The sequence below is a fragment of the Phodopus roborovskii genome, unplaced genomic scaffold, assembly GCF_943737965.1.
Source record: "Phodopus roborovskii unplaced genomic scaffold, PHOROB, whole genome shotgun sequence".
NCBI lineage: Eukaryota > Metazoa > Chordata > Mammalia > Rodentia > Cricetidae > Phodopus > Phodopus roborovskii.
Genome location: NW_026126480.1, coordinates 35835052 through 35959097, shown reverse-complemented (window position 1 = coordinate 35959097; position 124046 = coordinate 35835052). Strand labels below are relative to the sequence as shown.

General features: G+C 45.6%; 4 protein-coding genes across 5 annotated transcripts; 3 read left to right on the top strand and 1 right to left on the bottom strand.

Annotated features, from left to right (window-relative positions):
- Nucleotides 1–4468: 4468 nt before the first annotated feature.
- Nucleotides 4469–10469, top strand: LOC127228385 (zinc finger protein 689). 2 transcript variants are annotated; one of them, XM_051193053.1, is made up of 3 exons: nt 4469–5084; nt 5271–5384; nt 9096–10469. In XM_051193053.1, exons 1-3 carry the CDS (start codon nt 4880–4882, stop codon nt 10277–10279), a joined length of 1503 nt encoding a protein of 500 aa, XP_051049010.1. In that variant the 5' UTR covers nt 4469–4879; the 3' UTR covers nt 10280–10469. The 2 variants fall into 2 exon arrangements, with proteins under 2 accessions (XP_051049010.1, XP_051049011.1); XM_051193054.1 differs by lacking the exon at nt 5271–5384.
- Nucleotides 10470–27839: 17370 nt separating this feature from the next.
- On the top strand, nt 27840–53946 carry LOC127227783 (zinc finger protein 764). The gene is made up of 6 exons (XM_051192119.1): nt 27840–28120; nt 28420–28533; nt 29876–30376; nt 51495–51689; nt 51837–51950; nt 52443–53946. The coding sequence occupies exons 1-6, from the start codon at nt 27925–27927 to the stop codon at nt 53354–53356; spliced, it is 2034 nt and encodes a 677-aa protein (XP_051048076.1). The 5' UTR covers nt 27840–27924; the 3' UTR covers nt 53357–53946.
- A 13035-nt stretch (nt 53947–66981) lies between these two features.
- Znf768 (zinc finger protein 768) lies at nt 66982–70374 on the top strand. Its single transcript, XM_051193052.1, has 2 exons — nt 66982–67983; nt 68270–70374. The coding sequence occupies exons 1-2, from the start codon at nt 67896–67898 to the stop codon at nt 69865–69867; spliced, it is 1686 nt and encodes a 561-aa protein (XP_051049009.1). The 5' UTR covers nt 66982–67895; the 3' UTR covers nt 69868–70374.
- A 6761-nt stretch (nt 70375–77135) lies between these two features.
- Nucleotides 77136–110222, bottom strand: Itgal (integrin subunit alpha L). Its single transcript, XM_051193051.1, is given in 32 exon segments — nt 77136–78445; nt 78447–78578; nt 81119–81229; nt 81784–81879; nt 82508–82606; nt 82698–82754; nt 82974–83087; nt 83533–83608; nt 84552–84638; nt 84732–84811; nt 85129–85239; nt 87820–87961; nt 88296–88366; nt 88468–88521; nt 89452–89541; nt 91667–91818; nt 91903–92063; nt 94292–94422; nt 94513–94707; nt 95154–95291; nt 95603–95754; nt 98778–98910; nt 99002–99075; nt 100527–100677; nt 100786–100918; nt 104746–104891; nt 105595–105725; nt 105823–105940; nt 107130–107197; nt 107307–107401; nt 108952–109051; nt 110021–110222. Coding segments are annotated over 32 exon segments (3582 nt in total). The 5' UTR covers nt 110076–110222; the 3' UTR covers nt 77136–78316.
- Nucleotides 110223–124046: the final 13824 nt, after the last annotated feature.

Here is a 124046-nt window from a genome sequence, read left to right as displayed (position 1 = left end):
GTTTCTCTGTGTAGCCATGGCTGTCCTGGAACTCACTCTGTAGACCAGGCTGGACTCAAACTGAGAGACCTACTTGCCTTTGCCTCCCAAGTGCTGAGTGTGTGCCATCAAGCTTTGTTGTGTAATAATCTTTTGTACATTGTGAAGAGAAAAGGAGGAGAGGTGCATGCCTTTAATCCCAGCACTAGGGAAGCAGAGGCATGCAGATCTCTTCCAGTTTGAGGCCAGCCTGGCCTATGGAGTGAGTTCCAGGACAGCCAGAGCTGTTACACGGAGAAACCTTGTCTCAAAAAACAAAAAAATATTCAGGTTATATAGGCAAACCTGTAGGACATTTTAATTAGTGATTGATAAGGAGAGCTCAGCCCATTGTGGGTGGTGCCACCCCTGGGCTGATGGTCCTGGGTTCTGTTAAAAAGCAGCCTAAACAAGCCATGAGGAGCAAGCCAATAAGTAGCAGTCCTTTCTCCATGGCCTCTGTATCAGCTCCTGCCTCCAGGTTCCTACTGTTTGAATTCCTGTCTTGACTTCCTTTGATGGCAGGAATGAACAGTTCCCCTATGCCCAAATAAATAATTAAAAAAAAAAAAAACCAAACAAACAAAACCCAAAACAACAACAACAAAAACTTTTAAAAAAGAATCTCAGTGTGAGCCAGTATGAAGCAGAGTTGGAGTTTATAAAAAATAGAAAGGTACCTAGGAAAATTATAAGGTGTATCTGAAAGTAGGGACATGGGCTTCTTATAGGATAGTAGCCACATAAACCATTTTGGTGGCACTCAAGTTAAATTTCAAGGGGTTGCTGAGAAGCCTTTTGCTATGAGTTTTTTTTAGATATGAGATCATAGGCTGATTCCTAAGGTGCACTGGATAGGATCACCATTTGATAAGGTAAAAACATGGGTTAAGGTGTATGGGGTCAGGGTGGGGTCTGGAGAGACAGCTCAGCAGTAAGAGCACTAGTTGCTCTTTGAGAGGACTTGGGTTAAGTACCAGCACCCACACAACAGCTCACAGGTGTCTATAACTAAGTCTCAGGGGATCCCACACCCTCTTCTGGTGTCCCTAAACACTGCAGGAATTTGGGTGGTACACAGACATCCATACACACAAAAAAATTAAGACCAGGCTGGACTTGAACTCAAGAGCTCCTGCCTCTGCCTGAGTGCTGGGGTCAAAGGCGTGGCATCACACCTGGCTGACATATTTCTGCATGGAAGAAATGCTGTCCCCCTGCTGTTGGCAGCTTTCACAGGGGACTTGTTAACTGTTGAAATTCCTGCATCTCAGTGAGAGGCTTCATTCAGACTAGGAGTGAGGGCTCATTTTTTTTCTTACGCCTCTGGAACTTTCCCTATCATGCCAAAGTCTGTTTTCTTTTTTCTTTCCTTAAATAGAAAACTACTGCTTCTGCTACACCAGATGGGGCTTCCCACACCAGATGAAGATTCCCACATAAGTCCTCTGCCCTGAATGAACAATCTCCAGTGCTGCTCTCAGTTCCCACACAATGCCCAGACCCCAACCCCCAAAGACAATTTCCCCTCCCCCACTTTTGAGACAGTCTCTCTTGACACAGTCCTGACTATTCTGGAATTAACTATGCAGACCAGCCTGGCCTCAAAATTAGAGATCCAAACTCCCTTGTTTTACAAAAGCAAGAGTAAAAAGTGGAAACAGTCCAGGCAGTGGTGGCTTTAATCCCAGCACTCAGGAGGCAGAGGCAGGCAGATCTCTGTGAGTTCAAGGCCAGCCTGGTCTACAGAATGAGTTCCAGGACAGCCAGGGATACACAGAGAAACCCTGTCTTAAAAAACAAAACAACAAAAAGTGAAAACAGTTGGGAGGCATAGGCAGGTGGTATCTCAGCTTTTTATTTTTCAAGACAGAGTTTCTCTATTGCCCTGGCTGTCTTGGAACTCACTCTGTAGCAGGCTGCCTTTGAACTCAGAGATCCACCTGTTTCTGCCTCCCAAGTGCTGTGATTAAAGGTGTGTGCCACTACCACCAAACTAGAGGATGTCCTCTTTGTCCTGGCTAAGACCCCAGCTTAAAACACTATACTTTTGTTTCATTTTTTGTATTTTTTTAACAGTGCTATGGATGGAATCCTGCTGGGCAAGCATTGTACCATTAAACCAAACCCTCAGCCCTTGTACCTACTTCTCTCAGAGAGCTCATCTGGTCTAGCACCAGTTTCTTCATATCAGAGATAATAGCCTACAACTTGTGCCAACTTTGGCTGTATTTTCCACCTGAGATGCAGATGTATGCAGATTGTTGGTGCCACCGTTGCCTATAATCTGCCACTCATTATGCCAACTGGAAAACTTTATTACTAGCTCATTCTCAAAGAGAGATAATCTACCAGTGACTTAACCATGGGCAGTGCATCTGTCAGAGGCTCCTATAGTCATTCACAGGTATATGTGAGCACAGGTGGCAGATAGGGTTTGGCATACCCTGTTCAGAATTAAAGGTGTGAACTCTGTTACTCTTTTAGACTGATTCAGTCTCAAGTAGTCCTGGTTGGTCTTGAACTCAGTCAGAGAGACCCTTCTGCCTTTGTCTCCCAAGTCCTGGGATTAAAGGTATGTGCCACCACTGCCTGGCTTCTATGGCTAACTAGTATGGCTGTTTTGCTATTTTGATCTCCAGTGGCTTTAATAAATCATAAATAATATAACCATATATCACACTAATAGGAACCCTAACTAAGACACCTAATTTGCAAAAATGTTCTGGATTCCACCACCAGCACCAAATAAAACTGGGTGTACAATGCATACTTTTAATTCTAGCCTGGAGGCCCTGTCTGGAAAAGAAGAAAAGGCAATTATTGTTTTCATTAATAAGGAGTTTTTCTACATCTTTCTAGGACACTGCTTGTCCCTCAGGCAAAGGTCTGGGTCCAGGCAGTCTGTAAACTTGAGAGTGTGCTAACATTTAAGTTGCATTTCTAGGCATTGACCCTCACTGAGCATGACCCATGGAGGGAATCTTTTAAAAAGTATTTAGTTTTTAAATATAGGTGTTTTGCCTCACTGTGCCACAGGTGTGGCTGCTGCTGGTGGAGGACACAGAGTCTGGTTTCTCAGAGTTACAGATGGTGGTTATCAGCCACCATGTGGGTGCTAGAAACAGAACTTAGGTCCTCTGCAAAAACAAGTGCTCTTAACCATTGAGCCATCTCTCCAGCTTGGGAGAAATCAGTCTTAAGGCTTTTTGTCCAATGTAGAGTTGTTACTGCCACAGAGAAGACATCCCAGGTTCAGATTTTGTTCCTACATCTAGTAATAGATTTGAAGCAAGCTGATCAAGATTTGTGGGGTTTTTGTTTATTCCTTTTGTTTTTAATTTTTGTTCATTTGTTTTTTGAGGTAGCCCTAGCTGGCCTGGAACTCACTATGTGGACCAGGATGTCCTCAAACTCGGAGATCTGCCAGCCTCTGCCTCTCAAGTGATGGGAATTAAAGGCATGTGCCACCACACCCAGCTGCCTTATGATTTTATTTTACTTGGGGAGTGGGCAATACAGGTAATCAAGACAGGGCTTTGCACTGTGACATAGTGATAATTATCCCCGTAAGAACTCTAAAGACAGTAAGTATCAGAAAATGTAGTATTCCACTTTAGTATTCCAGGTGCTTACTTAGCTCTCAGCAACAAAGGTACAGATATCTTTGTGTGGCCTCTTGATGTGTGGATTGCCTTCACACTTCTCTATAGTGGGCAGTTTTCTTTACAGTTTGTCCTGATATTTATACAGGGTTAGGTTTCAAACCCAGTCCTGGCTATCCACTTAAAAAAATATTTTTATAGAACTTTGAGCCTCAGGCATGCTAGGCAAATACCTTACCACTGGGCTACAGACTCTTCCTTCAAAAACAGGTTCTCACTGTGATGTCCATGCTACCCCGGAACACACTAATGGCTCAACTGCACTATTTAGGAAAGCAACAGTGGAGACATGACTTCCCTGCTTCCTTACAAGTGAAATGATCAGCTAGCCATTTGCCTTTTGTCCCCCCTAGCAGCCTATAGTGCATTCCACTGTACAAAGAAAGAGTAAGCACAAAGCTGTTAGTTTTGCCTCCAAACAAAAATCAAACTTCCTAAAGCATTGGAAGGTGGGCCAGTCATCTCTATAGACTACTTAGAAGCTGCCTAAGGTACAAGATCAGTCAACTTACCCTTCTGGTCATTCAGTTTTACCAGAAGTGCCATTTGTGCATCAGAATATTATCACTGCTCCCTTCTTTCCTAGGACTTTTCAGAATTCCAGCCTGCGACAACTTTATGGTCATAGAATGCAGCTGTTCAACAAATCCACGTTGACGTTGTGTGACTTTCCCTAGAGACACATGTAGAAGCGTCTTCTCCAGCTAGGTCAAACAAACACTGAAGAACTCAAGGAGAGCCTCCAACACCTACACTTTTCAAAACCTGTTTAGGAACATTCCATCCACCTTCTTGCCCTTAAGAATCCGTTGGCTTCATTCAAACGGGCCGCTTTCGCCACCATCCAATCCGAACATCTGATCTTCAGCTACCGACCAATGAACGAATGCAATAGATAAGGAGGAAAGTAGGCATGAAGCCATCTCGCAGCGCCATTACACTTTAGGGCAGGAAGGTTAAGAAGCCGGCATGGCGCTCAGGTCAATAAAATCGATAGCTGGAACCTGCCTGTGTTGTAGGCAGCGGTGGTGCAGGAGCAGCGCCGCCATCTTCCCCGAAGGCATCTTCCGGTGCCTCTCACCCAAGTTCCAGCCGGAGTTTCCTGAATAACGGTGTAGTCTGTGTTGGGCCGCCTTGGCGCCTCAGGCGGCCGATTCAGATTTCCTCCGGGCCTTCCCGGCCGGGGCGCAGGTCCCATGGCGCCGCCTTCGGCTCCGCTCCCTGCGCGGGCACCAGGAGAAGCTGCACCTACTCGGAGAAGGGGCAGGAGGCCAAGGGCCTTGAAGTTCGCGGACGTGGCCGTGTACTTCTCCTCGGAGGAGTGGTGCTGTCTGCGGCCCGCGCAGAGGACTCTGTACCGGGATGTGATGCGCGAGACCTACGGCCTCCTGGGCGCGCTCGGTGAGGCCCGGCCCAATCGGCTTACGCGGGGCCTAAGGGATGATGGAGCTTGAGGGCGGGGTAGAGTGGGGGCAGGGACCCAGGGTCCTGACCTGCAACCAGCTCTTAGGGGTGGGGGCAGAGCCTCGGCATACTTTTTAGCATCGTTTCCCGAGGCCAGCCCTCTGACTGGTTCTCCTTCCCCAGGATGTGCAGGTCCCAAACCAGCTCTCATCTCCTGGTTGGAACGAAATACCGATGATTGGGAACCGGCAGCCCTAGATCCGCAGGAGTACCGGAGATGGGTAACATTCCAGAGAAGTGAGTGAGAAACGCCCATGAAGACCCTGCAGCCCTTAAGTGTAACTCTCTTAACTCTGCCGACCCAAACTAGAATTTTGGTCTGGTTAGGGGTAACCGGGTTGCTTGCACTGTAGGCAAACTAACTACCTGCAACACTCCACTGACATAAATGAAACCACTGAGTTTTGAAAAAGATTCTGCTTCCCAGGATCTGGGACCTAGCCTTCATTGCACTCTGAAAGAGTAGGAAGAGACATTAACCACTGAGCCATCTCAGTAGTCCCCGATTAACTCTTGAATTTAAAAAAGAAAAGAAAAGGCCCATTGATTTGAATGTGCTCCTAGGCTGTGAACTACTGGGTGAAATGCACTCCAAGGTCTTTAACATTGTCACAGCCCGTGGCTCTCAAAGTGCTTCTATACCAGCAGCTGCATACATAATTGGGAGTTGTCTTAGGAGTTTCTGTGCGGTAATAAACATGACCAAAAGTAGCTTGGGGAGGAAGGGGTTTATTTAATTTACATTTTCAGCTCATCATCAAAGGAGGTCAGGGCAAGAACTAAAGCAGAAGCCATGAGGCAGGCTGCTGCCTGGCTTCTTCCTTGCTTTCTTATATATCCGAGAACACCTGCCTAGGGATGGCACCACTCACAGTGGGCTGGGCCCTCCCACATCAATCACTAATTAAGAAAATGCAGGCTTGCCCAGAGGCCAGTCTGCTGAGGGCATTTTGTCCATTGAGTTCCCTCTTCCTAGATGATGTCAAGTTGACAAACTAATCCAGCACAATTGACCCCTTGTCAGCTTGACACACAAACACAACCCTGTTAACCACAACCTTCCTTTACTTGTTTGTTCCAAGGTCTCAATTCAAACACTCCAAAAGTTGGATGTCCTTACAGTGTCCAAATTCTCTTTCAAAAAGTTTCTCTAGAATATCAAAAATCTCTCTAAAATAAACTGGGTTCCTATAAAAGTAATAATAATAATAACAACAATTATAGGCTGCACACTTTATTCCCGAATAGTAGTAACCAGGGCACAGTTAAATCAAAGCAAAAGTCTAACAGTATGAATGTCTCAGCATCAGACATTCTCAGCATCAGCCCAGAGAATGCCAATCTGGGCTCAGAGGGCTTAGCACCAGCACCTATGTGGTTGTCATCCTCAGCACATGCAGCTTCCTAAGCTCAAGCTGATACCACAGCTGCTGCCATGGGTGGTGGCCAGCCATGGTAAAGGCATCTGCAGAGTGCTAGGGCTACATCTTCAATATCCTTTCCTGGGCCTCAATTTCCCTCTCTGAACCCTTCAGTCCAAGGTTTCTACTTAAATTGAAGCTACACATTCACCACTGGTCTGTGCTTGCCTGGCACAGTGCCAACCCTCAGTTTTTCTCCATGACCCTTTATCCCTTCAAAATCTAACATATAATGAAGTTCAGCTGCCATCATGAGACTCTGCCTTGACCCCATCATGGACCACAGCTCTGTATGCTGACCCTGAGGAAATATTCCCAGATTTATGATCCTTGGTGATACTGGTATTTTTTTAAGCATGCTAATTTCTCAGACCCAGCTGACCAGCATTAATTGTCTTGGCTAAGCAAAGGTTTCTCTTTAGTGGTTCTTAATTAAAAATATCATATAGCCAGAGGGTGGTGGTGCATACCTTTAACCTCAACACTTGGGAGGCAGAGATCTCTGCGTTCAGGGCCAGCCTGATCTACAGAGCTAGTTCTAGGACAGTCAAGGATAACAGAAATCCTGACTTGAAAATAAAATTTTAAAAATATGTAATATATATTATGTGATATGTATGTCTTGTAGAGTGTTTAAGGGAGTGTCAGGCTTCCCTCTGGGACTTCACAACCCAGGCCTCCATCATTTGCACTGCTCACAGCATTATTTTCTGAGTTCCCACAGAATAGCCCACCATACCATGAGTTCTCACACCTTTCCCTGCTCAAAGTTGCCACCACACTCTCCTCAAAACAGATGGTTAGGTTTGCCGCAGCAATACCCCACTCCTGGTGCCAATTTCTGTCTTAGGGTTTTTATTGCTGTGACAAACACCATGACCAGAAGCAGCTTGGGGATGAAAGGGTTTATTTCATTCACACTTTCACATTACAGTACATCCATCAAAGGAAGCCATGGACAAGAACTGAAGCAAAGACCATGGAGGAGGGCTGCTTATTTGCTTGCTTCTGATGGCTTGCTAAGCCTGCTTTCTTATATACCCAAGGCCACCTGTACAGGTATGGCACCAAAATGGGAGGGTGTACTCTCACATCAATCACTAAAGAAAAATGCACCACAGGCCAACCTGGTGAAGTATTTTCTCTATTGAGATTCTCTCTTCCCAGATGACTCCAACTTGTGTCGAGTTGTCACAAAACCAGTATAGGAATGCATCAAAAATGCAAATTCTGGGCTGGAAAGATGGCTTAGCAGTTAAAGAGCATTTGCTGCTTTTCAAAGCCCTAAGGTCAGATCCCAGAATCCATACTGGGGCAATTTACAACTCTGTAAATTCAGTCCCAGGAGACCAGTAACCATCTTCTTTCATGAAACGATCCTTAGAATATATATTAAGTGGCAAAAAGTAAAGTAAAGTGTGCATACAGTTACATGTTGTATGCTATCTTTTATGTAGGGAAGGTTTAGGGAAACCATTATGTATCTGTACTGCGTCATAAAACCCTGTAAGGCCAGGCGGTTATGGTACACGCCTTTATTCCTATCACTCGGGAGGCAAAAGCAGGTGGATCTTTGTGAATTTGAGGCCAGCCTGGTCCACAAAGTGAGCTCCATCCAGGACTGGCTCCAAAGCTACACACAGAAACCCTGTCTTGAAAAACCAACAAATAAGTCAATGGATAAATAAATAAACCCTATAAGGAAATTAGAATGCTGCTGGGGGGGGTAGAATGCTTGCCTCACATACACACTACTTACAGTTTGATCCCCAGCACTGCATAAATAAGGCATGGTGCCTGCTTGTTAGCAAGTGGAGGGTAGAAGCAGGAGGATAAGACGTTCAAGGTCATCCCCCACCTTACTTGGTGAGTTGGAGGCCAGCCTAGAGTACTTGAGACCCTGACTAAACAACCCCCCCAACACTGGAAGAAACTAAGTTTCTACAAAGGTTTCTATGTACCCCACAGAGCTACCTCACAGCTACTAAAAACATGCAAGTTTTTTGTTTGATTATTTACTTACTTTGGTTTTTTGAGACAGGGTTTCTCTGTGGCTTTGGAGACTGTACCGGAACTGGCTCTTGTAGGCTAGGCTGGTCTTGAACTCACAAGGATCTGCCTGCCTCTGCCTCTCGATTGCTGGGACTAAAGACCTGTGCCATCACCGCCTGACTGTTTGATTATTTTTAAGAATAAAGTCTTGTGCATCGTAGTAAAGCTATGTAGCAAGGATGAGCCACTTTATGTGGTGCAGGATCAAACCCAGCGCTTTATGAATTCCAGGCAAGCACTCTGCCAAGCAAACCAAACCCTTAGTCCTCGAACCCTCTGTTTTAAAAGTCAGCTTAACCACCCCCCAATCTTACATGAGCTGGATGCGGAGCTCAAAATGCCTTCCATTTTTGTACGCCATTCTTAGCTCTCTGACACTGGCAATTGACAGGATCTGAGTGTATTTGATAATGTAACTCTCAACGTTAATATGCAAACATGCAGTCCGGTATTTAATTTCTCTGTTTCCCGGTAGAAACCAGAACCAGACAGAAGAATGAAGAGAAGCAAGCATTCCCACCTAAGGAAATGCCCCGAAAGGGGAAGCGAGGACGGAAGCCCAGCAAACCCCGGTTGATTCCCAGACAGACGTCTGGGGGCCCCATCTGCCCTGACTGTGGCTGTACCTTTCCTGACCACTCCGCCCTGGAGAACCACAAATGCGCCCAGAATCTGAAGAAGCCCTACCCTTGCCCAGACTGTGGGCGCCGCTTTTCCTACCCATCCCTGTTGGTCAGTCACCGGCGGGCACACTCTGGTGAGTGCCCTTACGTTTGTGACCAGTGTGGCAAACGTTTTTCCCAGCGGAAGAACCTGTCTCAGCACCAGGTCATACACACAGGAGAGAAACCCTACCACTGCCCTGACTGTGGCCGCTGCTTTCGACGGAGCCGGTCCTTGGCCAATCACCGGACCACACATACGGGTGAGAAACCTCATCAGTGCCCTAGTTGTGGGCGCCGCTTCGCCTACCCATCTCTGCTTGCTATCCACCAGCGGACACACACAGGAGAGAAGCCCTATATCTGTCTAGAATGCAGCCGTCGCTTCCGCCAGCGCACTGCCCTGGTCATCCACCAGCGCATCCACACTGGAGAGAAGCCTTACCCGTGTCCTGACTGTGAGCGGCGGTTCTCCTCCTCCTCTCGCCTGGTTAGCCACCGGCGTGTGCACTCTGGGGAGCGCCCCTATGCCTGTGAGCAATGTGAAGCCCGATTCTCCCAGCGCAGCACCCTGCTCCAGCACCAGCTCTTGCACACAGGCGAGAAACCCTACCCGTGCCCGGACTGCGGACGTGCCTTTCGAAGGAGTGGCTCCTTAGCCATCCATCGCAGCACCCACACAGAGGAGAAGCTGCATGCTTGCGAGGACTGCGGCCGCCGCTTTGCTTACCCCTCACTGCTGGCCAGTCATCGGCGTGTGCACTCAGGCGAGCGGCCCTATGCTTGTGACCTTTGCTCCAAACGCTTTGCCCAGTGGAGCCACCTAGCTCAACACCAGCTTCTGCACACGGGGGAGAAGCCTTTCCCCTGCCTTGAGTGTGGTCGATGCTTCCGACAGAGGTGGTCTCTGGCTGTCCACAAGTGCTGCCCCAACACCCACAATGGTAGCCCTAGACCTGTTATAGGAGGGTCCAATCAGAGGAGCAGTGTCCTTTAGCGTGACAAAGACTATAGAGAACTCGGGAGGAGCTGCCAGAAGTCATACAAGGGGAAGCAGAACTAAAGCCCTGGTCCCCTGCCCCACATCCTGACCTCCAGTGTATTCCAGCACACTGGCTGCCTTACAGCATGTCTAAAGCAGTTATCAGGAGAGATGACACCATCTGATTAAAGTTTTCCAAGCTAAACTATCTTAAAATAATGTGGGTGTGTTTTTCCCCCAATTTCTTAGGGCTGTCTTCTTAGTTTTGGTGTACAGGTTGCATTCAATCAGAAGAACTTCATTTGTAGAGGGCAGAACCTCCCCTGCTCTGCCTTTCTCTCCATATCATGTGAAAAACCACCCCTGCCAGGTGATAGGCCACACTGAAAGCTACCTCACAGGGCAGCTCATCTCCTTGTGGGATGGTGCTAACTTTTAGAAGGCTATATGCTGCATTCTCCTTTGAAAACCTGGCCTAGGATATGTTTGGGCTTAGCCCACATGGTGGCTCTTCAGAAAACCTAATCACAACTGCTTTGTGCCCAAGTTGGTGGTGTGGGGGGGGTAAAGAGAGAGGGGGTGCTTTCACTGCCTCAAGTGGTCTTTGAGTTGTGGTTTAAGTTATTCTCATACCTCAGCCTTCTGAGTAGTTGGAGTCATAGGCTCGTGCCACCACATCTGGCTCTAGTCAAGCATTCTTTTAAAAAAAAAGGTATATATACATATTTTAAAGATTTATTCTTTATTTTATGTGTTTGAGTGTTTTGCCTGCATGTATATCTATGCACCATGTTTGGGCCTGGTGCCCAAGAGAGAGAGGCCAGATGAGGGCATCATATTCCCTGGAACTGGAGTTATAGATAGTTGTAAGCCACCATGTGTATGTATGCTGGGAATCAAACCCCAGGCCCTTGACCACTGAGCCATCAACTCCAGCCTCTGGTCAGTCATTCTTTGAAGAGTAGTTCTCAGATCCCACGTGTGAAATCTGGGAACATGCTCTTCAGTGCCTCTTCTGAAGAATCAGACGAAAACAATAGCACCTCAGCATGCACTGTGTACCCTCCCAACCTGTTTGTTTTCAATTACTCAAGGTAGCATTGATTTGGGGGAATGCCAGTGTGTTTGTTGGGTTTCACTCCTCTAAACACCCTAACCTTTCTTTTTAAAGATGTGATAAAACCAAATCTTTATCACATTGGAAAATTGGTTCAGGTTGGGTCTAAGGCATGAGTACAGTAAACAGAGAGGTTTGATTGTTTTGTTTTGTTTTTTGAGACAGGGTTTCTCTGTGTAGCCCTGGCTGTCCTGGTACTCACTCTGTCAACCAGGCTGGACTTGAACTCACAAGAGATCCAGAGATCCACCTGCTGGGATTAAAGGTGTGTATCACCACCACCCGCTGGGAGGTTTGATTTTTAAGAAAAAGTGGGGGACCAGAATCTAGCAGCAAAAGGTGAACATGGGGCTGGTAGACTTGAGTTTGCTACAGGAAAATCCCTGGGAGCTGGGTCTTATTTTTTTCCTGGTTTACATCAAAATAAGGAAAAATCATGGAACCTTCCATGGGCCCCCATTCAGCTTTTGCTCATAAAGTAAGGGAATTCAAGGAGGGTAGAAGCCATGTGAGCAGTGTCTTATAACTTTGCGTGGCTTCCGTGTTACCCACCTGCTTAGGTGCTCAGGAAAACCCTTTTGCCCTCAGCAGCTGCACCAAAGTGAACTTTGTAAACATGACATCATCTTCCAACAGCTGAACTGCATCCCCTCCTGCAGTTGCTTCTTCCTAGAGTGTGTCTGATCTCAGCACCAGGTGGCAATGGGATACATCAATTTGTAATTACCTATGTTTAGGTGTTTAGCAAGCTGATTGTAACTCGTTGTTTCTTCATGGATAAATGAGTGCTCTCCAGGCAGAGCCTTGCCAGATAGTTTCATTAAAATATTTAATGGATAAATTTTGTTCCTTCTGGAATTAATCTTTACAAAATGTGAATCTAGGTCTTCAGCCAAGAAGAAATTCACTGTTATGATGGAGATTGAACCCATTAGCCCAAGGACCTTGCCAAGACCTAGGATGTCTGCAAAGCCTCTATCTGTTACCACCGACTACTGAAGTAATTCCTCATACAGGAATTTCACAGTGCCTCTGGGCAAGGATGTAACTTAAAACCATGAAAGCCATCATGGCTAACTTCCATCAGGTCTGTGGAGAGCAGAAGTAAGAATGTTACAGACTTCTTCATTGCTAGGGTCCATTCCACATGTGATTCTGACCCTTTATTCAGTGAGAATCCCAGCAGCTTCCTAATAAATTCTTCTGTATAAAATAAAATAAAAAAAAAAAAACCACAGTGCTGTTGAATAGGGCCGTGATCCACGCTCCTTTCCTAGCTCCAGCCTCAGTTGCTCCTCCAGGGTCTCTGATGCCATCAGATATTCTTAGCAGTGAGTCCCTTTTGTTCACTAAAAGACCACAAAGTGTCAAAGAAACTGTCTACACTTCACTGCCCTCTCCTGGCTTCCCAGCACACCTACTAGTGTACTTGTTTCCATCGGTTCTTGGGGGAGTCCTTCATGTGCCAAGTTCATCAACAATAGTTGTGCCTGGAGTCTATCCACTTCTTTTTTTTAAATAATAAGTCATGAAGTTTATTTTAGCCAGGTGTTGGTGGCACACGCCCTTAATCCCAGCACTTGGGAAGCAGAAGCAGGCAGATCTCTTGAGTTAAAGGCCAGCCTCATCTATAAAGCTACACAGAGAAACCCTGTCTCGAAAAACAAAAGACAAAAACAAAACAAAATAACAGTTTATTTTAAAACAATCTTTTGAGCCAGACATAACAGTTTTCTTCACTAATTAGATATTTTATCAATGTGGTAGAACACCTGGCTAAAGCTGCTAAAGAGAGGAAAGCTTATTTTTTTTCTTTTAATCAAGCATTTATTACGTACTTATGGGTATAGGGGATTTTTAAAATTTTTGCATTCCAATCTCACTTCTCCCTCCATCCTTCCCTCCCACTCCCCCACTTCCCACCAACCCCACCTCCCTTCTGCTCCTCAGAGAGGGTAAGGCCTCCCATAGGAAATCTACTATATCTGTCCCATCTTCTCATTGAGGTAGGACCAAAGCACCTCTCCACCTCCACACCCCTGTGCCTGGGTTGAGCTAGGTATCTCTCCATATAGAATGAGCTCCACTAAGTCAGTTTGTGCTTTAGTGTTAGATCTTGAACCCACTTCCAGTGGCCTCGTATATTGTCCCAATCACAGCATTGCCACCTATATTAAGGGAGCCTAGTTCAGTCTTAAGGTTCTCCATTTGTCAGACCTCAGTCAGTGATCTCTCACTAGCTCAGGTCACCTGATTCTGTGGGTTTCCCCATCATGATCTCGACTCCTTTGTTCATATTTTTGCTCCTCCCTTACTTCAATTGTTCTCCAGGAGCTCAGCCCAATGGTTAGTTGTGAATTTCTGCATCTGCTTCCATCTGCTTCTGGAAGAGGGTTCTAGCTTCTCTGGGGTTGTAGATTGGGTTATCTTTTGCTTTATGTCTGGTATCCACTTATGATGAATAATACTATGTTTGTCTTTCTGGTTTTGGGTTACCTCACTCAGGATGTTTTTTTCTAGTTCTGTTCATTTGCCTACAAATTTCAGGATGTCATTGTTTCTTAATGGTGAGTAGTACTCCGTTGTGTAAATGTACCACATTTCCTTTATCCATTCTTTAGTTGAGAGTCATCTAGGTTGCTTCCAAGTTCTGGCTATTATGAATAATGCTGCTATGGACATAGTTGAGCAAATGTCCTTGTGGTGCGAGTGTGCCTCCTTTGGGTATATGCCCAAAAAATGGTATTGCAGGGTCTTGAGGTAGATAGGTTTATTCCTAATTTTGAGAAATGGCCATACTGATTTCCACAGTAGCTGTACAAGTTTGCACTCCCACCAGCGATGGAGGAGTGTTCCCCTTTCTCCATATCCTCTCCAGCATAAGTTGTCGTCAGTGTTTTTGATCTTAGCCATTCTGATTGGTATAAGTTAGTATCTCAGAGTTGTTTTGATTTGCATTTCCCTGATGACTAAGGATGTTGAGCATTTCCTTAAGTGTCTTTCAGCCATTTGAGATTGTTCTGTTGAGAATTCTCTATTTAGATCTGAACCCCATTTTTTTTAAAATTTGGATTATTTAGTAGTTTGATGTCTAGTTTCTTTAGTTCTTTGTATATTTTAGAGATCAGCCCTCTGTCAGATGTGGAGTTGGTGAAGATCTTTTTCCATTCTGTAGGGAGCTGTTTTGTCTTGTTGACCATGTTCTTTACAGAAGCTTCTCAGTTTGAGGAGGTCCTATTTATTAATTGTTGTTCTTAGTGTCTGTGCTACTGGTGTTCTATTTAGGAAGTGGTCTCCTGTGCCTAAGCAGTCCAGGGTATTTCTCAATTTCTCTTCTATGAGGCTCAGTGTGGATGGATTTATCTTGAGGTCTTTGATCCACTTGGACTTGAGTTTTGTGCATGACAATAGACATGTTGACATCCAGTTAAACCAGCACCATCTGTTGAATATGATTTTTTTCCATTATATATTTTTAGTTTCTTTGTCAAAAATTAGGTGTTCATAGGTGTGTGGGTTGGTTTCAGGGTTTTCAATTCTATTCCATTGGTCTGCCTATCTGTTTTTATGACAATACCAATCTGTTTTCATTACACCTCTATAATAGAGCTTGAAGTCAGGGATGGTGATGCTCCCAGGTGATCCTTTATTGTAAAGGGTCATTTTGACTAGCCTGGGTTTTTTTTTTTTTTTTTTTTTTTTAACCTATGAAATTGAGCATTGTTCTTTCAAGATCTGTGAAAATTGTGCTGGGATTTTGATGGGGATTGCATTGAATCTGTAGATTACTTTTGGTAGGATTGGCATTTTTACTATGTTGATCCTACCCAAGAACATGGGAGATCTTTCCATTTTCTGATATCTTCTTTAATGTCTTCCTTGAAAGACTTAAAGTTCTTGTCATACAGGTCTTTCACTTGTTTGGTTAGAGTTACCTCAAGATATTTTATGTTATTTGTGGCTATTGTAAAGGGTGATGTTTCTTTGATTTCTTTCTGAGCCCTTTATCATCTGTATATAGGAGGGCTACTGATTTTTGATTTAATCTTGTATCCTGCTACATTACTGAAAGTGTTTATCAGTTGTAGGAGTTTCCTGGTAGAATTTTTGGGGTCATTTATGTAAACTAGCCTATCATCAGCAAATAGTGAGAGTTTGACTTTTATTCTAATTTGTTTCCCCTTGATCTCCTTTTATTGTCTTATTGCTGTAGCTGGAACTTTGAATACTATATTGTATAGACATGGAGAGTGGTTAGCCTTGTCTTGTACCTGATTTCAGTGGAATTGCTTTGAGTTTCTCTCCATTTAGTTTGATGTTGGCTGTTGGCTTACTGTATATTGATTGCCTTTATTATGTCTAGGTATGATCCATGTATCCTTATTCTCTATGACCTTTATCATGAAGGGGTGTTGAATTTTGTCAAAGGGTTTTTTTTCAGCATCTAATGAAGTGATCATTTTTTTTCTTACAGTTTGTTTATATAGTGGATTGCATTGACAGATTTTGGTATGTTGGACAATCCCTGCATCTCTGGGATGTATCCTATTTGGTCATGGTAGATGATTTTTCTGATGTGTTCTTGGATCTGGTTTGGATTTGGTATTCTTTGCATCAATGTTCATGACAGAAATTGGTCTGTAATTCTCTTTCTTAAGTGTGTCTTTGTGTGGTTTGGGTATCAGGGTAATTTTGGCCTTGTAAAAAAGGGTTTTGTAATGTTTCTTCTGTTTCTATTGTGTGGAATAATTTGAGGAGTATTGGTATTAGTTCTTCTTTGAAAATCTGGTAGAATTCTGTGCTGAAACCATCTGGATTTGGGATTTTTTGGTTGGGAGACTTTTGATAACTGCTTCTATTTCTTTAGGGGTGATAGGTGTGTTTAAGTTGTTTATCTGTTCTTGATTTAATTTTGGTATGTGGTATTTATCTAGAAAATTGTCCATCTCCTTAAAGTTTTCCAATTTTGTTGAGTACAGGTTTTTGAAGTGTGACCTGATGATTCTCTGGATTTCCTCAGTGTCTGTTATTATGTCCCCTTTTTGTTTCTGAGTTTGTTAATTTGCATAGTCTCTCTCTGTCTTTTGATTAGTTTGGATAAAATGTTTGTCTATTTTGTTGATTTTCTTGAAGAACCATCTCTGTCTCATTGATTCTTTGTATTGTTTTCTTTGTTTCTATTTTATTGATTTCAATTCTCAATTTGACTATTTCTTGGGGCCTGCTCCTTCTGGGTGAGTTTGCTTTTTTTTTTTTTTTTTTTTTTTTTTTTTGTTCTAGCGCTTTCAGTTGTTCTGTTAATTCAGTAGTGTGGGATTTTTCCAGCTTCTTTATGTAGGCATTCAGTGCTGTGAACTTTCCTCTTAGCATTGCTTTCATTGTGTCCTATAAATTTGGGTTTGTTGTGTAGAAATTTCTGTTAAATTTTAGGAAGTCTTTAATTTCTTTCTTATTTCTTCATAAATCCAGTGGTGATTCAGTTGTTAATTCTTCAATTTCCATGGGTTTGTGGGCTTTCTGAAATTAATGTTGTTGAATTCTAACTTTAAGCTGTGGTGATCCAATAAGATACATGAGGTTATTCCAATATTTTTGTATCTGTTGAGATTTGCTTTGTTACTGAGTATGTGGTCAATTTTTGAGAAGTTTTCATGAAATGCTGAGAAGAAGGTGTATTCTTTTGTGTTTGGAATGTTCTATTGATGTATGTTAAGCCCATTTGAGTTATAACATCAGTTAGTTCCCTTATTTCTCTGTTAAGCTTCTGCCTGGCAGACCTGTCCAGTGGTGAGAATGGGGTGTTGAAGTCTCCTAGTATTAGTGTAGAGGGATTAATTTGTGAGTTAAGCTTTAGTAAAGTTCCTTTTACAAATGCAGTAGCCCTTGGGTTTGGGTCATAGATGTTCAGAATTAAGATTTCCTCTTGATGGGTTTTTCCTGTGATGAATATGAAATGACCTTCTTTATCTTTTTTAATTGATTTTAGTTTGATGTCTATTTTGTTAGATATTAGTATAGCTATAGCAGCTTGCTTCTTAGGTCCACTTGATAGGAAAAAAAATTTTTCCCCTTTACTCTGAGGTAATGTCTGTCTTTGAGGTTAAAGTGTGTTTCTCGTATGCAGAAGATGGATGGCTTGTTTTTGTATCCAATCTATTAGCCTGTGGTTTTTTTTTAATAGGTGAGTTGAGGCCATTTATATTAATGGATATTTATGACCAGTGATTGCTAGTTGTTATTTTTGTTTTTGTTGGTGGTGATGGCATTGTGTGTTCAATTCCCTTCTTTGGGATTTGCTGCTGTAAGCTCATCTATTGCCTGTTTTCTTGTGGATGTAGCTGAATTTCTTGGGTTGGAGTTTTCCTTCTAGTACTTTCTGTAGGGCTGAGTTTGTGGATAGGTATTGTTTAAATCTGGTTTTATCATGGGATATCTTGTTTTCTCTATATATAGTTATTGAAGCTTTTCTGGGTATAGTAGTCTGGGCTGGCATCTGTGGTCCCTTAGTGACTGTATAACATCTGTCCAGTACCTTCTGGCTTTCATTGTTTCCATGAGAAATGTAATTCTGATAGATCTGCCTTTATATGTTACCGGACCTTTTCCTCTTGCAGCTCTTCAAACTCACAGAGATCTATCTGCCTCTGTCTCCCAAGTGCTGGGACTAAAGGTGTGTGCTACTACCACCTGGCTGGTTATTATTTGTTCTTTTTCCTCCTAGATTTATGAGACTCCTCTCATCTTGCAATACACTTTCTAGCCTATAAACATACTAAGATCTATCTTTAAACAATTAAAGAAAAAAGTTTTCCTTCTGACCTGTCTCCATTTAGTTTCTGATAAAACTTTTTATGCAATAGTGCAATCTGTTTTCTCCACACTACATTCACTGATGCACTGTGGTCTGCTGCCAACTGTAGCAATGTTACACAGATGAGGTTTCTTGTGCTGTGTACTGCATTAAGCACTGTATTAGTCAGGGTTCTCTAGACTCACAGAACTTACAGAATGAATCTCTCTCTCTCTCTCTTTCTCTCTCTCTCTGTGTATATGGGAATTAATTGGAATGACTTACAGGCTGCAGTTCAACAATGGCTAGCTGTGACAGTAACTATGTCAGGTGCCTGCAGCAAAGAGTTAACTCACTAGATGTGGTTGCTCAAAGCTCAAAGCTTACACCTTCCAAAGAAAGCTCATCTTCAGCCTACTCCTGGGAAGGACTTCCCAACCCTTAGAATATTTTATGCAATGAGGGCAGTTTTGTGTGTTTGGAGTCTTGGCTCAGGCTGTGCCAACCTGACCAGATAAATGTACCTTAATGATATTAATTTGCTCATAGGAGTAAGAGAGAGAGTACTGCAGTCTAAGTTGAGGTCATGTACTTTGCCTTGGCAGCACAATAGAGCCAGCACTGTTGGAGTTGTCGGGGAGCCAGCCAGAAAGTTGTAAGTATGAGAGAGTTGTCCCCATTTCTGTGTGTCATGTGGCAGAATGGGGGGGGGGAGACATCACCCTCCACCTCAGGTGGGAGAGCTGGGCCTGCCCCTCATCAGCTGCTGCACTCAGGAGAGTGACCTCTGTACTTCAATTGGGCAACACAGTAGAATTGGCCCTGAAGGTGTAGGTGTGGGAGAACAGACCCTGAGGATGTGAAAGCAGGAGAATTAACCCGACCCCGTGCTCATCGTTGCAAAGGGTGAATTAGCCAAGACCATGCTGGTGAGCACATCCTGGTGGTGAAGACAGGGGAGAGCTGTTAGGCTGACCAACCCTGCAACTACCCAGGCCCAGAACCAGGGTTAGGTATTGGCTCCCTCCAACATTTACCATCTACGCAATCTGGGATCTGCTGTAGTACAGGGTGGGGTGTGTGTGTGCAGCCCTGAGGATCCAGAGTTACTGCATCTCGACGACACAGGGCAGCAACAGGATGCCCAGGAAGAGTCCCAGTGAGGGCTCTGTGTTGACAGTATAGCCGAGACCAGGGGCTTTGACCCAAAGCAATGATTCTGTGTGATGAGTGCCTGCATGTAAGGATGTATGGATAAAGGGGTTTACTGTGTGACTCATTGTGCCACACTGCAGCTTTCATGATAAGATTTCCCCATTCTTCCTTTTTTTTTTTAATCTTAAATTTTATTTTGTTTTTTTTTTGGGGGGGAGGTTGCAGGGGCAGAGGGCAGATACAAGGGGACAGGAGATGGGTGGGATTGATATGTGATGGCATGAAAGATAGAAAGAATAAATAAGAAAGAAAGTTAAAAAAAAAGAGGAGAAGCTGAGGTCAGTGTACCGAGTCTTTCTCTGTCCTGCCAGCCAGCTCCCAAATAATGACACGGAGACTTATTCATTATGAAAGCTCTACCTATAGCTTAGGTTTGCTTCTAATTAGCTCTTATAACAAATTAACTCATTTATATTAATCTATCACATGGCATTACCTCTCTTCCATCTTGCACCTTCTGTTTCTTCTCTGTGGTAGGCTAGTGACTCTGCCTTTCTTCTTCTCAGAGTCCTCTCTGTCCCTGGAAGTCCTGCCTAACCTCTTCCTGCCTAGCTATTGGACATTCAGCTCTTTATTGAACTGATCATAGTGACACATCTTCATAAAGTGTAAAGAAATATTCCATAACAGGTCAGCAATATGGGAACACAGCCACGCAGCTGATGTCTAAGGCTTGGGTGGCTTGTACAAGTTGTCACAAATCATTACTGGGAGAATTAGCACATCTTTGTGTAACTCACTAAAGAGGACACCTCAAAGTTTCTGCTTTTCACTGCACCCCCAGCCTTGCATATGTTTTTCCCATTGTTGATTTTAATGTGTATTCTTGTAGGCCAGGCTGGCCTTGAACTCACAGAGATCCACCTGCCTCTGCCTCCCGAGTGCTGGGATTAAAGGTGTGCACCAACAAAGCCCGGCCAGATTTTAATGTGCATTCTTAAAGGGGCTGTGGTGACATATGCTTGTAATCCCAGCATTTGGAACATGGAGAACATTCATCCCAGGCATAAACACACCCACATCCTTTGCAACTCAGAGGTCTGTCCAGATACCTCTGCCCTACGTTAAGTAATTAATTAATGTCCTGTTCTTTTCTTTGAGACAGAGTCTTGATAGGTAGTCTAGGCTGGCCTTGAACACTTGATCTTTGTGCTTAATCCTCCTAAGTGCTGGGATTATAGATGTGAACCACCAAGCCCAGCTTTCCCCAATTTTGTAATCAATTTCTCATCATGTACTTTCCAAGTCCCTGACCATCCAGCCAAATCTGGGTTATGGCTATGAGGAACACATCTGGCTATTTCTCCTCAGCAAAATGTACAAGTAGGTGGTGCTACTGAAAGCTCTGCTCACTGGGATTTCCCTCCACCACTGTTCTTCATAAATATTCCTGATAGCTACAGTGCTGTACCTGTCCACTTCAAGCGATGCCTGCAGTGTGCACATTTCTCTGCCACAAAAACCTAATCTTCCCTCCTGTCAATATCTCATAGGATATCTCTCATATCCTAAGGGAGAAAGAGGGCAAAGTGTGGCAACAACAGAAAGCTTGGGAATTTGGACCACATGTAACTTACTTGTGTCTTCAGAACTTGCTTGGGCCAGATCACATATATACTGGAGATAAGTACCTTTACCTACTAAGCCATTTTATCAGCCTCATGTTTTTACTTATTGTTGTTTTAGTTTTGGTTTTTTGAGATACTGTCTCTCTGCCTAGCCCTTGCTGTTCTGGAACTCTGTGACCAGGCTGGCCTCCAGATCACAGAGATCTTCCTGCCTCTGCCTTGTGAGTGCTGGGATTAAAGGTGTGTGCCACCAAACCCATCTATGGTTTTAATTTTATTAAGCCAGGGCTTTGTGCTGCTAAGTTTGTGCTTTGACTCCAAGCTTTTTGTTTTATTTGTTTTGTTTTTAAGAATATTTATTGTGCTTGCTGTAGAGTTCCTGATGCCTGCTGTGGAATATCTGTTTACACTATGAAGATGTATATTTGCCAAATTTCCTTCTGATTGGTAATAAAGAGCTGAATGGCCAATAGCCAATCAGTAAGAACTTTGGCAGAACTTCTGGTGATAGAGAGGACTCTGGGAAGGAGAAAGGTGGAGAAGTTAGAAGATACAGAGAGGAAACAGGAGGTACAAGATGGAAGGGAGGTAATGCCATGTGATAGAACATAAATTAATATAAAAAGATTTATTTAAGTTATAAGAGCTAGTTAAGAGGAAGCCTAAGCTATAGGCTTTCATAATTAATAAGAATTCTCTGTGTCATTATTTGGGATCTAGCTGGCAGCATGGAAAAATATTCTTTACATACGGTATCTTTACATAAGGTGTCAGCTCTAGAAAGATTTTACTAGCTTGCTGTTTCTACTTAACATATTGGGTCTGAAGGCAAAGCCTCTTACAGGAGCTGAAGGGGATGTATCCTTCTCTCTGCTTCTCTATCTCTCTTAGCTTTTCCTTTTTTTTTAGCTTTTTCAGGTCCTATGTGGAAATTCAGGCCCCACGTTGGAACACCAAATATAGCAGGCGTTCTTTTGGGCCACCAACCAGCTCCCAAATAATGAGATGAAGGCTTTTTATTAGTTGTGAATGCTTGGCCTTATCTTAGGCTTGCCCACTAGCTCTTCTATCTAATTTAACCAGTTTCTCTTCATCTTGTTTTTTGCTTTCTTTTTGCTTTGGGGCATTTTACTTTGCTTTCATCCAGTGTGTCCTACTTTTCTGCTTCTTCCATGTCTGGGTTGACTGTGGACTGGCCTTGGGCATCTCCCTCTCTTTCTCACTCATTCTCTCTTCTCTCTCTCTCTCCTAGATCCATCCTCCTACTTATTCTCTCTGGCCATAGGCCCCTGTCCCTCTGGCTCCTGAGTCTTTATTGGTAAAATTGAACGACTGATATTTTGTTTAAAAACTACAGTAAACTAAACTGTCACAGGGCAGGAGAGTGGCACATTCCTGAAGTACAATGCAAGTCTATTGCTGGCATTGCCAACTCAATTGGTTTTTTTTTTTTTTTTTAACTCTTTACTCTTTTGGCTCTTTGCTCATTTTGCCCCCAATCACATGAAGGCTTATTCTTTCTTATGAAAGCTTGCCCTTAGCTTGGCTTATTTCTAGTCAGTGTTTCTTAAATTATCCTGTCTACCTTTGCTCTGGGTTTTTACCTTTCTCTGTTGCTGTTCTTTCTTTACTTTTTACTCCATGGCCGGCTGTGTATCTGGGTGGCTGGCCCCTTTCCTCTTTTTGCTCCTTGATCTTTCTTCCCAGATTTTTACTATTTATTCTTCTGCCTGCCAGCCCCACCTATTCTTTCTTCTGCCTTGCTATTGGATGTTTAGCTCTTTACTAGACCAATCAGGTGTTTTAGACAGGCAAAGTAACACAGATGCACAGAGTTAAACAAATACAATATAAAAGAATGCAATGCAACTTTGCATCATTAAACAAATGCTCCACAGCATAAACAAATGTAACACATCTTAAAACAATATTCTACAACAGCCAACTAAAAGCAGACTGCATCTCATCAACATAATAGAGATGGAGAAAAAAAAATCAATTACCAAGAACTGTGTGAATTTGCTAAGTAGTGTAACCATGTTTGACACAGCAGCTGCCATTGGAGTTACTTGCTTGGAGTTTCAAGTAAGTCAGTCATGGGTTAGAGAGATGGTTCAGCAGTTAAGAGCCCTGGCTGCTCTTTCAGAGACTATGGTTTGGATTCCCAGCACCCACATTGCCCCTTACTGTGATTTCAATTCCAGGGGAATCTGATCCCTCTTTTGGTCTTCATGGGCACTGCACCTACATGGTGCATAGATATACATACATGCAAAACATAAAATAAAAATAAATATTAAAAAAGATGACAATAATCCAGTAATTTTCCAGATTGCATGCAGGCCAGATAAGAAAGGTATAATGAATGGAGCAGATCCAAATTCACACCCTCAGTTCTGTGTTTGGTGGTACTCATCTTTGTAATTCCTGTTGGGTACTATAATTGCTTTTGACTTAATAGTCTCTTAGATGGAAGTAGCTCTAATGGTTACTAGAGGTTAGAGACTCTGCTAGATACTAAGTATGTCCATTCCTTTTTTTTTTCCTTTTAAATTTCTTTCTATAATTTATGTGTATGCCTTGGCATACACATGGAAGTCAGAGGACACTTATAAGAATCCATTCTCTCTCTTCATCATGTGGATCCCAGAAATTAAACTCATGTTGTCAGGTTTGGTGGTAAGTGTTGGGTTGTTTTTGCTGTTGCTGTTTTTTGTTGGGGGTTTGCTATGGTAGCCTACGTGGCCTTGAACTCATTATGTAGCCCAGGCTGGCTTTCAACTCCTCCTTGCCTCATCTCCCTAGGTTCTAGGATATAGGTACCACCACATGCATGCTGTCAGATCTTAATTTGCATTCTGGAACTGGGACCCAGACCTGAGCTAAGCTGTATTGATCATTTGACCTCTATTAATCCCCTCTAATTACAGTGCCACAGTGAAGCTTTATGTCATCTTTTTAAAGAGGTTAATTATATATATATATGTATATGTATATGTATATATATATATACATACATAAGAGTGTTTTTTAAATAAAATTTTATTTAAATGAAAAAAATCTCATTTTACATAACAATCCAAGGTCCCTCTTCCTCCCTTCCTTCCATGCCCTGTACAAACCCCTGATTCCACTCCTGTGTATGAGTGTCTTGCTTGCATGTGTGTAAATGCACCATGTATGTGCAGTGCCCTTGGAGGTGGAAGAGGGAGTTGGATCTCAGGGAACTGGAGTTACAGATGGCTGTGAACTGCCATGTTGGTGCTGGGGATCAAACTTTAGGATTATCCTGAACTCCTCATCCTCCTGCTTCCACATTCTAGGTGCTCTGGTTACAGGAGTGTCACACTCGATTTATGTGGGGCTGGGGACTGAACCAATACTTTGAGTTTAGTATGCAAGTTCTCTGTTGAGCTATATCCCAAGTCCTGACCTGATACCTTCCATTTTTATTTGTTGTGTGTCCACAGTATGTCTGGGGACATGTGTGGAGGTCAAAGAACAACTTTGTGGGGTTGGTTCTCTCTATCTTTTGTTGTTGTTGGGACAAGGTCTCACTATGTAGCCTGGCCTGAAACTCAGATTTAAGGCCAAGCTGGTCTTGAACCCATAAACATCTTCCTGTCTCTACCTCAAGAGTGCTGGGATTAAATCATGCATATTTGGCTTCTCCTTCTACTGTTACATGCGTTCCATGGGTTGAAATCAGGTCACCAGGCTTGCATAAAAGCTCTTTTACCTGCTGAGCCATCTAGCCCTTCCCATCAATATCTTAATACAATATTTCTAAAGAGGAGTACAATTGTAATATATGTTAAACATGGCTGAACTGCGAAGACATTTAAGTGAAACAAGCCAGATACAAAAGAAAAGATATATCATGATTCTCTTCACAGCACAAGCAAGTTTAGACCGACAGTAGATTAGAGGTTTCTTTTGGGGTTAAGGAAAGCATTTTAGAAACATAGTGATGACAGTTGCACAGCATTGTGCAAATACAAAATGTTATTGCATTATAAACATCTAAATGTCTACATTAGGAGCTGGAAAGAAGACTCAGAGGTAAAGAGAGCTGGCTGCTTTTCCAGGGTACTCAGGTTAGGTTCCAAACACAGATGATAGCTCATAAACCAATTCCTGGAAATCTAAAGTCCTCTTCTGGCCTCAATGGGTACCAGGCACACACATGTTGCCCATACACACATGTAGGCAGAACACTCATACATATATCTAAATTTTAAAAAAATGGGCTCAACTGGCAAACTTTCTTATGCTTTTGTAAAAATCTTAAATTTATCTATTTATTTAGTGTATGTGTGCACCATGGCATGAATATGTAGGGGAAGAAGAAAGTGCTTGCTACACAAGCCTGATGACATACACACACACACACACACACACACACACACACACACACACACACAAATAAACCTCAAGAAAAGGTAACCACACAAAGTAAGTTGGGGCAGGAGCTGGGAATATGGTTCAGTCACTAAGTACCATTGTGTAAGTATGAGGACCTGAGCTCCAATTTCCATCACCCACATAAAAGGTGGATGCAGAGTGCATATGTGTAACCTCAACACTGGGGGAAGAGACAGGCAACCTCTCTAGGGTTGCCTGACAGTGTAGCAGTATCAGTTTGTTCCAGGTTTAGTGAAGATCTTGTTTAAGAAATAAGACTAGAGCCAGGTGGTGGTGACATTTGATCCCAGCACTCGGAGGCAGAGGCAAGTGGATCTCTGAGAGTTCAAAGCCAGCCTGGTTTACAGAGTGAGCTCCAGGACAGCCAGAGCTACACAGAGAAACCCTGTCTTGAAAAACCTGGGGAGGAGGGAATGTGAGGCCAGCAAGATGGTTTAGCTAGTAAATACACTTGCTGCCAATCCTGATAATCTAAGTCTGGTCCCTGCAACCCACATGGTAGGTAGAGAGAACTGTTTCTTCCATGTTGTCCTCTTATCTCCATCTATGCATGACCACACATGTACAGGCTTTTTCTTTTGGGCTACCCACCAGCTCCCAAATCATGACATGGAGACTTCCTATTCCTTGTGAGTGCTCCACTTAGCATAGGCTCATTGCTGGCTAGCTCTTTTAACTTAGGTTAACCTGTTTCTCTTTGCCTTTCTTTCCTTTTGTACGTCTTACTCTCACTGCTTCTGGGGGCTGCCTGGCTTCTTGCTCCAGGCTTGTCCCTCTTCCTTTCTTGTTCTCTCTCTTTTCTTTCCCAGTTATCCACTCTGCCTGCCAGCCCCGCCTATCCATCTCCCACCTATTCACTGGCTGTTCAGGTTTTCATTAGACCAATCAGGTGCCTTAGGCAGACAAGGTGAAACAGATGCAACACATCTTTATATAATTAGACATATACCCATACACCGTTAAACAAAGGCAGCACAAATGAAACACATCTTTACACAGTTAATATCCTGCAGCATAAACAAATTTAATACATCTCTGCCCAGTTAAAATAACATTCTACAACAAACACAGATATATGCATGTGATTTGGAAGGGTTGCTAAACCACTTCAATCAAAGGCTTCAGGAAGGGCTGAAGAGGTCCACATGATTTGATGTCCTCAGCAGGGCAGATCTTAGAGGCTTCCTCATTGCTAAAATCTGTAACTTTTTCTGGGGTGGCTAGGTGCCACTGAGCACTGAACCCAGGGCCTAGGCAAGTGCTCTATCACTGAGCTACCTACCCTGTCTCTCCCACCGATTTCCCTTTCTTTCCCCTTCTCTTCCTTTCTTTCCTAGCCCCCTCTCTCCAGAGTCTAGCTTAACTGATGGATCCTCTCGACAACAAGTAAGTCCTTTGCCACCAGACTCAGCTCCACTCCACTTTTTTTTTTTTTTTTAAGTGCACAGTATAATGGTCTTTAATCTTAGTACTCAGTAGGCTGACGCAGGTAGATCTCTGTAAGTATAAGGCCACTCCAGTTTACATAGCAAGTTCCAGGCCAGCTCTAGAGCTATATAGTGAGACCCTGTTTGTGGAAGGAAAAAAAAAGGTAGCTATCATTATCAACTGTGCTAGAGAACGCCAGAACTTATTTTTGTGTGTGTGTGTGTATATGTGTGGCGCTACACATGTGTACATATGCCTGTGGATGCTGGAGGTGAACATTGTGGTATCTTTCTTCAGCCACTCTCTAACTTTTTTAGTTTAACACAAATTTATTGTGTACAGATTTAAGCATATGAAACAAACTTATTTACCTTTCCATAAACACCAACATTCTAAAATTGTTACATCCAGGAGTAGTGGAACACTCCTTTAATTCCAGAAACAGAAGCAGAGAGGCAGGCAGATCTCTGTGAGTTCAAATACAGTCTGATCTACATAGCGGGTTCCTCTGTGGACACGAACTTGGTTTCTAAGATGTAATACCCAGGCTTTGCCATCAACGGGAAGTACGTGGGACACCGGGAAGATCCAACCTCAACCTCGGGCACCAGGAATGCTCAGGTACTCAGAATCGTTTTAGATGTCCCGCCATTCCGGAGCCAATTGCAGCACAGCTGCTCCTTTCAGTTACAGCCAATCATCTGCCCCTGCGAATGCACACCAACCCTCCGGACTCCGCCATTGTATTTAAGGGCAAATGGGGAGCTGCGAGCAGTGGAAGCCCGAAAGGCGCCGTATTTGCCAAGCTGCAGAAATGGCGCCTTAGTGCCGTCAATGGCAACTGAAGCCAGGCCGTCGCCATGTTTTCTGAAGGCATCTTTCGGGTTCCTTCATCCGAGTCCTGTCTGTGTGCGAGTGGCTGTGGAGTGAACCATGGAGCTTAACTAGTCTCCACCGAAGCCCTACAGTCCTCAGCGGTCACACTCTGCCCACTTTGTTCCTCTCCCGTTGGGGGCGATCGTGATCAAGGGGCGTGGCAAGGGCGTGGCTTCCCAGGGAAGCCGAGGCTGGAAGCCGGAAGCTGGGCGGCCAAGCCGCTGTCCTGGCTGGAGCTCCGATGGCGCCACCCCCTGCCCCGCTGCTGGTGCCGATGCCCGCGGAGATCTGTCCTGGTTTCAGGAAGCCTGAGCTCGTGAGCTTCGCGGACGTGGCCGTGTACTTCTCCCCGCATGAGTGGTGCTGTCTGCGGCCCGCGCAGAGAGCCCTGTACCGTGAGGTGATGCGCGAGACCTACGGCCTCCTGGGCGCGCTCGGTGAGGCCCCGGGTCAGAGCCCTGTCCCCCGCCCCCATCCTCCTCGGGGGCTCACAGGGAAGATGCTGTAGACCGACCAAGTGGATTGTGAGCCCTAATCGCTCACTTTTTCACCAACAGCATCAGTCACTTTCCATTCCGAGGGCTTCCTCGGGAGTCTCCATTCAGGCAAGAGCATCGCAAACCCAGCTCTGGTTGATTTGAGCATAGGTTACCGAGGAGGTGCCCTCACCCTAGTGGGATGCTATCTGCCCGGGCCAGTTGCTCAGACCAGCACTGTGACCCCTGTTCTCTCTCAGGATTCCCGGGCCCCAAACCAGCCCTCATCTCTTGGATGGAACAGGAGAGTGAGGCTTGGAGCCCCGCCGCCCAGGATCCTGCGGAGGGGGAAAGTCTGGGAGGAGCTCTGAGAGGTGAGGGATTGTCCCAGGTCCTCCTGCATCTCGTTTGTGAAGTTCTCTTTCAGGTTCCCCATTCCAGCATCCCTACAGAATTTCAAGAGTCAACATGTGTCGGATACTAAATGAAAGAGCCGACCGGTTAAGAGTTTTGGACTCCGAAGAGCAGTCCTGTTAAGAACAGAGTAGGAGAATCTAGAGCCCGAAGAACTTTTAGGTTTCCAGATGTTGGTTAAATACTGCTCATTTCCCCTTTTTAAAAACCGACTAAGGCTGGTTGTGGTGCACACATCTTTAATCCCAACACTCTCAGCAGAGGCAGGTGGACTTGAGGCTACATATAGTGAGACCTTGTCCCAGTACCCACCCACCCACATTCCCCAAAATGTCTCTAAAAATCGAACAGGTTTCAGGTCTGCCTATCATATTTCTCAAGGCAAAGTGTTCCATGAGAAAAATGCCTGTGTAATGACAGCTTGACTCCTCTCCCATTGCTACCCCGAATCGAAGAAATCTGAAGTAAATATGATACCTTATCTGTAAAAGTACCACTGTACCAACAACAACAAAAATAACCCCCCCCAAAAAACCACAAAATACAACAGTAGCTACTGTTTCCTGAGCATTTACTAAGTTATCAACAAGCACGTATGCATTAAATACTCTCAATAACCCTGTGAAGTCAAGAAACCATTATTTTCCCATTTGACACATGAAGAAGGAAATTTTAACTGTTTGACTTTCAACAAAGCCTCTGTGTTAGTCACTGGGCAGTATATTAATTACTACCTGGGTAAAAGCTAGAGTAATCTATGCAAAAGTGTTTCGTTTTATTTGAAACTTATTTCTTAAAGATTTTTACTATTTTTCATTACATGTAAATGTATGTGTCTGAATGTGGTTTTGTGCACATGAGTACAGCTGCCCGAGGAGGCCAGAGGCATGAGGTTGCCTGGTGCTGAAGTTACAAATGGTTGTGAGCTGGTTGATGTGGGTTTTGAGAACTGAACTCCAGTTCTTTGGAAAGGCAGCAAGCAATCTTAAGCACTTAGACATGTCTTCAGCCTCAGCTTTGTTTCACGTTTTGTAGCTCTTGCTGGCCTGGAACTTGCTGTGTAGATAGGGCTGTCCTCACACTCACATAAATCTACCTGCTTCTACATCCAAAGTGCTAGGATTAAAGATGAGCAGCTACCGTATCTTACTATCCTGTTTTGGGTTACTGAGACAAGGTCAAACTCTGTAGGCCTTGATGGTCTCAAACTCACAGCCATCTTCCTGCTTCAGCTTTTCCAAATGCTGGGATTACAGCTATTTCCTAGTGAGAATTTTACAGCATAATTAATTTGTTTCCCAGGAGACACTTCAAATGAGAAGGAGCAGGGTCCTGAGAGGACAGCAGAGACTCCTGCTCAGTTGCAATCTAAACAGGTGGTTGGACATGAGACTCATTCCATGGCTACCAAGTCCTCTGCAGGGCCACAGCTACCTACGAAATCTTCCCCAGGCCAGGTATCTGATGCTCAGCTTCCTGCCCAGGTTCCCAGCACAGATGTGCCGGCCAACCAGCGACGCCACGTGTGTGTGGACTGTGGGCGGCGCTTCACTTATCCGTCTTTGCTAGTCAACCACCGGCTTTCACACTCAGGTGAGCGACCCTTCCCCTGCCCAGAGTGCGGCATGCGTTTCAAGAGGAAGTTCGCAGTGGAGACTCACAAATGGATCCACCGGTCCTGCTCAGGGGGGCGCCGTGGCCGTAGGCCTGGGATCCGGGCCGTGCCTGGGGCCCCTGTCCGAGGTGACTGGGATCCACCAGTGCTTTTTCGGCACTATCCAGACATCTTTGAGGAGTGTGGGTGAGCTCAATAGCCAGCTGCCTGCATCTGGAGCAGAGTGTGAACTTAGCTCTAAGAAGCGACTGAGTCAAGACTTGGGAAATGAAATAAATCACTTTGACTTCTCTTATATTTATGGTTGTGAGCCTAGCCTGTAATGACTGAGCTATCCCGCCCCTCCCCCCCCCCCAGCCCCACTTTGACGTTCTCAAGGATCCTTTGTAAACTTGTAAAAAGAAAAGTGCCTGTAAAGATTCATATAGATTAAACCGGGCACCTGCTCCCCTCCCCAGTGATTGTGTTCTGGAAGAAAAAGGGGGGCAGGGGTGCGCTGGGCTGGGGATGTGATTCAGTTGGTAGAGTACTGTTTTAGTCAGGATTCTCAAGAGGAACAGAACCAAGGGGATGAGTACACACACACACACACACACACACACACACACACACACAAAGATGTAGTATAGGTATATAGGTATTGGTAATGGCAAAGAACAAAAGACAAGAAAGAGGAGAAACAACTTCTAAAATGCCTTTGTTGTGGAATATTACTTTAACTATGTAAAGGTGTTTTATATTTGTTTATGCTGCATTTGTTTAACTATGTAAAGATGTGTTGCTGTTTTACCTTGCCTGCCTAAGGCACTTGATTGATCTGATAAAAAGCTGAACAACCAATAGCTAGGTAGTAGAGGGATAGGTGGGATTGGCAGGCAGAGAGAATAAGTAAGACAGAAGGAACAAGGGAGAAAGGAAGGGATGTGCCTGGGGCCTGCTAGCCTGGCAGTTGCCAGCCAGCCAGACACAGATAGGACATACAGAATGAAAGAAAGGTAAAAAGCCCTGAGGCAAGCTGGGCAGTGGTGGCGCAAGCCTTTAATCCCAGCACTTGGGAGGCAGAGGCAGGAGGATCTCAGTGAGTTTGAGGTTAGCCTGATTTACAAAGTGAGTCCCAGAACAGCCAGGATGTTACACAGGGAAATTCTGTCTCAAAACTCCCCCCTCCCAAAAAAGCCCCAAGACAAAACATAGATGAAGAGAAACAGGTTAAGAGCTGGTGGGACAAGCATAAGCTAAGACTAAGCATTTATAATACATCTCTGTGTTATGATTTGGGGGCTGGTTGCTGACCCAAAAGAAAGCCTGCTACATTGCCTTTTTAAATCTTGCTTCCTACCAGGAGGTGCCACCCATGATAAGGACTGCCTTCCCATGTCAGTCAGGACAGTTCTTCAGGTGAGGCTACCTACTCAGGTGGTTCTAATTTGTGTAAATTGACACTAAAACCAGCCATAGTAATTTATCCTTGTCAGCTTTACACATATATGGCATTTTAAAAACGATAATCTTATGTAGGCATGTAGGAGGTTTTTCTTTGGACCATCAGTTCCCAAATAATGATGCAGAGACTTCTTATTAGGTATGAAAGCTTGGCCTTAGCTTTGGATTGTTCCCAACTAGCTCTTACAACTTAAATTAATACATTTGTATTAATCTATGTGCTGCCATTGGCTCATGGCTTTACCTGTTCTCCAGCATGTCTTGTTCCCTCTGAGTCTTCTGGCAACTCTTCTAACTCTGTGCTGCTGCTTCTCAGAATTCTCTTGTCTGATTCTCCTGCCCGGCTCTAGGCCAGTCACTTCTCTGTTAGCCAATGAGAGTAATACATATTTACAGTGCACAAAGATTGCTACACAACATATTAACCTACGCTCTGCCACATGGCTGTTAACTCCCCTTAGAACTGTATGTCCAACTTCCTCTGAGTCTGGCTGGTGAACCACCTACCACTCAGATTCTTCCCCTGAGTTCCTCTCTCTCCCCAGAAGTTCTGCCTGTCTTCTACTGCCTAGCTATTGGCAGCTCTTTATTAAACCAATCAGAAGGTGCCTTAGGCAGTTGAGGTAAAACAGAGATATCTTCATACAGTTTGATCAGATATGTAATGAGTCTGTTTCTGTCCTGCCAGCCAACTCCTACATAATGACATGGAGACATATTAATTATGAAAGCTCTGCTTACAGCTTAGGCTTATGTCTTAAATTTAACCCATATTTTTAAATGTATGTTCTACCATGTGGCTTTTTTACCTTTCTTTCATTCTATACCTCTGACTTATTCTGTGTTTTCTGGCATCTCCTGTGGGCTTAGATTCCTTTTCCTCTCCCTCTCTGCCCAGAAGTTCTGCCTATACATCCTGCCTAACTATTGACCATTCAGCTCTTTATTAATCCAGTTAGAAGGCCCCTTGACAAAGACACATCTTTACAATGTAAACAAATATTCCACAACACAGGTATCTTGCAACATATGCACACAAACCTATACAATGCATATATAAGTATATATTTTGTTCTTTGAGGCAGGTCTCAACATGTGACTCTAATTGACCTGGAACTCACTGCACAGACCAGGCTGCCCTCAAACTCTACCTGCCTTGGCCTCTCAAGTGCTGGGAATAAGGATGTGTGCAAATAAACTTTTAAAAATAAGAATGATGTTAAGATGCACACAAGCTGGAAGAGTTTTCTTTTATGTATATGAGTGTTTCCCCTATACATGTTCCTACAGAGTGCAGAAGAGGACATTGGCTTCTCTGCAGCTGGAATTTAGGATAGTTGTTGGCTGCTGTGTGGGTACTGGATATTCAGCCTGGGTCCTTTGAAAGAGCAGTTAATGTTCTTAGCCACTGAGCCATCTCTCCAGCTCAAATAAATAAATAAATAAATAAATAAATAAATAAATATTTTTAAAGTAATAAAAATAAATATTATGAACTATAACCTTGTCCCCTAAGTCCCATGTTTGTTTGTTTGTTTTTCATACTATAAATATAATCTCCTTTACCATGTCCCTCAAAATCCTTAAAAATTCAAATACTTAAAGTCTCAAATCTCAGCTGGCTATGATGGTGTATGACTTTAATCCCAAGACTCAGGAGGCAGAGACAAGTGGATCTCTGAGTTTGAGGCCAGCCTGGTTTACAGAATGAGTTCCAGGATAGCCAGGGAAAACTGTAAGAGTCATTGCGCCTGGCATTTACTTAGACCCTGAAGTAATCTCTTATACATAATCAGTGGCTGTTATCTGAGATTCATGGGGTTGCTTTTTCTTGGGAATTTCAGAACCTTAGCATGACCTCAGTCATAAGACATTCCTGGCAAACCTGGGATTCTTACAGTGACTGTGTTTGCTTAGGCAATGGTTCCTTCAGACAATTCCTAGGTTAGATAAGAGATTTTGGTATGAAGAATTGACTTGCTCAAAGACCTTTTGTATAACAAACAATAAAAGAGCCGGTCCATGTTGCAAAGCTTATTGCATCCTGCAGTCTCTCTTGTCCATGTTACTCAGAACAACAACAGATAAACTTTGTCTCAAAAACAAAGACATCAATAAACAAAACAACACAAAACAGAAAAACCACCAAAACCCAAAAGGCAGTGCCAAATCTCTTAATTGTAAACTCATATGATTATCATAGCAAGTTACATTTACTATGTTATGGTACTGTTATACCCAGTTCGAGGGACCCCAAAAATCCACCACCACGTGTTATATGCCCAGGCCACGAGAACCCTGTAATCTTCCAGACAAAAGATTCTCCAGAACTGCAATCAATAAAGTTCCTTTTTATTACAAGCCTCGGCAGGGACCCTGTCCAGCAAACTGGCACAAAGTTGTTTGAGGAATGTTTAATGTCCTATAAGTTAAATATGACAATGTATGTTTACAACACTTAACTGTTAATATTATTGCAATTAATGGTACATTAAATGTAGTTGTTTGAAAGAAAATGGTCCCCATAGGCTCATAGGGCGTGGCTCTATTAGGAGGTGTGGTCTTGTGGGAGTAGATGTGGCTTTGTTGGAGGAAGTGTGTCATGTGTCACTGGGGGTTGGCTCTGAGGTCTCAGATGCTCAAGCCATGCATAGTGCAGCACTCTTTCCTTGCTGCTTTGGGTCCTGTTCTGGGACATTTGTTTATACTGTGTGAGGATGTGTCATTGTGACTGATTTATTAAAGAGCTGAATGGCCAATAGCTAGGCAGGAAAAAATAGTCAGGATTTCTGGGAAGAGAGAGGAACTCAGAGGGTTAGAATCTAGGTGCCTAGATTCTAGATTAATAGAAACAGGTTAATTTGAGTTTTAAGAATTTTCATAATTAGTAAGTCTTCATGTCTTTATTCGAGGGTTGGTAGTATAAAGAAACTGATGAGAAAGCATACTTCAGGATTCAGATGTAGAGCTCAGCTACCTCTCCAGCACCAAGCATGCTTGTGTGTTGCCATGCTTCCCACCATGAAGACAATGAACTAAAACTCTGAACATATAAGTAAATTAAATGTTTTCCTTTATTTCTGTGGATGTGATATCTTTTCACAGAAATAGAAACACTAACCATGATATTAAATAAAACCACGTATATCTACTAGATGTATATACAAACATTTTTCACTATTAAGACAAAAAAGTGTCAGTAATAATCCACTAGTCTATCACTGGTCACATTACAATTCGTAGTTCTGGGCTGGGCAGTGGTGGTTCACACCTTTGATCCCAGCAGAGGCAGAGGCAGGTGGATCTTTGAGTTTGAGATAAACTTGGTCTACAGACTGAGTTCCAGGACAGCCAGAACTATACAGAAAAACCCTTTCTCTCAAACTGCCATTCACACACCATTCATGGTCCTGTAGCTGGTCACATGGCCTTAGCATGGGCCTAGTACCCATTTTGTATTTCTTCCACTCTTACCCATACTTCAGCAGGTCTTGCTTTTTTACCTAGAGGGATGACCAATACCTTCATTCCTGAAAAGTCTTAGTCATTTGTCATCCTGTCAGGATTAGGTTGTTGTAGTTTCCCACTGACTTTAATCCTTGGACGTGATGGTCAGAAGGAAGTTTTAACTTCTAATTCATTCAGATGTTTGCTGTGTCTTTTTCTTCCTCTGAAACCAAAACTTCCAAACCTATAGAGTGTAAAGTCTCAGAAACCAAAAGCAAAAATTTTCCTAGTTGGTTACTATAAGTGATAGTGGGGGAACCATTCTCATTTCCAACCTGTGTTTATGGATTGGTGAATCCTGGCTATAGGATAAACAATACCATATATTGGAATATATATATATATATATATCTCCTTCTGAAGAACCCTGCAGGCTATTGCCATCTAGCTTGTATTTTTGCTGTATCTTAAAAGGCCATTCCACTATTCTGGCAAGCTAGCTGCCTCTAGATGACAGGAAACATGGTAATACTAGTGAACTCCATGTACATAAGCCCACTGCACTTATGAACTTTCTTATTTGTGAAGTGGGTTATCTGGTCAGAAGCAATGCTATGTGAAATACCATGACATTGGATAATATGGAATAATCCTTTTGTACCCTGTGAAAACATGGTGCTCTCATTGTTAATAAAAAGCTGGTTGGCTGATAGTTAGGCAGGATTTTTAGGGCAGAGAGAATGCTAGGGAGGACAGAGTCAGAGGAGATGCCATGAGTTGCTCAGTGAAAAGGATGGGAAGAACATACATGAGGTTAACAAGCCTCAGGCAGCACATAGTTTAATAGAAATGGGTTAGTTTAAGTTGTCAGAGCTGGCTGAAGACAAGCCCAAGCTTTTGGCCAAACATTGATAATTAATAATAAATCTCTGTGTGGTTATTTGGGCAATGGCTGGTGGGACAGAACTGACCTGTGGTGTAGACAGAAAACTCTGCCTACAGGATACAACATCTGTGAGTTCCTAGGTCTTAGAAGAAATGCTTCATCTAGGAAAGACACATCCTTAGTTAGAATTAGTATCTTCACCAGTAAGGACAAAGTGCTGTCCCCTCCGTATGGAAATGCTCGTGTAATCAGCTTGCCACCAAGTAGATGGCTTGTCACCCCTGGGAATGGTACCATATTGAGGGCCCACTTGTTGACTCCTGCTATTGGCAGATTCAACATTCATCAGCAGCTATAACCAAAGTAGCTTTAGTAAGTGGAAGTCCATGCTGTTAAGCCCACACATAACCTCCATTTCTGTTGCCACAGCCACTTTGTTCATGGGCCCATGGGGCAAGGACAGGAATGTCTGGGGAAAGAGGCTGATTGTTCACAGAATGGGCTCATATTTACTTGATTATTGAACTCCTCTTTTGATGTCATCTTTTGGTGACCCTTCACAACAGACACAGTTATCTTCACATTTTTTTGCCCATGTGGAGAAACCCAGTCACATCTTTCTCCAGATGTCTTTCTCACCAATTTTCCAATCATGTTACTTCCAAGTCCCCTGACCGTCCATCCAATCCATTGGCCATAGCCCATGAATCAGTGAGCAATCACACATCTGGCCATTTCTTCTTCCAAACAAACTGTATGACCATGTGTATTGCCCAAAGTTCTGCCCACTGTGCAGATTTCCCTTCACACGCATCTTTCATGGTTGTGCTAGAAAGGGTTTGCAATGCTGCAGCTGTCCACTTGTGGGTAGTGCCTGCATAGTGTGAGGAACCATCAGTAGACCAGGCCCTAGTCTTCTTCCTCAGTCAACTGTTTATAGGGCACAACCCATGAGGCAATAGCTTGATGCTTGGCAGAAGAAGGCATTATAATTGGAATAGAAAGCATAGGCATTTGGGCAACTTCTTGCTCGTGTCCTCAGGACCTGCTCAGGCCTGATCATGTAAATACCACTTCATTTTGATAATGGATTGCTGCTGTGCGCATCCTACTTTATGAACTTGTGGGTCAGAGAACACCCAGCTTATAATGGGCAGCTCAAGGTTCCAGAGTTAATCTTGTCATTGTTCATTTTCCACTAGGGCCTAATAGCAGGCCAAGAGCTGTATCTCAAAGGTAAATAGTTGTCTACAGATGGCCGTAGAGCCTTTCTTCAAAATCCCAAAGGTCTTCTCTGTGATTCCCCTATAGGAGCTGCCAAAGGCTCCAGACAGCATCCCTGTCTGCCTCAAATACCATTGGATCTGCTGGATCATATGACCCAAGTAGTAGAGAGGCCTGCACAGCCTGTAGGACCTATCAAAGAACCTTCTGTTCTAGGTCCCACTTAGAACAAGCAGCTTTGAGTCACTTGGTATATGGGCTGAAATAATATATCCAAGTGAAGAATGTGCTGTCTCCAGAATCCGAATAGGCTAAATGTTGTGTTTCTTTCTTAGTAGTGGAAACAGCCAGGAGAAATAGATTATTCTTTACCTTAGAAGATCCCTTCTAATATCCCTGCATGCTCTACACCACTGGACACCTGGAGTTTCACTGAGGTAGAAGGCCCTTGAATTTTGGTTAGACTTATTTCCCATCCTCTGATGTGCATATGTGTTATCAAGTCCAAACTGGTTGCTGCTGTGGAATAATCCTTTGCACACTGTGAAGATGTATTGCTCTCATTGTTAATAAAGAGCTTACTGGTCAATAGCTAGGCAGAAAGAAGTTAGGCATTAGAGCCAGACTGGAAAAATGCAGGGAAGAAAGATGGAGTTGCCAGCAAGATGCAGAGGAAACAGGAGATGAATGTGCTGTGCTGAAAAAGGTACTGCCATGTGGTAGAGTGTAGATAAGAAATACGGGCTAATTTAAGTTGTAAGAGCTAGTTACTAACTAACAAGCTTAAGCTATCAACCAAGATTTATAATTAACAATATGTCTCTATGTGGTTATTTGGAAGCTAGCTGGTAGAACAGTAAGGTCCACTTTCAAATACTGTCTATCGTGGGGCAATGTATATCCACATTAAATATAACAAAGCTTAAGAAAAGGTTCCAAGCACACAAAAATGGAGCCAAACATAGCTTCCTAATCTCAGTTTCATGCCAGGTGCAGTACAGAGACCATCACTTCGCAGTTGCCTGTGGGATGAAGACAGCCACCAACTGTAGTGCCCAAATTCTGAACCCCTAAATCATCAAGAGACCCATTCCAATGCAAAAGCAAAGAGCCTTTTATTATTAAAGAGTTAACTGTATAAACTCGGGTCTTTCATCCCTCCAACATGGCAGATTGGGGACCCCAAGGGCCCAAGAGGCAGGGAATTTATTAGGAGGAGTAAGGGGAGTGTCTAAGGGTATGCAACAGTTTCAGGATTGGTGCAGTTCCGGGCTTGGGTGACCTGTCCTTGTTGATTGATTAACTGGTTACTATTGCCTATAGCTCCCCCCACCCAGGGCAGTTGTTATGCTTCACATGTCACAATTATACCACTTTTACTGTAAAGCACTTCTGGAGCCTGCCAGCTAACTTCTGATTGGTTTCTTGCCACGTGGAGGGTATCTGACCTCCTAGTGACTGGGAGATACAGCAAGGTCAGGCAAGCACATGTTGCTGAGTCAGGGGCCTTTGTCTTATTAGTTTTTTTCTACAGCTTGTTACGGCTGCCAAGGCAGGGGTGAGGGTCTTGTCCCTTCACCAACCATGTGCTAGAGCCATGCACAAAGCTGAGCCACACCCGTGGCTGACATAACAATTTAAGATATGTCTCTTGTAAATAGATGCACAATAAAGACAGGTTCAAATAGCAGAAACCTCTAAATGGGTTACAGTGTGTTGAAAAGTGTACATAGGCTTGAGAAGGAAAGAAGGAAGGGTATAGACAGTCATAAAAAATAATAGTTTAAATATAATAAAGTCATTAAAAGGAGTAAAGTAGTATAAAAAGTCACATAAAGATGGGAAATATACAGTGAGTCTAGATCCTATGTGTCATTGCATTGTCTTTGATTTTGTGTGTGTGTGTGTTTTTGATTACTGATGACAGGTGCTAGGAGATATTGGATTTGTAAAGGCTGCTGGATTAAACCAACCTATATATTTTAAAAATGTCTTGACTTCAAAATGAAACTCAAAAGATGTGTTGCTTTGGGGAAGTGGTTGTGCGTTTGTTCCCACAGAAAACAAAGGACTAGATTCATGCAAGGTTAAAGATGATCAGGTTTGATTGAGGAAGACCCCCTAGAAATCCTGGCTAAAGACATAAAGAAGTAAGCCTAGAAAAACTACAAGACACATAAACATATTTTACCTACTCAAACAAAACAAAAAGTATCTTTGGCTGACTTGTACACAATACACAGTCCATACTTACATTAATATAGATATGTATGGTACATGTATTTTCACAGCAAGGGAATCTAATACCAATAAAAACAGATTGCCCAGGTGATCCAGTATCTAAGAGCACTTTTGTTGCAGTTTCCTCAGAGTTCTGCATGCAGAACAGCTTCAAGGCTGCTGGCTGAGGTGGTCCAGTCTCACAGACTACTCCAGCCAGGACTTAATCATTATCCTGATTTCTCAAGGTTCCCCCAAAATGTCAGTGCCCCTAAAACAACAGGAAGCGATCTAGAGAAAACAATGGCCACATTCCCAAAAGATGGGTTACAGGCGTTTGTCATCATTGTGTGTATGTGGGGGGCTGTTTACAAGTTGTTATTTGTCACAGTCAGAAAAAAAAGCTAAGCAAAAGAGTTAAATTCAAAGACCGCTTTCTAAAGGAAAAAAGGGGAGTATGCTATAAAAATGATGAGATGAATCTGCTTTAATAAAAAAACAAATATTAATCTCAAAATATTTTATATTAGTATGGATTTTGGTTTACTGATACAAATTTAATTTTATTTTTGTTATACTGTATATATGTTTCTACTCTTGTTTAGGGTATTGCGCTTATGCAGTTCATTAAAAAGGTAATGTATAATTAAGAAATATAGGTTAGTAGTTAGTCATATTTAATAATCAAACTTGTAGTCATATTAGGTATGTTTTCAAGGTTAAAAAGATATATTTAGAGAGATAGATGGTTTTAAACACTTCGAAGGCCTACAGAATATGACATTTAACATTTTAATAACATAAGGCTTTTCTTGACAATGGGACAGTTTCTTCTGACACCAGATAAAGCGTGGTAAATGAGAATCTGGGAAACGATAGGCTGATGGATGTTTATTCAGGGAGAAATCACTTACACCAAAAACCGATGACCGTTGGAGGTTCCTGTCCCAAGGATGCCTCCGGATGCTGGGATCTGGGACCCCAGACCTAGTCTCCCTGGTCACATCACACCTGTCCCCATACCTCAATGGTCGTGGTCAGTGCCAGGTGCTGGCAGGGTAGATATCTCACTACAGCACAATTTACTTCAGAGAAAATGATAGTCATCGAAGAAACTCCATGACAAAAGATAGCCACTGGACAAAGAAACTTCCCTTGCTTCAAATGCTGATGGTATGCTGTCCAAACTGGACCATCAGGATGTAAAAGAAAGGACTGTTGAACTTTGCCAAGACAAGGTAGTACAGTCCTTCTAAATTCCCTGATTCTCAGAAATGTCTGTCAGATATTTTAGTTCTGTAGACTATCATATCCTTCTGGGGTCTTTGACGGAGTTCAGACTCAACAGTTAAACTTGTAGTTTTTTTTTTTTTTTTTAGTTATGATAAAAAGTGTATTAGGTATAAAACTTTAGACTCACAAAGATGATAAATAATATAATTTTTTTCTAAATTTGCAAAATACAAATGCACTAGATATTGTAAGTGTAATTCTTACTTTCTTACTTGATAACTTTGGTTTTTTTTTTTTTTTTTTTTTTTTTTTTTTGGTGTTTTGAGACATGGTTTCTCTGTACTGTTTTCGAGGCTGTCCTGGAACTAGCTCTGTAGACAAGGCTGGTCTCAAGCTCACAGAGATCTGCCTGCCTCTGCCTCTGCCTCCTGAGCGCTGGGATTAAAACACCTAATGTTTCAAGGTATTTGATTACACTGTGTAAAGATATGTCACTGTGATTGGTTTAATAAAAGCTAAATGGGCAATAGCTATAGCAGGAACTTCTAGACAGACAGAACTCTGGGAAGAAGAAATGCAGTCACCAGTGGACACAGAGGAAACAGACATGTAGGACAGAAGGCAAAAGCCACGAGTTTTGTGGTAACACATAGATGAATAGAAATGGGTTAATTTAAGATAAGAACTAGTGGGACAAGCCTAAGCTATGGCTGAGCTTTCATAATTAATAATAGGACTACATGTCATTTTTTTGTGAGCAGGCAGCCCAAAGAAAAATCTGTCTACTTATGGTGTCCCACATGAGGGCTTGAATATCCAAATACAGTACCTGAGAAAGCTAAGAAATATTCTGGACAATATGCTGGATACAGCTTGCTAGTCCTGCAGTCTCTCAGAGAGGCCTGGTGACAAAACTTCAATAAGGTTTCCTACTCAGGGGATTCTAATGTGTGGCAAGTTGACACTAAAACCCGACTAGAATTCATGAAACTGGGTTCTGGGTGGAGCACCTCAGTCATTGGGTGTGGTGGACACACCTGGAATCCCAGCTCTCTGGAGGGAATGTGAAAATCTCAAGGCCATGCTTTGCTCCGTTGAAATTTCAATGAAGAAGAAGAGGAGGAAGAGGTGGTGGTGGTTATTGTTGAGCATGGGGACACGTTTCTGTTAACCCAGAATTTGGGAGTGTGAGGTTGGAGTTCAAAGCCAGTTGGACTATGTAGAGAGACCTTGTGGGCATGGGAAACAAGGACTGGGGATGGCTCATGCACAAGCCTCTGAAACCCTAGCACCACAAAACAAAAAGCAAAAAGAGCCTAGGTGGCAGCCGCACATGCCCTTAATCCCACCACTCTGGAGGCAGAGGCAGGCTGATCTCTGTGAGTTCAAGGCTAGCCTGGTCTACAGAGTAAGTTCCAGAACAGCCAGACAGGCTCCAGAGCTATACAGAGAAACCTTGTCTTGAAAAACAAACAAACAAACAAACAAACAAACCCCAAAGAAACAAAAAGAGAGAAAAGAAGCAAAGCAAAAAGGAAAACAAGAGAAAGAACAAGATTCAGGACTCTCTCAGTATTACTTTCTATACAGTTGAGACTTTCCCATCAGCTCAGTACCCATCCACTTCTTCCTTGTCTACTATGAACTAAGATCTAGCATTAGGCCTAGTGGGGTCATAGTCAGACTTTGCATAACTGTCACCAACAGGAAGCCCAGCAGTTAAATGGGAAGAGTACTGACTGTGCCACACACTCTAGTCTATGCAAGCCCCCAGTGATCTGATGGGGAGTCACTGTCCACCCCGAGCTTCAGTTCTCTATCAGTAAAATGAAGATTAATAAGTTACCTTAAAGAGTTGCTGTCAAAATCTGACATTTCAATATGATAATATGTGTGGCATAGTAAATGTGCAACGAGCATTTGTTTAACAAGTGAATTATTGTCAACATTTTACATCTTAGAAAATGTAAAGAAGGACATTAGGAAGACAATTCAGTAGTAATATTTTTCTTCTCAGAACTGAGGATTGCCCATAAGGCCTGGTGCATGCTAGACAAGCATTCTCCCACTGAGTCACTCCCCCAGCCCCTTTTACTTTTTATTTTTAGATCAGGTATTGTGTGACACTATTCCAGGGAACACATGAACAAACATCTCATGCCTGATAGAGAACAGATCAAAGTCACAACACCACCGAAGTCTAACTTGGTAAAGCAATGAGTTTATTAGGGTTATTTACTGGGGTATGGATGAGGGGTCTCTTACAGGAGCAGGACAACTCAAAAGCAACTGCATCACCAAAGTCCACCCCAGCACAGTGACAACTTGAAGCCTGGAGCTCTCTGCAGGACCTGTAAGCAGCTGACATGATGGAAAGTCTCTCCTCTTCACCATCCCTTTCTGATCATGAGAGTGTAGTCCCTGAGGCTGGTGACATGTTTACTTCCTGAGCTTCCTGCTTTAAGGAGCACCATTTAGAACTTCTTGAGTCTTATGAACCCTGCCTTTAGAACTGACTGAGTCATATATATTGAGATTATGATATGTGTCATAATCTGTATGTTCTCAGGTTGCTTTGTATTGGAAACCAATCAGTGCACTCTGCTCTAGAGAAGACTATTTCTCCTCTCATCATTCCTTAGTTGGCTGTAGTTCTTTATCTAGGGTTGGGTCCTCATGTACATTCCCCCTTCCATGTCCTATTGGTGTCATCCTTATGAACTTTCATGTTCAGACAGCCATACTGGTGAGTCTTCATGTGTTTAGCTTCTCTGACATTTATGAGACAGAATCTCACAGTAAACTTCCTGTTCCACTGGCTCTTTCTGTCACCCACCCACTTCTTCAGTGACCCCTGAGCCTCAGGTGCAGGAGTTGTGTTGTAGATGTAGCAGTGGGCTCCATAACTCTGCATTTTGATTTGTTGTGGTCTCCTGTAATGGTTTCCATCTGTTGCAAAGAGAATTACACTTAACTGTGTGTATAACAACAAATACTTAGAATATAGTTAAGGATGATACTGGTTTAGTAAAGTGACAGTTGTAGGTTCTCCTACAAGATTCATGACATCACTAGCCCTTGGTTCTAATAGGTTTTAATAATAAAAGCTCAGAGTCAGCTATAGGGGGAAATGTTGAAAGATCAGAGAGATAAGGAGCAAGCCATAACCACAGCTTACCTTGCAAATTTCCCAGCCAAAAAGAGACTTCCTGTCTCCTCCTGCTTTTATTACTTCCTCTCTCCACCCAGCCATATCACTTTCTGTCTGTCCATAGAGACCTCCAGACCTGTATGGTTAACTAGTGTCTAGCTTCACCCTCTGATCTTCAGGTAAGCTTTATTTGTTAGAGTATAAACACGATATCACTACCCTAGGTAGGTGGCTATGTTGCCAATTATCAGGCATGATTTTTGTCTTGTTGAGTGGACCTAAGTCCAATTAGAGAATTATTGGTTACCACCAAGGCAGATGTACCGCCACTGCCTAGAGCTTTCTCATATCTTGAAATGTAGTCCTCAGAGGCTTTCAAATCTGATGCAGCTTAGGTCCTCTGGATCTTGTGTTTGAAGTGCAATCCTGTGTTTCAGCAGGAGAGACTTACTTTCCACCTCTAGGGGGCAACCAAGGGCAATGAAATTAGCCTATAATGTTTTGGGAGTCTCTGAACAACCCTGTAAACATAAACCAACTCAAAAGAGGGCTGCTCATACATGATATTGGGGGTTTGTTAGATGGTCTATGACTGTTGTAGGGAGCAAAGGTAGCCCAGATGAGAAAGTTTCACTTAAACTATATCTGTATATATAGACACAGACTTACAAATATTATAGGTATTTTAAGCTAATAGTTAATCTCTGATTTCTTAATGATTTTTTCCAGATACTCCTTACTGTTATTTTACCCTCCTCCCTCCTTCTTCTGTATTTATTTTCCTGTCTCCTCCCTGATTAGAGCCCTTTCCTATTTTCTGAATGTTCTCAATTCCACCCTGCTATTCCTCGTCTATTGCTTCCCAACCCCAACAATGATCTGTTATGGACTATTATTTTAAAATGTGTTACATTTGTTTATGCTGTAGAACATTTGTTTAATTATGCAAAGATATGTTGCATTCTTTTATGTTACATTTATTTAGCTCTGTGAAGCTGTGTTACTTTTCCTGTCTAAAATACCTTAATGATCTAATAAAGATCTGAACATCCAATAAGCTTGGCAGGAAAGGATAGGTGGGGCTGGCAAGCAGAAAGGACAAATAGGAGGTGAAATCTGGGAGAAGATGGATGTACGGTTTTTCCGCCCGCCGCCTGGTCTTGTCCTGCTGCCACGCCGCCAGCCCCAAATAATGCACAGAGACTCTGTATTTGATACAATGCTATTGGCCAGGTGCTAGTTTCTAATAGGCTAGCTCTGTCTTAATTATTAACCCATTTCTAGGTATTTCCACGTGGTCTTACACGAGAGTGGAGGAATAGCGGTTCTGTTCTCTCCAGGCTCTCCATCCTGACTCCTCCTTACTACTTCCTCTTCCTCCTTGTCTCCTAGTCCCTCCTATCTTCCTTTCCTATTGGCCAACAATGCTTTATTTATTAACCAGTATGAGAAACATATACAGAATTACATCTCCCATCAAATGGAGGAGCAAGAAAAGGAGGAGAGAAGGACATCAGGGACCAGTCACCCAGCTACACAACCAACAATGGAGTAAGAAAGAAAAGATATACAGAAATAGAGAAAGGTAAAAGCCCAGAGGCAAAAGATAGACCAGATAGCTGGCTAGATATAATACAATCTAGAGCTAGACATTCATAAATGATAATAAGTCTCCATGTGACTTATTTGGGATCTGTGAGGCAGGTTCCCAAAAGAGTCAAAGAATAAAAATCAAACCAACTACATTTGGAATACCAGCATGGACCTTCATTTCCATGCAAGGCTCGAGAAAGCTGGGGGAGGGGGGGAGAGAAGAAAGAAAGAGAAAGAAAAAGTGCATGGCTTCTTTAAGAGGCCCTGCTGTTCAGTCAGCAGTGCTAAGTAGAAAGGCAAGCTAAGTGTTTTTGTTTTTTGAGACAGGCTTTGGAGGCTGTCCTGGAACTAGCTCTGTAGACCAGGCTGGCTTCAAACTCACAGAGATCTGCCTGCCTCTGTCTCCCGAGTGCTGGGACTAAAGGCACATGCCATCAACGCTCGGCTGTTTGTAGGCTATGGGTATAGACAATCATAAAAAGAAATAGTTTAAAAATAGTAAAGTCTTTAAAGAAAGAGTAAAAGTAACATAAAAGAAAAAGCCATGTAAAATGGGAAACGCACAGGGAGTCTGGATCCTATATAATACTGTGTTGACTTTGAATTTTTTTGATTTTTGAAAAGCAAAGGATAGCAGATGACACCTGGAATTAAAAGAGGAACTGTTGAAATAAACCAGCCTAGATATTTTAAGAATGCCTTAACTTTAAAATGGAAGTAAAAAGATGTAGTTGCAAAATGGATCTTAAAAGATACATTTCTTTGGAGAAGTGGTTTTGCTTTTATGTCCACAGGAAGCAAGAGACTTTGGGTTCTTTCTGGGTTAATATGGATCAGATTTGATCAGGAAAGACTTCTTGAAACTGGAGGTGATATCTGTCAACAAAGTTAATAGCTGGCTGATCTTCCCAGGACTTGGCCATTATCTCAAATTTTCTCAGGAACTCCTGAAGATCCCATTACCCTCAGACAACAGGAAGCAGTCTAGAGAAAAATTATGTCCACATTCCAAAGAGTTGGGTAGTGGGAGGCTGTTAGTTATTTGGTGGGTTATGCATGTTATCATTTAGGGGAATATAGTATATCAATACAAATTAAAGTTATCTTTGTTGCAATGTATATATGTTTCTCCTCTTGTTTAAAGTATTGTACCTATGCAGTTCCTTTAAAAATGTAAAGTAAAATGTAAAGTAAAATTTTAGTTTTTGAAAGCTATTATTATATGTCGGGGGCAGTCTTTGCGGGGCTGCAATCAGAGCCAGCCGAGTGGCTCCAAGTCCATACCTGAGTGGGGGAGTGTGGATGAGGGAAAGGCTAGCTATAGATAATAAAGAAAGAGAGAGACAGAATAAAGGTCAGGAGGGCAGATCAGTCAAAACTGAAATGCCAGGAGTTTATTTTTCATCAGTCTTATATACCATAACCAAAAAGGGGAACACAGTATCATGTGTATGGAACAGATTTTTCTTCCTTACTTATTCTAAGGGTTCAGTAACCACACCTTAGTTCGAAACTTTTTGTTCCCTAGCCTTGAGGTCAGGAGTAGCCACACCTCAGATTCAAGTCTGTTGTTATTTAGACTAAGACGGCCGAAACATCCTTCTGTAGCCACACCTTTGACTTGATGATAGCTTTGAACTCTGTCCTTGTGCCAAGATGGAGTACAGCCATCTTTATGGGCACTCACAATTATAAACTATTTAGGATAATCAAGAAACATATGCTAGTAGTTAGTCAACTATAACAATCAAATTTGTAGTTATGATAGGTGTGTTTTCAAGATGTTACAGAGATATATTTTAATAGTTAGATAAATGGTCTTCAAACACTTCAAAGACCTATAGAATGTGGTATTTAAATGTTTTGTTAACTTCAGGTTTTTCATGACAGTGAGACGAATCTGCTTCTGGTAGCATCAATTTACTTCAGAGATGATGGGCATCAAAGAAAGTCCTTATAGAGTTTGCTTTCATTCTGGCAAGGTTAGCCACTGGACAAAGAAACTGCTTTTGCCTTGACTGCTTGACAGTGTACTGTGCAGATTGGACATGCAGGACCCACAGGAAAGTGACTGCTGAACTTTGCCAAAACAAGGTGGGACAGTCCTTTGTCAGTGCCCATAAAGATGGCTTCACTCCATCTTGGTGCAAGAACAGAGAGGTCAAAACTGTCCTCAGCAAGTCATAAGACATAAAGGTCAAAGGTGTGGCTACAGTATGTTGTTTGGCTGTCTTAATCCAAATAACAACAGAACCCGTCTGAGGTGTGGCTACTCCTGACCCTCAAGGCTAGGGAACGAGAAGTTGAATCTAGGGTGTGGTTACTGAACCCTTAGAGTAGGGAGGAAGAAAAGTCTGTTTGCTCCATATACATGATACCATGTCCCCCTTTTTGGATAAGGTATATAAGAGTGGGGAAAAATAAACTCGTGGCATTTCAGTATTGACTGATCTGCCCTCCTGATTTTATTCTGTGTCTGTCTTTATTGTTTATATCTAACCTTATTGCGGTTAAATAAGGATCAGGATAAACAAATAGGCTGAATAGATGTTTATTCAGGGAGAAATAACTTACAACCTAGACAGATGAACACCAGCAAGTTCCACCAGAACCTCTCCTCTCTGCAACGGGTCAGCAAAAGAGCGTTCCCTGGCTCCTCCTTAGACCTCCTTCCACAGGTCACTCCGCCCCTGGCTCCACCCCAATGGGCGTGGTCAGTGCCACAGAAGGAGGCAAAGTGAATATCCCTCTACATAGCCTTTCCCTTGTCCACACACCCCTACTCAGGTACAAACTTGGGGCCGTTCAGCTGGTTGCAGCCCCACAAAGGCAGCTTCCAACAGCCCTTCAGGGTTTCTGCTTCAGTGAACAGTCTGCCATACATTCTGCAGGACACAGAGGAAAATAACTGAGAGTTTTTTCAGTACAATTTTGCCTCACTGAAAAGTCTGGCAGATACTCTAGACCTGTAGGCTGAAGATGGATGCCCCAACATTGCTGAGGAACCTTGCTTGGGTGACTGTCCAGGCAGTCAGATGTCTCTGTCATTTCTAAAGTTTTAGAAGTTGCTTGCAATGCACTTCCTGTTCACTCAGACAATATTATATCCTTCTAGGGCCTTTGATGGAGTTGAAGACTAAATAGTTATAGTTGAAGTTTTCCTTAGTTATGATAGAAAATAAATTAGGTATAAAACTTTGGGTTGACTAAAATAGTGTGGATTCACTAAAATAAATGGAGTATTTTGTCTGAGTTTGCTAAATAACAAATGGACTAAATATAATAAATTAATTCTTACTTGATAACTTTTTTGTTATCTTACTATCTTAAAGTTAAAATCTTCCATTTTTATTTAGACAAAAAGGGAGAGATGTTGTGGAATAGTATTTTAAGATGTGTTACATTTGTTTTGCTGTGGAACATTTGTTTAATGATGCAAAGATGTGTTGCATTTGTTGGGCCCTACTTGGCAGGGCCACTTGTCCAGTCCAGCAGATTTATCTGGTTTGTACTTGGAATGAGGAGTGTGAATTGAGGAAATAAATAGACAAGAGCAGAGAGAGAGTTGGGAGGGCATCCTGTGAATACCAGGATCAGCCCCAAGCTTATTACTCAAGCTCTTATATACCCCAATCAAAAGGGGGGAAGACAAAAGACTTCCTTACCAAGATACAAAGAACAACAAGCATAATTACCTCCTCAATACCCAAAACATCAAGTAACCACACTCTAAACCAAATATCCTGTTGTCAAGGCGAGACATCCATTAGCTATGCTTTAGGTCAGATATCCTGTTTTTAAGGCAAGACACACAATAGCCACACTTAAGGCCAAACACACTGTTGTTTAACCTTGAAGGAGCAATAATGGGCTCAAAGTCTCCGACCTTTGTCAAGATGAAACAGAGCCTGACATGTGTTCTTTTATGTTGCATCTGTTTAACTCTCTGAAGCTGTGTTACTGTGCCTGTCTAAAACACCTGATAGGTCTGATAAAGAACTGAGTGGCCAATAGCAAGGCAGGAGAGAGGATAGGAGGGGCTGGCAGGCAGAGAGAATAAAAAGGAAGAGAAATCTGGGAAGAGATGATTAAGGAAGGAGAGAAGGAGAGCAGACCCAGGGCCCAGACACTCTGCTACACAGCCAGCCATGGAGTCAGAAGTAAAGAAAGGTATGTAGGGTAGAGATAATAGATCATAAATTCAATATAGGCAAAAGGTAGATGGGATAATTTAAGAAAAGCTGGTTAGAAATAAGCCAAGCTAAGGCTGGGCATGTATAAGTAATAATAAGCCTCTGTGTGTGGTTTATTTGGGAGCTGTGTGGTGGGTCTCCCAAAGAGTAAAGAGTCAAAGAGTAAAAACCAACTATAGACAATGCATACTTTTTGAGATATTTCTTAGCCATTTCTATTTCTCCTCCAGAGAACTGTGTTCAGATGCCATGCCCACAGCTTGAATGGGTCACTTGTGTGTTTTGACTTTACTTTTTGAGTGGTTTGATTACTCTGGATTGTAATACACTGTCAGGTCCAGCTGGCAAAGATGCTGGTGGCTGTTTGCATCAGAATAACATCAGATCATCCAACTGAAACTTAAAAAGCCACAAGGGCATTTGACCATGCGCTTCACATTCTGAAAGACAACTGACAACTCAGAAAACTGCTCGCAGCAAAGCTGTCTGTCATCATTGTGCATCACAGGCATAGTTGGTGCTCAGTGCCAGGGGCCTCCCAGAGCCGAAACTTCATCTGTCACATAGACCTCAACACAGTCAGCTGGAAGATCTGGTCACTCTGTGCACAGAGAATTAATATCTGCTTCATCTTTCAGCTTAGTATAGACTTAGAGAGCAGAAACCTGATCTTGATCCAACATATTTGCGCTGAGACATGGTAGAAAGACAGAGTAAAAAGACAGGGACAATTGTGGATGCATAGGAAGGGAAAAGAACCCCCTGTCCTGAAGTTTGGCTGAAGGCTCTTCCTAGCTGAGGAGCAACAATTTCAGCCACAGGGGCTGGAGAGATGGCTCAGGGGTTAAGAGCACTGGCTGCTCTTCCAGAGGTCCAGAGTTCAGTTCCCAGCAACCACATGGTGACTCACATCCATACATAATGAGATCTGATGCCCTGCTCTAGTGTGCAGACATACACGCAGGCAGATTGTTGTATTCATAATAAATAAATAAATCTTCAAAATTGAAGAAAAAGAATTCCAGCTGTGAATGATGCTGACATGAAGATAATATTCCTTTCATAGATAGGTATTTTATATTAAAATAGCAACGAAGAGGGCTTAAAGCCTTGAGGACCTTGAGTAGAGCCTCGTTCTTCTCACAAACAGCCCAGAAACCACTGACAGGGAATTCCCTCATGGTTCTGAAGTCCAGATGAGTAGGTACGCACTTTTAGAACATTAGAAGTGAGCCCTTGTGAATGCCCCAGGAATGCCCCAGGTGTTCCGGCTGATCAAAGAATAGGTCTGTGACCTCCGGTGTGTGTCAGGAGTCTGTGTCAGGAGCGGTACTTCTCAGCTAGCTTGGATTCTAGGTCAAGCTGGTGAAAATCCCCTAATTGAGGACCCGCCCCATTTTCTGCCTTCTTATTAATGGCCTTCCCTTCACAGCTCACAGCTCACAGCTCACAGCTCCATAATACACTGACCAGAAGCAAAAAACTAATCACCTATTTACAGCCCGCTTCCACCTAGCTGACCTTGAGATGAGTCTGTACCCATGCCCAACTGCATCTTGTCCTCACTGACAGGGAAGTCCCCGCCCACATGGGCCTGTCAGCCTGGGACTTGTTCTCAGACTGGCACTGGTAGACTCTGTGGCCATCTTGGATGAGGGCTAGAAGACAATAACCCAGAAAGAACAGCGATGTAACCCTGGGCACAACCGCTAGGGAGCCTAGTTTGTGAGACCCCACTGCCACCATTTTTATGCAGGTGTCCACAAGTCCTTAATGTGTACCTGCTGCTTTCAGTGTTAAATTTTACCTACATTAGGGTGCGCACGGAGTTGGTTTCTGTCCCTTCTCGGCCCTGGTATCCGACACCTGGATCTGGCCAAGCGATCCTGGGCACACTGGGCTGGCCCGGGGCTGAGCCGGGGTCCCTATGGCGCGGCTACTTGCTCCGGGAAGGCTCTCGGCCCCACCCGCGTTCAGGAAGCGCGGGGCCGTGAGCTTCGCGGACGTGGCCGTGTATTTCTCCCCCGAGGAGTGGGGCTGTCTGCGGCCGGCGCAAAGAGCCCTGTACCGGGAGGTGATGTTGGAGACCTATGGTCTTCTGTGTGCGCTCGGTGAGAGCCTTTCCTGGCCGCCTGAGCTCTTGCTGTGCGTGACACTGTGGGTCCAGCGGTGCAGCAGGGAGCCCTGGGAACTGGTGGCCGGGATCAAATGGATTGGCCCCCTGCATCCATTGTGGCGTTTACTTTCTTTCTCTCCAGGAAGCAGAGACGCCAAGCCAGCGCTCATCTCCTGGGTGGAGGAAGAGGCAGAACTGTGGGGACCCGGTGCCCAGGATCCAGAGGTGGCCATGTGTCAGATGGACGCCAACACAGGTGAAGGACTGGGTGTTCCGGCTTTGCGGGAGTTCTCAGTAGCCGGCCAGTTGTGGTGCCTGCCTGGCAGTTTCTTCCCTGAACTGTTTTCTTGGCCAAAGTCATCATGCTTGACCTCTGGATTCACCTAGAAAGGGGCTGTGATTATGCCATGGTAGCACTGTCACTTCATATCTAGTCGGTCACGAAGCTATGTTGACTGTCACCCGTTGTTTCTGCTGCTCCTGCTCTGCTGCCATCACTGTGGCTGCCTTCTGGAGGCTCCCTCAGTTCTTCCTGTCCGCCTGTGGCAAGTGCGCAGCCCGCTGGATTTGGGATTGGGGACCACACTGATGCCCTTCTTTCTGCTGCCTCTGGACATCCACACACCCTGCATGCTCAGATGCTGTGGCCTCTCCCCTCCTGTGTCCTGTCTGTCACCATGTGGGGGTGTGGGAATTAAAGAGCAGGATCAGACAGAGTCTGAGCTCTTTTCCCTTCATCTCCAAGCAGATTGCAGACAGGAGGAAAGGGAGAGACCAAAAGGAGAAACTGAGGCAGCCCAGAAGACATTTTCTACACAAACTGGACCAAAGGATCCTCACCCTTCGGTTGCTGGACCCCCTTGCAACTTGGAGCTGCTGTCTAAGGACCCTCACCAGGGCCACCTCCCTCTTGTTGTTCACACCACTGTCCCAAGAGCAGATAGGCGCCATGGCTGTCGTGTGTGTGGGAAGAGTTTTGCCTGGCGGTCCACGTTGGTGGAGCACCTGTACACTCACACAGGTGAAAGGCCATTCCGTTGCCCTGACTGCAGCAAGCCCTTCGGCCGGGCTTCCTCCCTAAGCAAGCATCGGGCCATACACCGAGGGGAAAGGCCACATCGCTGTCTTGACTGTGGCCGGGCCTTCACACAGCGCTCTGCCCTCATAGCCCATCTCCGTATCCACACTGGGGAGAAGCCCTATTGCTGTGCTGATTGTGGGCGCTGCTTCAGCCAGAGCTCTGCACTGCATCAGCATCAGCGGGTACACAGTGGCATGACCCCCTTTCCTTGCACAGACTGTGGCAGAGCCTTTGCCCATGCCTCAGATCTTCGGCGCCACATGCGCACCCACACGGGTGAAAAGCCTTATTCATGTCCTGACTGTGGACACTGCTTCCGCCAGAGTTCTGAAATGGCAGCCCACAGGCGGACCCACAGTGGCGAGCGTCCCTACCCCTGCCCTCAATGTGGCAGGTGTTTTGGCCAGAAGTCAGCAGTGGCAAAGCATCAGTGGGTCCATCGGTCAGGAGCTAGGGGCCATAGGGACGAAGCAACCAGTCAGTTATCTGTATCCCTGGACACAGACCACGGGGACCCGGAGCCACCTGTGGGCTTCCGGCACTATCCAGAGATATTCCAGGAGTGTGGGGGATGGTCTTAAAAGCTCGACCACAGAGGGTGAAAAATACACACTGACGGAAGCCCAGAGGCTTGAACCTATGGCATCCTCTGGAAGTCACAGAAATTCTAGCAAGGGCTGGTCCTGAGGACAGAGTACAGTCTTGTGGGTGGTTCCCGATGCGTTTGCACACACACTGATCCCACTGGCCTAGGCGATCTGAGTCTTTTGGGCTAGGGTGGGAAACCCACCAGAACTCTATATGAGAAGCAAGGGCAGTTTTCTGGCTTAGAAGTATTGAGAGGTTCAAGGTTGAAGAGAACCTTGTATGATCCACAGTGGCCGAAGTTGATGGCTCTGTGTGAACTGAGAGCTGCATTTCCAGGGGTTATTAGTTACCGGTCAAGATCTGCGTGTGGTGGTGCATGCCTATGAGAGTCAGGAATGTCAGAAATTGGAGACTAGTTTGGGTTACCTGAGAGTTCATCTAAGGTGAATAAATAACAAGTGAAATTAATTGAGGTTTAAAAGTCAAAGTATTTCACATACAACAGAAAGTCCGTGTTTCTAGCTTCTTTTGAAAACAAAAACTCCAAAAGATTCAGCCAAGCAAACAAGACAGAACAGCTCTGGGTTCCATGCCCAGCTCTGCTTGTACCAGGTGTGGTAGCATATGTATATAATTCCACCACTGGGTAGTTGGAGGCAGGAAGTTCAGAAGTTCAAGGTTGCCTTCAGTTCACACACAGGTATCATAAAACACATGGGTCTTAGACAAATTGGGTATCTATGGAAAAATGAAGTTGGACCCTATTTTCATTCACATACAAAAATCAACTCCAAATGGATCATGATCATAAGATTTAAATTCAGGAGCAAAGACTAGAAAATCACAAGGAAGAAACAGACATAAATCTTTATGATAATGAATGAAACAGTGATTTCTTAGCTATTCTACCCAAAGCATGTGAGGATTAAAACATTTGTGTTCAAAGGGTATTATCAAAAAATGGAAAGAAGGCTGCCTTTGGCTTTTATTTCTGTGAAGAGACATCATATCCATGGCAACTCCTATAAAGGACAGCATTTAATTGTCATGGCTTGCTTACAATTCAGAGGTCTAGTCTGCTTGTCATCATTGCAGGGAACATGGAAGCATGTGGGCAGATGTGGTGCTGGACCTGAGAATCCTTACATCTTCATAGGCAGGCAACAGGAAATGGAGTGAGACATTGGTAGGTATCCTGAGCACAGGAAACCTCAAAGCTCACCCCCACAGTGACACACTTCCTCCAACAAGGCCATACACACTCCAACAAAGCCACAGCTACTAATCGTACCATTCCCTTTGAGATTATGGGGCCACTATCAAACCACCACAAAGGCCAAGCATTGGGGCTGTACAGATGTCTCAGAAGGTATGAGTCCTGGCTGCTCTTTGAAAGAAAGGACTGGGGATTGATTCCTAGAAACCATATGGGATCTGATGCCCTCTTCTGGTGTGCAGATGAACATGGAGACAGACTAAGTACCCATATACATAAAATAAAGTTTTGCTTTGTTTTTTCAAGACAGTGTTTCTCTCTGTAGCCTTGGCTGTCCTGGAACTTGCTTTGTAGACCAGGCTCAGCTCCCTAAGCACTCACCCTAGGAATGTTCTCTTGACCAATGAGAAGTTCCTTACAGCACTATAATATCTTCTTTTAGCAAAAATGGACTGTGCAGTCTTTGTCCTTCTTAAAGATCTTACTTATTTATTCATTTAGTTATTTATTTGCAGTGGGTGGTGTAATGCTAGCCTCTGAGTGTTTTGCAGAGCTACATATCATCTGGAAACATACAGGTGCATCTACAGGAACAAGGTTGGGAAGTCAGCTCCCCAGGGGAACAAGGGCCAAGGCACAGCTGTGAAACTGTTGGGAGCTTATGTTGGGGATGGCAGAGATGATACCCAAAATAAATGAGAAAATCCTCCAGCAGCCTGTGCTTGTAAATGCTGAAATGACCATTAAAGAGTGAGCAAAGAAACAGCTGATCAAGGGGGAGCTCATGGACTCCAGTCTGATAGCTGGGAAGCCAGCATAGGACCTACCCAGACCCTCTGAATGTGGTGTTAGTTAGGAGGCCTGGGCAGTCTATGGGGCCTCAGGTAGTGGATCAGTAATTATCCCTAGCATACGAGTGGACTTTGGGAGCCCATCCCACATAGAGGGATACTCTCTCAGCCTAGACATATGGGGGAGGGCCTAGGCCCTGCTCCAAATGATGTGACAGACTTTGAAGACTCCTCATGGAAGGCCTCACCCTCCTTGGGAAGCAGAAAAGGAATGGGATGGGGGTTGGTGGGGGCAGGGGAGAAAGGGAGGGTTTAGAAACTGGGATTGACATGTAAAACAAGCTTGTTTCAAATTTAAATTTTAAAAAAATTATTTAAAAACAAAAAAGTGAGCAAATACTACCCTGTATGGGTGGAGAAATGAGCTCATAACCCAAGATAACAATTTAGTGTCAGTGCTCGGGGGTTACCTAGCTCTGGGAGCCGATGACCAGGAAGGTCCAGAGGCCCCAAAACCACACTAGTGTCACTGCTGTTGGCTGCAAAACCGATAGAACAAACTCTGTCAGTGAAGATGCATCATGTTCTGGTTAGGACAGAAGACTCAAGCTGTGGCGGTAGCTAGCTCTTCCTGCTAGCTAGCTCCTGGGGTGCTGAATGATGTCATTCAGGCTGCTGGAGAGAATGGTGGCCAATCATCTGTTCTTTCCTTTCCATTGCTGTAATTAATTAACACCATGACCAAAAGCAACCTGAGGAGGAAAGGTTTATTTCACCTTACAGCTTAGCGTCCATCAGGAATGGAAGTCAGGGCAGAAACTCAAGGGGGGAACTTGGAGGTAGGAACGGAGGACGCCTGCTTACTGGCTTGTTCTCCATGCTGGCTCAGCTTGCTTTCCCACGCCACCCAAGGCCACCTGCTCAGGTTTTGCACCACTCACAGTGAGCTGTGTGGAGAGCTAGACCAACCCACAACTGTCTCAGAGGCCCCGATGAAAGGACAAAGGGGACATTAGTTCTGTGCTCTTAACCAGGAACAGACTTTGCAAGGCCAGTCTGAGGCTGGGGACAGTGCCTGGGAGGAGCTGAAGTTGCTGCTTTTGGAGATCTGAATTTTCCCCTGGGCTGTTGTTATCAGTCCTTAAGCAGCTGAGTCTGAGATATCCTGTGTTGCCTTTGCCAATATTGTCTGACTTAGTTCTCTGCTGACCTTGGCCACCTCCAACCCCTGCACAAATAATGTATGTATGTATGTATGTATGTATGTATGTATGTATGTATGTATATTCTTTATTTCTTTTTTCTGAGATAGAGTTTCTCAGTGTAACAGCTCTGACTGTCCTAGAACTCACTCTGTAGAACAGGCTGGCCTCAAACTTACAGATTTGCCTGCCTCTGCCTCTCAGCTGCTGGGATTAAAGTCATGTGCCACCAAACCTGACGATGCTATATACCTCTTAATAATTTTGCTTGGCATAAGTCATCAGTTAATGTAAGATCTCCTGATCCCAGGTATTGCTTTTGTCTCCTTCATTTCTCATTTGTTCTCATCCCTGGTCCTACCATTGAGCACCTACCTCACTATTCATGATCCTTGTTCCTGCAGGTTAAGGTTAGAACTGCTCCCTCCCACATCAATCATTTCACAATTAAATGCCCCCATAGTCTCGCCCACAGGCTAATATGACAGAGTCATTTCCCCAGCTGAGGTACCCTCTTTCCAGATACTGTAGCAGATATGGTTAATAGCATGGTGACCTCAGTGTCATCTGTGTGGCTGAGACCATACCAGATCCTCCACCAGACCCTTATTGTGGGCTTGTCAATCTATAGAACTCATCTTTATGGAGGATGTCACATGTACTTTACAGAGTTTTGATGTGGTCCTGTCTTAAGCTTTAATGTGTGCATGCCTTCAACTGAGTTATTTATCGCCAGGAAATTTTTCACAAAGTTGTGCTGAAATTTGAACAAATACTGACGACTGAGTTGTGTTGAGCCATCTCAGGCTTGTCACTTTAGTGGTTTGAATGAAAATGGCCCCAGTAGGTTCATAAGAAGTGGCACTATTAGGAGGTGTGGCCTTGTTGGAGGAAGTGTGTCACTCAGAACAGGCTTTGAGGTTTCAGATGCTCAAGCCAGGCCCACTGGCTCATTTTCTCTGCCTGCTGCCTACAGATTGGGATGTAGAACTCCCATGTCCTTCTTCAGCAGCACCATATCTGACTGCATGTAGCCATGCTTCCCACCACCACGACAATGGACTAGATCTCTGAACTGTAAGCAGCCCCAATTAAATGCTGTCCTGCCCTCACCACTCAATTGTGTGTCCAGAGGGAAGCCCTACTGCAATGCTTACTTTGGCTACTGTTTTCATGGAAAAATAAGGATTGGGGAAAACAGATAGGCTGAATAGATGTTTATTCAACAGAGACAGATGACTGCCAGCATCCCAAGGATGCCTCTAGATGCCCGCTGTCTCCGACCAGGAAGCAAGAGAGAGCTCCAGGGTCCAGACCCCAGACCTAGTTCTTCCAGGTCAAGTCTGCACCTATCCCCACCCCCAATGGGCGTGGTCAGTGCAACAGGTACGGCAGGGTGAACATCTCACTACAATTCCCCTTCTAGTCTAAAGAAAAGATTTAGGTTTGATATAAAACTATATATAAAGACAGTGAATATTAAGTATGCTCTAAGAAAATGAAAATCAAGAACATACAAACTTAAGACCTACATATCTAGTCCTAGGGTGAAGGCATAACAGAGATTACAATAGAGTTGTCCTAAGCTGGAAAATTTAAATCTAGTACCTAATATTTCTATCTAGGAAGAGAGAATAATAATTGTGATAGTCTAATCTTCAACCTCATCAAAGACCTGAGAGGGAAGATAACAATATTAGGGAAGGTAGGAAGTTCGGATCGGCAACTTCCAAATAGTGCAGCAAATACAGAAACAGCAGGCTACCTGGACAGTCAGTCACCCAAGGTCTCCCAGCAATGTTGGTGCAACCAGTTTTGGCTAAGGCCTAGAGTATCTGACAGACCACTACAGAAGCAGGGAGGTAGAAAGGCTGTCTTACCCTTTCTTGGCAAGGTCCAGCAGTCTTCTATGTTTGTCTCCTGTAAGCACATAGGACAGCACGTCCAAATCAGTGGTCAAGGTGGGGGCAGTTCTTTACCCAAGAGGCCGTTAGCTGAGGCGAGGATGGACTCCAGAAGGAGCAACAACAGTGCCCAACATATTTTGGGAAGTGCACAGTGCTGTTAGGAGTAATAGTGTCTCATGTCAACAGAGTACTAATATTAAAACATTTAAATGCCATGTTCTGCAGGTCTATGAAGTGTTTGAAGATTAAGCATCTATGTTTGACTAATCTCATAGGTATAAGAAACATGGGTGAAGATAATCTGTAATACTCAGGAACCTAACTATAAAACTGGTTGAAACTTCCCTGAGTAAAGCAGGGACAAATACTTTAGCAATATAACTATGTACATATATATACATGTAGAGTAGAAATGTCTTGACCAGAGGTAGAACTGTATAGTGTACAATTCCTAAATTAAATAAAAAATCCTAAATTGTATCATTATACAAAATGTCCCAAACATAAGTAAAGGTATACATACATAGAATATGATAAGGATATTGTGCACAAAACATGGTAAACAAAAGATTTTACACAATGTGACAAAATATAATATACAAATCATCTGAGAAAGGAATACAAACTTAATTTTACATAGGTTACAACATATAAGGATCTATAACAATGTAAGTTGCATATAACTAATAATTACTAAGATAATTTACAAGAAGATAGTTAATCTACCTATATCCCATCTAAACCATACCTTTCCCAACCATACCCTATACCTGTCTAAAAGAGATACTGGAGTCTGAGCATCACCTTCCATACCCAACCCTAAGTAACTAGAATCAAACCCATGCAGATGAATATTATCCCTAAAAGTCAACAGTGGGGAAAGTGGACATTCTTAAGATTACTTTTTGCTGAAATGGGATGACTATTACTCCATGGGATCCTGTAGGAAGAAAATTTTTAGCAACAAAATTTCTCAAGGGGACTAGCTGTAACATTTGTAGCTAGTCTCTGCTTGGCAGGAAATGCTTGAATGAAGTTTTTATCTGAAACTCTGGACAGGGTGTAATAAGAAGGTACACGGTTTCTGCCAGCCAATCAGGAGCATTACAGTCCCCCACCCCAGACCTAGTTCTCCCAGATCATGTCCACACCTGCCCCCACCCTCAATGGGCGTGGTCAGTGCAACAGGTGTGAACAGGTTAAATATCTTACTACAAACTGTTTTACACCAGAACTCAGAACTGGAAGCCCACAATCAGACCCACAGTGTCGCGTGCCCTACCCCTTCCCTCAGTGTGGCAGGTAGTTAAGCTGTGAGAAAGCGCTGGTGGATTCATCGCCAGGGGTTAGGAGCTACAGGGGCTGGGAAGATAATGGGCTACTCTTATCCATAGCTAAAGGCCAATGGGACCCTGACCCACTGGTGGGCTTCCAGCAATATCCAGCTGTTTCAGCAGTGTGGGATATGGCCTTAACAATCACAAAGCAAAAGATGACAGTCTATACTTCCTGAAGCTCACATTGCTTGTAGACTTCAACTTCCATAGCAGCCTCCAGGAAGTCACAGAATTTTTAGCAAGAGGTACCCTGGGGACAGCAGCCTAGGCAGTCAGCAGTGTCCTTTGCAGATATCCCATTTCCTTCTGTTTCAAAGCCTTTCTTGGAAGCTAAAGGGAGGCACACCAAGGCAGTTTTTCCTTTAAGTGTTAAGAGAATTGAGGTCAAAAGGACTTTGCTTTCCCTGTTAATACAGATGTTAGTTCTTATGGTCCTTTAATTGGGTTTGCTGCATTTTCAAAGGATGTAAATTACTGGTTAAGAGCTGGGTATGACAGTGATTGTCTAATTCAGTACTTAAGAGGTGGGCCTGGGGGATCTGGAACTTGATACCGAGTGTAGACTTCCTGAGACCCTATCTCAAACATAAGCTAATAGTCAAGGTTTAAAAATTGAAGTACTTCAACCGGGTGTAGTGGTGTACGCCTTTAATCCCAGCACTCAGGAGGCAGAGGCAGGGGGGTTCTGTGAGTTTGAGACCAGCCTGGTCTGCAGAGTGAGTTCTAGGACAGCCAAAGATAAACAGTGAGTCCCTGTCTTGAAAACAAAACAAAATAAGAACAAAAACAATAAACAAAAGGATTGAAGTACTTCAAGCACACACATTTAGATTTCTGGCTTCTCTTAGAAATATCCATGTATTGCCCCTGCATACTTATAATCTCAGCACGTGGGAGGCTGAAACTGGAGGACCGGCAGTTGGAGGCCAGTGTAGAAGTCTGTGAAGCAAGAACGTGTCTCAAAAGAGTCAAGATGGACTGTCGAGATAGCCCAGCAGGCAAAAGGTGCTTGTTGCCTAACAACTTGGATTCTTTCCCCAGAAACTCAGGGAGAAAACTGACTCCCGAAAGTCACATATGGGCAATGACACCCATGCACCCCAAAATGTTTTACTTGAAAAACAAGACAGGTCCAAGGATGTAGCCCATTTGATGCAGGGTTGCCTAGTCCTCACAAAGCCCTGGATTGAACCCCAGCACTACTTGCCTGTAATCAGCTCACTAGGAAGGATCAAAAGTTCAAGATCATCATCAGCTACGTGAGTTACAGACAGTCTGGGACACATGAGGCCCTGTCTCAAAACAATAAACCCAAAAAAAGCCCCATGACTCCAAACAGCCCCCACTTAGTCAGTGTCCTTTGAGAACACTGGAGTGAGTCTGCTGGAATAGCATGTGAAAGATCCAGGCAGAGGAAAGACCAGTGCCAGATGAGAGGAGAAAGTCAATCATGCCCTCAACAAATGCAGCCAGGCTAGGGATAAAACGCTAATATTGAAGCTGAAGGGAAACTGCCCTAGGGCTTTGTGAGTCTCTTGTCTGTTCCTTTGTGATTAGACTTCAGTCTAGCGAAGGTGATGAAGCACCCCTGCCTCCATGGAGCACTTCCACTTCAGTGTACATACTGTGTCAGGGAAGCTTCTGTCCTCAGCACTTTTTAATTTTTATTTTGTGTGTACAGGTTTATTTGTGTGTGTATCTGTGTTCCATGTGAATATAATATCATTGTAGGCCAAACAAGGGCATCAGATCCCCTGGAACTGGAGTTACAGAATTCTCTCTCTCTCTCTCTCTCTCTCTCTCTCTCTCTCTCTCTCTCTCTCTCTCTCTCACACACACACACACACACACACACAGAGAGAGAGAGAGAGAGAGAGAGAGAGAGAGAGAGAGAGAGAGAGGCGTTGGGAATCAAATCCAAGTCCTCTGTAAGAACAGCCAGTGCTTTAAACCTCTCCAGCTCCTCAGTATATATTGGTTTTATTTACTCAGCTCTATTTCCAATTTCCTTGGGAGGACAAAACCAAGATCCACTAAAACTTAGGGTTTTATTTGTTTGTTTGTGGTTTGAGAGTTCAGGCCCTCGCACAGGCTGGGCAAGTGTTCTGCCATCCCCATTCCCTGTAGGAACTTCAAAAGCCACAGACAACTTGGAGAAAATATACTGCTCAGGTAGAGTAATGAAGAGTTCACCCCACTAACTTTCAAATCTGACCTCACCAAGGCCTCCCTAAACTCTGTACTGTTTTTGGGGTGATTGGCTCATCTGCCACCTTGTCACAGGACATAGGGTGAGAACAGGCTCACAAAACAGCTGCAGCCTTTCCTGGTTACTCAGTGCTGACCCATGGGGCTCAGCTTGCTGAGCCAGTTCCTCACTCAGACTCAAGCCAAAAGTGCTGCTACTGTCAGCTTGTCAATTACAAGGTATCACAGTTATTATGTTAAGATTTCAGAGTACTTTCAAGTTTGCAAAGCTTGCCCAGGGCCCAGAAACTTGACCCAAATCCTCTACTTCCTGCTGCTACTTAACCTCCCATTATTTAATGCATCGTTTCTTGGGTCATGAGAACTCTTGGCCCAACTGCACCCCTTCTCAGTTAGTTTCTTGGTGAATGCCTCCTCCAAAGGCAGGCTTTCATTTTCTGCTACTACATGTTGAGTTCTGCTACAGAAGGATCTTAAGCCAGGAGGAGGCTTCCTCAGAGAATCACTGGCCTCAAGAGCAGCAGGTATGGTCTTCCAATAGATCCCAGCCAAATTTCTTGTAATATTTGCATGTCTTTCCAGAAAGAGGACACACAAAGAAGTTTGTGGCCCAAAGAAGCTGAATCCTCCTCTAGGCATATGTGAGCATATGCATGTGTGGAGGCCAAAGGTTGACATCAGAAATCCTCTTTCTTCCTCTTCCAGCTTATCTTTTGGATAAGCCTCCCACTGAACCTGGAGCTAACCCATTTGGCTAGATTGGCAGAACAAAGAGCCATAGGGATTTTCCTGCTGCTACATCCTGAGTCAGTGAGAAAATGGTCTCATGAAATCTACAGATCCCAAACTCATCCGTAGTTTGCAGAAAACAATTGTTTTTAGATTACTTACATTTGGGAGGGGGGTTCAAGACAGGATTACTTTTTTCTTCTTGTGTTGGAAACTGAATTTTGGACTGCACACAAATTTAGCAAGTGTTCTACCACTGGCTTTGTTCTCAGTCCCTCTAGATTACTAACAATATCCAGGACAATGTAGCACTATGTAAATAGTTATTGTACTACACTGTCTGGGGAATTCTGGCAAAGCAAAGCTGTGTATGTTTAGCATAGATGGAAACTAACACCACTCTCCCAGTGCTGAGGATTCAACCCAGGCCTCCGTGAATGCTAAGCAGTCACTCTTTATTTTTGACTTACATTCTCAACCCTTCAAAGAGTTTTGATCTGATTGGTTGAATCAATGGGTGCAGAACCCACAGATAAGGAGCAGTGGTGTTATCAAAGTCAGGCCTCCATGCCTCATCACCTTTTTGAAATGTAGCTTGTTTCTTTGCGGTGGAGACCCCTAGGCCTTCATTTCTTTCCCAGACACTGGATGTGTGTAAGGAGTAAGGTTTTCCCTCCCACCTCTAGAGAGGAAAACTGCCCAAAACAAACACCAAAACAGGTGATAGCTTCTACACTACTTCCTACTTTCTTTTTTCTGAGACAAAGTTTCCCATTATAACCTTGGCTATCCTAAAACTCTATCTGTAGACCCTGGTGGTTTTGAACTTAGTGATCTGCCTTCCTCTTCCTCCCTCAGTGCTGGGATTAAAGGCAGGTGTACCACCATCCCCTTCTCCTACTCTTCTTTCAATGCTGGTATTGAACCCAGGACCTTGGTCATGCTAGGGATCACTCTACCAGTGAACTGCATTCCTTTCCTGCCCCTCACCTGTTAAATCAGTCTCTAGGCATGGAAGTTTATCCCTGTTAAAGTTTGAGGGTTCCACTCTTCTCAATAAAATATTAGTTCTGTTGAAACTATAGCCTACTGGTAGAAGTGGTGCAACACTTGTTTAGAATGTACTGAGTTCTAGATTGCTTTCCCAACATTGGGGGAAATCTCACTTTCAGCCTGAGGATTTAGGTAAATGTAGAAGGTTCAATTCCTAGCACCACAAATAAGTGTATAAATAAACCTACCAAACATGTAAAGGCACTTATATATCACTGTGTGGCTAGTGGCCAGGCAGGAAGGAAAGACAGGGCTACCAGAGAAGGAGAATTCTGGGACATGTAGGCAGAGAGGAGTCTTGATGTGAGCTCAGGAAGAGAGGACACATCAGGTGTTCTTCGGTAAGCCAAGACCACATGGAACTACATAGATTAATAGTAACTGGTTAATAATTAAGACAGAGATAGCCAATAAGAAGCCCTAGCCACCGCCCAATAGTTTCATAATTAATACAGCATCTCTGTGTGTTCATTTGGGGCAAGGCAGCTGCAGAACTGGGTGGTAAATCCCATAACATTCAAGGGCACTAAGCATACAAGTACATAGACATACATGTGAACACAAGATGCATACACATTAAATCATTTTTTAAATGTCATTTCCGTTTAGCTTTGTCAAGGGTAATGATTCCAAGGTGTCAGGTGAGAGGATAGTTTATGCAAAGACACTTCGTTTCCTTTATTCTTCTCAAAGGGCTCTGTGTCATGGTCTTTTCCTGAGAAACTGAAGTCACACTGGTTTACAATAGGCACCTGACACACGCCTTTACAGGTCTTCTCCTTTGGATATAGAAGGACAGTTTCATGCAGAAGTCTCTCACGCAGAGAACCTCTTTCTAGCATGGACCCTGCAGTGTTGCCCAAGTTGGTTGGACCAAAAGTTCATGTTCACTGCCCTAGGCTCTGCAGAGTAGGTGGTACTTTGGGCAGAGTGCATGCTGACTCAAGATATGCACAGGGCCCTTCTTCACCACATGGTGCCTGAAGAAGTCCAGTAGACCCTCCCCACCCCAAGCCTTTTTTTTGTTTTGTTTTGTTTTGTTTTTTTTGTCTTGAATTAGTTGCTGCTGAGTTGTGACCCTCGTGAGAGAAACCTTTACTGCCTGCATAGAGACTCACTGTGATGGGTATGCAAGTGGAGCGGGCTCCTGGTTGAATGTCCTTTGTATAGACAGACTCCAGTCCAGGGGCAGACTGGCCTCTCTGGGCACCAGGGAGGCTGGGAGGTAGAAATGTTGTTGCTAGGTGGCTCAAGATCTGGCCCAAGAGTGAAAACAGTAGACCATATCAGAATATCAGCTAGAGGACTCTGTCCTATGCTTTGGAGGACCCCATTGCTTGTCTGTGTAAACTGTGTAAAGGTGTGTGTTTTTTACCTGCGAGTGCTCTGGAAATAACCATAGGTGGCCCATGCCCAGCTCTTTATAGAGTGCTCTGTGTGGATGCTCCCTAGTGATAAATCACAGAGCAAGGTTTTAGGGCAGAATGAGGTGCTATAGGAGAGAAGCAAGGCGGAACACAAAGATCTTTGTGATAATGTCCACAAGCTTCTCTTGAAATGGGTTTCTACAGTGTTCTTTCCCCCTTAGGTTGGCCTGGAACTTGGGCTCCTTCTGCCTCAGCCTGCCAATTGCTGGAATTTTAGTTCCCTGCCACCATGTCCCACTCCCTAAGATCTCTCTACTTGGCATTTGCCAAATGACTGTTTCCATCTCTTTTCAAGAGAAAGAAGAGTGCCATCTTTCCTTCTAACCAGTTTCTTCCCCTGGTTTGTTTAGTTATGAAACAAGAAAACACATAATCCATGGCTGCTGCATCATGTAAATAGGATTTGGTTCAAGTTGTCAAGCATGCTACTAAAATTGTTTTAGCAGAAGAGTAGAAAGTGACTAGATTGGGTGTCACTGTCTCCCCAGGGTCACATTCTCCATCATTCTAAGCTGCACCTGCTCTGTGTTTTCTGGTTTCCTTCTGTATAAACTGACACAATGATTGCTCCATGGTGTGGTTAAGGGGGAATTTGGGGGATTTTTTTGTTTTGTGTTTTGTGTTTTTTATTTTAGTTAAGGGAGAGAGTAGCTAGAGAGTTCTGGAAGAGTCCAGAGCAGAGAGAGAAAATAGACTGAACATGGCCAGCAGAGGACAAGGTGTCTGTGTGTGAGGGGTAGAGAACAGAGAACCAGTGAGCAATAGGGACACAGAGAGGTGGAAGAAGAGAAGGGGGGAGAGGGAGAACAGTGAGAACAGCAGGGTCATAAGGAGAATTCCTAGCTGGGGGTGGGGGGAGAGCCAGGGAGCTGAGGGAGTTTAGGGTAGGGGAGATGTGAAGGCTCTGATACTAACATGGCCTTTGAAATGTGTAACCGTGTTAGTGATGCCAGTACTCTGATAAGCTGATAGGCCCCACAGGTGGCAGGCCATATGTCCCTTCTGCCAGAGGTAAGGGGAAATGATTCCTTTTGATAGAGGGGAACCAGCTTCACAAAGTCCCCGAGGAATGCTGGTTTTTATCTACCAGAAATCCTCCATAGTACATGTTGAGCTCATTTCTGGGTACTTTTGGACTGCTGTTTGTGGTTTGGGGTATTGGAGTTTCCTTTGAACTTGATACCTTTCTTCCTTTACAAGCCTCCATGCAAACCAGATGCCTTAAAGTTCGAATCCTTTCTGTTGGGTTCCCCTCCGAGACCCTTTAGTGGTCGGTGTCACCCTCACCTCTAAATAATCCTGCATGCTTGTGAGAAAATCCTGAAACCAGAGATTAAATTGATCTCAGGATTCGGGAAGGTGGGAAACTAAACATGGCCCTGTGTTAGCATCTCTGGACTGGCCCCTCAGCACCTGTAAAACCTGTGGGCAGACAGAAGTGTGGAGAAGAAAGGGTGTCTAGCCTAGGAGTCCTCGGCTTCCATTCTTCATAATACAGGACAAATGTCGCAGGGTAAGGTGGGGGATGTATGGAGTTTTGAAAGCACAGATCCAGCTCGTAGGGAAACAGACCCCTGGCAACTCCTCTCTGACTCCTGCTGGCATTTCACACAGGCAAGGGTTAGAAAGGCCTGAGCGCTTTCAGCTCAATTAGACCAGTAGCCAGGGTGACCCATGGCCTAAGAGCTGGGAAGTGGCGACAAGAATGCCAGCCCCAGCTGCCAATCCACGGCGGAGTAGGCGGTGCCTCGTATCGCGGAGGCGGGGCTGTCTCTTTGGCAACGAGCCCGCCGCGGGAAGGGGGAGGGGAGGGAGCAGGATGGGGAGTGGGTGCGGGTGTCACAGCCGTAGTTCGGCTGGCTGGCGGGGTTCTGGGCTTCAGAGCCTGCAGATGCGGTCAAATGGGTGACCGCCCAGGTTCCCGGGCAAGTCCGAATGAACCCCGAGGCTGAGGAAAGGAGCTAACTGCCACCCTGGCTGGCACTCGGAAGCGTCCCTCCTTCACGCTGACCTCGGTCTCGCTTGTCGCCTCGCCCTTGGCCACACTTAGTGACCCGCACATGGTCCGAGAAATCTGCATACAGGTCCTTGCATAGGCCGAGACTTGCGATGTAGGCACACAAACTGCTGTCGTCCTTCCCTTCGGCTCTGGGGCGTCGGGTCGCCCCCACCCCCGCGCCGGGGAGATCCAGTCCAGGGTTAATGCCAACGAGTTTCCACCTCCAGCCGCTCCTAGAGAGGCCGCGGCGCAAGCCAGCGGGGGAAACTGGCCAGGGACGGACACTTCCTGTGGGGGAGAGCGGGAGGGAGAGCAGTAGCTCAGCCGGGGCCGGGGTCGAGACGAGGGGTCTCAGGCTGGGAGTAGTGCCTGGGCACGGCCGGAGAAGTAGAGTAGCGGCTCACCTACAAGGCCACGACGCGCGAGGGCCGGTGAAGGCCACAGGACAAGCAGAGACCTTGGGAGGGGGCGGGGCCGCGGGCAGGGGCGGGGCCGGAGAGGCCCAGGGTCAAGACGTCCGGCCTTCGCGGCCCAAGCCTGGCCGCCCGGCCTCCTGGGCGGCACTGAATCGGCGGGTGGCGAGGGCTCGGGTCTCCGGGCACTCGAACTGGGTTGCAGGATCGTCTGCCGTCGCCACCGCCGCTGCACTGGGAGCTGGCAGGGATGGAGCGGGAGGCGTCGTCGTGGGGCCTCGAGCCCGGGGATGTGCACAGTCCTGACGAAATGGCCAGCCCTGAAGGGTCTCTCAAAGGTGAGGGAAGGCCGCGCCTCCTAGGAGTGTACCAGGAAACTGGGCTGTGGCCTGTGGGAGGAAAATGAGGCTGGAAGCTCACACTTGGGAGTGGAGTTGGGGGTGGAGACTGGGTGTCCCGGGTCTTTGAAGAGGAGGCAGTAAATTTCAGCACCTTGATTTAAGGCCAGCGACCCCGCTTGGGGAGTGGGGGAGAGAAGTATAACAATGGACCAAATGATCTTCCAGACCCCCCAGTCAATCTGTGTTTTTTTTTTTTTTTTTTTGTAATTCTCTGACTCTGCAGGCAACACAAATGAGAGCGAAGAAGGGGAAATTTCTCAGCAAGAAGGCAATGGGGACTATGAAGTTGAAGAAATACCTTTTGGGCTTGAGCCCCAAAGCCCAGAGTTTGAATCCCAGAGCCCCAGGTTTGAGCCTGAAAGCCCAGGGTTTGAATCCCGGAGCCCTGGGTTTGTGCCCCCAAGCCCTGAGTTTGCACCCAGAAGTCCTGAATCAGACCCTCAGAGTTCCGAGTTTGAATCCCAGAGTGCTAGGTATGAGCCTCAAAGCCCTGGCTATGACCCCAAGAGTCCAGGCTATGAACCCGGCAGTCCTAGGTTTGAACCTAAAAGCCCTGGATATGGTTCGAAGAGCCCCGAATTTGAATCTCAAAGTCCCGGGTATGAATCCCAGAGTCCTGAGGATGCGCCGCAGAACTCTGGAGATGAAGCTCAGAATCCTGAGTTCAAAACCCATAGCCCTGAATTTGAAACTCAAAGTTCCAAATTCCAGGAAGGTGCAGAGATGCTTCTGAACCCTGAGGAAAAGAATCCACTGAGCATCCCATTAGGAGTTCACCCTCTGGACTCCTTTACTCAGGGGTTTGGGGAGCAACCCACAGGAGCACTGCCTCTAGGAGCAACATTTGATATGCCTACAGGGGCCCTACTCGCCACACCCCAGTTTGAGATGCTCCAGAACCCCCTGAATTTGACAGGGGCCCTTCGTGGTCCAGGCCGTAGGGGTGGCCGGGCCAGGGGTGGGCAAGGCCCCCGGCCTAACATCTGTGGCATCTGCGGGAAGAGCTTTGGGCGAGGCTCTACCCTGATCCAGCACCAGCGCATCCATACCGGTGAGAAGCCTTACAAATGTGAGGTATGCAGCAAGGCCTTTTCCCAGAGCTCTGACCTCATCAAACACCAGCGCACTCATACCGGCGAGCGGCCCTACAAGTGTCCTAGGTGTGGCAAGGCCTTTGCTGATAGCTCCTACCTACTTCGACACCAGCGTACCCACTCTGGCCAGAAGCCCTACAAGTGCCCACATTGTGGGAAGGCCTTTGGCGACAGCTCCTACCTCCTGCGGCATCAGCGCACCCACAGCCACGAGCGGCCCTATAGCTGCCCAGAGTGTGGCAAGTGCTATAGCCAGAACTCTTCCCTGCGCAGCCACCAGAGAGTGCATACTGGGCAGCGGCCTTTTAGCTGCGGCATCTGTGGCAAGAGCTTCTCCCAACGTTCAGCACTTATACCCCATGCCCGCAGCCATGCCCGAGAAAAGCCCTTCAAGTGCCCGGAGTGCGGCAAGCGCTTTGGCCAGAGCTCGGTTCTAGCCATCCATGCCCGCACCCATCTGCCAGGCCGCACTTACAGCTGCCCCGACTGTGGCAAGACCTTCAACCGCTCCTCCACACTCATTCAGCACCAGCGCTCGCACACAGGGGAGAGGCCATACCGCTGCGCTGTGTGCGGCAAGGGCTTCTGCCGCTCCTCCACGCTGCTGCAGCACCATCGCGTGCACAGTGGGGAGCGACCCTATAAGTGTGATGACTGTGGAAAGGCCTTCTCACAGAGCTCTGACCTCATCCGCCACCAGCGGACCCATGCAGCCGGCCGGCGCTGACCAGTCCAGGGTGGGGAGGTGATGGGCAAAAGAGAAGGAGTCAGGGAACTAGAGAAACTGCTTCAGAGGATAATGGAAAGGCTGGAGGAGAATACAAGGATGGAATATTCTAGAAGATGGGTCAGGGTGCAGGAAATCACATGCCCTCAAGAAGTATGAGAAGTGGGCTATGAAGAGGGATTGCAGGGAGACTAAGCAGGCAACAGGAAGCACCAGAAGAGACCCGTGCTGCTTGTCTGAGTAGCAGCATGCTCCTTAGCTGGGAGGCCTGTCCTGCAAAGTACTAGACAGGGAGGGGGGAGGGCAAGGGAGTGTCACTTAATTAGAGTAGGGTAGCTTAGGTTGGTAGCTGCTGAGACCCTTGTGAAACCAGGAAGAGTGCAAAGCGTAGGTAGCGGGAGAGTGGGGTTCAAGGTAGGACCTGGGCCTCTCAGAGCAAACCCCATCCTACCTTGTCTTCCTCAGGCTTTGGAGCCGTTTGAGTTCAATAAAACTTTTATGTGGTAAGAGACTTGTCCCTAAGATGTGTATGTGGACTCTTTCCTGAGCACTGGGAGACACCAGTCAGAACTTCAGCAGCAAGTCTTGCCTCGGAAATGCTGTTGTGCTCAGTGCTTCAGGGGGACCTTAGCACCCAGAGTTCAAGGCTTGGTTTATTTGCCCATGGACCCTGAAGTTCATGTTCCATGTTTTGTATGCTGCATCTCAAAGGGACTGCTGGTGGGAGGTGTGAGAAAGACCTCAACTCTTCCTAAACAGAGGAGAGGGTCCATGCTTAGGCCAGAAAACAGACCAGGTGTTCATACCTAGACACAGGTGTCCCTATCACCTGGGTAACCCCACCCCACATCCCCAGTCAGCACTTCAGATCTTTTCTCTAGCTCTTGTGACTGGAGCGGGCAGCTAAACACTTCAGTCCCACCCAAAGAGGGGGACCTGTTTGACCAAGTATGGAGGAGCCACTTCTCAGCCCTTTTCCTCCAGTGCCTCACCAGCTGGGACTGGTTGGCCACAGCTCTGGTTTCTCTGGACCCTGTGTCAATTGAAGAGACCATCTTTGGATACCTGCTTTCCCATCCAAGTTCCAGACTCAGGGACTGATGCAGACTTAGTTTCAGCAAGATGAGAGGGGTCTAGAGTACAGACCTCTGTGACCTTAGCAGGGGACAGCAGGCCACATCTTGGGGGACCTTTGCTGTTGGGGGGCACATTTTGAGACAATGCCCACTGGGGGTCTGATGGAGCCCCTCTGAAGGTGTGCTCCTAGCTCACAGAAGAGAAAACAGCCATAGAGGCCAGCGGTGGTTCAGTCGCTGTGCGGCTCTGAACAGATTGGACGTGTTTACCTGGCTTCACCTCTGCTCAGAGCTTGGCCACATGGGCACAGTTGAGTCTCTTTTGTCTTTGGATCCTGGTGTCATTCCCATCCTTAGGGTCTTCAAACTTATAAAGACAAATAACTTCAAAGGTCGTTTCCATTCAGCTGGTCATGATCTACAGCTCTGGAAGGGACCCTATGGTTCAATTCCATTTGCCTGTGTCTCAAAATCAAAAGCACTTTGGACAGTAGACCATCATTGTTCAAGTGAAATCTTAGAGTCATTGAAAGGCCTTTATGAACTGAATGCAAGCAGCCACTGCATAGCAGCTGCTACCACTGCCCCTTTTCCTTCTCCGTCCCCACTCCTTCTGCTCCGCCCCTTCCTCCTGAAATGGTATGCCCCTCTATAGCCCAGGCTGGCCTGAAACTCAAGACCTTACTGTGGAAGTGTGTTGAGTGTTAAGAGTACAGGTGTGCACCACACCCTTTTTGTGCAAGCCTGGGGACTGAGCCCAGGGCAAGGGAGTGTCAATTAGAGTAGCACTCTGCTTAGATGCTTAGGTGCAGTTACTGAGACCTTTGGCTCTATACCAATAGAGCTATATACAAAGACTTCAAACCTGTTGGTTTTGTTTTTTTATTTTATTTTGAGACAGGCTCTTTCTATGTAACCCCAGATGTCCTGGTATACTTTATGTAGATCAGGCTGGCCTCAAATGAACAGAGATCCACCTACCTCTGCCTCCCAAATGAAAATCATGTGTCGACATACCTGGCTTTTAAATATTCAATTATATCATTTTATCCTATATCTGAATTTATTTATTATAGTACTGGAGTTTGGGCCCAGGGACTTGCATTTGTTAGGAAATATGTTCTAACACTGAGCTACATCTCTAGTTTCAAATATGTAGTTTTTAATTAATCTTTAGAGACAGTCTCACTATGTGGTCCTCCTTAACCTGGAACTCTCAGTGTAGACCAAGCAGGCCTCAAATTTATAAGAGTTTCTAGCCTGTGTCCTGGTGAAAAATGGATTTTCTTTTCTTTCTTCCTTTTTTTTTTTTTTTTTTTTTTTTTTTTTCCTCGAGACAAGGTTTCTCTGTAGTTTTGGAGGCTGTCCTGGAACTAGCTCTTGTAGACCAGGCTGGTCTTGAACTCACAGAGATCCACCTGCCTTTGCCTCCCAAGTGCTGGGACTAAAGGTATGCGCCACCACCTCCCGGCTGGAAAAATGCATTTTTATTTATTTATTTTGAGACAGGGCTTTAATCTGTATCCCATGCTAACCTGGATTCACTATGTAGCCCAGGTTAACCTTGAATTTATGTCAGTCTCTTACCTTTGCTTCCCAATGCCTCCCAAGGCAGTTCACTCTGCCTTGGTTATATCAATTTTTGTTTTTGTAGATTTTATTCTTTATGTGAATGAGTGTTTTGCCTGCATGTGAGGATGAGTAATAAAGAATGTGCCTGGTACCAGAAGAAGGTGTTGTCTCCTCTGGAACTGCAATTACAGATGGTTGTAAGCTACCATATGGGTGCTGAGAACTGAATCTGAGTCCTCTGTAAGCAACAAAAAAAATTTTTTTCTCAGCCAGTTGTTTCTCCCTGATTAATGCAATTGTTCTTAACCATTGAGCCATTTCTTCAGCACCTAGATTTTTATATTTTGGTTGTGAGCCTAGCCTTTAATGGCTGAGCCATCTGTCCAGCCCTAGCACCTAGATTTTTTTAAGTTCATTATTTATTGTGTGTTTGTGTGTGAGTGCGTATATATGTAGGCATGGACATGACATGGCTTGTGGCTCACTTGTGGAGGTCAGAGGACAACTTGCAGGAGGAGTCTGTTCTCTCCCTCCTCTGTGTGGTCCTAGGAGGTAACTCAGATTGTCAGGCTTGGTAACAGGTGCCTTGAACATGATTATACCCTGAGTCAAACCGTCTCCATCTTCTTAAGTTCAGCTGAGCTCACTTTCGAAAAAGCATCCCAGCTGGGCTGGACTGTTTACACCCCTCATAGAGGGATGGGGAGGGCCAGCTATGCCATACCATTTATTGTATATTACTGTACCACAATCAAATGTGGCCTCAGAGAGGGAAAGTCTGGGAAAGGTGGCACTCTGTGTGTGCAACTATAGGAAAGCCACAATCCCTGCTAGGTTAAGACTTTCCTCTGCAGCCTCGTTTTTGCGGGGAACATCTACATTCCTGTAAGTAGCCATCAGCTATGCTCTGTAAGCAAGTCCATTAAACTCATTGGCTCCTTAGAGGGAACTTTGTGAGATAGTGCCTGAGTTTGTGGTTGGGACCTTGGGAGAGGGAAGGGTACTTGTTTACATCTCTGCTGGGAAGGAGTGTCAGCAACACACCTTTAGCTTCTGGGACATTTTACTGGCTCCTGGAGCAGGTTTCAATTTTTCTTTCTTTTTTAAAATGAGTTTTATATGTTTCATTTTAAACAATATTTTATTTTTATGTGTCTGAGATTTTGCCTGTATGCATGTGGACCACGTGTGCCTGGTACCTGAGGGGGCAGAAAGAGGACACTGGATTCTTTGAAACTGTTACAAGTGGTTGTAAAGCCACCATGTGTGTTCTGGGAACAGAACATGGATCCTCTGAAAGAGTAGCAAGTGCTCTTAACCTCTGAGTCATCTCTCCAGTCCCCTGGAATAGATTTTTAAACTAAGCTTCCAAAGACATGAGGCATAGACAAAGTGTGTGTGTGTGTGTGTGTGTGTGTAGTGGGAGGGAGTGCTTGTTTGAAAAGACATGGCTTTGTATTATTTGTCTCTCAGCATCTGAGGTGGGGTTGATTCTAGATCCACCCTATGACATCAAAAATCACAGGATGTTCAAGTCCCTCATAAAAATGGCATAGTACTTGCAGGTGACTTAGGTGTGCCCTCCCTTACACTGTTTGATTGTTTGTGGCATTGCCAATAGAACCCAATGCCTCTTGTAATCTGGACAAGAGTTCTGTCTGCCACTAAGTTACATCCCCACCCCCTTACACTCTATCCTACTTCTAGTAGGTTGCAAGAACTAGTGTATAAATAATGACAAGAGAAGAGAAATTCAGCGTACATTTAGTACAAATGCAAATTTTTGGTGTTTCTGAAGATAAAACCTAGGGCCTCGAGTATGCTAGATACTCACCCAACCACTAACCTACATCCCTAGGGTCCTGAACACTTTTAACTTGTGGTTGGTTGAGTTGGCAGATATGAAAGGATAGAGGTCAGACTGTACCTAAAAACAGATCAAACCAATGACTGTGGAGACATAGCTGCTCAGACACCTCCTCCTTGTGTGCAGCTCCTAGGGGACCTCCAGAGTCCATCTGGAGTAGGGCAACCCAGCCTGGGCACATTTCCCAAGATCCCACAAGGTCATGGAAGAACTCTTGCGAACTCTAGCTCCAGCACTAGGTGTAGCTGTGCAAGGTCCCATGTGGTGCTCTGTGGTCCCCTGTCCGACACTGTAAATGCTGTTGGCAAGTACAGGCTAGGAACATGATAAGCAGTTTGCAGCTGTCATCTCGTTTAGCATCACAGCACTGTATAATAAGGCTCCCCTTACTATACAGGTATGCACCACTGTGTCACACGGTTCTTTTCCCTCTTCTTCCTTTTTCTTTTAAAGGAAGGGGTTTCTAGGGCTCATATGACACATGCTGACATGTGCCATTATTCTGATAGCTCATAAATGAGGGGTTGGGTGATTTTCTTGGTTAGGGTTCCTATTGCTGCAACAAATCACCATTACCAAAGGCATCTTTGGAGAGGAAAGGATCTATTTCATTTTACCGCTTGTAGCCCATCATCCACAGAAGTCAGGGTGGGAGCTGACGGGCCATGGAAGATGCTGCTCACTGGCTTGCTCACCCTGGCTTGCTCGGTTTGCTCTCCACCAGCTCAGGGGTGGCACTACCCACAGTGAACTAGGCTCTCCCATGCCAATCATAGATCAAGAATATGCACAGTAGGCTTGTGCACAGGCCAATCCAGTAGGGGCATTCTCTCAGTTGAGGTTCCCTCTTCCAAAATAACTATAGCTTGAGTAAAGTCGACAGCACATGGTGATGAATTATTTTATTTCCATTTAAACTTCATAAGTACAATATATCTAATGCATGTCAAAAAGGCTTTTGGGGTTCCTGAATGTTTTTAAACACTTAATAGATACATGTTTTTGTGTGGGTGTGCATATGTGAGTGTAGGTGCCTCAAAGCTAGGAGTGTTGGACCCCCCTGGAACTGTATTTATGACCGGTTGTGAGCTGCCTGATGGTGCTGGGACCCTCAGCAGGAGCAGTGAGCTCTCCTCACTACTAAGCATCTCTTCAGCTTTTTAAGAGTATAGAGGTGGAAGGAAAAATGTCCCTGACCACCTCCAAGAATGTACTGTGGCACACACACACACACACACACACACACACACACACACACACACTAAATAGAATGTAATTAAAAACAAAATGAATAATCTTCTCTTTCTGGAAAAATGGTTTCACTTCTTCATTACAATTGTCTTGCTAATGAGCCCTTCCCATGGTTCGTTGGGGTCATATCAAGTGAAGGCTGGTGTAGCTGGAGAGGCTGTTAGGCTCTGCTATGATGGTTAAGCTTTGCCAAGACAGCTGGGGCAAAAGGAGAAACATTGGCAGGGACCAGGGAGGAGCATGCTGGGCCAAGGAGTCTCAGAGCAAGACCAGACCTCAGTTTACCCCGTCTTTCCACACAGAAGGCTATAGGACTGGCAGGCTCAGACAGACTGGATAATGGCCTGTGTCTTTCATGACAGGCTTGGAAATGTTCATGTGCCCCCCTTTTGTCAGAGGACCATCAAAGATCATGGCCTAGGGACTCTCTCACTGCTTGCCTGATCTATACAGGTGCACAGTTTTCTCTTCTCCCAGTGATGAGATCCACTCTCTGGGGTCCGACTGACCACAGAAAAGGATTAGTGACTCGCTCTTTCTGTGGCTTCTAGATCTCTATGGCTTCCTTTCTTGTTTTATAAATAAAAGATGAGAGCCCACTTGCCTCTCTTGCTGTTGCTTTTCAGTTCATGGACAGCAGTCCACAGAAGCCAGAGGTGTTACATCCTCCTGGAACCAAGTGTTAAGCAGTTGTGAGTTGCCTAACCTGTGTGCTGGCAACTGAACTCAGGTCCTCTGCTAGAGCAGATGTGTTCTTAACTACTGAGCCATCTCTCCAGCCTGTTTATGCCCATATCCTAAAATGCAGTTAGCCTCTTCTTCTGTTCAGTCTCTTTCTCCATGCTTTTGTTTGGAATTAACCCACAATGTTAGTTGCAGGCCAAGGGTAGCAGCCTGAGGGTCATGATGGCAAAAGGCAAGAGGAGTGTTGAGATCTGAATGTGCAAAGACATCTGTGTAGGCTCATCTATTTGAACACTTGATCCCCATCTGGTGATGTTGTTTGGGAAGCACATGGGATCTTCAGGAGGCGGAGCCTCATTGGGGGAAGTGAGTCAGGGGTGGGTTTTGAGCTTTTATGTCCTCCTCCACATCCTATTTACTCTCAGCTTCCAGACTGCCCATGTAGGGGACAACCTTTGTGTTCCTGCCACGTGCCTCTTCTACCATGGTGGCTTTACAGCTTTTCTGGAAGTGTAACACAAAATAAACCTTTCTCTTGGAAATTTCTTTTTGTTGGGGTGATTTATTGCAGCAGTGGCTGCAGAAAAACAAACAAACAAAACAAAAATCTAATACAAGAGAGAAGAAGCAGGGCTGATTCTTTTGGTTCAACTTGATAAAACTTTGAGGGGGATATGTCCATTTAAATGAGCCAGGCTGGAATGCTGCACTAGCACAAAACCTCAGAATTGGACACAATTCCACATTTACTGGACAAATAGATGCCGGCTTGTTGTGTTCCTTACTTTTCTGTTGCCATGATAAACAATCAAGAAAACTTATGGAATCAAGTTTATTTGGGCTCGTGGTTCCAGAGGGTGGGAGTCTGTGTTGGAAGGTACGGCAGCCAGTGGCTGGAAAGACAGTAGGAAACCGAGAGATGACATCAATCCAAAGCACAAAGCTGAGCATGAACTACAAGTGGGGCAAGGTTTCCAACTCTCACAGCCCTTCCCAGCCGACGGCCAGCAAGGCTGTGCTTCCCTACAATCTCTCTAACTACGGGGACCAAGTGTTGAGGTGCCTGAGCCTATGTGGGCATTTCTCATTCAAGACACCATGCATGTGCTTTGTATTGGGACTCCTTGAGCTCCTTCTGTGAGGGAACTGGGGGGGGGGGTGCTGAATGGGGAATGAAGGAGCCTGGAAAGGCAGAGGCTTGAAGGATGAAATGCCCAGGGCTCACCCATGCTATTTCTTTATCTTCTCCACTTACAATGAAACTGTACCAAGCACCCACTATACCCCTGCCCTCGGATGTCATCAGAGATTCCCAAGGTGAATGGCATAGGAATGTATGCCCCAACCTCAAGGAGCTCACTCTGAGGCAGGAATTAAATCATCAAAGAGAGAACAAATACAACCTGGGGACAAGGGACAGGTGCAGGCTGGTGTGAGTGGAATCCTCCCTGAGCCAGGACAGGCGGAGGCAGGAATGTTCCAGGCGGAAGAGGACATGAGGTGAAGTGCAGCTTCACAGGAAGGAGAATGACTCTCGGAAAGGCTGGAGTAGCTGCAGCCTGGGAAAGAGAGGCAGCAAAGAGATGTGGGGAGGAAAGGTGGGTCACTCCTGCAGAGGCTGGGCCAGCCACGGGGGCCTGATTTTGCAATGTCTTCCTAGACATCTGCGGCAGCAATGCAATGACACAGGTGGATTTGCAGTCTCTCAGCAGAGTCCAGGCTAGACTCCAGGCAGGAGACAGTGTGAGGCAGACCCAGAAGGCTGGGACATCCGAGGGCAGTTGAGAGAGCTGGAGTAAAACTGGGCCCTGAGATGACAGTTTCTACAAGTTCGGACCAAAGATTCTCTCTGGGGGACAGCAAGGCAGGCTAGCAGGAGGCAGGGCTTCATCTCTGGCCTCCTGGCCTTCCTTAGCAGAGTCTTACATGCACTTGTAGATAAGGTGGGGATGAGCTCAATGCTCACACCAGGGAAATTCAGGACTAGGAGCAACCATGACTAGCCAAAGATGAGGGTACACATCGACGACATACGGCTGATGCTGGTCAGTACCGGCACTCTTAAGTCTAGTTTTGGGCCATCAGTGTATTGCATGTAGGCCTCAGTCCTTGTCACCCTCATGGAGGGGCTCTAGGCAGCTGGGATCTTTGGTTTCTTCTCCAGATTCTGCCAGAGGGTCAGCATCTTCATTAGGACTTGCATTCAAGACACCTCCATCAGTCTCCATCTTCTCCTTCAGGTTCCGTTTGAAGAAACCAACCTGTGAGAAGCACACAGAGAGTGGGCAGGCACCTAGGGACCAGCTGCCCTGTAAGGTGTGAAGATGTCCTATGCTGACAAATACCACAGTCACACGGCACCTGCATGTTTTGCCTCTCAGAAATATTTATTTTTAAGGGGCAGTAGCTCCAGGTAAAAATCATTTGCCACACAAGCCTGACTACTTTCGTTTAGTTCCCAGAGCCACAGTGGAAGGAGGGGACATGCTCCTGAGAGTTGCCCTCTGACCTCTACCTGGGCGCTATGGCATGCTTCCTCCACCACTCCTCAGAAATAACAGGAAAAAGTTTAATTGTTTTTAGATTTATTTTTATTATTTTGTGTGTATGACTATTTTGTGTGCCTGGTGCTGGGAATTGAACCTGGACCAGTTGCAAGAACAAGTGTCCTAACCACCAAGCCAACTTTCCAAGCCACAAATTAAAAAAGCAAAACAAGCATTTAGTCTGGGTGTGGTGGTGCCTGCCTTTAATGCCAGCACTCTGGAGTCAGAGGAAGGAGGGTCTCTATGAGCTCAAGGTGCCTTGACCTACATTAGAAGTTCTAGGTAGTCAGGGCTACATGTCCATCTCCCACAAAAAAAAAATAATAAAATTAAAGAAATAGATTTTTAAAAATCTTGTGACTACTAAAAAGCTTTAAGTTTGGTGATTTATTCTTTAGACTCATTAAGAATGCCATGTGACAGCCCGGTATGGTCACCCAGCATCACAGTCCCAGCATTCAGGAGGGAAGACAGCAGGATCTTCAGCTTTAGCCATGTAGGCTGCATACTGATACTCCCTTTTAGAAATGTGGGCTAATGCTGTAGCTCAGTTGGTAGAGTGCTTGCAAGCTGATTAAAGCCCAATACTGCATAAAGAGCCCCGTGCGGTGGGGCAGGCCTAGATCCCTAGCACTAGGGAGGTAGAGGCAGGAGGTTCAAGAGTTTGAGATCATTTTCAGAGACTTATCAGTTTATGATAAGGACATATCAAGGATAGTTTAAACCGTGTCAACAAACAAAGCAAAACAGTAAAGAGTGCTGAATCTTTTGTGGAGAATCTGGGTTCAGTTCCCAGCACCTCCCATAACTCCAGGAGATCTGACTCTCTCTGTGGGCTCCTGCATATACAAGGTGCGCGCGCGCACACACACACACACACACACACACACCCCACATATAAATCTTTTAAGTAGGTGATATTTTTCTTTCAGTGCTAAGACTAGAACCCAGGGCCTTCTGCATGCCACTGCTCTACCACTGACACTCTTAGATCTCAGTGGGTCATTTGACAATATCTCTTAATAGGAAGAATCGATAGTGTGTTGCTTAATTGTGTGCTGTGCATGCTCTCCTAAAAGCTTAGAATTGTGTGTTCAAGTGTGTGCGCCATGGTCTCCATCTCGAGAATTAATTCTAACAATATTTGGGTAAGTGTGGGAAGTAGGTAATAATAGCTGTTTTTGTCACACAGTCTAACAGATGCAAATGAGAAGCCACCTACAGTATAAATTCTACATGGTCCTTAACAGGGAAGCTGTTAAATAAAAGATGGAGCACTGGGGCAGCAGGAAGTTCAGGAGGAGGAGACAGAGCTGGTAGCCATGGTGAGAGACATCAGGACAAGACATTAAGTGGGAGACACAAGCCCCAATAGGCTGTGTGGCTCTACCCCATTTTTGCCTCTCAACTCCTCTCTCCCTTATTTTTTTTTTTTAATTTCATGTGCATTGGTGTTTTGTTTGCATGTGTGTCTGTGTGAGGGTGTTGGATCCCCTGGAACTTACAGACGGTTGTAAGCTGCCATGTGGGTGCTGGGAATTGAACCCGGGTCCTTTGGAAGAGTAGATAGTACTCTTAATCACTGAGCCATCTCTCCAGCCCCTCTCCCTTAACTTTTGAGACAGGGTCTCCATGGGCACCTTGTGCTGGCCTCGAACTTTCAGAAAGTCTACCTCTGACACCCGAGTGCTGGGGCCACAGGTGTGCACCATTGCGTGCAGCTTCTGTTCTGAAACTCTCGAGCCCTTTTCGTGGATCACCTGTCCTCTGGCCCTCTTTGTCCCTAATTTTTACTTGTCCAAATTTCAGTTCAAGTGCCACCTCTTCTTGGGGAAACCTCACAGTCGGAGTCAGGACTCAGAGGATACAGCCCCAGTATAGCCTTCATTACGCTCACCCTTGTCTGTGTCCTGTATCTCAACTGTGAACTCTATATGAGTGGGGACCATGTTTATATTATATGTCTCTGTTTTGTGGGGCCTAATACAAAACCTGTTACCAGAAGGTCCCTCCTTCCTCTTTTCTCTATCAACCTAGTCCTGGCTGGGCCAGTGTTGAACTGAGTGATGGTGAAGTCTCTCTCACTCGTTCTTTGAGGCTTACAGTCCTATCTGTAGAAGGATGGGGTGGGATGAGGACTTTTCTGTCTCTTAAACTCCATGGCCCACTATGCTCTCCCCTGGTCCCTGCCATATCCCCCCACCCCACTTTACCCCAGCTGTCTTGGCAATGCTTAACCATCTGGAAGCTCCTACCTTGTAGAGCGCTAGGAAAATCAACAGCAGTAGCACTAGCCCCCCAATGCCGCTGAGCACATACAGGTGCAGCATCTCCTTCTCGTAGACCACATCAACCTTCATGAGGACCTGGGGAGGAGAGCTAGGTGAGGGCAGGAAAAGCCCACCCACACTAAAGGCCCCTGTGTGCCGGGTCCATCCCCAGTCTTATGTGTGGGTTGCATCATAGCACGCTTTCCCACAGATGTGCCACCCACTGCCCTCGCTGTCACGTGGCCACGTGTATCACAGGTTGCCCTGACGTTTGCTGTTGGCCCCAGAAGGAAGCACCTCAAAGCCCAGAAGAACCTGCTTCTTGTGTTTAGACCCATCTTCTGGCCACACTGCATTGTCTGATCTCTGAGGCCTGGGCCTCTGTGCTCGCTACAGGGCTGGTGGCCCTTTGCTAAGGTACCATTGTGCTGATCTTTAGCAGACACCCGGGTCTATAACATCTCAGACAAGAGACTCTGCAGTTGGCTTGCTTCCCAGTGAGGTGGGACCTCCTGCTTCACAAGGATTTGAATTAGAGGAGGCTCTGGCTGGGGCCAAGCTAATTTCTTCCATGAGGCCCCCTCCGTATGAGCTCTGCATGGGTTCCCGAACCTCTCTGCTGTCTGTTCGCAGGCTTCTGGGGTATGTACCTGGGCCATTGAGGCTTTGCTGCCATACAAGTGAAAATGCTTGCTGCTGTTGAAGGAGATGGAGAGCGAGCTACAGAGGCTGAGCGTGGAGGATGCCTGTGGAAGGAGGAGAGTGTCAGACCAGGACCAAGACCCCAAACTTCTGTCCACTTGCACAGGGAAGGACAGGACCCAGTTTTCTGTCTCATCTTATTACTCTACTGTGATGGTCTAATGTGACACTCATTCTTCAGTGTCAGAGGGGCTTTTCCTAGAACTAACTACCCTTGGAAACCATGGTACATGGTTCTCATCCCAGTACTTAGGAGGCGATGGCTAGATCATAAGTTGCAGGCTAGTCTGGCTACTTAGTGAGCCCCTAACTCAAAAGCAAACCAAGCTGGGTGTGGTGCACGCCTTTAATCCCAGCACTCAGAGGCAGAGGCAGGTGGATCTCTGTGAGTTTCAGGACAGCCTGGACTACAGAGTGACTTCCACAGTAACATAAAAATCCTGTCTCAAAAAACCAAAACCGAAATAAAAATAAACAACAAGCCTCCCCTAGGAAAACACCCTATAAATTTCAAACAAATAAGGTGATTTGTTGTAGTTTGCAGCTATGCTGACCTGGCTGTTATTCAAGAAGAGACAAATGGAGAAAGCCCATGTGGGGAGCCCAGCCCCATCACTCCAAAAGCAAATGGATCCTCAACACTACTCACAGCCAACTACAAGCAGGCCCTACCTTAATTTCGTCTGATAGTTCTACTGTCCCGGTCACTCGGATGAGGGTCTCCTGCCTGAAGACAATTGGACAGTGGAACAGAATTCCAGGCAGACAAGGCTGTTGTGGTAAGAACACCAGTCAGAGAGGCCCACCGTCCCCAGCTTACTGCCCACCTCCAATTCTGATTCCTCAGCTCACACACCCATACCTCAGCTTCATTAGATGGCCTCTTCAGGTCCTCACGGCGGCAAGTGACAGGAGAATCCTAGGAATTGGAGGTGGGGGGTTTTGGTAGGTCTGAAGTCTCTTCCTCTCCCACAGAACTCAGACGTTCCCCCAAGATAACCCTTGTCTAATTCAGACATCACTGAGTCCATGGAACTGGGGTCCATCCATTCACAATGCTTTCCTACATTGAGCGGTTCTATATAGTTGTTCCCCACCATGGAGCAGCTCACTTTGCCCTCTTCTGAGTGGTACTCACCATCTGTACAATCCATGTGTGAGTGATGGGGCCCTCACTGTGAGGCTGTGGCACCCCAACCAAGGCCTCCAATGTGGGCATGTTGTTGTCATAGGCAGAAGGCTGAATCCTCACCTGGAAAAGGGTAGAGACCGAGATGCTTGAATGGCAACAGCCCCGACTACCACCTGCCCTGTGTGACCTGAGGCACTGCCTGGGTGAGTTCTAGTACCTATTATCTTCTATGCAGTACACAATGATGGACCATACCTGGCCCTGACCTAGTGCCTTCTTACAAGTGTGGTTGAGAGCACTGGCTGCTCTTCCAAAGGACCCAGATTCAGTTCCCAGCACCCACATGGCAGTTCGCATCCATCTATAACTCCAGTTCCAGAGGACCAAACACCTTCTGGCCTCTGGAGGTACCAGGCATGCAAGTGAAGCACAGACAGACATGCAGGCAAAACACCCATACACAGTAAAAAAAAAAAAAAAAAAAAAAAAAAAAAGAAAGAAAAAAAGAAAGAAAGAAAGAAAAGAAAGCATAGCTTTGAGGACCATTCCCCATGGAAGTTCATACCTGGTAGATATGCTGGACTTGCTGGGTCTTGGGACCTTTAGGGGTGAAACTGGTGTACAGGGTGGAGTTCTCCTGGCTGTGGAGAGGGAATTTTATAGATGGAAGGTGGAAAGAAAGCAGTCCAGACCCCGAGAAGCCTCTGAGCCTCCTGCACTGTGCTGGGGATTTCACACGCACCTTGGGAGCCATGGGCTCATTACACATCCCGCCTTCATCAGTGTCTCAACCCAGCTCATTGTTGCGCTCTCTCCCTGTGTGTCCTTCCCGTGTGCACAGCCCTCTGACTCCCACGCCTTCACCCTGCCTGCAGCTCACCTGTTCACACCAGCCGCCTCCCCACTACTGTCTTGTACACACTGCCGGTGTTGGAGGCAGCCCACTTGCTTTCCCTGTCTGAGTCCTGCCTCCTTGCCTTTGCCTGTGCTCTGCTGTCTCCTTACCAGCCCTTATCAGGTGCCTCTAGATGAAGGCCAAGGCCAACTTTCTCCATGAACCTTCCCTCTCTCCAACACCTGGCCCCATCTTTTATGTCAACACCACCCCGCTATGTTTAGAAGTACTGGAGGTTAGAGCTCAGACATCAGCTATGTTCTTGCCACATCGACCCAATTTAAAGCAAAACAAAACAAAACAAAACAAAACAAAAACAAAAAAACCAACCCCCCCCAAAAAAAAAACACTGTTCTGTTTATATAGTAACCAGAACATCCAACTAGAGATCCACTGCATGCTGACTCCATGTGTATGAGCCTGCTCTGACTAGATGGTAAGTGGCTGGAGGGCAAAGGTCATTCTATAAATGTTCCTCCACACTCTTCCAGCACTATATCCAGGAGAGAGGAAATACAGTGCAACTGGACACAGCCAAGTGCTTTGGAATCAGACAAACTTGAGCTCTGACTGAACCTGAGACGTCTGAGAAGGAAGAGGGCTGGGGTGGGGGGGCCCTGGGTGACAAGGACACCCATGTGGGAAAACTGGGGTAGAAGGAGGGAGTGGCTGAGCTCAGTGGCACTCACTCCTCAATCAGGATGTTGACTGGGTACAGGACAGGGATGTGCATGGTGGCTGAGTTGTCCTCCAGCAGGCTTGAGTCCTCATTTTCACTGCATGGGACAAGGTGGAGGGACACCGTTAGAGCACGGCCAGGCTTCCTGGCCATCTAACCCCAGCCCCCCGCATGTGGATGGGCTGCTTACCAGTGCACAGTGCCATTCAGCTCAACAAAATCTCCCCAGGAGCTGTTGAGCAGTGTGTTAAACATCACCTGGAGGCTGACCTGGTGGGCAAACAGAGGTGAGAGAAGATGGAGGTGTCCCCGGTAACCTGAGTGGGTTACCAGCTCGACAGTGACTGTGGGGTGTGTGGTTCCTGAGCCCCTGCACTGGGTAGGTCTCATCCCCGCTGGGCTAAGTGAGGTGTGCAAGGCCACAAAAGGAATGAACCCATCCAAATCCAGAGATGCAAAGCAGCTCTAGATACTGCCCTTTTGTGACAGGATAGACCCTTCCTGGCCAACTACCTGGTCCCTCCCCAGAACCAAGATCTCCCTGTTTGCCAGCTCAGGCCCTCTTGGGAGAGCTGCGCAACACTCACCTGCCGCCCTGCTTTGAAGATGGGAGAGCTGACATTGCAGGCCAGTGTCTTGGTCAGGAGACTTGACTTGTCAGCCAGCTCCTGGCAGCTCACAGGAACTCTGCTGTGTGGCTGAGAATGAGGAAGCTTTTTGTGAACAAGGTCTAGGGTCCCCCAGAGGCTACTAACTCTCAGGGCTTGTAACTCCTCGGGCTGTGTTCTGCCATGACAGATACTCAGAGAGGCAGGTCCAGAGGAGGCAAAGATGAGGGCATAGCTGAACCTAACAGTGCATATCTTTAGTCGCTGTTACTCAAGAGGCTGAGGCAGGTCGATTGCCTGAACCCAAAAGTCTGAGTCCAACCTGGGCAACATTAGGATACAATATTAAACAAAACAAGCCATGTAAAGTGAAATAAGCCAGCTATGCAGGACACATGCTGTGAGTCCGTTGCTACATGCAATCTAATATTTAAATTCGCAGAATTAGTATATGAGAAGTTGGCAAGAGACCAAGAACAGGGAATGACACCTAGTGTTCAACGGGCTGGAGATGACGTAAGAGTTCTGGAAAGATAGCTGTGTGACAATGTGACTAGACTCAACATCAGTGAGCTGTATGCCTAGGAATGGTTGGAATTCTGAAACTTACATACATTCGCCCCACACACACACACACACACACACAAGCTAAAAGTAAGCCAGGCAGTAGTGAAGTACATCTTTAATCCCAGCATGCAGGACACAGAGGCAGGCAGATCTCTGTGAGTTCCAGGTTAGCCTGATCTACACAGCTAGTTCCAGGACAGTCAGGGCTACAAAAAAAAAAAAAAAAAAAAAAAAAAGTCCTGTCTCAGAAAAAACAAACAAAAAAGCTGAAAGTCTCAACTTGAGTTTAATCCCTGGGAGCAAAATGGTGGGAGGAGAGAGATGACTCCTGCAAGTTGTCCTTTGACCTTCACATGCATGTGCTGACACACGTGCTGACACACGTGTGCACCTTCATATAGACATGTGCAAAATAAATAAATAAACGTAGCATAATAACTTTAAAATTAAACATAGGGAAAAATAACGATGGAGAGAAAAAAATGCCAACTGGTTAAAACAAATACAAAATAAATACATAATGTAATTCTGTATGTGTTTGATATATACATAAAAATATAAAAATCACACTTAATGGGGCTGGACAGATGGCTCAGCAGTTAAGAGCATTGACTGCTCTTCCAGAGGACCCAGGTTCAATCCCCAGCACCCACATGGCAGCTCAAACCTGTCTGTAAGTCCACTTCCAGGGCTTCTGACAATCTCTCACAGACATGCATGCAAACAAAGTACCAATGAACATTAAGAAAAACAAAAACAAAACAAACAAACAAAAAGGATAACCCCAAAAGATAAGAACAGGAATTGCTCAGTTAGGGGTTTAACTTAGTATCAGAGCACTTCTCTAACATGTTCAAGGCCCTCTATTCAATTGACAGTTTTGCAAATAGATACATACATACAGTGATTGCTGAGATGTTCATAAAATTCTTTGAACTTCTATGTAATTTCCAAGTTTCCATGGTGATCACTTATGATTTTAAAAATGGTATGTGAAACATTTAAAGTTCTGTTTGGTGACAGAGTCTCTGGCTTACTATGTAGCCAAAGGAGAGCTTGACCTTCTCACAGCCTCCCCCCAGTTCCCCCCACCCCTGTCTCCACCTTCTCCGTGCTGGGATTACAAGCAGGCACCACCACCCTTCCCAGCTGTATTCAGTGCTGGAAGGAACACAGGGCTCCATGCCTGCTAGGTAAGTACTCTAAAAGTCCTATTCAACACAACGCATGACACTGCTGGAAAGGACTTCAGCCATCTCCTGGGAATATAATTTTATGTTACCAAGTGTGCTAAAGACAGTACCCCAGAGCCTCTTTCATGCACTTCTTTCTCTTCCTTTATTTCTTATTTTTTTATTTTTTTAGTAGGCATTATTTTAGCTGGGCATGATGACCTACACCCTTAACCCCAGCACTTAGGAGGCAGAGACAGGTGGATCTCTGTGTGTTCAAAGCCAGTCTGGTCTATGTTGTGAGTTCCAGGCCAGCCAGGGTTACATGTGAGAACCTGTCTCAAGAAAACAAAACAAAATATATACATACTTATTTGATGTGTGTGTGTGTGCATGCGCGCATGCTCACGCAGCTCATGGACACAGGAGCCCATCAAAGTTAAAAAAGGCAACAGAACCCCAGGAATTGGAGTTACAGCAGTTGTGAGCCACCATGTGGATGCTGGGAACTAAACCTGGGTCATTTAGAAGAGCAGCCAGTGCTCTTAACTGCAGAGCCATCTCTGTAGTTCCTTTTAATTTATTTCTAAGTATGTGTGTGTATGAGAGTGCGCTCATGTGTGAGCTTTTTACATGGGGACCAGACTCAGGTCTTCATGTGTACAAGACAAGTCCTTTACCTACTGACTGAGTCATCTCCCCAGCCCTATTCCAATTTCCCAGCCTCATTTTTTGACACTAAAAAGAGACTCCAAGGCCCAAAGAGCTCATGCCTCAGCTCAGGCAGGGAATGCAGAGTGGCCCTCAGAGCCTTACACATTAACTGCCATCCCACCTACTCTGGCCATTCCAGCCACCTGGGCCACCCATAGCTCATTGCAGGAACAGGAGCCAGCAGGAAACTACTCGCAAGTGGTGCCCTCAGGCTCACCTTTAGCATCTCCACCTTGCGGAAGGAGAGTCCCTTAGGGAAGCTCAAGTCCAGCCGCACCCAGTAAGCATCCTCTCCCGAGTTGCTCAGCGTCCACTCCACAGCAAGGCTGGCGGAGGAAGTCAGACGCAGGACTCTGGATCTGGGGATTGGGAGTTTGACCAGAAAAAAGTCATGGAGGCCAAGATGGCAGGAGACAGCATTCGGTGGGGACTTCAGAGCTGAGGGAGCTGGCTGGCCATGGACACCAGCTCCTACGCTCAGGCTCAGTGCCCTAACACTATCTAATCCCTGTTCAAGCTCTGCTAATGGCTGCCTTTCTCGAGAAGGAAGGTGAGGCCCAGAGGGGAAGTTCTGGTCCTAGCGGACACAGCCCATGCTGAAGGGTCTTTTGACACTGCCTCAACATTCTTTGCAGCTACTTCAGGAAGATGGAGCTGAGTTGAAGAGGGGTCAAGGGACAAAGGCTTACAGACCTGGCAGGGGACAACAGGGCTAGGTTTGCCTCACACTTCTTGTCCTCACCACAGTTCTTCTCGAACGGGATCTGAAAGGCCAAGACAGGACCCAGAAGGCGTCTCAGGCCCCAGACCCAGCACAGCTGGACAGGGACCCCAGGCCCATGTGTCTGCCTCTCCTCCCTCTTACCTCCTTAGTCACTGCATGTATTGAAGGCCTCAGGATGGGCTGCGTGTCCCTGCCCTGTTGAGAAGGGAGACGTGAAGACAGTTCTCAGGTGAGTGAGCAGGTCTTGTGATGGGACAAGAGCAGCTTGGGGCTCAACTGGAATGACTGTGGTCTTCCCACACCCACAGGCACACCCACCGCTAGGTACATGGTCCTTCTCTAGTGACAGCTCCACAGTAGGAGAATGCGGCTTGGAGTGCCTCTCCCTCTCTTTGTTTGCACTGGGACAAAGCAGACTACAGTTCCGTTCTTGGCAGGAGCTCCTGGCTGTTCAGTGTCTGACCTCCCCTGCCTGCCAGTGGTCATTTCTCTGTGGTTTGTCTCTGCCAACATACTGTCCTCCTAGGCCTGCTCTCCAACTCCTAGAAATTCTATACCATTTTTCCCAGCATTTCCTGAACTTCTCCTCCAGACCAGCCCTCTTAAGATCAGCAGGCTCCTTAGGCCTACCTAGTCTGTTACAGACAGAGAAGGCTGATTAAGGTACCCTGTCATTGTAACATCAAGAGACAGTTCTGGTCCAAAGCTAGGCCTTTTGAAGTTCTCCCTGGAGTGTGTGTTGGACAGTGCTGGAAAGTAACGTGGTTAGGGCTGATGCCTAGCAGAGCCTAGAACAGGTTCACTGAACGCTGGCTTCCCTTCTTTCCAAAGCAGTTTTAAATATAGACGCCTATGAATTCCCTTCTTGCTTAAGTAGCACATATTCACTTTACTGTTGCAAATTTTCCAGACTTCCCTTTTTGTTTGTTTGTTTGGATTTGGTTTTTTGAGACAGGGTTTCTCCGTGGCTTTGGAGGCTGTCCTGGATCTAGCTCTGTAGACCAGGCTGGCCTCGAACTCACAGAGATCTGCCTGCCTCTGCCTCCCGAGCTCTGAGATTAAAGGTGTGAGCCACCAATGCCCGGCCAGACTTCCTTTAAACATCCATCTTTCCATCAGACTTACCATCTTTCGGTCCCTCAGTGTTCCTTCTTCCTCCAAAAGAGAGAAATTCAGAGAGACATTGATAGGAGAGATGAGGTCTTGAATGCAGACCTGAGGGTGAGAACCCAGCGGCATCTAATGAGACCACAACTCTGTCCAACTGAGAGCACGCCTCATGTGTACTTTACTAGTGACCACAGCCTAGTCGTTAAGGCCTTATCATTTCCCACTGTATGCACATATACGCTAAACACATATATTCTGTATCAGGCATTTATAATGTGCTTCCCAGTACAAGCTTTCATTCCTCATTGCCAGACATCACTAATCAGTCCCACAGTTTTCCACAGGATTGTAATGGAAGCACTTGAACCATTTGAGATGGTTTGAATAGGAATGTCCCTGTAGGCTCACATATTTGAATGCTTGGGCTCTAGTTGGTGGAAAAATTTGGGAAGGATTAAGAAGTGTGGCTTTGTTGGAGGAGGTGTGTCACTGTGGTGGGCTTCGAGGTTTCAAAAGCCCATGTAATTCCCACTTACCTGGCTCTGCCTATTGCTTGTAGATCAGATATAAGCTGGCAGCTACTCCAGCGACATGCCTGCCTGCCGGATGCCTGCCTGCCTGCCTGGCCGCCTGCCTGCCTACTGCCATGCTCCATGCCACGATGACTCTCTGAAATTGCAAACTAGCTCCAACAAACTCTTTTCTTTCTTCTATAAGTAGTCTTGACCATGGTGTCTCTTCATAGCAATAGAAGCAATAGAAAAGTAACTAAGACAACATTATTAAGTTGATCCAGGCATGGTGGTTCATGCTTGTAATACCAGGACTTAAGAGGCTGAGGCAGGAGGGTTACCTAGCACTCCATGCCAGCTTGTGAGACCTTTTTCAAACAATTTACAGGATTATTTTAGGGAGCTGAAAGGTGGCTTATTGGTTAAGAGCACTGACTACTTTTCCAGAGGACTCAGGTTTGATTCCAAACACCCACAGATGGCTCACAACTATCTGTAACTCCAAACCTAGGAGGTCCAATGCCTTCTGTCTTGCTTGGGCACTAGGCATGCAAGTGGTACAAAGACATGCATGCAGGCAAAACACTCATATACAGAATATATGTTTACCTATATAATATGTATATTATATACACATGTATTATATAAACACATTTATTTAATAATATTATGTATATATAAATTTGATACAGCCATTATCAAATTTCATGCAAAAATATTCCAGAACAATTAGGCTATTTCTCCTTTGACCACAGAGCTTGGTTCAGACCTTTGTCATTACTAGTGACTGTAACAGCCTAGGTAGGCTCTTAGTTTCAACTATGCCTAGGGAGCATGTTGATCTTAAGAGATGGGCACAATCATTCCCTATTCAGAATGAGGGAAACAGCTCTCAAAACTGACGTGATTGTCTTCAGACCTAGAACTGAGAGGAACAGAGCCAAGAACCCACATACCCAGATCCAGAGCTCAAGGTTCCCCGTGTCATATTGCTGTCTTCTCTGGCAAATGTACGCCTTAAGTTTCCAGAGTTAAAAGGGTGGGGTGCGAGGATCAGAGGGACACAGTACTAGTTGGGAGCAAACCCTGACTGAGAATAGATAATTGTTCAGGGTGGATGCTGGTACCTGGCTAATGGTCTGGTTCTATATGCTTGATGCCCCAGAGAAGAAACCTAACACAAGCAACAAGCAAACTCCATCTGGACATTTTAGCAACTGTCCAAAATAATGTTTTAAAAAAATTGGGCCAACAGCTGGTGAGAAGGGTTAGGGGTTAAGGGCACTGGCTGCTCTTCAAGAGGTCCTGGGTTCGGTTCCCAGCATCCACACAGTGGCTCACAACCATCTATAATGGATCTGATGCCTCTTCTAATGTGCAGGTTCACATGCAGGCAGAGCACTCAGAAAATACATAAATACATATGCAAATAAACCTTTGAAAATTAATTAATTAACTAAGTAATTAATTGGGGAGGGGGTTGGGTGTGGTGGCTCACACCTTTTATCTGAGCACTAGGAGGCAGAGGCAGGCGGATCTCTGTGAGGGAGCCCAGCCTGGTCTACAGAGCGAGTTCCAGGACAGCCAGGACTGCACAGAGAAACTCTGATTTGAAAAACAAAAGCAAAACAAACAAAGTCACTTGTCACAGCTGTCCCCTCATTGCTTCTCGTGCAGTCAGTCAGCGCTTCCCAGAGCACCAGCGTCAGCTCCCTTACCGGGAAGTGAAAGGAGAAGCCCAGGCAGGATTTATCTGGGGTGACAGATGTGTTCCCGCTGAGCTCATGGCTCCCTCCTGAGAATACACCTCGGCTCCTCGACCGGTGGCCATCCAGCTGCAGGGTGTAGCTAAGGTTGACAAGCAGGTGACCTGGGCACAGAGGAAGGCAAGAATTGAGTGATAGGGTCCTCCCCATGCTGGCAGCTCTTCTGGGAGCAGGAGGGTGACACTAACCTTGAAACTGAGATGTGAGAGGTTGTATTTGGAAGCACACATTGAGTGTGACTCCTTCCTTCTGTTCCTGGCTGGCTGAGAAGGAGCACTCCACCTCCTGCACCGGGATTTCGTCTGGAGAGAAGGACATCTCAGTGACAACATCCACCACTGGCCTCGAGCTGCAGAGCAGAAAACCATAAGCCTCTCCCTGAGCACACTCCACATTTGGGAGCTCTGTCCAGCAGAGGACAGAGTACTCTCTTCCCACTTCATTGTCAGAAGTCCCTCAGTCATAGCAGCAGTGACAACTACGGCTTCCCTAGTTCACTAGCCTTGCGGCCCACTTTTCCATAAAGAAGTTATCTTTGCAAAAAGAGAAACCAGGCAGTGAGATGATGGCTTAGTAGGGATAAAGGTGCTAACCATCTAGACTAATGACAAGAGTTTGGTCTCCAGGACCCACATGGTAGAAACAGAACAGAGTCCTATAAATTGTACTCTGACCTCCACATTTGTGCCATGGCACACACATGTGTGAGCGTGAGCACACATTCACACACACACACGCGCGCGTGCGCGCGTGCACACACACTATATATATATATATAAACAAATAAACGTAATTTCTTGGTTTTGAGATAAGGTTTCACCATATATCCTTGGCTGGCCTGGGAACTGCTCTGTAGACCAGGCTGAAATTGAACTCACAAAGATCCACCTGCTTCTGCCTCCCAAGTGTTGGGACTGAAGGACTGTGTCACCACAAACAACTCAATAAACATAATTTTCAAAAAGGCTGTCAATGGTTTGGGTCAGCAGGTAAAGGCACTTGCTACCAAGCTGGATCCCTGGGTTCAGAGTCTAGAGAAGCTACATGGTGGAAAGAGAAAGCCAACCCCATCAGTTGTTCTCTGACTCCCCTACATGCACACCCTCATGCACAAGTGTTTTGGAGAGAGAGAGGAAACAAGAGAAATCAGGGGGCTGAAGCAGCACACACCTACAAGCACCATTAGGCACGAGACAGAAAGACCATAACCTAGGCTAGTGAGATCCTAAGAGGGAGACAGGGAGAAAGAGAGAGATACCCACTCATGCCACATGGCACAGCTCTATGCTTGGTTTTATGCTATAAAATGGCCTTAGAGACTGTGCCCACTGCCATATGACAGACAGATATAAGGTCTTACTATGTAGGCCCTGATTGACCTGGAAATCACTATGTAGACCAGGTCATGCCATATAAATTCAGAATAAATGTCAAGCTTTATATTACCCATGATGTGTCTATTGCCTGTCTCAACATCTTATTTCCTACCACAGTGCCCTTGGGACAACCACATTCTAGTCACACTTCCCCTCCTTCCTGTCAGCCTTCCACCTTCCGTATGGCCTTGGCACATGCTGAGATTTCTAGAAAGCTCTTAACCTAGGCTTCTGCCAGCCTACACATTCTCAACTTTCAGTCTCAGCTCTAACACCAGCCCCGCAGAGAGGCCCAGATCTGCAACAGGCTGTAGACACTACTGTCTCCCAGGAGCCTGCCCGCCTCCTTGTAGCCCTCAGCAGCCCAACTTTAAGTTTTCATTATATGTATCCTCACACACACTCGGGGCCCAGAGTCTGACCCAGTGTTCAAGATATGGCAGGTGTTGAGCATGGTGGTAGAGGCACCAAGACCTTGACCTCCAGGACAGCTTGGGCTACCATAGTGAGCTTTAAGCCAGCCTGTGCTCCATTGTCACCCTAAACAAAATCCCCAAGTAAAAAACAAAACAAAACAAAAAAGTTTGGCGACCAGGCTAAGGGTGGAGCACAATGATGGAACACTTCCTAGCCCGCACAAGGCTCTGGTCTCCATTCCCAGCACGGCCACAAAAGCAAAAAGGGGGCTGGCAAGAGGGCTCAGAAGGTAGAGAGGAGCTTGCTTCCAAGCCTGACAACGTGAGTTTGATCCCTGGGACCTACAGGGTAGGAGGAGAGGAATGATTTCCACGAGTTGTACTCTGATCCCTACATGTGGTGTGGCATGTGCCTGAGAGTAAACACACACACAGACACACAAGTGAACATAAATAACTTTTAAAGGCATAATATGTAATAATATCTATTCCCTGTGCCATGTCATTAACAAAGCAGGAAATGTCACCACCACTTCAAAAATGGAGAAGCTTGGGTTCCAAGAACCCAAAGCAGCAGATTTTAACATTATACAATGGTTTTAGGAACAGCGAGACTTGGATTCAAATCTCTTCTCTGTCTTTCAGTAGCGACTGCTGAGCCTGGGGTGAAGCATGGAAACCATGATGGAGGGCAGGCCGGCCTCCAAGGGTGCAGTACAGAGCCCCCAGACTGCAGGGAAGAAGAGAGGCACACTGGTCAGAGTGTCACAGGAAGCCCATCTTACCTCAGCACAATCACTCGGCCCTCAGCTCCTACAACTACATCTGCCAGCCTGTCCCCTCCAAGGTCCTTCACCCCATGGATGGAGCGTCCAAACCACTGGATTCCTGGGGACACCTGGGTTCCTTGTATTCTCTGGGAGGGAGCAAAAAAGAAATGGATGCTAAACTGGGAGAGGCCAGGCTCAGACTGGGCCAGGAGCTTGGAGGCTTCAGGGTACCTTACCTGGCTTGGTTGGGGATTGAGCCCTCCAGGCTGCCCATTGAAGATATACACAGCCCCCTGCTCCTCCAGAGGGGCTCCCACGGCCACATCTGTCAATCCATCCCCATTGATGTCTGTCAGGGCAGTGATGGCAGCTCCAAACCGCCCAAGTGGGTAGCCAGGGTCACCCTGCAGCTCTGAGACCATGTTGAACACCTTCATGGGAAAGGAGACAGTTCATACCTTAACCCCTTAACCTCAGCAAACTTTCCCAGAATGTGGCATTGCGGTCAGTACATTGAAGAGCACAAAAAAAAAAAAAAAAAAAAAAAAAAAAAGGTGTGGCCAATGCCACTGTCACACTGACAGCCCAGTTTGCTTCTGTGTGCATGACCTTGTAGCTCTGGGAAATGAGGGAGCATCCCGAGCCTTGTGCTCACATCTGTAACATTAGGCTGGGAGGTGCTTAGGAGGTAATCAAACAATGAAACGAGGCCATGTATACAAACCACTTACCACTGGCCCTTGCACAATAGACCCCAAAGGCTATATCAGCTGCTGTTTGGTGTTTAAAGGGTTTGGTTGGCATAGCCAAGGGGTAGCCCTTCGGAATAACCCAGACCAGAGCAGAGCTTCCTGCCTCAGTGGGTCCTGGTTCTCACCTCTCTTCCCTGGTAAATGAACACTCGGCCTCCTCTCTGCTCCCCATAGAACAGGGGTGCACCAATCAGCAACAGCTCTGTCTCACCATCGTGGTTCAAGTCAACGCTACATAGCTCCCCACCAAAATAAGATCCAATCTGTGGGATAGGAAGGAATCCAGAGAAGAGTCAGCCGGGCCAGCAGGAGGTGCAGATCCCCCCAGCCCTGACCCCTCAGCTGCACCATGTCCACCTTCCCCCATCGTAAATGCAGGGTCAGGTCTAGGTGGCACCCTTGAGCTTATGTGGATTAAGAGGAGGTGAATCCCTGGAGGGTCAGTGTCCTAAGATGGAGAGGGGTGTAGGGACAGTTTACCTCAGAGGCTGTTCTAAGCAGCAAACACCATTCCTCCCACACAATGACTCATCACTCATGTTGCAGTGGCTGATGCCCTCCCTGTCACTCTCACCTGAGTCCCTTCTATTTTCTGGATCTGACTCCAGTGTCCTCCGGCTTTGGGTGCTTGGAAGAGCAGTACTTGTCCCACATGCTGGTATCGTGGGGCTCCCACGGCCAGTAGAGACATGGAGCTACGGAAGGGCATCCAGGTCACGGTGTAGCCTAGTGAGACAGAGGCGGGAGACTTGGAGTTAGGAGCGCAAAGGCTGCTGGGAGACTGAGAGCCCAGAACATTGAGCTCATAACCAAGATACATGGAAATAGCCAGAAGACCTTTTCCATAAGAGAGGCAGCCACATACACTGAACAGCCTTACCACCCCTGAACTTCTCAGTTGTGGACAACCTGCTAACCCAGGGAACAGCCAGCCATGTGCCGATGAACACAGAATGTCTGCTGTGCACGACTTATTTTATTTCATGTATATGAATATTTTACCTGTATATACACATGTATTCCATGTGCTATACTTAGCAACCATGGAGACTAGAAGAGGGTGTCAGATCCCTTGAAATTGGTGTTGCAGATGGTTGTGGGACACCATGTGGGTGTTGGGACGCAAACCCCAGTCCTCTGTAAAAGCAGTCAGTGCTCTAAGTCACTGAAGCCGTTTCTCCCCCCCACCCCAAGGTTTAACCGCAGGGAAGACCCAACCTGATGTGGGCAGTGCCATTTCATGCCGAGTCCCAGGACTGAAGGAAAAGTAATAATGTATCTTTCAGAGATGAATTGTGACCGGCTACCTCAAACTCCTGCCCCCATGCCTTCCCCACCAGTGTACAGTTCTAGGACAGCCAGGGCTACACAGAGAAACCCTGGCAAAGTTGATGCACTGGCGCACTTGTTCTCAGCATTTTAGGCAGGGATCTGCAAGTTCCACATCAGCCCCGTCTACTCACACCAAAAGGAAGGGAAGGGAAGGACACGTGAGAAACCCTTTTTAGGGCCAGAGAGCTGGCTCAGCAGTTAAGAACACTGGCTGCTTTTTTTCAGAGGACCCAGGTTTGAGTCCCAGGACCTATGGTGGTTCACAGTACCAGGGTATATGGCTCCCTCTTTTGGCCTTCAAGAGCATTACATGCATGCGGTACACAGACATACAGACAAAACTATACACATATGATAAAAATGATGCCTCAAAATGTCTCAAAAACAAAAATCCTTTCACCAAAATGGCACCAAGAGTGAAAAGGAAACTCCCATCCTTCTCAAAGCTGAAACCACAAGCAGTGCCGAATGACACCCACAGCCACCCTAAGGTGACCACATGTCACCCACCCACTTTCTGGTGACCCAAACTGGTCGCTCTGGAGGCAGAAGAGCACCCTAGTTCTCCTGCCCACTTTGAAGAAGACAGCAAGAACCTGTGCACTGTGGGCAAGGCCAGATCAAGCAGGCTGTGAAGTCCCCACCCCCCACCCCTGCTGGGGCCAATAACAAACCTTGATAAGGCTTGGCAGGAAAAAGAAGGCACATGCCCCACCCCACTCCCCAAGCTGCTGCTCTGGGTGTTGCCACAATAAACAAATAAAAGTAAATATGCAGCTGGGCACTTTAACCCCAGCACGTGGGAGGCAGAGGCAGCTGTGTCTTTGATTTTGAGGCCAGCCTGATCTACACAATGAGTTCCAGGTGGGGAAATTTGTCACCCCCCCAAAAAAAATAAAACCAGATGTAAATACAGTTCAAGAGTCTATCCAATAAGCTAGAGAGATGGCTCAGTGATTGAAAGCATTGACTGCTCTTCCAGAGGACCCAGGTTCAATTCTCTAGCACCCACATGGCACTCACAACTATCTATAACTCCAGTTCCAGCGGATCCGACACCCATGGCAAAACATCAATGCCCATAAAATAAAAAGAATTAATTTTAAAAAGGAGTCTATCTAAAACTTTTTGTATAACAGCTGAAAACAAGAAAGGCACAGGAAAGGAGGGCAAAGAAACTGAATCTCATCACTAATGTGTTCCTGAAGCACAAGCCCGAAGGATGCCCTGGGAATCAGCGGCAGGGCTTAAATCCCAGGCCTGTCACTTCCTTGCTGTATGACCGGGTAACAATCACTCCAAACCTCTTAGTCTGTTTATAATCTTTAAAAAAAAGGAACAACACCCACTGTGTGGAAGTGGTTCTGAGAATCAGATAAGACCACAGATACGACCAGAGACAGAAGCACTTAGCATGCCACTAGTGAGAGCTAACATCAGAAGAGCAGCCAGAGAGAGGAAAGGCCCGCTGTACAGCGTCAACTGAAGAGCATCAGGGTGAGGACCCAGGGCAGCCTGGGGAGAGCTCCTCAGGTGGACCAGTAGCCTGGAGCTGTGCAGGGTGAGACCTCAGCAGGCATGAGAGAGAGAGAGAGAGAGAGAGAGAGAGAGAGAGAGAGAGAGAGAGAGAGAGAGAGAGAGCAGGTACATGTGCACCCTGGGAGGTCAGAAGAAGGTATCAGAGACCCTGGCACTGGAGTTACAGGTGGTGTGAGTCTCCCAGTGTAGATGCTGGGGACTGAACCATGATCCTCAGCATGAGCAAAAAGCATTGTTAATCTTCTTGTTCTCTCCCCAGTTTTCCCCAACCCCCACTTTCTTTTTCAGACAGAATCTTTCTGTTTGGACCACAATGGCCTCTGAACTCACAGTCTTCTTGCCTCAGTCTCCCAAAGTGCTGAGATTACAGGCTTGTGCCTTCATCATGCCTAGTTGAAAAGAACTCTTGAAATTAAGTAAAACTGGGCTGGTGAGATGGCTCAGCAGGTAAAAGCTATTGCACCAAACTCATGATCTGAGTTCGATCGCTGGGATACACATGGTAGAAACAACAACCAACTCTTGCAAGTTGTCCTCTGACCTCCAAACATGCGCTGTGGCATTCATATACAATCTAGAATCTGTAACAGTTTGTCTCACAAAAATATTCACACCTGTAATATTTTTGCGAAATTAAATAACAGGCTTGCAGTGAGTTCCAAACCATCTTGAACTAGATCAGACCCTGCCTCAAACCTTCCTCTCCCTCAAAAAAATGAAAGAAAGAAGGAAGGAAGGAAGGAAGGAAGGAAGGAAGGAAGGAAGGAAGGAAGGGAGGGAGGGAGGGAGGGTAGTTCCCACTGTTAATTGAAAGCTAGTCTGAGCAACTTTCCAGTCTTTCCAACCAGAACAAAACAGCAGAAAAGCAAGGTGCTCACCCAGATAACCTGCTCTTTTATCTGACGTTAGTGGTTCGTTCCCAACAAATGTGGCATCCTGCAAGTCTACATCCAGGTCCAGAAATCCCCCAGCCCAGTCGTTGGCTCCAACTGCTCCCACAACTGCATGGCCCTGCTCGGGGAAGGAGAGGAAAAGGTCGAGTGTCACCCTGAGTCAGCCGAGCGGATGGCACCCCCCATCTCATCATCTCATTGCTGTGCACCTTGCTGAGGTCTGCGCTGATCCCACTGGAGGAGAGTTCCATGTTAAACGATGTCAGGTCTTGTAAGTTTGTGCCTGAGAGACAAAGTAGACCAAAGGAACAATGAGAAGGGAGACACCTGTGGGAACAGTAAGAGGCACAACACTGCTGGGTGGTGGCAGCACTCCCGGCAGAGGCAGGCAGAGCTCTGAGTTCGAGGCCAGCCTGGTCTATAGAACGAGTTCCAGGACAGCCTCCAAAGCTACAGAGAAACCCTGCCTCAAAAAGAAAAAAGAAATAGACACACAACATTACAACATTGACCTTGGGACAAGGCAGAAAGCATCAACGTAAGTGTTATGGAATCATTGTTTTTCAAGGGTCTGACTATACAGTGGATGGCCCCAAGCCTATGTACATACAGGCAATACAAAGGGGACTCAGGCATTAGTTTTGGGATTTTTTTTTTTTTTTTTTTTTTGGTTTCAATGAGGACTAGAAATTGAGAGAAGGCCAGGTGAGGGGTGGGTCTGGAAGGAACTGGAGGGTGAGAGTAGGGGAATGATTGAAATTTACTATATATTAAGTCAGGTGTGGTGGTGCACAACTTTAATCCCAGCATCAGGGAGGCAGAGGCAGGTGTATCTCTGTGAGTTTGAAGGCAGCCTAGTCTACAGAGTGAATTCCAGGACACCCAATACTAAAATAAAATTTTATATATGTATGAAATTCTCAAAGATTAAAAAAAAATACTACATGTTTTTCAAAAGAGTTATACAGTTGTAGGATGCATTAGCCATCATATCACAGCAACAGAAATGTAACTAAGGGTTATTTTTAACCAACTAGTCTTTAGTATACTTTGTTAAAGAGGCCATAAGGGACTAAGACAGCAGCTGAGTTTTGCATCCATAAATAACTGATTTCTTCTTCTCCTCCTCCTCCTCCTTCTCCTTCTTCTTCCTTTGCCTTTTCCTCTTCCTCTTCCTCTTCTTCCTCCTCCTCTTCTTTTTCCTCCTCCTCCTTTTGTGACAGGGTCTCTCTAGGTAGTCCTGTCTGTCCTGGAACTCACTATATAGATCAAGCTGGTCTTGAACTCTTCCTGCCTTTGCCTCCTGCGTGCTGAGACTAAAGACATGTACAGCTCCAACTGACCCTTATTGTTCTCATTTAACAGAAAAGAACAAAGTAAACAGAGAAGAAAGCTCTGTCACACAGCAAGTAAGAAGCAAGCAAGGATCCTTGTCCAAGTCCACCTGATCCCACTCTATGCACACAGTGTGTCTTCCTGAGTTGCACACTGAGGCTGTGTCAGGCACAGGCACTTCCCTGTGGACCTGGTTCCTACAAGCACACTTGGCTGTCTGGAGAAATGTCCCCACTTTCAGTGCTCCATCTGCCAGTGTCATCCAGACCGGTGCCTGTGGGCTCCTCCTGCTGGCTTCTGCCAGGTTGCCTGTCTTATGTCTGGGGGCCCACACTCAGCAACGGTGGGGTGAGCTCTCTCTCCAGCCCCTCCTCCCCACTGCCAGAGTCTGAGACTCACCCTCAATCATGTAAATCCTCCTCTGAAGGTCATCAAATAGGCCCTTGAGCTTCTCAAATGTGTCCAGAATCTTGACAAATTCCTTTGTGGGTTTGGAGGCAAATATGTGAAGACTCTCCTGTCCTTTTGTGGTTTTAAAATGCCTTCCAATCTGTGAGGGAAGAGAGGGAGGAGAGGGAGAGCTTTGGCACCCTTCTACCAGTCAGAAGACCTTGGCACACGGTGAAGAGGGGACACCACGTGGGTCTGGGGACCATACCCCGATGATGTAACGGGTAATGCCTTGGGCTGCATCGATGTTCCCAGTGTCAGTAGCTTCACCGTCTGTGATGATGACTAGCACTTTGGTAGCATCTGGCCGGGCACCAGACTCTTCTTTGAACACGTTTGTCCTGTGTCCGAGGAAGGGGAAAGTACGATGCCTCTCAAGGCAGAGCCCAAGGCCTCCCCCTCCGCCCCCTCGCTACTCAACCAAGCAGAAGCCTTTCTCCAATCTACCAAGCAGGTTTCCTAAGCCCCATGCCCCACCCTCTAACACCTCTCCCTCTGGATTGGTGGGCTTCACTCAATTCTGGGTAGCCCAGAGGTGTGCCCCTGAGTTCATGTATATCGGTTGGGAAGCTTGAGGAGGGGTGACCCTGGGTTTTGCCTACCCTCCATTCTGATCACGTGACAACCACAATTTAGTCAGCTATAGGTGTTACTCTATATAAAATTCCAGGCCCGAAAAGGACTCCATGGCCAGAGAAATTTGGAGTCACTTTTTCTAAGCAAGCAATTTTCAGCCACATTTTCCTCCCCACCACATCTGGCTGACTCTGGCTCTGCTGCAGCAGAAAAATCATCTTCTTTCTATTTTATTTATCTACATTTGAGACAGGGTCTCACTACTGTGTCGCCCTGGCAGCTCTAGAACTCATGATGTAGACTAGACTACCCTCAAACTCCCAGAAATCTACCTGCCTCCACTCCAGAATGCTGGCATGTACCACAACACTCAACCCAAGAAGAATCTCATTAAGAATATAAGTCAGATTTGGGTACCATGGTATATGTATGCCTTTGATCCCAGGACTTGGGAGGTCAAGGCTGGGGGACTGTGAGTTAGGAGCCAGCCTGGGCTACAAGCCTGAGACTATATCTCCAAAATCAAAGCAAAAGACAAATGAGCAGAGACCATTGCGTCTCTACTCAAAACTTCTGATGACTTATTCTGGGGATGCCAAGTCCTCACTACAGACTAAGTCCTCTCTCCTTTGAACTACCACCGCCACGCCTCTGACCACATCTGCTGCCATGTGCCCTCTTCTTCGTTCTCCACAGCCACATAGGCAGCCTGGTTCCCTCTTCTTTTTTCAAACTTTTTACTTTTAGTTTAATTATATGTATTTACATGTGTCTGTATGGGGGCATGTGTACCTGAGTACAGGTGCCTGCAGAGGCCAGAAGAGGGCGTTTGAGCTCCTGGAGCTGGAGTCACAAGTGGTCCAGTGTGGGTGTTGGGAACTAAATTTGGGTCCTCTCCAGAAGTCATACATGTTTTGAACCACTGAGCTGTCTCTCCAACACTCTTTTAGAGACAGAGCTGCACTATGTAAGATCTAGCTGACTAAGCTCCCCATGTGGCCCAGGCTGGCCTGGAGCTTGCAGCAATCCTCCCTCTGCCCCCAGAGTGCTGACATCAGAGGTGTGTACCCCCACATTTGGTTCTTCTTGAACATTCCAAATGTGCTGAAGTTGGCTCTTAAGTGTCCTCCCCAAGGCTTGGTCTCCTGAGGGCACTTTTGGCAGCTGGAGGAACTTTTAGGAAGTGGGACTCAGTGAGGCCTTGATACCAGGACCCTGACTTTCCCTCCTTGGTGTCTGAGCCACTGGCTGAGCAGTTTCTTTCTGTCCTGCCCTCCTGCCATGGCCCAAAGCGGTAGGACCTGGATGACCACGGATAGGAGCTTCCAAAACTCAGCCAAGGGTGGGAACTGGTACATGCTTGTCTACACTATGAGGCCCTGGGTTCCAATCTCTACAGCATGCATAGAAGTTGCCAAAACAGTGGATTCAAGAGACCTTTCTCATTATCAGTTTGTGATCTTAGAGATCTGTGAGAATGATGGAATGCTTCCTGTGGGCCCACACAGCTCAGGTCCTCACATCCAGGAAGTCTTATCAACAGGACCCCTCTCTAGCAGGGTGTAATCCTGGCACTTGAGAGAGTGAGGCAAGATCACGAGTTCAAAGCCATCCTTGTCTGCACCGTGAGTTTGAGGCCAGCATGGGGCTATCTGAAAGAAAGCCTGTCTCAAATTGCTGTTTTCTGCCAAAGTTCCCTCTCTGACCTTCCTATGCAGTTTGCTTTACTTTTCTGTATGGCATGTACATAGGCTGTGTTATAAAACTTGCTTATTTATCTTGTTTATTATGTTTCTCGCTCCTACTGAAATGTTGAGCTCCCAGAGGGCAGAAGCTTCATTTCCTAGGGGTCCTAGTGCCTAGAGCTTGGCAAACAGTCCTCCACTCAAAACGTCCAGCCTGTCCCCAGTCTACTAGCTAAGAGAAACTTTTTTTTTTAATCCTGAAAGGATATAAAGTCAAACAACGAATAATATTCAACAGATGCCACCTACAGACAGAACACTGAAGGATTTATTCTCTGGTCTTGTGTAGAAAAAGCTGGCAAAGTTCTGACTCGGTTACAGGGCGCTGCCCAGGACAGTCAGAGGTCAAAGGTTTGACACACACACACAGAGGTCAAAGGTTTGACACCTTTTTTCCTCTCATATTGAGTGTGCCTGTCATCCCAGCATGAGGCAGGCTGAGACAGGAGGATTGCCTTAAGTTTGAGGCAAACCTGGGCTGCATAGTAAATACCAAGCCAGTGAAGACTAAATAGCAAGACTCTGTCTTAAACAAATAAGCAAGTAAATACCCCTTCCCATAGTGGGGAGACTCCAGCATCCATGCTGGTGTCGTTTGAGCACACTTAAAGTAGATCCAGGGCAAAGCTGAGCGGACCTGGAACACCCAAATCAGGCTCAACTAAGTACATTTTCTCTCCTGGAAACCGGAATTGAGGTTTGCACATCTGAATTGAGGGACTGAGACTGCTAACTTTCATGTCAATGTGGCTAGGCCTCGTCCCCACCACACCCTCTATTAGGGAAATGAACTCAGCCCCAGGAGAGACAGAGCAGCACCCAGAGCACTTTCAAAGGGACAAGTCCCACTACCTCAGATCTACACATGGAGTCTAGGCATCTGAACTCGTCACCAAATGCACACATCTGCCACTTTTCCCTGCTGAGACATCTCCCCAGCCCATTTTACTTTTTATTTGGTTGGTTGGTTGGTTTGGTTTTGTTTTTTTGAGACAGGGATTCTCTACAGAGCTCTTGTTGTTCTGGAACTTACTGTGTAGACCAGGCTGATTTCAAACTCACAGAGATCCTCCTGCCTCTGTCTCCTGAGTGCTGGGATTAAAGGCGTGTAATTCTACACCTGGCTGCTGCTTTGGTTTTTGGAGATTGGGGGGTCTCACTATGTTGTCTGAACACACACTGGGCTCAACTGATGTTTGCCTCAATCTCCTGAGCAGCTAGGATTACAAGGAGGCACCCTTATGCCTGACCCAAGGTAGGGGGGAATTGTTCTAAACATTTATGTGTGTGTGTGCACATTCTCATGCACTTGTGTGGAGGTCATAAGAAAACCTAATGTATATTTTTTTGTATATTTTTTGCAGCAGGATCTCTTCTTGAACCCAGGGCTCAAGTGTTCTTAGTTAGACTGAAAACCAGCAAGCCCCTGCTGATCCTTCTGTCTCTGTCTCCGACTAAAATGGGGTTACAAGTATACACTGGACACTTGACTTGTTATGTGGGTGTTGGGATCCAAACTCTGGTCCTTACTATTGCAAGACAAGTCTTTTAACAGTTGGGCCATGTTTCAAGTCCCCCAATTAAAAAAAAATGTTTATTTGGACAAGGTCTTACTATGTAACCCAGGCTGGCCTCAAACCCATAAAATCTGGAATCCTCCTGCAGAAGCTTCCCCAGGCTGCAATTAAGGCATGGGTTAACCACATGCTCCTCTTCACTTGAATTTATACAAAAACCGCCACACTCTGCCCCTGCCCATTGACTCCAGCATTATGCTGCTGGAAGAGCTGGGTCACATAGAACTGATGAAGAGACATGGACACGTCTTTCCTCCAAAGGGAACTTACACTACATAGTTGATGGCGCCAAAAGTATTGGTCAGCAAACACATGTGTTTAACATTACGTAGCAGAGCATCAGGGTCCTTCTGTTTAACATAATCCAAGAAAGTGAATTCTGTTTTGTATGATGTGGAAAACTGAACAGCAGCAAACTGGGAAAGAAAGGAAGAAACAGTATGGAGTCACTGGAGCCCAGGACCTTGCCATTGCTGGGCAAGCATTGACACTCAGCTAACTGCCTCTCTCTGGGCCCACCTAACTCACCAGGATGGACAGCTCCCAGTCTCCCAGTCTCCCAGCCTGTGTCTATGTCTGTGAAGCCCTAAACTAGCTCTGCCAGACACAGCTGGATCAGTCAGAATCTCTTTAGAGCCAGGACTTTGCAGGAGGACTCAGTGGAGAGGAAGTTTAAAGTGCTCTTTTGGAACTTTGTCATGCAAATTCAGGAGCTTACTACAGGCTAGGAAATCTAAAGAGAGACAGCAACCTGTCTACAGAGAAAGTGGAAAGATGAAGACAAGCACAAAATACTGCCACAGAGCACAGGGCAGCTTTTGACCACTGGTTCTTTTGTCCCCAGAGGTATAGGCACAACTGTGCATTCTGGACACACACCTCACAATATGTTTCCCACTAATGGTGTAAGCCAGTTCAGGTGGGCATCTTGGAATATTACTTTATTTTGTTTTTATAGACAGGGTTTCTCTGTGTAGCTTTGTAGACCAGACTAGCCTTGACTCACAGAGATCCGCCTGCCTCTGCCTCCCAAGTGCTGGGATTAAAGGCATGTGCCACCACTGCCTGGCAGGTGGACATCTTGGATCTGCAACTAAGGGTCCCGATGTGTGGATATACCTGGTAGGAAGTGTTGCTGAGTTTCCTTATCACATCCTTCATGAAGTCCAAGATTTTTTCAAAGTCATTTTTCTCCAAGCTCATTGAGCCATCGAACAGAAATACTAGGTCGACCTTGCCCTTAATACATTCTGCAAAGACCACATGAAAACAAGCTTGTGGGCTGGCTCCTGTGGAAGTCAGCTCCCCCTCAGAGGTATTTTACCCATGGGGTCTCCAATTCCTTACCCTGATAAGCAGGATACCCTTGTAACATAGGTCCCCCCAGACTCTGGGGAAAGAGGTAACACTGGCCACTGAGGTAGGTGTTATGATCACATGTCCGAGACAGTCCAGGATCACAGGCCTGAAGGCAGCAAAGGGGAAAAGTTACGGCTTCCTTGTGTTACGTGTCTTTCAGGCATTATCATCAGAGAATAAGAACATTCAGAACCCTGTCACCTCCTTCATTTCCAAATGGTTTTCCTTTTTTTGTTTGTTTGTTTTTTGTTTTTTTTCCAAGACAGCTTCCCTGTAACCATCCTAGCTGGCCTCGAACTCACTATGTAGACCAGGCTGGCCTCGAACTCATAGAGATCCACTTGCCTCTGCCTTCCAAGTGCTGGGATTAAAGGTGGGTGCCACTATGCCCAGTCCAAATGGTTTTCAAAGCAAAGCATTTCTGCCTGTAAGGGTCTCTGCATCCCCAGAGCTAGTGTTCTATAACACTAGCATCTATGGAATGACTCTAACCTCCTTAGTTCATCACATGTTCTGTGCACAGCTGGGTATTGCCCCACATTTCCAGGACTATCCCTTCCAACCACACACCCTTCATTCACCATATAAAAACCCCACTTTTCCAGAATAGACAGTACTGCTCTTTGCATTTACAACTACCGTCTTTTCTGTCAGACTGCAATTTATAGACAAGACTTTGTCCTTTGTATGTCTTTGTATCGTACAGCCTTACCCCATGTAATCTAGCACAGTACCTGAACTGTAATTGTAGTTAATTAAACAACTTACAAATAAACCCTGCATCACATGGGGCATGGAGGCACATGCCTGCTCTCCCAGCACTGGGGAGGCTGAAGCAAGAGACAGCCAGCCTGGGCTACGTAACAAGACCCTGTGTCAATGAAAACAATAATCCACTCAAACTGTACAAATTTGCAACTATCAGAACATTAAAAATAAATTAAGTAGCCTGTATGTAGATGTGCAGTATAGCTTCATCAGAGGCAGGAGGACTAGTAGTTCAAGGTCAACCCCAGCTATGGAGTAAGTTTGAGGCCAGCCCTTGAGAAAAGGAAGGAAGACACTGGTTCCTAGTCAGTTCTCAGAAAGCATCAGGGTTATCATAATCTCTGATGCTGCTAACACTTTATCGGATCTTTTATCTATTTCTTTTTTCTAAGACAGGGTCTCATTATGTAGCCCAGGCTGTCTCAGCTGCTCCTGTGCTGGGATTACAGGTCTATATTCCCATATTTGGCCTCTCTTTCCTAGTGCTCTGCTCCCCGGGTCCTGATTGTATCACACAAAATTCTTACCAAAAGGCTTCCGTTGGTGGTGTCTGTCACTAAGGTCATTCCCAAGTATTTGGAGGTATAGTTAGAACCTGCATGCACCAGAAAGGCAGTATGGAGGAGCTCAGGCCATCAGGTGTGTTGGGGGCATGCTCAGCTTCCCTGGGACCCCATTTCCCATCCCTTTCCCTCCTTACTCACCATGCAAGCTGACTTGTTGGCAGGAACCATTGCCTGGATGGCACTGATAGAGGCTTCCTGTGCTGTTCCCCTCACCTGGAGCTCCCACAACAACGCTGATGGAAAATCTCACTTGTGAGATGAAATTGCCCAGGCCTTTGCCTACCCAATTCCCTCTTTTCTTATTTCCTACCCACTCCTTCTCCCTTCCTTCCTTCCTTCCTTCCTCCCTTCCTTTCTTTTTTTCTTTTCTTGAGACAGGGTTTCACTATACAGATAGCCCTGACTAGCCTAGAACTTGCTATGTAGACCTGGTTAGTCTTGAACTCACAGAGCTCCAACTTTCCTCTCTCTCTCTCAAGAGCACACTAGGCTCTTTTGTTTTGTTTTGTTGTTGTTTTGTTTTGTTTTTTCCAAGACAGGTTTCTTTTTGTAGCTTTGGCTGTCCTGGAACTAGTTCTGTAGCCCAGGTTGGCCTTGAACTCACAAAGATCTACCTGCCTCTGCCTCCTGAGTATCAGGAGTAACCGTGTGCACCACCACCTCCCAGCTGTACATCTTAACCAGTGCTTCAGAGTAATACAAGACTGGCTGCTGAGGCAGCTCCATGGGTAAAGGTGCTCAGAAGCCTGACAACCTGAGTCTGATCTGATCTCCAGGACCCAAAAGGTAGAAGGAGGGAACCGGTTCTGGCAGGTTGTCCTGACTTCCACATGTATGTTATAGTCTTCATGTACACATACCACCAACAATAATAATTGGATGCTAAAAACTTGCTGCCAGTGCAATGCAGCTCTTACTCTTCAGAGGAGCTCCTCCATGGCCCCTCTCCCAATAGCCTTAAGCTTCTCTCCATTTGCAGTCTAGAAGAGTGGCCTGTCAGGTGGACACCTTAGGACCTCGTTCACTAACTCATCAACTCTAAAGCTATTTTGGCGACACAGGCCTGTCGCCATCTCTGCTACTCAGAACAGAGGCAGGAGAATAAGTCCCAAGCTAGTCATGGGAATTTAATAAGACCCTGTCTCAAAATAAAATTAAAAAGAAGCCAGGTCGAGTGCAGGTGTTTCCCCGGAGTCAGAAGAAGAAGCATGTTCAAGGATCCTGAATAAACTGCTTGAAGAAGAAGAAGAAAAAAAAAAAGAAGAAGAAGAAGCCAGGTCTGGTGGCACCTGCCTGTGACCCCAGCACCCCAGAGGTAGAGGCCAGCAGATCAGAAGTTCAGGACTATATTCAGCTGCAGCAATTGTGAAAGCGGCCTGGTCTACAGACTGTCTCCAAACAAAGTAAACAAGGAAATGAAGGCTGAGGGTGCACTCAATGGAGGGCTTGCCAAACACACAGACCTAGTGTTCAGACAGCAGCAGCAGCACCCACAAAGCATCAGTTACCAAGCTTGCCTACTAAGTGCTCAACTAGACTATGACTTGGAAAGGGGAGGGGAGAGGGTTTCTGTGCACGCATGTGGCATATCACCCATCACCCTCATTTTGTGGTATTGGGAAGCCTTGTCTCTGTTTTCGAAAAGCCACCTAGCAGACACTTGCAGAAGTGAGGCCAGCCCCTGGTATGTGATACCCTACCCCCAGCTTTGTGACCTTGGGCGGTTGTGAAGCCCTGCATACTCTCCTAGTGGTGGTGGGGAGTTGAAAGGGTAGCAACTCACCCATCTCCGACCTGCAAGACCCGGTACCCAAAGTGTCTCCCAGCGTGTGCCAAGAAACTCTGCGCATGCCGCGTATCCAGGTTGTAGCTCCAGGCCTCAGCTGAGGGAAGCAAACTCAATCAGCGCTTCCTGTCTGGACCCCACATCCCACGTGCAGCCCCAGGGCCTCTTCCTCCAAACCCAGAGGCTGCCTACACCCAAGCAGAGATGGACTGGTGCCAGGCTTTCCCTCCAGAGCCTATACTAGAGAATAGGAGATGATACAGTCTGTCTCCCACAGGCCCCAAGGACTCAACTTCCCCTTAGACTATTGGCAAAGAAGTAAGTGTAAGAGGTGGAGGCCCATGAGAAAGAAGCCAGGGAAGGGGACCCCGGGCAGAGAACGACCAAGTTCCCAGGCAGAGACCAAAAGAGGGTGCCCTGCGGTTCGTGGCTACTCCACACACTGCTCTTTTCTGGGGGTCTTGAAGCCCAGCACCTGAGAACTCCAAAGAACAACTTCATTGAATCTTCATATCTTATGCCCAGCAGGGAGCTGAACTCAAGCTCTGGAACCCAGCAGGCCAGGGTATCTCCTATACCTTTAGAATTCAACACCCTCCCCTTCCCAGCTAGAGTGTCATCCTCAGACTCTAAACTGTCCATTCTGGCCCAGCTTTCCTTAGAGTCAGACTTAGAACCCTGTGTCCTGGGATGTCAGGGATGAGGTAATCTTATTTATTCAGGTGAAGGGAGGTGGTGCCTCCGAACAAGGACAGCTAACACGGTAGAGGTGGAGTAGTAACCCAACCCTGAATTCTCCTCCCCACCCGGGAGGTCCCACCAACCATCTCCCTAACCCTGAAGACCCACCCCACCTCCGCTGCTTCCTTCCTTGCCCCTTTCTCTCCTTGCTATCAGGCGTTGACCTCGTGTGGGTTCCCATTATCTCTCTGAGGTTCCTGGGCCCCACATCGCCTATACCACCCACCGCTCAGAGTGACCCCTTATTTTCTTCAGCTCTATAAAGCCTTCTGGTCCCACGTGTCACAGACGATGTCCCTTTCCCCATCCCTCCTGGATTTCCTACCAAACAGCTGGAGTCCCAATAGCAACAGTCTGGGGCCGGTGATGTGGAAACTCATCTGTGCCAAGGAGGGATCTGTGGTCCAGCCTCAGTCTCTGAGAGCTCTTGAGATTTTCTGGCCACCTAGACAGGATGGAAGAGGGAAATGGTGATGCCTTTTGCATGGGGCCCCTTGCAGTGTAACTTTCTCAGGGCCACCAGGCTGGTGACACTGGGTGGGGGTGGAGGGAGGGGTATGCTCCTGCCAGGGTTGTGAAACCTCTCTGTTCAGAGAGGAAGTGTAAGCAGGTTAGATACACTTCCTGTGCCTGCTTGCATTTTCACATCTTCCCAGAGCAGACAGCAAGGCGGTTAAGTGACAGCCACTTCAGCTGAGCAGCCTCAGCCTCCGGAAGACTCTTCAAATTGAGATAGAGAGGGTTTGGATGGGGTAAGGGAGGGGAGAAGCATTGTAATTATATTATAATCTAAAACAAAACAAAACAAAAAACACCCCCCCCCCAATGATAGGTGGTTGCTCAGGAAATAACGCTAAAGCTGAGCTGCTGAACCACAGAGGAAGACTGTGGGTGACAAGGAGGAGGGGAGAGGAGCCTGGAGCAAGCTACGGAGTGGTGTTTCTTTAGAAAAGTGAAATACAATCCTTAGGATAGGAGAAAACACTTGTAAGGAGCACAGATGATGATGCAAGGGCATTCAGACTCTATGTGAAGAACTCAGACACAAAGACAACTCTACAACAACCAAAGAGACAACTTTGGAGGGTGTCTTTTTAAAAATCTCTCTCTCTCTTTTGGAGGGTGGGGGAGTCTTTCCTGGAATTAGCTCTGTAAACCAGGATGGTCTCGAACTCACAGAGATCCACCTGCCTCTGCCTCCCAAGTGCTGGAATTAAAGGCATGCGCCACCAACTCCGGCTTAAAATTTCTTTCCTTTTAAAAAATCAACTGTTGTTGCACACCTTTGATCCCAGCACTCAAGAAGTAGAAGCAAACAGATCTCTGTGAGTTCGAGGCCAACCTGGTCTACAGAGCAAGTTCCAGGACAGCCAAATCTACACAAAGAAACCCTGCCTCAACCCTCCTCAAGAAAAAAAAAAAAAATCAATTGCTGAGCCCATGAGATAGCTCAGTGGATAAAGAGATGTGTGGTTCTGCCAGCCTGACAAGCTGAGTTCCACCCCCAGCAGAACCCACAGAAGGTCAAAGTTGTCTTTTGACATCCATGTATGCTCTGTTCACCCTACACACAGAATAATTTTAAAATGAAAGTTTTATAAATGAACATACTTTTGAAAGTTAAAAATATGTAATTCTTTCTTGTGTGTAGTTCAGGGATCTATACCCCTTAGTTCCTATTATGTATGCTTTAAATGAGCAAAAGGTTTGGGAAGATGTTTATTCCTATGGTTCTGTGGACCGATTCCAGGCCCTGTGTGATAAATAAGCATTCTTCCACTTGGCTACATCCCCAGCCCAGTCAGAGATTCTTTTAAAATGATATATAAATGGCCAATAAAGAGTTGAAGGGATGTTCCACATTATTAGTCATTAAAGAAGGAGCAAGGCCAGGCATGGCAGCCTGTAATCCCCACACTTGGGTATGGAGGTGGCAGAGAGGTACTGCTAGTTTATGCTACAATGTAGACCTTGAAACAGACTCAGGGAAAGCAGCCAGGTACAAGGGCTCACATGTGGAATTTCATCTGAGTCACATATACAGAGAAAGTATTAACTTTTTGTATGTGTGATGTTGGTACTCGAACATAGCACCTCAGGGTACTGGTTGTCTACCAATGAACTACAGTCCCAGCCCTCAGAGAGAAAGTGGAAGACTGATTGTGAAGGAACAGAAAAGAGAGTGGCTGTAAATGGGTTTAATCGCTTTAAGTAATATTTAATATTCTGGGTTTAGACTGTAGAGATGATTATACAACTTCATGAACATATATATGAAGAAAGCTTTGTTTGCTTTCTCAAGATGGGGCTTCTCTGTGTAACTTCCCTGGCTGTCCTGGAACTTACTCTGTAGATCAGGCTGGCCTTGAATTTATAGAGACCCGTTTTGCCTTTACCTCTTAAGTGCTGAGATTAAAGGCCTGTGTCACCAATGTCCCGGTATGACAAAATATTTTGAGAGAGGGAGAGAGAGAGTTTGGTTTTGGTTTTGGTTTAAGATAGGGTCTCAAGTTGCTCAGTCTGGCCCTGATACAATCTTCCTCCCTTGATCTGACAGGAGCAATACACCCAGTCTGAATATATTAGCAGTGACTGACTGAATTGGCCACTTTTTGACATGGTGTCAAAAATATGTAGTGGAAAGAACACAGCTTAGTCAACAAATTGTTGCAAAGTGAATGTCTACTCAGCTCAAGGAAGAACTCAAAGTTGATCCAATTCTTAAACACTGAAACTGTCACAAGAAAAATGGGAAATACGCTTCAAGATATGGGTGAAGGCAAAAAAGTACGTAATTTCTTTTGTTTAAATTTTATTTATTTTTTCTTGTGAGTCAGCCTCACTGTGTAGCCCTAGCTTACCTGGAACTCTTAGGGATCTGCCCACCTCTTCCACCCAGAGTGCTGGGACTAAAGGTGCCACTGTTGTGCCTACGGGTTTCCTCAGCCTCCAAGGAAGTGACTCCCGACTGCAAAAGCAAAAGGTTTTTATTGCTAAGAACCAAACTGGCTGAGACCTCACTCTATCAGAAGAGTAAGGTGCCTGCTTACAATTGGGAAGGGTTTTGAAAAGAGGAAAGGGAAAGGGAGGCTAGAGACTGCTCAGCTCAGCTCACAAGGTTTCCAAGGTTACATTTCATAGAGTACAAAGTTTCTTTACAAGGTCATTATGGATAGGCAAGATTGATTAGCACACCTGCTTTATCTCCTGAGAACAGCATGTGGGCTCTGTACTCTACTCACGGAGTTACCTACTGGAAGAAACTCTTGTTGTCTCTAGTTGTCCCTTCTTGCCATAAGCCCTAATTTTTAATTTTTCCATCACACCACCACCACACCTGTTATTTTTTTCAGTGTGTGTGTGTGTGTGTGTGTGTGTGTGTGTGTGTGTGTGTGTGTATAGGCATAAGCACACCACAATAGGGGTGTGTGTGTGTGTGAAGGTCAGAGGAACATCTTGGGGAATCTGTCCTTATGTTCTACCTTGCTGAGGCAGGGATCCATCTTGTTCCTGCCTGCTGCTTGCCAGCTTCCAGCAGATTCTGTCCAGATGCTGGCCACTGCATCTGACATCTGATATTTTAGGAGGGGTTCTGGAGACCAGGCTCAGATCATCAGGCTTGGGCAGGCTTTTACACCTCTCTGTTTTTGTTTTGAAACAAAAACTCTTTGTTTTTGTTTTGAAACAGGGTCTAGCTCTATAGCCCAGGCTAGATTCAAACTCCAAGTAATATTCCTCCCACAGAGCCCTGCAGGCTGGAATTACAGATGTGACTCATCACGCCTGGTGAGTATATTCATTTATTAATTTATTAGTCTAGTTTCTGCAGTCTGCTTGGACTGTAGAACAAAATACTTTGTGTCTTGGGGAGTTTTCATTTGCCTCAAAAATGGCGTTTTCTTGCTTCTGTTTCCCAAAGACCATACCTCTATATATCTTTGCATTGGGGGTTAAATTTCAGTATAAATTCTGGGGGAAACACAAATATTTAAACCCCATGGCCCTCAAAATGCAATCTGTTGTGGGGCATTCACCAGAGAAGACTTCTCAGACAAGGGTTTAGACCAATAGAATGTCTTTATTAGCTGGCTGGAGACTACACTGGGTGTTCAGGATCCCAGTGTAGCCCCCAGTCTTCCTCAGGATGAGCTTTTAAGCACAAAAACCATGTTCTGGGTTGACATACCTCAGTTAACAAGAACAGTTAGCCAGAAGCAGAACTACAGAAGCCAAAAAGCAAGGTTAGTACATTTAGAGACTTTCCCAGACTATATGGACTTTGATGGAGTCAGCCTTTGTTTTAGTTGTGACAGGTTGTATTGTCTACATGCTATTTTACAGACTGCTAAGGTCTGGGGCCTGTTACACATGCCTTCCTCACTTGCAAAATATATTTGTTCCATCCCAAAATGGCTTCAGATACCTTAACACCAACTTTATAGCCTGAGCCTTAAATCTCATCTCTCTCTCCCTTCCTCCCTCCTTCCCTCCTGCTTTCTTCAGACAGGGTTTCTTGTGTGGCTCTGGCTGTCCTGGAACTCTTTTTGTAGACTAGAATGGCCTCAAACTTGGTGATCTGCCTGCCTCTGCCTCCTGAGTGCTGGGTTTTAAAGGAATGTGCTACTACATCTAACTCCTAAACAGTCATCTGAATTGATTCAGGTGGAACTTAATGTCTGGTTCACACTGAAGCCAAAGAGAACCAGAGAAGCCAAAGAATCACACAACTTAGGAACTTCCAAAATTCAGTGGGGAAACAGGATGGGTGTCCTCATTACAAAAAGGAGAAATAGCCTGCAGTGGTGGTCCACTCCTTTAATCTCAGCAGCTGGCGGGTTTCGGATTTCTTGATGGGAGAACTCTGCAGCTGCAGCTGCAGCTGGCTCCTGAGTATCCAAATGCAGCCCTAGTCTGCTTTTGTCTTCAGCTCCTGTTGAACACACATGGATTGTATATGAAAGTTTCTCAAAGGTGCAAAGCCAAGGCAAAACTGGTTATTTTCTTATCGAGAATTTGCATTTGGCATTGTCCCTTTGGAAGCTTAATTAAGATGTCTGTGCACGGAGAGAGTGTATTTGAATCATAGCAAATTCTCAGGGTTTCCCCCCCCCACACACACACACCTTCTCTTTAAGAACTATGAGGCTGTGAGGCTCAAGAGTTACAGGAAGTTAGGGGTCAAACCAAGAAAGTGATTCCCCTGAGGAAGTTGGCCACAAAGATCCCAGGCTGGGACCACACTGGGGAAGTCCTGAGGCAGCACTTCTCCCGATTACTCTCTCTCTCTCTCTCTTTCTCTCTCTCTCTCTCTCTCTCTGTCACATACACACACACACACACAGAGAGAGAGAGAGAGAGAGAGAGAGAGAGAGAGAGAGCTTCCTAGTAAGTTATCAGAGCCTTTGAACTATTTCATCCCCATCCTTCTGTTTGACTTTTCTTTGATGCTCTCTGGATCTGATGGTCATAACCACAGCTTCTGTCCCTCAAAGAGATGACCATATTAGCCTCAAAAGCCTAAATGTGGCTCTCTTCTGCTTTGTGGACTTCTGACAGCCGGGCATTGTAGCACATGCCTGTGATCTCAACATTTGGGGGCTGAGTTAGGAAGATCTCAAGTTCCAGGCTAGCTTTGGATCCATGAGGCTCTGTCAAGAGAAGAGGAAGTTGGGTTCGTGTGTTTGTTCTAAGGCACCAGGGTTTGAACCCAGGACCTTGTGCTTGCTGATCTAACTCTTAAGCCCTTGCTAGTCAAACCCTTAGTTAGCCCTGGCCTTTTGTTTGTTTGTTTAGTGGGCATGACAGTGTTTTGTTGCTGTGTTGTTGTTTTCCATACAGTTTTTATTGTGATGAAGTTACAAAGGTAGATACAAAATACTTTTTTCTCTAAAAGTAAAGTTCACTGACTTAGAAAAATAAAAATTTAAAACTGCATCACAAATTTAAGTGAGGAACATTTTAAGTTTGTTTAGATGGTAACCAAAACTAATTTCTGCAAACTCCTTTAGATTTATTTATTTATCTTTATGCGTGTTGACTGTAAGTATGCCTGTGTGAGGCTGTCAGAATCCCTCAGACAGTTGTGAGTTGCCATGTGGGTGCTGGGAATTGAACCCAGGTTCTTTGGAAGAACAGCCAGTGCTCTTAACCACTGAGCCATCTCTCCAGCCCCTGCAAACTTCTTTTGATACAGACCAGCTGCGTGTTCTTCTAGACTCCATATTTGCCACATGGGTCATTCACTGACACATCTGGATCTACAAAATACCTGCTTTGGGGGCTGGTGAAGGGTGTTGGCTTTTTGATACAGGGTTTCTCTGTATGGCCCTCAATGTCCTTGAACCCACTCTGTAGACCAGGCTGGCTTGAACTCAGAGATCTGCCTGCCTCTGCCTCCCAAGTACTGGGATTAAAGGCATGTACCACCACCACCTGGCCAGAATAATACCTGTTTGAAACAGAATCTGACATTAAGAAACCCCAAATGAATTTCAGTGCAGTTGCCTCAGTGACAAGAGGGGACCACACACAGCCCAGGAAGCCTTTATGGTCCAATATCAAAAGCAAATGCAAGAATAGGAATCCTACAAATCCACTCACTGATCCCTGGAGGGAGGGCCCTGCCTGCTGAGGTTGCCGCTCATGGATAGTGCCCAGGCTGGTGGTGTTCAGGACACCCACTTGTAGGCCTATACTCTTCATTCTTGATTTATACCGCTGAGGCAATGACATCTCTGAGAAGCCCTGCTTTTAGTGTGACCTCACTGCTCAGACTGAAGTCAACAGTTGAAATCAGGAAATGGCAACACGTTTGCAAAATCTGTCACCACCAGGATTGTTCGTTCCTCTTGCCCTTGTTACCTGTCAGTCAAAGAAAGTACAAATCAGATCTACAATTCTCCATTAGCCTGCTGCCACCCGGTGGTGATTCCAGCTCTCAGGGCTGTGAGTTCAAAGGCAGCACGGACACATGGTGGCATCCTGAACCAAAATCAGCAAAACCAAGGCTGGGACTATACCTCAGGGAGAGAGCATTGGCTTTGTGTGATGGCTGTTCTTGGTTGTCAACTTGACTACATCTGGAATTAACTAAAACCCAAATGGCTGGGTGTACCTGTGTGTGTGTGTGTGGGGGGGGTCTTTGTTGAATTGTTTGAAGTGGAAGCTTAGGATGCTTTGGGGACATGGAAATCAACTGACTAAGGTATAAATTGAATAACAAGGCCAAGGCTAAGGGGAAGGGTCTCAGTCCTTGTATATGGCTTGGCTCAAACACAATGAAATATCTGGCCTGAGTGAGCACCCCAGGTGGGATGATCTTGAAGGGTTCTGCCCCATAAAGTGTGACCATGACATGTCAGCCAGTGAGCTGACTCCTTCCAGAACTTGAACTGGAAATTACAGAGAGGATTGGCCAGTTCAAAGAGAGAGGAGGACTGAGGATACACCTCAGGGGTAGACCACGTGCCTAGCATGCATGACACCCTATATTCCATCCATAGCTCTACCAAAAAGCAGAGGGGTCGTCTCTGAGTAAACACAAAACTTTCCAATGAAATAAAAGTGAAAGGAAGAGCAGACTCACCTAGCACTCTAAGGCCTGGGGCTGGACCCCTCATGCTGCAAGGAAAATAAACAAATTGAGAGAGGGTTTGGAGAGAAGAGATGGGGATGTGATGCAGCTGTATTTAAATTAAAATTGAACCAAAATAAATCTTTTTTATTAACTGAGAGAACAAAGCATACACACAGAGAAATAGTGCCAATGTCTTATGAACTGGACGAGGGGTCTACAAAGAGACTAACAATAGCAGGGGCTCAGTGGCTAAGAGCACTTGTTGCCAGGTAATGGTAGCTCACGCCTTCAACCCCAGCACTTGGGAGGCAGAGGCAGGCCGGTCTATGTGAGTTTGAGGCCAGCCTGGTCTACAGAGCTAGTTCCACTCCAGAACAGCCAGGGTTGTTACACAGAGAAGCCCTGTCTTGGGGGTTGGGGGGAGCACTTACTGCTCTCACAGGGGATCCAAGTTCAGTTCCTAGCATCCACATCATGGCTTACAACCATCTATAATGCTAGTTTGAGAAGATTAGATCCTTCATCTGATTTCTATGGGCACAAGGCACCCACACACACTGTTGACATACATAAAGGCAAAACATTCACACAAATAAAATAAATCTAAAAATTAAAAGACTAGCAATAACAACTGAATGGCATCCATGCCTAATGGCTGCCCTAGTCCCAGTCTATTTTGGGTTCTTAAATCTTACATAAACCAAAGTGTGACAGGTAGGGAGTCTCTGGCCACACTTGGGGCCTACAGACAGACCTCTGACCAGACAGAAACTCTGGCCAGGTTAGCCAGCTGGGACCTTCTTTCTTCTGGTCCCGATCACCCACAGCCCATGGATAAACCAGTTTAACATTTTTTCCAGAAACATGCACTTGGGGTGGGTAAGCATGCTGCTGGCTACAGTCAACTGGTGTTCTGGCTTATGCTCCCCACCTACCACTTCCTTTTGTTACACCTAGCCCATTTGTAGTGGTAATATTTTTAATAGCCCACGTTGTGGTGCCAATCTGTAGTAACATGTCTTTGTGGGGTTTAAGTCAAACTCAGTCAACTTGCCTGGTCCGTACCTGAGGGGGGAGTATGGATTGAGAAACGGCAGGTAAAGATGCTAAGGGAAAGACAGAGACACAGAATAGAGTCAGGAGGGCGATCCAGTGAATACTGAACACACCAATTTTATTCTTCAACATTCTTAAATACCCCAACCAAAAAGGGGAATGTGGCAAAAGACTTATTTATCAAGATACAAGGAAGAAACAGACTTTCTTCCTTAATTCTCCAAACATTTGGTAACCAGGCCTTAGCCTAAATCTCTCATCATCTGGCCTTGAGGGTTAACAGTAACCACATCTTAGACAAGGTCTCTTATTATTTAGATAAGACATCCATGATGAAGACCAAACATCCTACAGTAGCCATACCTTAGATCTTTAGGTCTTATGACTTTAACCTTGGAAAAGTAAAAACAGTTTGAACTCTCTGACCTTAAACCAAAATGAAGCAAAGCCATTTTTTGCACCACAAAGGAGAGAGACAATTATGGGTTCCAAAGATTTTAATAAATCACCACATAAGTGGGTCACAGATCAATCAGGGCTTCAGGAAAGGGACTTGAGAGCCTAGTTTCCTCTGATAGCCCTGAGCAGGGCAGCAGTGGGGTTTATTAGTATAAAAATCACAAACATTTGTTGCCAAGTTACAGTTGTTGTGCCCAAGTCATAAAGATCCCCAAAGACCCACTGATGCAAATGCATAAGGTTTATTGTTCATCCATCCATGATAGGGACCTCGTCTAGCTGGCTGACACAGCAGCCACCAGAGGAAGTGAGTTCCCTGTCTGCTGTCAAGTTTTTAAAGGCAAAAATCACAGGATTACATCAGTAGGTACGGGTTGGTTTCTGATTGGTTGACATTTGAGGAACAATCAGGAATTTCTCAAAGTCATATTTTGGCATAAAATACCTGTCCACCAATTATTCTCATTGGTCAGTGCTGAGAGGGAACATTCTGTGGTTTCTATTGCTTAGTCTTGTTACTTGCAGGTGGCCTGTTGTTCATAGATACCAATAGTTTTCAGAACTGTATTCTGGAGACTACAGGAGAGGTTTTGGTCTCCCCTGGAGTTTCTTTTGTGGCCAAACAGTTCCCAGGAACCAAGTATCTAGGAGGCTAGGGTAGGGTCTGGACTTTCTTTGTGTCAGTTTTGACCCTAGGCTCCCAACAGCCAGGGGATCTAGAGTTTCTTTGTGTCATGTGCTGAGTCACAGGCCTATGTGTCTTTCTTGTAGCCTGTTATGGCTGCTAAAGCAGGGGGCTGAGTGAGGGTCTGGTCCCTTTATTAGTTTACCCCTTTCACAGTTACAATTTTCACCAATCAGGATTTAGAGATTAGGGACTTTCCTTGACATTTTCAACTGACATTCTGTGCAAGCCTTTTAGTCCAACCAATCAGATTCATTTGTTCTGTTGTTAGGAAAAGCCACACTGTTTCTAGAGAACTATAGATGCATAATGACTGTTTCTATGGTTTAAGGAGTGGGTTGGTCAGCCATTGGAAAGTTCTTAGCTCCCCTAGGGCTTGGGAACCTGAACTTTATTTCAGGAGTCTGTACTCAGGCCAAGGTGCTTTTGCCTGCTCCCTTCACTCTAGGGTGTGGTAACACAGGAGCTTTGGGTAGGAGGGATCTGACAGCTGTGTGGGGATCACCACAATACTCCAAGAGATTAGAATGAGGCAATGCCTTGGAGATAGGAAACCCTGCCTCCAAAAACAAACAAAAATAAATAAATAAAATATAGAAGCTGGCCCAGGCTTTCCCTTTGGTCCTTGGGCCCTGCTTCCCTTCCTCTACCTTACTGGCCTGTCCTATTTACCCATGAGAATGCCAAAACCTTGCCAGCCACTAGGTATTGCATCAACTTGGCTTTGCCATATTTCATTAAGCTATGCTTAATGGAATTTTATAGCTGAAAAGGCTTTAACAGTCACCTATGTCCAGCCTCCCCAGATATGCACAAGTCCCTCTGTTTCCACTATGACTCAGCCAGCTTTTGTGTATGTGTCTGCAGAGACTTTCCAAGCAGAGCCATTGTGTCTCCTACTGTGGAAAAATCCCCTGTACACTGTGAAGATGTGTTAATGACAAGCTCATTGGCCAAGAGTTAGGCAGGATTTTTAAGTCAGAGAGCATGCTGGGAAGAAGGAGGGCAGAGTCTGAGGAGTCTTCAGCCAGACTCAGGAGAAGCAACATGGGAAGTTCACAGATGAGGTAAACAAGCCTCAGGGTAGCACATAGATTAATAGAAATGGGTTGATTAAACTTATAAGAGCTGGCCGGAGACAAGCCTAAGCTATTGGTGAGCATTTATAATTAATAAGTCTCTGTGTGGTTATTTGGGGAAGAAGCTGTTGGGATAGAGCTGATTGGAGGTCTAGACGGACAACTTTGCCTACAATCTCCTGCAGCTCTCACTTGGACTTTCTGAGGTCTTAAAATTTTTTCCTGCTTGTAACTAACTTTCCAGCTTTAATGGGAGCCAGTGCAAGTCTGTTCCATCTGAATCTGAAAGGCCCTGAAAAAAAACTTGAATAGTGTCTGTTACCTGTCAGTCTTCTCTCCTCAATGCAGATCGTTTACAGTTAATCAAACATTTCCCAGAAGGCAACTCTCAAGTCCAGTTCTGGCCATACCAGGAAGAACCCCTGTTCCAACTTCACTCCTAAATTCTGCTACCTCAAAGTCAGTACAATAAGGATGTTCCAGCAGGGTCTCTCTATCCTGAAACTTGCTCTATAGACCAGGCTGGCTGAGATCTGCCTGCTTCTGCCTCCCAAGTGCTGGGATTAAAGATGTGAACCTATGCCTGACTCCCAGAAAATCTTTAATATAAAAAGGAAGATGGGTTAGGGAGGGAAGAAGATGGGCCAGGGTGGTGGCCTTGCTGAGGAAAAGGGTTTAAACCCTCAGCACCATTTAAAAGCCAGGAGCAATGACTCACATCTGTAATCCCAGAGATAGGTGGGTCCTAGGAGCTCACTGGCAAGTCAGTCTAGAAAGTGAACAATGCTATACATGAACATGTACAGGAGCACACACCTGTGCATATGTGCACACGCACCTACATCATACAGATAAAAATATAAAAACAAGTCAAGTTAAAAGGAAAGACAGATGTGGAATGGAGGGGGAGCTTTGTGGCTGAGTGAATGCCTTGCACACACCTGGCTCTGGATTTGCTCTTCAGCACCCCACAACATAAGAAGGATAAAAAATAAGTGTCCAGCAGTAACAAGTCGGTCAAATCAATTAAAGATATTCATGTTAGCTTGGAAATGAAGGCTCCTGTCTCTAATTCCAGCACTCAGAAAGTGAGAAGGCTGATTATGAGAACCCTGATTTCAGTCTTCTTTGACTATACAAGGACACAAGTCTTCATCTACACACACACACACACACACACACACACACACAAAGGAGGCATGTGTGAGTGTCAGGGAGAGAGGGAGAGAGAGAGTGAGTGAATGTCTGTGTGATAAGACAGACACTATTCAATATTTAACAAAGGAGAATTATTGGCATGAGTTAACACAGGCTGTCATGATGACTTAAGCAGAATGAACCACCTACAGAAGAGGTGTGCCACCTTGCTTATCTCCTAGCCAAGTAGTCTTTCTTTCCTGCCATGTCTTTGCCCCTTTATTTAACCTTTGAGACTGAACCCCTTTACACCAACTAGTGCAGTGCTTGAAGCTATCTTGCCAGCTCCGTTTTTGTCTTAACATTCCTTGATGAACATATTCAGGTTCCAGGCCAGCCTGGTATACAAATTGAGTTCCAGGACAACCAAGGATAAACACTGAGAAGCCCTGTCTCGAAACAAAATAAACAAGCAAAAGCCCCAAAAACAAACAAAATAAATATATTCAAAAAGGGATAACTCTTGAACTTGGCATTGTTATTATTCCTAAATCCTAAAAATGTCTTAACTTGTATCTAGAAGTAGAAGATAAAATTTTAAGCAATTTCTAGGAGCTGGGTTGTGGTGGCACACACTTTTAATCCTAGCACTTGGGAGGCAGGCAGATTTCTGAATTTGAGGACAGCCATGGAAACCCTGTATTAGAAAACCAAAGAGAGAGAGAGAAGGAAGGAGATAGATAGATAGATAGATAGATAGATAGATAGATAGATAGATAGATGAGTTCTAGGACCTGGAGAGCTGGCTCACTGTTTAAGAGCACTAACTGTTCTGCCAGAGCATCAGACAAACATACACTCTAGATAAAAATATTTTCTCACAAAAGCCTTGCTTAAAAAACAAGAAATTTCTGCTGCCTCTTTCTCTCTCTCACCCCTTACTGACAGCCACATCTTCCTCCTTGCTGTTTCTTTCACAGATCAGGTTTTCCTTATTGCAACCTTTGGCACTGGGCTCCCTCTGCTCTAGAACATTACTTTCCTCCTCAAATCTGTCCTGCTTCCTCCAACTCCAAGTTCTCCCTGTGTAACCCCTCTGAGGTGTGCCTGCTCTCTCTCTCTCTGTCTCTCTCTCTCCCTCTCTCTCTCTCTCCCTCCCTGCAGATGACTCACATCTGTCCCAGACAACTTACTCTGGCCCTTCTCACTTGTGGAGGTGGATGGATGGTGGAGAGGGTGTGAGAGCTGTGGTTCTGGGTGTCAATCTCAAGGCTTCCCAGGCAGCCCTGTTGCTAGAAGACCCACAGTAAATTCCAGGAAGGCTGGAACAGGCCTAGAAACAGCAACAGAGTCAAACTGAAGGGAGGGAAAGTCATCTCCAGTATTTGACTGCAGAATAAAATGGATTTTTTAATTTATTATTTATTTTTAAGTGTATAGGTGTTCTGCCTGCACGTCTGTCCATGTATCATGTGTGTGCACAGTACCCAAAGAGGCCGGAAGAGGGATTGGATTCCCTGAAACTGGAGCTACCATGTGGGTACTGGGAATTGAACCTGGATCCTCTGGCAGAAAACAGTCAGTGCTTTTAACTACTGAGCCAGCTCTTCAGCCCCCAAAATAAAATTTTTCTTGTTTATTTTTAATTTTTTTATTAATTTACTTTTTACATTCCAATCCCAGTTCCCCCTCCCTCTTCTCCTCCTGCTCCCCCTCCACTCCCACCACACCATCTCCCATCTGCTCCATGGAGAGGGTAAGGCCTCCCCTTGGAAGTCTACTAAGTCTGTCCCATCATCTCGTTGAGACAGAACCAAGGCGCCTCCCACCCTCACACCCCTGTGTCTAGGCTGGGCCAGGCATCTCTCCAATAGATCTTGGATCCACTTCCAGTGGCCTCATATATTGTCCCAGTCACACCGTTGTCACCCATATTAAAGGAGTCTAGTTCAGTCTTAAGGTTCCCCATTTGTCAGGGTTAGGGTTAGTTGTCAGTCAGTGATCTCTCGCTAGCTCTGGTCAGCTGATTCTGTGGGTTTCCCCATCATGGTCTCGACTCCTCTGTTTATATTATTGCTCCTTCCTCTCTTCATTTGTACTCCAGGAGCTTGGCCCAATGGTTAGTTCTGGATTTCTGCATCTGCTTCCATCTGTTTCTGGAAGAGGGTTCAAGCTTCTCTGGGTTTGTGGGCTGTACACAGGGAGTCTTTTGCTTTATGTCTGTATCCATACTATATGAGTATATTCTATATTTGTCTTTCTGGTTTTAGGTTACCTCACTCAGGATGATTTTTCTAGTTCAGCTCATTTGCCTGTGAATTTTAGGATGTCATTGTTTCTTACCACTGAGTAGTGCTCC

Bases quoted from the DNA above. Each gene is read 5' to 3' on its own strand.
- LOC127227783 (XM_051192119.1), top strand. From the start codon at position 27,925: ATGGCGCCACCCCCTGCCCCGCTGCTGGTGCCGATGCCCGCGGAGATC. The intron at 30,377-51,494 runs GAGCTCAATAGC...CCCGGGGCTGAG, and splicing joins CATCTTTGAGGAGTGTGGGT to CCGGGGTCCCTATGGCGCGG. The intron at 51,690-51,836 runs GTGAGAGCCTTT...CTTTCTCTCCAG, and splicing joins TGGTCTTCTGTGTGCGCTCG to GAAGCAGAGACGCCAAGCCA.
- Znf768 (XM_051193052.1), top strand. From the start codon at position 67,896: ATGGAGCGGGAGGCGTCGTCGTGGGGCCTCGAGCCCGGGGATGTGCAC. The intron at 67,984-68,269 runs GTGAGGGAAGGC...CTGACTCTGCAG, and splicing joins CCCTGAAGGGTCTCTCAAAG to GCAACACAAATGAGAGCGAA.
- LOC127228385 (XM_051193053.1), top strand. From the start codon at position 4,880: ATGGCGCCGCCTTCGGCTCCGCTCCCTGCGCGGGCACCAGGAGAAGCT. The intron at 5,085-5,270 runs GTGAGGCCCGGC...CTCCTTCCCCAG, and splicing joins CGGCCTCCTGGGCGCGCTCG to GATGTGCAGGTCCCAAACCA. The intron at 5,385-9,095 runs GTGAGTGAGAAA...GTTTCCCGGTAG, and splicing joins ATGGGTAACATTCCAGAGAA to AAACCAGAACCAGACAGAAG.